General features: G+C 44.6%; 7 protein-coding genes across 9 annotated transcripts; 3 read left to right on the top strand and 4 right to left on the bottom strand.

The window, feature by feature from the left end:
* Positions 1–14,427: 14,427 nt before the first annotated feature.
* Positions 14,428–20,280, top strand: LOC120060017 (XK-related protein 6-like). Its single transcript, XM_039009087.1, has 5 exons — positions 14,428–14,630; positions 14,719–15,168; positions 18,943–19,148; positions 19,248–19,665; positions 19,788–20,280. Exons 1-5 carry the CDS (start codon positions 14,428–14,430, stop codon positions 20,278–20,280), a joined length of 1,770 nt encoding a protein of 589 aa, XP_038865015.1.
* An 11,857-nt stretch (positions 20,281–32,137) lies between these two features.
* On the bottom strand, positions 32,138–38,388 carry enpp4 (ectonucleotide pyrophosphatase/phosphodiesterase 4). The gene is made up of 8 exons (XM_039009638.1): positions 38,267–38,388; positions 36,944–37,202; positions 36,464–36,748; positions 36,083–36,202; positions 35,778–35,976; positions 35,398–35,574; positions 35,038–35,307; positions 32,138–34,717 (listed from the first exon to the last, which is right to left on the bottom strand). The coding sequence occupies exons 2-8, from the start codon at positions 37,199–37,201 to the stop codon at positions 34,617–34,619; spliced, it is 1,410 nt and encodes a 469-aa protein (XP_038865566.1). The 5' UTR covers position 37,202; positions 38,267–38,388; the 3' UTR covers positions 32,138–34,616.
* Positions 38,389–53,656: 15,268 nt separating this feature from the next.
* Positions 53,657–78,941, bottom strand: cdc5l (CDC5 cell division cycle 5-like (S. pombe)). The gene is made up of 19 exons (XM_039009637.1): positions 78,748–78,941; positions 73,210–73,313; positions 72,921–73,082; positions 72,707–72,834; positions 72,385–72,484; positions 72,041–72,167; positions 71,872–71,963; positions 71,030–71,174; positions 70,669–70,863; positions 67,497–67,645; positions 67,254–67,422; positions 67,011–67,175; positions 66,853–66,933; positions 66,607–66,741; positions 66,431–66,535; positions 54,738–54,935; positions 54,548–54,610; positions 54,270–54,419; positions 53,657–54,132 (listed from the first exon to the last, which is right to left on the bottom strand). The coding sequence occupies exons 1-19, from the start codon at positions 78,790–78,792 to the stop codon at positions 54,025–54,027; spliced, it is 2,421 nt and encodes an 806-aa protein (XP_038865565.1). The 5' UTR covers positions 78,793–78,941; the 3' UTR covers positions 53,657–54,024.
* A 3,039-nt stretch (positions 78,942–81,980) lies between these two features.
* LOC120060016 (tribbles homolog 2-like) lies at positions 81,981–90,247 on the bottom strand. Its single transcript, XM_039009086.1, has 4 exons — positions 90,011–90,247; positions 89,339–89,628; positions 88,221–88,542; positions 81,981–82,286 (listed from the first exon to the last, which is right to left on the bottom strand). Exons 1-4 carry the CDS (start codon positions 90,245–90,247, stop codon positions 81,981–81,983), a joined length of 1,155 nt encoding a protein of 384 aa, XP_038865014.1.
* Positions 90,248–91,780: 1,533 nt separating this feature from the next.
* Positions 91,781–97,065, bottom strand: napba (N-ethylmaleimide-sensitive factor attachment protein, beta a). Of its 3 annotated transcripts, XM_039008977.1 has the most exons (10): positions 96,968–97,065; positions 93,777–93,859; positions 93,577–93,693; positions 93,269–93,315; positions 92,911–92,988; positions 92,771–92,826; positions 92,470–92,554; positions 92,276–92,380; positions 92,055–92,123; positions 91,781–91,933 (listed from the first exon to the last, which is right to left on the bottom strand). In XM_039008977.1, exons 1-10 carry the CDS (start codon positions 97,063–97,065, stop codon positions 91,781–91,783), a joined length of 891 nt encoding a protein of 296 aa, XP_038864905.1. The 3 variants fall into 3 exon arrangements, with proteins under 3 accessions (XP_038864905.1, XP_038864906.1, XP_038864907.1); XM_039008978.1 differs by lacking the exon at positions 93,577–93,693; XM_039008979.1 differs by lacking the exons at positions 93,269–93,315; positions 93,777–93,859; positions 96,968–97,065 and having other exon boundaries at positions 93,577–93,684.
* A 380-nt stretch (positions 97,066–97,445) lies between these two features.
* Positions 97,446–104,318, top strand: mcm8 (minichromosome maintenance 8 homologous recombination repair factor). The gene is made up of 20 exons (XM_039009634.1): positions 97,446–97,680; positions 98,818–98,954; positions 99,152–99,232; positions 99,483–99,565; positions 99,689–99,838; positions 99,912–100,012; positions 100,086–100,284; positions 100,388–100,473; positions 100,635–100,783; positions 100,867–100,941; positions 101,043–101,178; positions 101,276–101,306; positions 101,413–101,553; positions 101,626–101,767; positions 101,857–102,052; positions 102,140–102,353; positions 102,427–102,636; positions 102,748–102,824; positions 103,725–103,914; positions 104,030–104,318. Exons 2-20 carry the CDS (start codon positions 98,825–98,827, stop codon positions 104,120–104,122), a joined length of 2,484 nt encoding a protein of 827 aa, XP_038865562.1. The 5' UTR covers positions 97,446–97,680; positions 98,818–98,824; the 3' UTR covers positions 104,123–104,318.
* Positions 104,319–105,181: 863 nt separating this feature from the next.
* On the top strand, positions 105,182–110,693 carry LOC120060365 (cardiolipin synthase (CMP-forming)-like). The gene is made up of 7 exons (XM_039009635.1): positions 105,182–106,519; positions 106,801–106,938; positions 108,110–108,239; positions 108,420–108,505; positions 108,711–108,779; positions 108,903–108,994; positions 109,101–110,693. The coding sequence occupies exons 1-7, from the start codon at positions 105,971–105,973 to the stop codon at positions 109,189–109,191; spliced, it is 1,155 nt and encodes a 384-aa protein (XP_038865563.1). The 5' UTR covers positions 105,182–105,970; the 3' UTR covers positions 109,192–110,693.
* The last annotated feature ends 16,024 nt before the right edge of the window (positions 110,694–126,717 follow it).

Here is a 126,717-nt window from a genome sequence, read left to right as displayed (position 1 = left end):
TGGGTTGTGGTAATTTTGGCCCATTCCTCCTGACAGAGCTGGTGTAACTGAGTCAGGTTTGTGGGCCTCCTTGCTCGCACACGCTTTTTCAGTTCTGGCCACAAATGTTCTATAGAATTGAGGTCAATCAGTCAATCAAATTTATTATAAAGCCCTTCTTACATCAGCTGATGTCACAAAGTGCTGTACAGAAACCCTGCCTAAAACCCCAAACAGCAAGCAATGCAGGTGTAGAGCATGGCGGTTAGGAAAAACTCCCATGAAAGGCCAGAACCTATGAAGAAACCTAGAGGAACCAGGCTATGAGGGGTGGCCAGTCCTCTTCTGGCTGTGCTGGGTGGAGATTATAACAGAACATGCCAAGATGTTCAAATGTTCATAGATGACCAGCAGGGTCAAATAATAAATAATCACAGTGGTTATCGAGGGTGCAACAGGTCAGCACCTCAGGAGTAAATGTCAGTTGGCTTTTCATAGCCGATCATTCAGAGTATCTCTACCGCTCCTGCTGTCTCTAGAGAGTTGAAGACAGCAGGTCTGGGACAGGTAGCACGTCTGGTGAACAGGTCAGGGTTCCATAGCCGCAGGCAGAACAGTTGAAACTGGGTAGCAGCATGGCCAGGTGGCCTGGGGACAGCAATGAGTAATCAGGCCAGGTAGTCCTGAGGCATGGTCCTAGGTCTCAGGTCCTCCGAGGAGAGAAAAGAAAGAAAAAAAAGAAAGAAAGAAGAAAGAAGAAAGAAAGAAGAAAGAAAGAAAGAAAGAAAAGAAAGAAAGAAAGAAGAAAAGAAAGATAAAAAGAGAGAGATAATTAGAGAGAGTATACTTAAATTCACACAGGACGCCGGATAAGACGGGAGAAATACTCCAGATATAACAGACTGACCCTAGCCCCCTGACACATAAACTACTGCAGCATAAATACTGGTGGCTGAGACAGGAGGGGTTGGGAGACAGTGTGGCCCAGTCCGATGATACCCCCAGACAGGACCAAACAGGCAGGCTATAACCCCACCCACTTTGCCAAAGCACAGCCCCCAGACCACTAGAGGGATATCTTCAACCACCAACTTACCATCCTGAGACAAGGGCGAGTATAGCCCAAATAGATCTCCCCCACGGCACAACCCAAAGGGGGGGCGTCAACTCAGACAGGAAGATCACTTTAGTGACTCAACCCACTCAAGTGACGCACCCCTCCTAGGGACAGCATGGAAAAGCACCAGTAAGCCAGTGACCCAGCCCCTGTAATAGGGTTAGAGGCAGAGAATCCCAGTGGAGAGAGCGGAACCGGCCAGGCAGAGACAGCAAGGGCAGTTCGTTGCTCCAGTGCCTTTCCGTTCACCTTCACACTCCTGGAACAGACTACACTCAATCATAGGACCTACTGAAGAGATGAGTCTTCAATAAAGACTTAAAGGTTGAGACCGAGTCTGCGTCTCTCACATGGATAGGCAGACCATTCCATAAAAATGGAGCTCTATAGGAGAAAGCCCTGCCTCCAGCTGTTTGCTTAGAAATTCTAGGGACATTCTAGGGACGGAAAGTTTCTGATTTTTGCAGTGTTACGTAGATGGTAAAAAGCTGTCCTTGAAACAGTCTAGATATGTTCGTCAAAAGAGAGATCAGGGTCCAGAGTAACGCTGAGGTCCCTCACAGTTTTATTTGAGACGACTGTACAACCATCAAGATACATTTTCAGATTCAACAGAAGATCTCTGTTTCTTGGGACCTAGAACAAGCATCTCTGTTTTGTCTGAGTTTAAAAGTAGAAAATTTGCCGCCATCCACTTCCTTATGTCTGAAACACAGGCTTCCAGCGAGGGCAATTTTGGGGCTTCACCGTGTTTCATCGAAATGTACAGCTGTGTGTCATCCGCATAGCAATGAAAGTTAACATTATGTTTCCGAATGACATCAATAAGAAGTAAAATATATAGTGAAAACAATAGTGGTCCTAAAACGGAGCCTTGAGGAACACCGAAATTAACAGTTGATTTGTCAGAAGATAAATCATTCACAGAGACAAACTGATATCTTTCCGACAGATAAGATCTAAACCAGGCCATAACTTGTCCGTGTAGACCAATTTGGGTTTCCAATCTCTCCAAAAGAACGTGGTGATCGATGGTATCAAAAGCAGCACTAAGGTCTAGGAACACGAGGACAGATGCAGAGCCTCGGTCTGACGCCATTAAAAGGTCATTTACCACCTTCACAAGTGCAGTCTCAGTGCTATGATGGGGTCTAAAACCAGACTGAAGCATTTCGTATACATTGTTTGTCTTCAGGAAGGCAGTGAGTTGCTGCAACAGCTTATTCAAAAACAATTGAGAGGAATGGAGATTCGATATAGGCCAATAGTTTTTTTATATTTTCTGGGTCAAGGTTTTGCTTTTTCAAGAGAGGCTTTATTACTGCCACTTTGAGTGACTTTGGTACACATCCGGTGGATAGAGAGCCGTTTATTATGTTCAACCTAGGAGGGCCAAGCACAGGAAGCAGCTCTTTCAGTAGTTTAGTTGGAATAGGGTCCAGTATGCAGCATGAAGGTTTAGAGGCCATGATTATTTTCATCAATGTGTCAAGAGATATAGTACTAAAAAACTTGAGTGTCTCCCTTGATCCTAGGTCCTGGCAGAGTTGTGCAGGAGGAATACACAGATTTAAAGAGGAGTCCGTAATTTGCTTTCTAATGATCATGATCTTTTTCTCAAAGAAGTTAATGAATTTATCACCGCTGAAGTGAAAGCCATCCTCTCTTGGGGAATGCTGCTTTTAAGTTAGCTTTGCGACAGCAATAAAAATACATTTTGGATTGTTTCCTCAATTAAGTTGGAAAAATAGGATGATCGAGCAGCAGTGAGGGCTCTTCAATACTGCATGGTGCTGTCTTTCCAAGCTAGTCGTAAGACTTCCAGTTTGGTGTAGCGCCATTTCCGTTCCAATTTTCTGGAAACTTGCTTCAGAGCTCTGGTATTTTCTGTATACCAGGGAGCTAGTTTCTTATGATAAATGTTTTTAGTTTTTAGGGGTGCAACTGCATCTAGGGTATTGCGCAAGGTTAAATTGAGTTCCTCAGTTAGGTGGTTAACTGATTTTTGTACTCTGATGCCATCTATTTTGTCAGAGTACAAGTCAGGGCTTTGTGATGGCCACTCCAATACCTTGACTTTGTTGTCCTTAAGCCATTTTGCCACAACCTTGGAAGTATGCTTGGGGTCATTGTCCATTTGGAAGACCCATTTGCGACCAAACTTTAACTTCCTGACTGATGTCTTGAGATGTTGCTTCAATATATCCACATAATTTCCTCCCTCATGATGCCATCTATTTTGTGAAGTGCACCAGTCCCTCCTGCAGCAAAGCACCCCACAACATGATGCTGCCACCCCCGTGCTTCACGGTTTGGATGGTGTTCTTCAGCTTGCAAGCCTCCCCCTTTTTCCTCCAAACATAACGATGGTCATTATAGCCAAACAGTTGTATTTTTGTTTCATCACACTAGAGAACATTTCTCCAAAAATAACGATCTTTGTCCCCATGTGCAGTTGCAAACCATAGTCTGGCTTTTTTATGATGGTTTTGGAGCAGTGGCTTCTTCCTTGCAGAGCAGCCTTTCAGGTTATGTCGATATAGGACTCGTTTTACTGTAGATATAGGTACTTTTGTACCTGTTTCCTCCAGCATCTTGTTCTGGGATTGATTTGCACTTTTCGCACCAAAGTACGTTCATCTCTAGGAGACAGAACGCGTCTCCTTCCTGAGCGGTATGACGGCTGCGTGGTCCCATGGTGTTTATACTTGCGTACTATTGTTTGTACAGATGAACGTGGTACCTTCAGGCGTTTGGAAATTGCTCCCAAGGATGAACCAGACTTGTGGAGGTCTACAATTTTGTTTCTGAGGTATTGGCTGATTTCTTTTGATTTTCCCATGATGTCAAGCAAAGAGGCACTGATTTTGAAGGTAGGCCTTGAAATACATCCACAGGTACACCTCCAATTGACTCAAATGATGTCAATTAGCCTATCAGAAGCTTCTAAAGCCATTACATAATTTTCTGGAATTTTCCAAGCTGTTTAAAAGCACAGTCAATTTAGTGTAACTTCTGACCCACTGGAATTGTGATACAGTGAAATAAGTGAAATAATCTGTCTGTAAACAATTGTTTGAAAAATTACTTGTGTCATGCACAAAGTAGATGTCCTAACCGACTTGCCAAAACTATAGGTTAACAAGAAATTTGTGGAGTGGCTGAAAAACGAGTTTTAATGACTCCAACCTAAGTGTATGTAAACTTCCGACTTCAACTGTAGATATTCCATAAAAAATCTGCCGTTTCCAGCAACAAAAGTAATTTACAACATTAACAATGTCTACACTGTATTTATGATCAATTTGATGTTATTTTAATGGTCAAAAATGTGCTTTTCTTTAAAAAAACAAGACATTTCTAAGTGACCCCAAACATTTGAACGGTAGTATACATATATATTTGTTTTTGATACTTCAAGGTGTCTTAAAACTTCTTCGGACTGCAATCCCGTTAACGGGATCGATATGACAACAGCCAGTGAAAGTGCAGGGCGCCAAATTCAAACAACAGAAATCTCATAATTAAAATTCCTCAAACATACAACTCTCTTATACCATTTTAAAGGTAATCTTGTTGTTAATCCCACCACAGTGTCCGATTTCAAAAAGGCTTTTGTAAGGCCTGGGTGTCGGAGTGTGGAGTCAAAGCACAGGAAACAGCAGGTGCCAATACAAAATGTTCTTTAATGAACCACGGACAAACTAGGCCACCCTACTAACACACTGGGTGTACTACTTAACCAACCCCAGACACGGGGGAAAGGAACACAGTCCAGAAAACACGTAGCACAAAACCAACACCACTACTTACAAACAAACAATCCCGAAACGTGCGGGCCGGCTGACTAATAAGCCCAACTAATTAACCCTAATACAAAACAGGTGAACCCAATAAACATATAGGGAGGGGGAGAAAAGGATCAGTGGCAGCTAATAGGCCGGTGACGACGACCGCCGAACGCCACCCGAACGGGAAGGAGAGCCTGCCTCGGTCGAAGTCGTGACAGTACCCCCCCTCTGACGCGCGGCTCCCGCAGCGCGCCGACACCGGCCTCGAGGTCGACCCGGAGGACGAGGTGCAGGGCGATCCGGATGGAGGCGATGGAAATCCCTCAGCATCAACGGATCCAAAATGTCCCCCACCGGTACCCAGCCAGGCTCAGTGACATATGTCTCCATAGCCACCGTCTCCTCTTGGGACAATCAGTACACGTGACTCTTGGGAAGCGCAGCGTCTACCTGGAGATCTATCGCACAATCCCTTCCCGGTTGATGAGGTGGTAATTTAGTCGCTTTCTTTTTACTGAAAGCGATTGCCAAATCGGCATACTCGGGGGGAATGCACACCGTGGAACCCTGGTCTGGACTTTCCACCGACGTGGCACCGATGGAAACTCCCAAACACCTTCCAGAACACTCCTTTGACCACCCCTGGAGAACCCCCTGTCTCCACGAAATTTTAGGATTGTGCCGGGCCAGCCAGGGAATCCCTAGCACCACTGGAAACGCAGGCGAATCAATAATATAAAAGCTGATACGCTCCTTATGATTCCCCTGCGTCACCATGTCCAGGGGGACCGTGGTCTCCCTGACCACCCCTGACCCTAATGGCCGGCTATCTAGGGAGTGCACGGGAAAGGGAGAATCTATCGGCACAAGCGGAACCCTTAACCTAAGAGCGAGTCCGCGATCCATAAAGTTCCCAGCTGCGCCTGAATCGACTAGCGCCCTATGCTGGGAAGAGGGGAAAAATTTCAGGAAAAAAATCAAGACAAACATGTGACTAACAGGGGGTTCTGGGTGAGTTTGGTGCTGACTCACCTGGGGTGATCGAGAAGCGTTCCGCCTGCCATCTCGACTCCCAGACGGACCCCCCCAGCACCGATCGGCCGTGTGTCCTCTCCGACCACAGCTGGTGCAGGGAGAGCCTCCTCCTCCGGTATCCCTCGGCCCAGCCCCTCCCAACTCCATCGGAATAGGAGCAGAGGGGCTGGGTGGTGGAACGTACAGGACCCTCTCAGAACGCCCGCGGGCAGCCAGCAGATTGTCCAGATGGATGGACATGTCAATCAGCTCATCCAGGGAAAGAGCGGTGTCCCGACATGCTAGCTCCCTGCGGACGTCCTCCCGGAGACTACACCGGTAGTGGTCAATAAGGGCCCTGTCGTTCCACCCAGATCCTGCAGCCAGGGTCCGGAACTCCAGCGCGTAATCCTGGGCGCTCCTCTTCTCCTGCCTAAGGTGGAACAGTCGTTCTCCCGCCGCTCGGCCCTCTGGAGGATGGTCAAATACGGCCCGAAAACGGCGGGTGAACTCTGGGTAATGCTCCTTCGCCGAGTCTGGGCCATTCCAGACTGCGTTGGCCCACTCCAGAGCACGACCCGTGAGGCAGGAGACGAGGACACTCACCCTCTCCGCTCCTGAGGGAGTGGGTCTTACGGCGGCAAGGTACAGTTCCAGTTGGAGTAGGAACCCCTGGCACCCCGCCGCCGATCCATCATAATCCCTCGGGAGTGTCAGACGGAGAGCGCTGGAGCCGAGGGATGGAGAGTCCTGGGCTGGAGGAGCCGAAGGTGGAGAGAGGAAACCACTCCTCTCCCATCGGTCCATTCGCTCCATCATCGAATCCATCGCTGATCCAATACGGTGGAGAACAGTGGTATGATGGAGCACCCGTTCCTCCATCGATGGGAGAGGGTTGGCCGCTGCTCCTGCTAACTCCATTCGGTTGCGGGATTCTGTAAGGCCTGGGTGTCGGAGTGTGGAGTCAAAGCGCAGGAAACAGCAGGTGCCAATACAACATGTTCTTTAATGAACCACGGACAAACTAGGCCACCCTACTAACACACTGGGTGTACTACTTAACCAACCCCAGACACGGGGGAAAGGAACACAGTCCAGAAAACACGTAGCACAAAACCAACACCACTACTTACAAACAAACAATCCCGAAACGTGCGGGCCGGCTGACTAATAAGCCCAACTAATTAACCCTAATACAAAACAGGTGAACCCAATAAACATATAGGGAGGGGGAGAAAAGGATCAGTGGCAGCTAATAGGCCGGTGACGACGACCGCCGAACGCCACCCGAACGGGAAGGAGAGCCTGCCTCGGTCGAAGTCGTGACAGTACCCCCCCTCTGACGCGCGGCTCCCGCAGCGCGCCGACACCGGCCTCGAGGTCGACCCGGAGGACGAGGTGCAGGGCGATCCGGATGGAGGCGATGGAAATCCCTCAGCATCAACGGATCCAAAATGTCCCCCACCGGTACCCAGCCAGGCTCAGTGACATATGTCTCCATAGCCACCGTCTCCTCTTGGGACAATCAGTACACGTGACTCTTGGGAAGCGCAGCGTCTACCTGGAGATCTATCGCACAATCCCTTCCCGGTTGATGAGGTGGTAATTTAGTCGCTTTCTTTTTACTGAAAGCGATTGCCAAATCGGCATACTCGGGGGGAATGCACACCGTGGAACCCTGGTCTGGACTTTCCACCGACGTGGCACCGATGGAAACTCCCAAACACCTTCCAGAACACTCCTTTGACCACCCCTGGAGAACCCCCTGTCTCCACGAAATTTTAGGATTGTGCCGGGCCAGCCAGGGAATCCCTAGCACCACTGGAAACGCAGGCGAATCAATAATATAAAAGCTGATACGCTCCTTATGATTCCCCTGCGTCACCATGTCCAGGGGGACCGTGGTCTCCCTGACCACCCCTGACCCTAATGGCCGGCTATCTAGGGAGTGCACGGGAAAGGGAGAATCTATCGGCACAAGCGGAACCCTTAACCTAAGAGCGAGTCCGCGATCCATAAAGTTCCCAGCTGCGCCTGAATCGACTAGCGCCCTATGCTGGGAAGAGGGGAAAAATTTCAGGAAAAAAATCAAGACAAACATGTGACTAACAGGGGGTTCTGGGTGAGTTTGGTGCTGACTCACCTGGGGTGATCGAGAAGCGTTCCGCCTGCCATCTCGACTCCCAGACGGACCCCCCCAGCACCGATCGGCCGTGTGTCCTCTCCGACCACAGCTGGTGCAGGGAGAGCCTCCTCCTCCGGTATCCCTCGGCCCAGCCCCTCCCAACTCCATCGGAATAGGAGCAGAGGGGCTGGGTGGTGGAACGTACAGGACCCTCTCAGAACGCCCGCGGGCAGCCAGCAGATTGTCCAGATGGATGGACATGTCAATCAGCTCATCCAGGGAAAGAGCGGTGTCCCGACATGCTAGCTCCCTGCGGACGTCCTCCCGGAGACTACACCGGTAGTGGTCAATAAGGGCCCTGTCGTTCCACCCAGATCCTGCAGCCAGGGTCCGGAACTCCAGCGCGTAATCCTGGGCGCTCCTCTTCTCCTGCCTAAGGTGGAACAGTCGTTCTCCCGCCGCTCGGCCCTCTGGAGGATGGTCAAATACGGCCCGAAAACGGCGGGTGAACTCTGGGTAATGCTCCTTCGCCGAGTCTGGGCCATTCCAGACTGCGTTGGCCCACTCCAGAGCACGACCCGTGAGGCAGGAGACGAGGACACTCACCCTCTCCGCTCCTGAGGGAGTGGGTCTTACGGCGGCAAGGTACAGTTCCAGTTGGAGTAGGAACCCCTGGCACCCCGCCGCCGATCCATCATAATCCCTCGGGAGTGTCAGACGGAGAGCGCTGGAGCCGAGGGATGGAGAGTCCTGGGCTGGAGGAGCCGAAGGTGGAGAGAGGAAACCACTCCTCTCCCATCGGTCCATTCGCTCCATCATCGAATCCATCGCTGATCCAATACGGTGGAGAACAGTGGTATGATGGAGCACCCGTTCCTCCATCGATGGGAGAGGGTTGGCCGCTGCTCCTGCTAACTCCATTCGGTTGCGGGATTCTGTAAGGCCTGGGTGTCGGAGTGTGGAGTCAAAGCGCAGGAAACAGCAGGTGCCAATACAACATGTTCTTTAATGAACCACGGACAAACTAGGCCACCCTACTAACACACTGGGTGTACTACTTAACCAACCCCAGACACGGGGGAAAGGAACACAGTCCAGAAAACACGTAGCACAAAACCAACACCACTACTTACAAACAAACAATCCCGAAACGTGCGGGCCGGCTGACTAATAAGCCCAACTAATTAACCCTAATACAAAACAGGTGAACCCAATAAACATATAGGGAGGGGGAGAAAAGGATCAGTGGCAGCTAATAGGCCGGTGACGACGACCGCCGAACGCCACCCGAACGGGAAGGAGAGCCTGCCTCGGTCGAAGTCGTGACAGTACCCCCCCTCTGACGCGCGGCTCCCGCAGCGCGCCGACACCGGCCTCGAGGTCGACCCGGAGGACGAGGTGCAGGGCGATCCGGATGGAGGCGATGGAAATCCCTCAGCATCAACGGATCCAAAATGTCCCCCACCGGTACCCAGCCAGGCTCAGTGACATATGTCTCCATAGCCACCGTCTCCTCTTGGGACAATCAGTACACGTGACTCTTGGGAAGCGCAGCGTCTACCTGGAGATCTATCGCACAATCCCTTCCCGGTTGATGAGGTGGTAATTTAGTCGCTTTCTTTTTACTGAAAGCGATTGCCAAATCGGCATACTCGGGGGGAATGCACACCGTGGAACCCTGGTCTGGACTTTCCACCGACGTGGCACCGATGGAAACTCCCAAACACCTTCCAGAACACTCCTTTGACCACCCCTGGAGAACCCCCTGTCTCCACGAAATTTTAGGATTGTGCCGGGCCAGCCAGGGAATCCCTAGCACCACTGGAAACGCAGGCGAATCAATAATATAAAAGCTGATACGCTCCTTATGATTCCCCTGCGTCACCATGTCCAGGGGGACCGTGGTCTCCCTGACCACCCCTGACCCTAATGGCCGGCTATCTAGGGAGTGCACGGGAAAGGGAGAATCTATCGGCACAAGCGGAACCCTTAACCTAAGAGCGAGTCCGCGATCCATAAAGTTCCCAGCTGCGCCTGAATCGACTAGCGCCCTATGCTGGGAAGAGGGGAAAAATTTCAGGAAAAAAATCAAGACAAACATGTGACTAACAGGGGGTTCTGGGTGAGTTTGGTGCTGACTCACCTGGGGTGATCGAGAAGCGTTCCGCCTGCCATCTCGACTCCCAGACGGACCCCCCCAGCACCGATCGGCCGTGTGTCCTCTCCGACCACAGCTGGTGCAGGGAGAGCCTCCTCCTCCGGTATCCCTCGGCCCAGCCCCTCCCAACTCCATCGGAATAGGAGCAGAGGGGCTGGGTGGTGGAACGTACAGGACCCTCTCAGAACGCCCGCGGGCAGCCAGCAGATTGTCCAGATGGATGGACATGTCAATCAGCTCATCCAGGGAAAGAGCGGTGTCCCGACATGCTAGCTCCCTGCGGACGTCCTCCCGGAGACTACACCGGTAGTGGTCAATAAGGGCCCTGTCGTTCCACCCAGATCCTGCAGCCAGGGTCCGGAACTCCAGCGCGTAATCCTGGGCGCTCCTCTTCTCCTGCCTAAGGTGGAACAGTCGTTCTCCCGCCGCTCGGCCCTCTGGAGGATGGTCAAATACGGCCCGAAAACGGCGGGTGAACTCTGGGTAATGCTCCTTCGCCGAGTCTGGGCCATTCCAGACTGCGTTGGCCCACTCCAGAGCACGACCCGTGAGGCAGGAGACGAGGACACTCACCCTCTCCGCTCCTGAGGGAGTGGGTCTTACGGCGGCAAGGTACAGTTCCAGTTGGAGTAGGAACCCCTGGCACCCCGCCGCCGATCCATCATAATCCCTCGGGAGTGTCAGACGGAGAGCGCTGGAGCCGAGGGATGGAGAGTCCTGGGCTGGAGGAGCCGAAGGTGGAGAGAGGAAACCACTCCTCTCCCATCGGTCCATTCGCTCCATCATCGAATCCATCGCTGATCCAATACGGTGGAGAACAGTGGTATGATGGAGCACCCGTTCCTCCATCGATGGGAGAGGGTTGGCCGCTGCTCCTGCTAACTCCATTCGGTTGCGGGATTCTGTAAGGCCTGGGTGTCGGAGTGTGGAGTCAAAGCGCAGGAAACAGCAGGTGCCAATACAACATGTTCTTTAATGAACCACGGACAAACTAGGCCACCCTACTAACACACTGGGTGTACTACTTAACCAACCCCAGACACGGGGGAAAGGAACACAGTCCAGAAAACACGTAGCACAAAACCAACACCACTACTTACAAACAAACAATCCCGCACAAAGAAACGTGCGGGCCGGCTGACTAATAAGCCCAACTAATTAACCCTAATACAAAACAGGTGAACCCAATAAACACATAGGGAGGGGGAGAAAAGGATCAGTGGCAGCTAATAGGCCGGTGACGACGACCGCCGAACGCCACCCGAACGGGAAGGAGAGCCTGCCTCGGTCGAAGTCGTGACAGCTTTACAGCGAAAGCGCCACAAACGATTATGTTAGGTCCCCGCCAAATCACAGAAAAACACTGCCATTTTTCCAGCCAAAGAGAGGAGTCACAAAAAGCAGAAATAGAGATAAAATGAATCACTAACCTTTGATGACCTTCATCAGATGACACTCATAGGACTTCATGTTACACAATACATGTATGTTTTGTTCGGTAAAGTTCATATTTATATAAAAAAATCTCAGTATACATTGGCGCGTTATGTTCAGTAGTTCCAAAAACATCCGGTGATTTTGCAGAGAGCAACATCAATTTCCAGAAATACTCATAATAAACATTGCTAAAAGATACAACTGTTATACATGGAATTTTAGATCCACTTCTCCTTAATGCAACCGCTGTGTCAGATTTCAAAAAAGCTTTACGGAAAAAGCAAAAACCATGCAATAATCTGAGGTCGGCGCTCAGAGCTCAATCAAGCCATACAGGTACCCGCCATATTGTGCAGTCAACAGAAGTCAGAAATAACATTATAAATATTCACTTACCTTTGATGATCTTCATCAGAATGCACTCCCAGGAATCCCAGTTCCACAATAAATGTTTGATTTGTTCAGTAATGTCCATCATTTATGTCCAAATAGCTACTTTTGTTAGCGCGTTTGGTAAACAAATCCAAAATCACGAAGCGCGTTCACTAAAAGCAGACGAAATGTCAAAAAGTTCCGTAACAGTCAGTAGAAACATGTCAAACGATGTATTGAATCAATCTTTAGGATGTTTTTAACATAAATCTTCAATAATGTTCCAACCGAAGAATTCCTTTGTCTTCAGAAATGCGATAGAACAGAGCTCGCTCTCACATGAACGCGCATGGTCAGCGCATGTTCAGCTCATGATAGACCTTACTCAATCCCCTCTCATTCACCCCCACTTCACAGTAGAAGCATCAGACAAGGTTCTAAAGACTGTTGACATCTAGTGGAAGCCGTAGGAAGTGCAAAATGACCCATTTCCCACTGTGTATTCGATAGGCGATGAGTTGAAAACCTACAAACCTCAGATTTCCCACTTCCTGGTTGGATTCTTTTCTCAGGTTTTTGCCTGCCATATGAGTTCTGTTATACTCACAGACATCATTCAAACAGTTTTAGAAACTTCAGAGTGTTTTCAATCCAAATAGACTAATAATATGCATATATTAGCAACTGGGACTGAGGAGCAGGCCGTTTACTCTGGGCACCTCTGGGCACCTTTTCATCCAAGCTACTCAATACTGCCCCTGCAGCCATAATAAGTTAAAATTCAATATCAAATAGCTAAATTATCCTTTGTATGACCTTAAAACAATTACATATAGCTTAGTAGATTGCCAAGCAACAGAAGAGGGAGGAGCTCTGGAGGCTTAGAGAGGAGGAGGGGCCACAGGGATCAGAGGTTAGACTGAACACACCCCAGGACCACAGACTGAACAGACAGGTACACACCATAAACACACATAGCAGAGCACCAATAGTCACATCAAATACAATCACACACAATCCCACTTTTAATGGCCAGTCATTATGTTAATCTCAAGTGAGTACATCTTCCTCTCTCCCTCAGTCCAATTTAATATAGCGTTTTGTTGGCATTATGAAATATACAAATATTGCATAAGAGTCCCTGTAGCCAATAGACTAGTATGGTTTGTATCTGATACACATTAGGAAAAACATGGAGAAATTGATTTTAGAATAAATTACAAACAATTACCTCTCCTACTCTCTCCATCTCTCTCTCTCCTTCACAGACACCAAATTACCACGCTCCTTCAGCCACACTGGGATGGTAGTCATGGCAACAGAGATGCTAATCTCCAGTGGACACGGAAAGAGAGAGGCAGAAAGTGAGGAGGCTGGTTTGTGCTTCATCCCTCCCTCATCCCTCTCTTTTTAAATCCTTATATTTGCTCCTCCTCTACCCCTTACTCTCTCTCCCAACTCCCACCCATATCTACCTCCTCTCTCTCCCTCATTCTCTCCATCTCTTTTCCCCTCCCCTTACTCTGGCAGAGCTCACACACACACATATGTTATGGGTGATTAGGCTGGCTGAGCTGTTGGCCAGAAGCCTTCTGAGGGAGAGGAGAGAGGGGGGTTGGAGAGAGTGTGTGTGTATAGATGTGTAGATGTTGTATCTAGACTTACCACTAGGAGGCAGAGTGTGTGTGAGTGTGTGTTGAGCTTAGCAGCGCAGAGGGCTCAAGCAGCGGGGAGGAGCGGACGGCTCATAGGCTGCTGTGGTGTGTGTGTGTGTGTGTGTGTGTGTGTGTGTGTGTGTGTGTGTGTGTGTGTGTGTGTGTGTGTGTGTGTGTGTGTGTGTGTGTGTGTGTGTGTGTGTGTGTGTGTGTGTGTGTGTGTGTGTTGATCAGTGGAATGAAGCGCACGGACAGACAGGCAGAGTGACAGGCGGGGGAAGGCTGAATTGTTACCACAGCTCCACATGGATGAGGATTAATTCATTGGATTTTCACACAATTACATCTCAACACACACACACACCCACACACACACACAGATCTGTTAGCTGGAAGATGCTGCATTAGTTCATAACAAGCCACTGTCTCCCTAGATGACCGTGGTGAGTCAGCCATGCAGGAGATGCAGAGGGCGAGAGAGAGAGGGGGATGAAGAGAGGCTAGAGGAGAAGAGGAACAGGAACAGATTCCACCGCTGCCGCTGGTCGCGAGGAGCACCTGGTATGAGAGGGGATAGAGTGTTTCCTAGAGAGGAGGAAGGGGAGGAGGGATGGAGAGGAGGCCGTCGTGTAGTGACAGGCTCTGATAGCTCCTCGCTCCCCGGGAGAGTCAGAGACAGAAACACAGCGGCTGAGGAGGGACAGGAGGTATTTGGAAAGTGACGTGGGATCAGAGGAGGAGGGTGTGTTTTGGTTCGGGACGAAAGGAACAGGAGTAACATGGCCGCTCAGTCTGATGGAGGGGGATGGGGAGGAACGGGGGAGGGTGTGGGGGAGGGGGTGTTTGATGGAGACACAGAGGGAGACTGTCAGCCTCTGGAATCTGCAGCCATTCACATCTGTCTCTGTTGCCACTCTGCTGTCTGCTATTGGGGCTGTCGCTCCAACTGCCTGGGAAACCTGCTGGGGGAGAACACTACTGGGTAAGTGTGTGTGTGTAGTATGATAATTTTCTCTGCAATTCTCATTTTTACCCTTTTACCATTATTATTATGATCATTCTTATTATAGAGGGATTGGAGGGACCGGAGTTGGCAGGGGTAGCGGTTTAAGGGAGACTCGCTGCCCGCCAGAGGAGGGCCTGTGGCTGGACTGTCTCTGGCTGATCCTGGCTCTCCTCGTCTTCTTTTGGGACGTGGGAACAGACCTACTTCTCGCTGCGGACTACTACACCAGACAGGACTATCTGTGGTTTAGTCTGACACTTTTTCTTGTGCTGGTGCCGTCGATTGTAGTTCAGATCCTGAGCTTCCGCTGGTTCACCCAGGACTACAGCGGAGAGTGTCTGACAACCTGGCTGGGGACAGTGGACTGCAGCAAGGGAGGAGAGAGAGAAAAGCTAACCAGGCGAGAGCCAGCCGACCAAAGATGGATTTATCCCGGGACAGACCGGGTAAGAGTGGCCTCAGTGTGGCTGTGGCAGATCACCATACACATTCTACAGCTGGGACAGGTCTGGAGGTAAGGACAGAGCATGTCACCCTGTTCTCTCCTCCTCTACTGTCCATTCAATAGACCACATGTTCCCCTCGCCTCACACACACTTTATGTGAGTTTGCCTGCATGCATCTGTGTTTGCAGTTTACCTCTCTTAGACAATATTTTGTATTTCACCTTTATTTAACCAGGTAAGCTAGTTGATAACAAGTTCTCATTTACAACTGCGACCTGGCCAAGATAAAGCAAATCAGTGCGACAGAAACAACAACACAGAGTTACACATGGAATAAACAAGCGTACAGTCAATAACACAATAGAAAAAAAGAACATCTATATACAGTCTGTGCAAATGGCATGAGGAGGTAAGGCAATAAATAGGCAGTAGTAGCAAAGTAATTACAATTTAGCAGATTAACACTGGAGTGATAGATGAGCAGATGATGATGAGCAGATGATGGTGTGTAAGTAGTGATACTGGTGTGCAAAAGAGCAGCAAAGTAAATAAAAACAATATGGGGATGAGGTAGGTAGATTGGGTGGGCTATTTACAGATGGACTATGTACAGCTGCAGCGATCGGTTAGCTGCTCAGATAGCTGATGTTTAACGTTAGTGAGGGAAATGTAAGTCTCCAGCTTCAGCGATTTTTGCAATTCGTTCAAGTCACTGGCAGCAGAGAACTGGAAGGAAAGGCGACCAAAGGAGGTGTTGACTTTAGGGATGACCAGTGAGCATGTGCTACGGGTGGGTGTTGTTATCGTGACCAGTGAGCTGAGATAAGGCAGAGCTTTACCTAGCATAGACTTATAGATGACCTGGAGCCAGTAGGTCTGGCGACGAATATGTAGCGAGGGCCAGCCGACTAGAGCATACAGGTCGCAGTGGTGGGTGGTATAAGGCGCTTTGGTAAAAAAACAGATGGCACTGTGATAGACTGCATCCAATTTGCTGAGTAGAGTATTGGAAGCTATTTTGTAGATGACATCGACGGAAGTCGAGGATCGGTAGGATAGTCAGTTTTACTAGGGTAAGTTTGGCGGCATGAGTGAAGGAGGCTTTGTTGTGAAATAGATAGCCGATTCTAGATTTGATTTTGGATTGGAGATGTTTGATATGAGTCTGGAAGGAGAGTTTACAGTCTAGCCAGACACCTACGTATTTGTAGTTGTCCACGTATTCTAGGTCAGAACCGTCCAGAGTAGTGATGCTAGTCGGGCGGGTGGGTGCGGGCAGCGAACGGTTGAAAAGCATGCATTTGGTTTTGCTAGCGTTTAAGAGCAGTTGGAGGCCACAGAAGGAGTGAAGTATGGCATTGAAGCACGTTTGGAGGTTAATTAACACAGAGTCCAAAGAAGGGCCAGATGTATACAGAATGGTGTCGTCTTCTTGACACTCTAGTTTGGGTCTAGAGTGTCACCCCCTTCGAAGAGGGTGATGACCGCGGCAGCTTTCCAATCTTTAGGGATCTCGGATGAAACGAAAGAGAGGTTGAACAGACTGGTAATAGGGGTTGCAACAATGGCGGCGGATAATTTTAGAAAGAGAGGGTCCAGATTATCTAGCCCAGCTGATTTGTACGGGTCCAGGTTTTGCAGCTCTTTCAGAACATCTGCGATCTGGATTTGGGTGAAGGAGAAGCTGGGGAGGCTCGGGCAAGTAGCTGCGAGGGGTGCGGAGTTGTTGGCCGGGGTTGGGGTAGCCAGGAGGAAAGCATGGCCAGCCGTAGAGAAATGCTTATTGAAATTTTACATTATCATGGATTTATCGGTGGTGACCGTGTCGCCTAGCCTCAGTGCAGTGGGCAGCTGGGAGGAGGTGCTCTTGTTCTCCATGGACTTTACAGTGTCCCAAAAATTTGGGGAGTTAGAGGTACAGGATGCAAATTTCTGTTTGAAAAAGCTAGCCTTTGCTTTCCTAACTGACTATGTGTATTGGTTCCTGACTTCCCTGAACAGTTGCATATCGCGGGGACTATTCGATGCTATTGCAGTCCGCCACAGGATGTTTTTGTGCTGGTCAAGGGCAGTCAGGTCTGGAGTGAACCAAGGGCTATATCTGTTCTTAGTTCTACATTTTTTGAAAGGGGCATGCTTACTTAAGATGGTGAGAAGTGAATAGCTTTGTTTTTGTGTGAGTGAAAGTCTAAGATTGAAATATGTTTGTCCTATTTCAGTACATGTACAAGTGGGTAACCTGTAAGTGTGAGGTATGAAATGGAAATTAGTTTTTGCATATCCCAAGTCCCCCTGAGACACCCTTGGAGAGTGGGGTCACGGCCAAGGATCAGCCATTATTGATAGCGACCTTGGAGCAATTGGGGTTAAGTGCTTTGCTCAAGGACACCGGCAGATTTTCACCTATTCGACTCGGGATTTGAACCAGCGACCTTTTTAGTAACTGACTCAACGCTCTTTACCGGTAGGCTACCTGCCACCCACCCTCGCATGGACGCACGCACGATACACACACACACACACACACACACACACACACACACACACACACACACACACACACACACACACACACACACACACACACACACACACACACACACACACACACACACACACACACACACACACACACACACACACACACACACAGAGCTCTAACAGGCAACACTGAATCTACAAAAAAACTACAGTCAGTAGCATTAACAAGGTTACTCGAACAATCCAAATGGCCATATTAGCGACAAAGGGCACATGTGCAGAACATAGGCAGAAGCTGCACTGACCTGAATAAAGCTTATTTCCCCACTGTTTGGTAAAACAGTTTTAAACTATTTGGGCTCAATCGATTTTCATATTCTCTTGCATTTGTGCTACGCCCTGACTGAACACCAATGGTCAAAGCCCCCCCAACCACACACACACACACAGACACTCTCTCTCTCCCGCTCTCTGTCAGATTAATCTTTAATGGCCTAGGTGCCTGAGGGAGATGTTGAGTGGGTTTAAGAGCGGGTGTGCGTGTGTGTGTGTGTGTGATGGGGGTTGGGAGGCAGCTCAGTGATTTGTAAATGAGAGTCGTCTGAGGAACGTTTGGACCGTCCATGTTTGTCTAGTAATGCACTGAGCATTCAAGTACATGGTGGGCTGGGGGCTCTGACTGACTGGATGACACCTGTATGACTGTGGTTTCTTGCATGTTTTTATAAAGGCTCACAGTGAAAATAACAACCCTGCCTCTCCCCAGTGGTGTGTGTCTGCATGTGTGCCCGTGTGTAACACTTCCCCTAATGGTGTGGCCTGTCCCAAAGAGTGGTGTATGTGTGTGGAATGGTTCAGTCTGATTGAGATAGATCACTGTGAGATGGAGCGATGGAGTAGAAGGGAGAAAAAAAGAGCTTGAACACACATAACAGTAGTGAAGGGGGGAGGGGACTGAGGGAGAGAGCGAGAGAGTGAAAGGATGGATAACAACATCAAAATTTTACGCAAATTAAACACATCAATAAGTTCTCTCTCTCTTTTTCCTCTGTTGTGATGTGGCATTTTTCAGGTTTCTCTGGTGAAATGTGTGTGTCTGCATGTGTGTGTTTCTAAGTGGCCAGTGAATTATTGATGTCATATGAAATTTGCTCATATGATGCAGCCCAGATGGTTGTATGAGCATGACTACGCACATGCATACACACAAACACACACACCCACAGCCACAGCCTGGGGCACTCCGTAATTGATCTTATTCATTCAAACAGGTTCTATCTCTCTCTCTCTCTCTGGGCCATGATGGTGGTATTACAGGGGCCATGATGATTGACGTCTCACCTCCAACTTCTGACCCCCAGGTATATCCGTACGTTGTACCTGGGTATCCAGTCCCACCGTATGAAGGAGCTTAAGGAGGCCCAGAGGAGGTTCTACTGGGCCATGATGTTTGAGTATGCAGACGTCAACATGCTGCGGCTACTGGAGACCTTCCTGGAGTCAGCTCCTCAACTAGTACTACAGCTATGTATTATGATACAGCAGAACCGTGCTGAAACTCTACAGTGTACGTATACACATACAGTTCACACACAGTACACATTACACACACACACTCACTCGTCAACTAGTTTACCAAGATGAGAATCAATCCCTCTCTCTCTAGGTATATCTAGTCTAGGCTCTCTTCTGTCTCTATCCTGGGTGTTGGCTTCGTACCACAAGCTCCTGCGTGACTCCAGGGACGACCAGCGCAGTCTGAGTTACCGCGGTGCCCTTCTCCACCTTCTCTGGCGCCTCTTCACCATCTCCTCCCGCGTTCTCTCTCTCGCCCTCTTCGCCTCCCTCTTCCACCTGTACTTTGGCATCTTTGTGGTGCTCCACTGGTGTGGCATGGCACTGTGGGTGGTGCATGGAGGAACAGACTTCTGTATGTCTCGCTGGGAGGAGGTGCTGTTTAACATGGTGGTGGGCATCGTCTACATCTTCTGTTGGTTCAACGTCAAGGAGGGACACACCAGGGGACGCATGGTTGCTTACTACTCTGTGGTACTGGCTGAGAATACACTTCTCACCGGACTGTGGTATGTAGACAGACAGACACACCTATGTGTTTCATCATCTAATAGGTGTATCTATCTTAATTAGTGCAGAGACAAATGTGTGTGCGTGCATATCATAAAAGGTGCATGTGTGTGTGTTACAGGTATGTGTATCGTGACCATGCAGAAACAGACATCTACGCGGTGCCAGCATTGTGTGGTGTCTACCTGTCCTTTGCGGGTGGAGTACTGGTGATGCTTCTATACTACGGCCTTCTCCACCCCTCACACACACACCCCACCCCGGCCTCAACCTGCTGTGACGAGCTGCTGTGGGGTAACCCCCTGCCCCCCTCCGCCCCGCCAACCCCAGCCCACCTGGCCAACTCTTCCCACAGTGATGACGTCATCACAGACAGCTGTCTGCCGGTGTTCCAGGTGCGATCAGAGCCCCCCACCTCACGCCATTTCGAGGGTCCTCTGATAAAGATTGACATGCCCAGGAAACGTTACCCGGCCTGGGACGCTCACTACGTGGACAGACGGCTGCGAAGAACCATCAACCTACTGCAGTACCTGACACCTGCAGCCGCAGGCATTCGATACAGGGACAGATCTCTGCTCTATGAACTGCTGCAGTACGAGTCTTCTCTCTGACACAAATATACATACACATACAGTTGAAGTCGGAAGTTTACATACACTTATTTTAGAGTCATTAAAACTCATTTTTCAACCACTCCACAAATTTCTTGTTAAACTATAGTTTTGGCAAGTCGGTTAGGACATCTACTTTGTGCATGACACAAGTAATTTTTCAAACAATTGTTTACAGACAGATTATTTCACTTATTTCACTGTATCACAATTCCAGTGGGTCAGAAGTTTACATACACAAAGTTGACTGTGCCTTTAAACACCTTGGAAAATTCCAGAAAATTATGTTATGGCTTCATAAGATTCTGATAAGAGGCTAATTGACATCATTTGAATCAATTGGAGGTGTACCTGTGGATGTATTTCAAGGCCTACCTTCAAAAATGCCTCTTTGCTTGACATCATGGGAAATCAAAAGAAATCAGCCAATACATCGTTTTCTGGTTCGTCCTTGGGAGCAATTTCCAAACGCCTGAAGGTACCACGTTCATCTGTACAAACAATAGTACGCAAGTATAAACACCATGGGACCACGCCGCCGTCATACCGCTCAGGAAGGAGACACGTTCTGTCTCCTAGAAATGAACGTACTTTGGTGCGAAAAGTGCAAATCAATCCCAGAACAACAGCAAAGGAACTTCTGAAGATTCTGGAGGAAACAGGTACAAAAGTATCTATATCCACAGTAAAACGAGTCCTATATCGACATAACCTGAAAGGCCACTCAGCAAGGAAGAAGCCACTGCTCTAAAACCGCCATAAAAAAGCCAGACTATGGTTTGCACATGGGGACAAATATCGTACTTTTTGGAGAAATTTCCTCTGGTCTGATGAAACAAAAATAAAACTGTTTGGCCATAATGACCATCGTTATGTTTGGAGGAAAAAGGGGGAGGCTTGCAAGCCGAAGAACACCATCCAAACCGTGAAGCACGGGGGTGGCAGCATCATGTTTGGGGGTGCTTTGATGCAGGAGGGACTGGTGTACTTCACAAAATAGATGGCATCATGAGGGAGGAAATTATGTGGATATATTGAAGCAACATCTCAAGACAACAGTCAGGAAGTTAAAGCTTGGTCGCAAATGGGTCTTCCAAATGGACAATGACCCCAAGCATACTTCCAAAGTTGTGGCAAAATGGCTTAAGGACAACAAAGTCAAGGTATTGGAGTGACTCAGTTACACCAGCTCTGTCAGGAGGAAGGTGCCAAAATTCACCCAACTTATGGTGGGAAGCTTGTGGAAGGCTACCCGAAACTTTTGACCCAAGTTAAACAATTTAAAGGCAATCCCACTGGGAATGTGATGAAAGAAATAAAAGCTGAAATAAATCATTCTCTCTACTATTATTCTGACATTTCACATTCTTAAAATAAAGTAGTGATCCTAACTGACCTAAAACAGGGAATTTTTACTAGAATTAAATGTTAGGAATTGTGAAAACTGAGTTTAAATGTATTTGGCTAAGGTGTATGTAAACTTCCGACTTCAACTGTATGTACAGTGGGGAGAACCAGTATTTGATACACTGACGATTTTGCAGGTTTTCCTACTTACAAAGCATTTAGAGGTCTGTAATCCAGAAAATCACATTGTATGATTTTTAAGTAATTAATTTGCATTTTATTGCATGACTGATACATCAGAAAAGCAGAACTTAATATTTGGTACAGAAACCTTTGTTTGCAATTACAGAGATCATACGTTTCCTGTAGTTCTTGACCAGGTTTGCACACACTGCAGCAGGGATTTTGGCCCACTCCTCCATACAGACCTTCTCCAGATCCTTCAGGTTTCGGGGCTGTCGCTGGGCAATACGGACTTTCAGCTCCCTCCAAAGATTTTCTATTGGGTTCAGGTCTGGAGACTGGCTAGGCCACTCCAGGACCTTGAGATGCTTCTTACGGAGCCACTCCTTAGTTGCCCTGGCTGTGTGTTTCGGGTCGTTGTCATGCTGGAAGACCCAGCCACGACCCATCTTCAATGCTCTTACTGAGGGAAGGAGGTTGTTGGCCAAGATCTCGCGATACATGGCCCCATCCATCCTCCCCTCAATACGGTGCAGTCGTCCTGTCCCCTTTGCAGAAAAGCATCCCCAAAGAATGATGTTTCCACCTCCATGCTTCACGGTTGGGATGGTGTTCTTGGGGTTGTACTCATCCTTCTTCTTCCTCCAAACACGGTGAGTGGAGTTTAGACCAAAAAGCTCTATTTTTGTCTCATCAGACCACATGACCTTCTCCCATTCCTCCTCTGGATCATCCAGATGGTCATTGGCAAACTTCAGATGGGCCTGGACATGCGCTGGCTTGAGCAGGGGGACCTTGCGTGCGCTGCAGGATTTTAATCCATGACGGCGTAGTGTGTTACTAATGGATTTCTTTGAGACTGTGGTCCCAGCTCTCTTCAGGTCATTGACCAGGTCCTGCCGTGTAGTTCTGGGCTGATCCCTCACCTTCCTCATGATCATTGATGCCCCACGAGGTGAGATCTTGCATGGAGCCCCAGACCGAGGGTGATTGACCGTCATCTTGAACTTCTTCCATTTTCTAATAATTGCGCCAACAGTTGTTGCCTTCTCACCAAGCTGCTTGCCTATTGTCCTGTAGCCCATCCCAGCCTTGTGCAGGTCTACAATTTTATCCCTGATGTCCTTACACAGCTCTCTGGTCTTGGCCATTGTGGAGAGGATGGAGTCTGTTTGATTGAGTGTGTGGATAGGTGTCTTTTATACAGGTAACAAGTTCAAACAGATGCAGTTAATGCAGGTAATGAGTGGAGAACAGGAGGGCTTCTTAAAGAAAAACTAACAGGTCTGTGAGAGCCGGAATTCTTACTGGTTGGTAGGTGATCAAATACTTATGTCATGCAATAAAATGGAAATTAATTACTTAAAAATCATACAATGTGATTTTCTCGATTTTTGTTTTAGATTCCGTCTCTCACAGTTGAAGTGTACCTATGATAAAAAGTACAGACCTCTAAATGCTTTGTAAGTAGGAAAACCTGCAAAATCGGCAGTGTATCAAATACTTGTTCTCCCCACTGTATATATATACTGTATATATATATATATATATATATATATATATATATATATATATATATATATGCAAAAAAATGGTCCATTAAAACACATGTAGCCGATTTGAAATGGCTAGCTAGTCAGTGGTGCGTACTTGTAGCGTTCGGTGACATCACCTGCTCTGAGACCTAAACTGAACAGAAATATAAACGCAACGTTACAGTACAGTACATATAAGGGAATCAGTCAACTGAAATAAATTAATTTAGGCCCTAATCTATAGATTTTACATGACTGGGACTAAAGATCTGCATCTGTTGTTCACAGATACCTTTTAAAAAAAGCTAGAGGCATGGATCAGAAAACCAGTCAGTATTTGGTGTGCCTACCATTTGCCTCACGCAGCGCGACACATCTCCTTCGCATAGAGTTAACCGGGCTGTTGATTGTGGCCTGTGGAATGTTGTCCCACTCCTCTTCAATGGCTGTGCGATGTTGCTGGATATTGGCGGGAAATGGAACACGCAGTCGTAGACGTCGATCCAGAGCATCCCAAACATGCTTAATGGGTGACATTTTCAGCTTCCAGGAATTGTGTACAGATCCTTGCGACATGGGGCTGTGCATTATCATCGTGAAATATGAGGTGATGGCGGCGGATTAATGGCACGACAATGGGCCTCAGGATTTCTTTACGATATCTCTGAGCATTCAAATTACCATCGATAAAATGCAATTGTGTTCGTTGTCCATAGCTTATGCCTGCCCATACCATAACCACACCACCACAATGGGGCACTCTGTTCATTGACGTCAGCAAACCACTCACCCTCATGGCGCCATACTGTCTGCCATCTGCCCGGTACAGTTGAAATCAGGATTCACGCGTGAAGAGCACACTTCTCCAGCATGCCAGTGGCCATCGAAGGTGAGCATTTGCCCACTGAAGACGGTTACGATGCCAAACTGCAGTCAGGTCAAGACCCTGGTGAGGACAACGAGCACGCAGATGAGTTTCCCTGAGACGGATTCTGACAGTCTGTGCAGAAATTCTTCGGTTGTGAAAACCCACAGTTTCATCAGCTGTCCGGGTGGCTGGTCTCAGACAATTCCGTAGGTGAAGAAGCCGGATGTGGAGGTCCTAGGCTGGCGTGGTTACACATGGTCTGTGTTGTGTGACAAAACTGCACATTTTAGAGTGGCCTTTTATTGTTCCCAGCACAAGGTACACCTGTGTAATGATCATGCTATTTAATCCGCTTCTTGATATGCCACACCTGCCAGGTGTGGATTATCTAATACAACGTGCCATTAGCTAACACAACGTGCCATTGGAACACAGGAGTGATGGTTGCTGATAATGGGCCTCTGTACGCCTATGTAGATATTCCATAAAAAAATCTGCCGTTTCCAGCAACAAAAGTAATTTACAACATTAACAATGTATTTCGGATCAATTTGATGTTATTTTAATGGACAAAAAATTGCTTCTCTTTCAAAAACAAGGACATTTCTAAGTGACCCCAAAATTTTGAACGGTAGTGAATATATAAACAGCTGCTTGAAAGCGGTCTGCTAGCTGTGAGTTTATATTCTCTTCAGTTTGGCTAACTGTTTGGCTAACACTGAGTGTACAAAACATTCCTAAAATTGAGTTGCCTCCCCTTTTGCCCTCAGAACAGCCTCAATTTGTCAGGACTTGGACTCTACAAGGTGTGGACAGTGTTCCACAGGGATGCAGGCCCATGTTGACTCCGATGCTTCCCACAGTTGGTGTCAAGTTGGCTGGATGTCCTTTGGGTGGTGGACCATCCTTGATACACACGGGAAACTGTTGGTTGTGAAAAACACAGCAGCGTTGCAGTTCTTGACACACTCAAACTGGTGCGCCTGGCACCTACTACCATACCCCGTTTAAAGGCACTTAAATATTTTGTCTTGCCCATTCACCCTCTGAATGGTACACATACACACTCCATGTCTCAATTGACTCAAGGTTTAAAAAGTCCTTCTTTAACCTGTCTCCTCCTCTTCATCTACACTGATTTAAGTGGATTTAACCAGTGACATCATTAAGGGATCATAGCTTTCACCTGGTCAGTATATGTCTTGGAAAGATGTTCTGTACTCAGTGTATATTTCAATGTACAGAGATTTGTGTGTACTATGTGTGTTGTGACTGAGCTGTGAGTCCAGTAGTCTGTTATGTTTGCTTGTTTGTCTGTTCAGAAGGGCACAACATTACAGAACTTTAAGATAGAAATGTATTGTGTAGAACAGATATGATTGTCTGTCATGTAGTTAAGGGATATGTCGTGCTCTTTCTGATAACCTCATCTCTGATGTTGTCATGGTAACAGAGACCTTTACCTAAATACACCTGACAATCCCTCCACCAATCAACACTAAGCCTTCCACTGATCAACTTCCTATGGTGCAAATACAGAATATACAGTATGTTAATATATATGTGAAATTCATTTGTTAACTTAATTTTGGTGCAAATGTATATGAATATGTATTAACTTATTTGTGGACAAATATATATGAATTTCATATGGTGCAAATATATATTAACTTAATTTATTAAAGCAATAATACACTTGAGGGTACGCGTTTTGAGTCACAAGTGGACTCAGCATTCTACATTTGACTTCTAACCTCTCTCTGTTTCTGTTCTGGGTCTAAGGTAACAGAAGGGTCTCATTTTGTGCCCAAAATCTGAGACGCAATTAGTTCAGAGATGAGGCTGTATTGATGCAGGTTCACATCAAAATCTACTTTATACAGTACCAGTCAAAACTTTGGACACACCTACTCATTCCGGGGTTTTTCTTTATTTGTACTATTTTCTACATTGTAGAGTAATAGTGAAGACATCAACATTAATAAATAATACATCTGGAATCATGTAGCAACCCAAAAAGGGTTTAACAAATAAAAATATATTTTATATTTGACATTCTTCAAAGTAGCCACCCTTTGGCTATCAGGAGGTGGGCAGGTTCCTGAGGTGTTACTGTCAGGATCGGCCGGGGGAGTGGGCGGATTTTCTACCTTGGGCGGAGTACGTGCAGAATTCCCTCCGCCACTCCTCTACTGACGTCACTCCTTTCCAATGGGTTTTGGGGTATCAGCCGGCCCTGGACCCTTGGCATCCGAGCCAGACCGAGTTCCCTGCGGTGGACAAGTGGTTTCGGCTCGCTGAGGAGATCTGGAACGCTGCGCACACTCGTCTCCAGTGCGCACTGCATCGGCACCAGGAGCAGGCCGACCGCCACCGCAGTGAGGCGCCTGTTTTCTCCCCAGGTGACCGGGTCTGGCTCTCCACCCGGAACCTGCCCCTCAGCCTGCCCTGCCCAAAGCTGAGCCCTCGGTTTGTGGGGCCGTGTAAAGTCATGAGGAGGGTTAATGAGGTAAGGTACCATTTACAACTCCCTGTTGATTACCGCATTAACCCAACCTTTCATATGTCTATCCTCAGGCCAGTGGTGCCTGGTACCCTCGCTGAGACTGGACCCAGTGACGCCCCGCCTTCGCCTCTGGACATTGAGGGAGGTCCAGCGTACTTGGTCCGTGAGGTCCTGGATTCGAGGCGTTGCCAGTACCTCATCGACTGGGAGGGGTATGGCCCAGAGGAGCGGTGCTGGGTTCCTGCAGTGGACATCCTGGATAATTCACTGACCAGGGATCGACCCGCACCGTGTCCCTGTGGTCGTCCTCGAGGCCGGTGTCGGGGGGGGGGGGGGGGGGGGGGGGGGTACTGTCACGGATCCCCCCGGCACTGCTGCTCATTCCGTTCACCTGTTCTCTCTTGAATGATCCTTTATACCAGCGTGACAGATAAGTTCATTAGAGTTACTAGCCTCAGAAATTGCAGACCAAATAAATGCTTCACAGAGTTCAAGTAACAGACACATCTCAACATCAAGTGTTCAGAGGAGACTGCGTGAATCAGGCCTTCATGGTCGAATTGCTGTGAAGAAACCACTACAAAAGGACACCAATAAGAAGAAAAGATTTGCTTGGGCCAAGTATCAAATCAAATCAAACACAAGCAATGGACATAAGACCGGTGGAAATCTGTCCTTTGGTCTGATGAGTCCAAATTTTAGATTTTTGGTTCCAACCGCTGTCTTTGTGAGACATAGAGTAGGTGGACGGATGATCTCCGCTTGTGTGGTTCCCACCGTGAAGCATGGAGGAGGAGGTCTGGGGGTGCTTTGCTAGTGACACTGTCTGTGATTTATTTAGAATTCAAGGCACACTTAACCAGCATGGCTACCACAGCATTCTGCAGCGATACGCCATCCCATCTGGTTTGCGCTTAGTGGGACTATCATTTGTTTTTCAACAGGACAATGACCCAAAACACACCTCCAGGATGTGTAAGGGCTATTTGACCAAGGAGAGTGATGGAGTGCAGCATCAGATGACCTGGCCTCCACAATCACCTCGTCAACAGCCAGTGAAACTGCAGGGCGCCAAATTCAAAACAACAGAAATCCCATAATTAAAATTCCTCAAACATACATGTATTTTACACCATTTTAAAGATACACTTGTTGTAAATCCAGCCACAGTGTCCGATTTCAAAAAGGCACTATGACGAAAGCAAACCAAACGATTATGTTAGGTCAGAACCAAGTCACAGAAAAACACTGCCATTTTTCCAGCCAAAGAGAGGAGTCACAAAAAGCAGAAATAGAGATAAAATGAATCACTAACCTTTGATGATCTTCATCAGATGACACTCATAGGACTTCATGTTACACAATACATGTATGTTTTGTTCGGTAAAGTTCATATTTATATCCAAAAATCTGAGTTTACATTGGCGCGTTATGTTCAGTAGTTCCAAAACATCTGGTGATTTTGCAGAGAGCCATCATTAATTTACAGAAATACTCATAATAAACATTGCTAAAAGATACAACTGTTATGCATGGAATTTTAGATGCACTTCTCCTTAATGCAACCGCTGTGTCAGATTTCAAAAAAACTTTACGGAAAAAGCAAACCAAGCAATAATCTGAGTACGGCGCTCAGACGACAAATCAACCCAAAGAGATATCTGCCATGTTGTGCAGTCAACAGAAGTCAGAAATAACATTATAAACATTCACTTACATTTGATGATCTTCATCAGAATGCACTCCCAGGAATCCCAGTTCCACAATAAATGTTTGTTTTGTTCAATAATGACAAAATTCCTCCTTGTTGTTCACGTGTTCAGTACACAATCTAAACTCACGACGCGCGTGCAAGTCCAGCGGAAAGTACGGACGAAAAGTCCAAAAAGTTCCGTTACAGTCCGTAGAAACATGTCAAACGATGTATAGAATCAATCTTTAGGATGTTTTTAACATAAATCTTCAATAATGTTCCAACCGGAGAATTCCTTTGTCTTCAGAAAAGCAAATGGAACAGAGCTCGCTCTCCCGTGAACGAGCATCACGAGCTCAAAGCATTCTGCCAGACCTCTGACTCATTCCCCTCTCATTCGGCCCCACTTCACAGTAGAAGCATCAAACACGGTTCTATAGACTGACTGCTAAATTAGTCACCACTGCCACGAGCTGACCATGCTTTGACCACGCGCGTTCATGTGATAGGCAGCTCCGTTCCATCGCTCAACTGAAGTCAATCTAATTCTCCGGTTGGAACGTTATTCAAGATGTATGTTAACAACATTCTAAAGATTGATTCAGTACATCGTTTGACATGTTTCTACTGACTGTTATGGAACTTTTGGACATTTCGTCACGCTAGAGTGGACGCGCTTTGTGACTTTGGAATTGTTTACCAAACGCGCTAACCAAAGTAGCTAATTGGACATAAATAACGGACATTATCGAACAAATCAAGCATTTATTGTGGACCTGGGATTCCTAGGACTGCATTCTGATGAAGTTCATCAAAGGTAAGGAAACATTTATCATGTATTTTCTGGTTTCTGTTGACTCCAACATGGCGGCTAATTTGGCTATTGTTCTGAGCGCCGTCTCAGATTGAGTTTCCCCTCAGTCCTGAGGTGCCACTCAGTCCGGAGCTGTCCTTCAGTCCGGAGCTGCCCCTCAGTCCGGAGCTGCCCCTCAGTCCGGAGCTACCCCTCAGTCCTGAGCTACCTCTCAGTCATGAGCTACCTCTCAGTCATGAGCTACCTCTCAGTCCTGAGCTACCTCTCAGTCCTGAGCTACCTCTCAGTCCTGAGCTACCCCTCAGTCCTGAGCTGCCCCTCAGTCCGGAGCTGCCCCTCAGTCCGGAGAAGTTTCTTCAGTCCAGAGGCGCTCCTCAGTCCAGTGGGGCCCTTTATTAGGGTTCCCAGGCCAAGATCGGCGGCGAGGGTCGCCGCTCAAAGGACGCTAAGAAAGCGGACAAAGACAATGGTGGAGTGGGGTCCACGTCCAGCGCCGCCACCGCGGACAGATGCCCACCCAGACCCTCCCCTATAGGTTCAGTTTTTGCGGCCGGAGTCCGCACCTTGGGGGGAGGAGGGGGGGGGTACTGTCACGTTCTGACCTTTATTTCCTTTGTTTTGTCTTTATTTAGTATGGTCAGGGCGTGAGTTGGGGTGGGCAGTCTATGTTTGTATTTCTATGTTTTGCTATTTCTGTGTTTGGCCTGATATGGTTCTCAATCAGAGGCAGCTGTCAATCGTTGTCCCTGATTGGGAACCATATTTAGGTAGCCTGTTTTGTGTTGGGTTTTGTGGGTGGTTGTTTTCAGTCTTTGTGTGTCTGCATCAGATAGAACTGTTTCGGTTGTCACTTTTGTTGTTTTGTATTTTGAGTGTTCACCTTTATTAAAGTAAGATGAACAATTACCACGCTGCGCATTGGTCCTCCGATCCTTCTAACTTATCCTCCTCAGACGAGGAAGACGACAGCCGTTACAGTTAGTGATTAATTTTATCTCTATTTCTGCTTTTTGTGACTGCTATATTTCGCTGGAAAAATGGCTGTGCTTATTGTGGTTTGGTGGTGACCTAACATAATCGTTTGTAGTGCTTTCGCTGAAAAGCATATTTGAAATCGGACACTTTGGTGGGATTAACAACAAGATTACCTTTAAAATGATATAAGACACATGTATGTTTGAGGAATTTTAATTATTAGATTTCTGTTCTGATTTCTGAATTTGGCGCCCTGCACTTTCACTGGCTGTTGTCATATCGATCCCGTTAGTGGGATGCAGCCATAAGAAGTTAACTTGTATTTTTTATTAGGTGCATGGGAACTATTTTTATGTGCTCTATGTCATCACGCATATCCTTTTATCAGCAATAAGTCCGTTTGATGAACACACATCTCTGGTGGGAAAATGTACATATTGTTTTATGCAGATTTTACAATATTTGCATGAAAATCTGTCACCAACCGGATGGAAACCTAGCTACAGACACACACCTGTCAATTATACATTCAAGTGTAATGATTAAGCATACAGTTGAAGTCGGAAGTTTACATACACCTTAGCCAAATACATTTAAACTCAGTTTTTCACAATTCCTGACATTTAATCCGAGTAAAAATTCCCTGTCTTAGGTCAGTTAGGATCACCACTTTATTTTAACAAATGTGAAATGTCAGAATAATAGTAGCGAGAATTATTTATTTCAGCTTTTATTTCTTTCATCACATTCCCAGTGGGTCAGAAGTTTACATACACTCAATTAGTATTTGGTAGCATTGCCTTTAAATTGTTTAACTTGGGTCATGATTTCCCTTCCTCCTGTTGCCATCTATTTTGTGAAGTGCACCAGTCCCTCCTGCAGCAAAGCACCCCCACAACATGATGCTGTCACCCCCGTGCTTCGTGGTTGGAATGGTGTTCTTTGGCTCGCAAGCACCCCCTTTTTCCTCCAAACATAACAATGGTCATTATGGCCAAACAGTTCTATTTTTGTTTCATCAGAATAGAGGACATTTCTCCAAAAAGTATAATCTTTGTCCCCATGTGCAGTTGCAAACCATAGTCTGGCTATTTTATGGCAGTTTTGGAGCAGTGGCTTCTTTCTTGCTGAGTGGCCTTTCAGGTTATGTTGATATAGGACTCGTTCTACTGTGGATATAGATACTTTTGTACCCATTTCCTCCAGCATCTTCACAAGGTCCTTCGCTGTTGTTCTGGGATTGAGTTGCACTTTTCGCACCAAAGTACGTTCATCTCTAGGAGACAGAACGCTTCTCCTTCCTAAGCGGTATGACGGCTGCGTGGTCCCATGGGGTTTATGCTTGCGTACTATTGTTGTACAGATGAACGTGGTACCTTAATGCGTTTGGAAATTGCGCCCAAGGATGAACCAGACATGTGGAGGTCTACAATTTTTTTCTGAGGTCATGGCTGATTTCTTTTGATTTTCCCATGATGTCAAGCAGAGGCACTGAGTTTGAAGGTAGGCCTTGAAATACATCCACAGGTACACCTCCAATTGACTCAAATGATGTCAATTAGCCTCTCAGAAGCTTCTAAAGCCATGACATCATTTTCTGGAATTTCCCAAGCTGTTTAAAGGCACAGTCAACTTAGTGTATGTAAACTTCTGACCCACTGGAATTATCATACAGTGAATTATAAGTGAAATAATCTGTCTGTTAACAATTGTTGGAAAAATTACTTGTGTCATGCACAAAGTAGATGGCAAGTCCTAACCGACTTGCCAAAACTATAGTTTGTTAACAAGAAATTTGTGGAGTGATTGAAAAATGTGTTTTAATGACTCCAACCTATGTGTATGTAAACTTCCGACTTCAGCTGTAGGTAGGGGGAAGCGATAGTGGGTGTGGAGTCTAAGCATTTTGAAAAATAATGATACAATGTGTACACTTTATACTTTTATTTGTCATTCAATGACAATATGAGCAGAAACAAACAGAGGACCAATTCAGTAGCCACCTGGAGGTGGGACATCAACTGGTTCGCATAGTAACAACACAGTAACCATAGTAACAGCACAGTAATCATAGTACTGCAAACATAGTAACTATGGTATAGTACCCACAGTAACAGCAGGTCTTCGACTCCTCTATACAACTACAATCATTTAATAATGGAAGATCTGAGCTATCTGGAAACAAACCACACAAAAGAAACATGTGCATAAAAAGATTTTAAAGAATAATAAAAAGACATTGGACACCCTTTCTCAGCCGACACACACATGCAAACACACTGTAGCTTGAAGAGAGAATCAAACTCAAAACAGTAAAGTTCTTCTTCAATTACTTATTTTTAGATAAAGGACCTGGGGCTTCATTTATAACCGCTGCGTAAATGTGAAACAAAATATCTGCGTGCGCTATTTCTGAAAACGAATACCTAAGTCTAAAAATATTGAGATTTATAAACTTGGCGCACACCATACATACACATATGTCCAGTTATAAATCCGAACCATCCTAAAACTGTGCGTGTGTGAACGAGCATTATAACGGCGCCAGTCACCATTTATGGTGACAATAACACCCTTTATTTGCTGTATAATTTGGAACTATTGGAATTAGGCCACGACAGTTAAAAAAAAAAAAAGGGTAATGGCTAATTTGATCACATTTCTGTAGAGGTGTGGGCAGAACGTTTTGATATTTTGCAGTGACTTTTTCAAAATAAACATGCTTGCTACCTAAAGGGAGTGCTATACACTGTCCTTGCATTCTGCAAGATTTAAATTGTTTAAAATATACAATCAAAGTAAATGCTACAGCAAAAGAAATTGTTCAATATTTAGTTTTTCAATAGATTGTGTATTTATCTCCTGCCTTGGTATAGGCTCTGAGATTAAATATGCTATGATACTGCACTCCGCGCTCCTATAGAACAGCAATACTGTAGCCTACTGTCAAAAATGTTACATAAGCTACCGGTCTATTTACAGTGTTGGCAGAATGTTTTAATAATTTGCAGTAAATTATGCTGTATTTGGCAAAGAACTGTGACAATGTATAAAAAAAAAGGCAAATTGTTGTGGACCTGTCAGCATAATGTTTGAATTCAACATGTTTTGCATCGACTTTTCCCTCAACCGAAATATGCTGGACTGCCCGCCAATTCTGAAACATTGTCTAGGCTCTAGGCTACAAAAAAATTATAATACTGTAATCTAGGCTACTGCAATCATTAATAAAATAAAAAGGAAATAGATTCCTAGGTCTAATTATTTTACATTCCAAAAATAAAACATAGATTTTGGCTTTTCTCACTGACAGCAAATGGCTCCTGGATGGGGGGATATTATTATGAATAGGTGTATTATCATATACCCCATCTGCACAAATTATGCCTACTTTCAGTACATGCCTGCTTGCAATAGAAAACTTTAACCACTAGATATTGACCATATGCATGGTCTAAAGTTTGCAGGGAGTTAAGCACATTCTCAAGTCAAGTTCAGTTTATATAAATGCCAACTTTTGCATGAAAACTGGAGCATGCAGGTTTTGGGGTATACTTTGTACTTACGCAACATTTATAAATGAGGCCCCTGAACATGAATCTAACAGCATAACAGGTCTCCTTAACACTACAGGAAACCATATAGTGCCAGTGCTATAGCTTAGCTCAGCAAACACACACTACTAAATAAAATCTAATTATGTGACTAACAGACACCATCAACAGAAACATAGCTTCAGTCCGGTTTTTGACTCCACTCCCTGGCTCAGTAGTATACAGAATTTCTAATAAAACCCTTAATAAAACCTATATAACAACTCTACAGCATGACTGCTGTTCAATATACTACTGCAATATAGCGGTACTCTTATGAAATATACTCTTCAATATTCAGATTTACTTCCCTTTACTAGAATCTCTCTTAACAAACATAATGATGTATACTTAATTTTATGATTGTCTTGCAAATCTTTACAAATGAACTGAGATTTTGTTTTACATATATAACATGTTATATCATTATAGGTGGCTTCTTTGTATATAGACATAATCAAGTAACCCCAGTTTGTTTCTACCAACTGATTGTTCTCTTTGGTGTCTTATTTCTTTATTTTTAACTATTTGTGGTTTAATATTTGTTTATTTATAGTTCATGCATTTATTTGAATATGCCATGAGTATGGTACCACAGAGAAAGAGGAGTGTGTAAATCTGAAATCTGACAACCGCTCTGTTTAGTCTCATAACAGAGTATGGCTGTGTCTGAAATGAAACTCTCTTCCCTATTTAGTGCAAAACGTTTGACCAGAGTACCGATTGGTTGTTAGGAGCGTGGTGGTGATGACCTCTGGTTGGATGTGATATGACGTTCTGATCTGTGATTGGTCAGTCTAGTCGAGCTGGGAGTTGTTTACTCTAGTCCAGCAGAGGGTCATCATCATCATCGTCCTGTATAGAGAGGCGTTGGAAGGGACGAGAGGATGACTGACGCCGTGGCCTCCACAACTTGAACAGTCCTGACAGCGAGAGAGAGATCAACACAAAGTTTATTGGTCACATTTAAGAGGATACAGAGGTGTAAACGGTATAGTGAAATGCTTACTTGCAAGCTCTCCTCAACAGTGCAGTACAAATATCAATAATAAAAAGTCAAATATTAAAGTCAATGACAAAATATAAAATATAAAAGTAGTATATAGAAAGAGAAGAGAGCGAGAAAGAGAGAGAAGGGTGCTCCTTTAAATTTCCTATCTCTTTCGACTATTACAAAAACGACATATTTCACTTAAAACATGATATTGTAACGTATATATTACAAGCAATACCGCAGACTAACCAGTGAGTGTGGTGAGAACCAGCAGTACCCCCACCACCAGTCCCACCACCAGGGGGATGTCGACACAGTCCTCCCCAGCCAGGAAGCAGCGTGCCTGGGACAGAGATCCGTTGTTTGGTGCTGGTGGAACCCCTAGCAGCTGACACATTATTGGGTAGACATCAACACTCTCTAACAGCGGGAGACGGTAACCAGGAAGGAAGCCTGGGCCCACTGCCACCAGGAAGGGGTGCATGCTGGGTAGAGTGTTGTCATAGCCGTGGTCTCCCACTAGAGTGTACACACAGAGACAGACGGTTAGTTTATATATATATATATATATATAAATATATGTGTGTGGGTCATGTGTAAAAGCCTTACGACGTGGTAGCCCTCCGCTCTGTACGATAGTCCATCCCTCGTCAGCGACTAATATGATTGGTTGAACCCTGTCATTGTTCCTGTAGTGCAGCCTATCAGGAAGGTCCTTCTTCAGGTAGGCAGTCATGTGGGTATGGCAACCACTCAGTAGGGAAAACACAGCCTTGGGGTCTGACACTGACACACACACACACACACACACACACCACACACACACACACACACACACACACACACACACACACACACACACACACACACACACACACACACACACACACACACACACACACACACACACACACATTAACCAACCTCTCCTTTAACCAGTCACAAACTTCTCACTCATAGCAAGTGTGTGTGTGTGTGTGTGTGTACACCTCTGTTTGGTATGATAGCAGCGATAGGGGTTAGGTCTACTACTGAGTAGTTGTCAGGGTGCAGACAGTCATCCAGCCTGATGATGCGATCAGTGGAACACTGAGCCATTCCATGGTCACTGGTGATGATGACATTGACATGCCCCCACAACCCTGCACGCTTCAGCTCTGACATCAGCAGACCCACATTGTCATCTACCTGTTAACACACATCACACACACACAAACCCATACAGTTCAAAATCAGCAGAACTGAGCACAATATAATGCAATGTAATATTGTGTTACACACACATGTACAGTACCTCTTTAAGAGCCTGTCCTATGTGGGTGGTGTTGTCTGGTCCATACATGTGACCTGTCCTGTCTGGCTCCTCCCAATACAGAGCTGCAAACGATACTGGCCCCTCCCCTTTACCCTGGCCCTGGAGAGAGAGGAATGGAGGATAAATGAAGATGTCTTACTCAGGCCGTTTACCATTGGGGGAAGAATGGTCACACCTCCGGTCTGCTTAAGGGGTTGCTCTCCCAAAGACACCAATGCAATAGCAGCTGGGACTAGTCTGCTTAGTTCATTGACTGTATATGAACCATAAAAGATTAGGGAGTGGGATGTCTCACTTCCTCTTCCATCTCTGAAAGCAGTACTCAGTGAAAACTGGGATTATGGGTCAGAAGTTACATACCCCAGTCAGCCAGTGAGTGACGTTGGCCAGGCGTTGACTAAAGGTCACGGAGGGGTTGTAGGGCATGAAGTGAGTCGCTGTTCTGTTCCTGATTGGCACGTCTGACCCCGGCCACATGGCCACGCCCGTCTTGTACCCACAATCCAGTGCAGTGACCCAGAGGGGTTCAGCTTCGTTCCACCAGAAAGGGTCGGTGTCGTTGAAGATAGTGAAGTGCTTCTGAGTCACGTGGTCATACATATTGCTAGCTATGACGCCATGAGACTCTGCATACAGACCTGTCACCTGGAGGGCATAGAGGTAAGAGGTTAGCATTTAGGGGTCATACAAACTGCTGGCTAGAACTCAGATGTTATCAAATTCCCATACTACTTATTTAGTAGGCTTTTTGGGTATTCAATTTCTGAAATGTTTGTAGTACACCATCCCCTTGATAACTCACAAGGGGTTATAGGTCAGGGGTGAAATGTTATATATTACCAGGCTGTAGTGGTTAGGGAAGGTCTTGGTAATGAAGACATTAGTAATTTGTTCCACCAGGACTCCCTGCGAATACAGCAGCATTAGGTTGGGTAGAGTGAACCGTTGAAGGTAGTCAGCTCTGAAACCATCAAACGACACCAGCAGCACCGGAATGGGGGCTGCAGCACCCGCGTCACATCTTTTTCCACTTCCTGTCTGTCCCACTGAAGCAGCCAATGAAGCGAAGGTAAAGAGGAAGTACAGCAGGACTAACATCCTGAGAGAGAAATAGACCAAATTAGTGTTGTGGAGTAGACACTTTAAAGCACAGGAGGTTGGTGGCACCTTATTGGGGAGAACAGGCTCGTGTTAATGACTGGAGCGGATTATGTGGAATGGTATCAAACACATGGTTTCCAGGTGTTTGATGCCATTCCATTTGCGCCGTTCCGCACGATTATTATGACCCTCCTGTGCTTTAAAGCCAATAATGCCTTTATATGTAAGTGTTCAAGGTGATGTACGAAAGAAGACTAAAGCAGACGGAGGCCGATGATTGCAGTAAGGGGAGGTGCTTCTGCTTCAACCAAAAGTCTACGCAAACTTACCAAAAAAACTAATTAGGTTTGTGGCGTAGACACCAATAAAACCTTGTTATACATGTTTTCTAAGCTTCAACTTTCTGTAAAAAGCTCCCTCTCTCCCTGAGGGAGACGCTTCCCATTCCAAATATAATTTTCTAGTTTGTGTTTCCATTAGATTAAGTTAACCATCTTTCTGAGGAGAACAGAGAGGGCTCTGATCTTTTACACTTCCGTGAAATTTGACTAATATACTGAATTAACACTGATGTGATCTGGCAAAGGCTCACAAGACACACACACACACACACACGGCTCACAAGACACACACCTGTGTTGATTGTCAAACAAGTCCCAGTGAACCTCACCACCTATATGCAAAGTGTGCAGACAAGTGTTTAACATGGACATCATATGACAACCATGGGACCAAGATAATGGACCTAGCTAGCTAGATAATCAGGAAGTCCTGTGCTGTCCCGGTATGACATGACACACTATAGTTTGCAAGCTAACTAGGTATTTTGACACCATCCCGTCCACATCACATATCCCTGACACACAGTTGATTAGCTCTCTAGCTGTGTAACGTTAGTTAGCTAAGAGTTGACGACTTGTACTCCAAGCTAAAAGTAAGCTAGCTAACTAGCTACCTCTGCCAGGTAGCCGACATTGAATATTTACTAACGCCGTTACCCAGCCGGCTCAACGATTGCGCAAGATCGTCATACGCACCGTGTTTGTCAACAATTCTACGTACCTGACAGCTTTCTCATTAGATTGTCGTTCTATGAAGGTGCTCAGTCTATGTTCCTCCAAAAGCAAAGATTTGGTTTTATATATATCCGCTTTCACTTCCTTAGCTAGCTGTTGTCATTTCAATTTCACAATGGGCGCATTCGATTATGCTGAGCCGCGGGGCAACGGTTGCCCGCCATGTCATTGGGCGAAAGCGGAGAGGGAGGCACGCCCTTCTCAAAATCGAACAGTGATCTGCGCCACTCGGTCATTTTGTTAACAAGGTAGCATGTTGCATCGTGCAGAAACATACATCTCTTTTACATAAAATAAATGTTTGAAATTTCTAACTACCTTTCATTGCGAAGGCAGATAAAGCGTTTTTATCAAAAGCAATACCTTTTGCATGGGAAAACACAGAAGCCTACTAATTACTACTACGTGCTTAATTACCTCACTTTCGTTTTGAGCCGACTTGTCCATGGGCTTTGAAGCGGGCACCTGGCTCACACCCGGGAGGCAGCCCAGTTCCAAATCGAATGCATCAACTTTCAGCCGATGCAAAACACGCCTACACGGGCGCCCGGGCGGGATTAATCATACCCCACAATGACAAGAATCGTAAAATGTACTCAAAATAGAGGCGTTCCGTTGACAAGCACCTCAGTCAACCAATCGTAATTTAGAAAACGTTGACAGCAGTTTCACACCCACAACAGATGCTTCCTGATTGGTCCAGTGGACAGAGGGCTGATCTACAAGTGTCTTCTCCTCTCTTCCTCTCCCCCGGAGAATCTCATCTGCATAATCCTAGCATTCTCTCTCCTCGCCTCCTTCTTTTGAGATGGAGGTAAAGAGAGAGGGCGCGAGGAGTATGCAATGAGGTTGCCCCACTGTCTCTCCTCTCACGTCTTCTCTCTTCTCCTCTCTTCCTTTCCTCCCCTTACAAAAATGTACCATGGTGATACTATGGTACTTTCATTCATACCATGCTGCTACTATGGTACTTTCACTTATACCATGGTATAGATCTGAATCATGGAAATGTACCATGGTTTTAGCTTTGATGTATGATGATACTGCCATGCACCTAAATAATACCATTGTATACATGTGGGTCATGGAAATACCATGATTTCAATGTGCATTATACATTACACCATAGTAACGCACAAGTATGATAAATGGTACCAGAAATTATCATCTTTATTAATTGTGCGTTACCATAGTATAATGGCAGTATAATGCAAGAAATAAATAACCCACCCCCAAGGTCAAAAGAGGTAGGTTGGTATAATATTGATTAATTTATATACCCGTATGGGCAAGTTTCGGATAAAGTCAGAGGCAGGCTACTATTGTTGGTCCTAGTTTGTTTGTAACATCAAAGAAAAAGGGAAATAGTTGCTGTGAAAAAGGGATAATACTTTCTGTATGAATAGTACCGTTTTTTGCTCATGTTTGGGTTCCCTGTGTTGACAACCTATGGGAGAATGTGAGATATATGCAGTGGTGATTTTAGCATGTAAATCTTGGTGGGGCAGACTCAACAACAAAAAATATGCATGTCAGCAAAGCCTCTACACAACACAATACTGAACGTCACTTTTGTTTTAAGCCGACTTCGCCATGGGCTTTGAACAGGGCACCTGGCACACAACTGGGAGGCAGCCCAGTTCCAAATCGAATGCGTCAACTTCCAGCCGATGCAAAACACGCCTACACCGGCGCCCGGGCGGGATGAATCATACCCCCACAATGACAGAGTCGTAAAATGTACTTAATGCACTATAACAGTGACAAACAGTGCCCACAAACTGTTAGGGTCTACATAAAGCTGTCCCAACAGCAGAGCTTTCTTTTCAGCACCATGGAGTGAATCCTTACCAGCGCTACACCTGGCTACAAGCGGAGCCTTGTCTGGCAGTGAAACAGTTTATTCAGCCTCATTTACTGCCTTTTAAAAAAACATAGCTGATATGGCTGAATTGCTTAAACAAATGTGCTTTCTACTGACAATTGAGATGCACAAACTATGGCATAAGGGAACGATGAGCGGATAAGAGGCAATCCGTAATGTAGATTCAGACATTAATGAGCGAGCTAAAACAGACCAAGTCAATTTAACTATTTGTTCAGCACCTTTGAAATGCACAGCGAAAGAATTCAGAACATGGGCCGTTCTTATAGATTTCTCTCTGTACACGAAGTCAGAACCGTAGTATAAACAAAGGGGCATATAAGCAGACAAAGAAAGCTCTTACAATATTCGATGATGACATTTCTCTGAAACATGCTATAGGCTATATGTGCATCACCAAGTCAGAACAGTAGGCTAAATTATGAAGGGGAAAGGGACCAAATTATTATGGTGAGCCACATGGGCTACTAACAGCTTACTACACAACATACAGGTAGTATTACTTTCTTAAGTACAGTATACATATCTCCCTGGCATATTACATCATGCAACAGCATACAATACATTTTTGGACTGTTGTGCTGTGCTCACTTGAACAGGAAGGTGGCACCGCAGTCCTTTTTGAGGGCAAATTTTGTCATCAAAATCTGGCATTCTCTAGATTTATGGTGCTTTCAAGACAACTGTGAACTATGAAAAAAAACAAGGTTGAATCATGACATCAGTGATCTTCAGGTCAGAGCTCTAGAAAGAGGCCCACGTTCCCGACTTGGAATTCCGAGTTGGATGACCGTTCAAAACGTATTTTCCCAGTCGGAGCTCGTTTTTTTTTAGTTCCCAGTTGTCTTGAACTCACTGAAGTCCGAGATATCCCGGTTCTGAGTTTCCAGTTGTTTTGAAGGCGGCAGAAGTCATGCTGGATTGACTGAGTATTGAACCTTTTCTGGCCTTTTTTAAAAAAGCTTAACAGGTGGGGCTCTGCCCTGAATGATTGGTCGCCACTGGAGATATGGTAGCCTAATCTTTTGCATTTTGTAATAATGTACAGTATTTATAGTCAAGGGGGTGTTGTGCTTGTTTCGACCCGCAGAGGAAGCCGCTCGCTCTAGTGGTTGCTTCACGCTCTATCAATTCCATTCCATTTTCAAAGGGTGTTATTGGCATAGGAAACATATGTTTACAATGCCAAAGCAAGTAAAATAGATAATAAACAAAAGTAAAATAAACAATAAAAAACTAACAGTATGGTATTATGGGGTAACTAGCCCCCCCCTTAGAACAATGTCTAATTAATGACACAAAAATCACATTTTCTTTTTTTAAAAATTAAAAAAGTGCTTTTATTGATAAATGTGATCTAGACTAGCAGAGGTAAATGGCAAATATTAAACATGTATGCTGTGTAACGATCGTCGTATAGAGGAGAAGACCAAGGTGCAGCGTGGTAAGTATTCATATTTCCTTTTAATGAATACGAATACTAGAACAAAACAACAAAAATGATAAACGAACAGTCCTGCAAGGTGACATACACTAAAGAAAACAACCACCCACCAACACAGGTGGGAACAGGCTACCTAAGTATGATTCTCAATCAGAGACAACGATAGACAGCTGCCTCTGATTGAGAACCATACCAGGCCAAACACACAGAAATACAAAACAAGGACAACATAGAACACCAGACATAGAATGCCCACCCAAACTCACGCCCTGACCAACCAAAAAATAGAGACATAAAAAGGATCTCTACGGTCAGGGCGTGACAGTACCCCCCCCCCCCCCCCCCCCCCCCCCCCCCCCCGAAGGTGCGGACTCCGGCCGCAAAACCTGAACCTATAGGGGAGGGTCTGGGTGGGCATTTCACCGCGGTGACGGCTCTGGTGCGGGAAGTGGACCCCGCTCCACCTTACCGCCGACCCCGAACCGGGGACCCTCGCAGCGGGTCCCGGACAGGAGGGAGACCCTGGCTGCTCCGGACAGGAAGGAGACCCTGGCTGCTCCGGACAGGAGGGAGACCCTGGCTACTCCGGACAGGAGGGAGACTGGCTGCTCCTGACTGAAACCCGTCCGAGGCTCCGGACTAGAGGGCGTCGCTGGAGGCTCCGGACTAGAGGGCGTCGCTGGAGGCTCCGGACTAGAGGGCGACGCTGGAGGTTCCGGACTAGAGGGCGTCGCTGGAGGCTCCGGACTAGAGGGCGTCGCTGGAGGCTCCGGACTAGAGGGCGTCGCTGGAGGCTCCGGACTAGAGGGTGTCGCTGGAGGCTCCTGGACTAGAGGGCGTCGCTGGAGGCTCCTGGACTAGAGGGCGTCGCTGGAGGCTCCGGACTAGAGGGCCACGCTGGAGGCTCCGGACTAGAGGGCGTCGCTGGAGGCTCCGGAGTAGAGGGCGTCGCTGGAGGCTCCGGACTAGAGGGCGTCACTGGAGGCTCCGGACTAGAGGGCGTCGCTGGAGGACTCGTGCCATAACTCCTCACTGGAGGCTTCGTGCCATGGATCTTCACTGGAGGCTTCGTGCCATGGATCATCACTGGCGGCTTCGTGCCATGGATCATCACTGGAGGCTTCTTACCATGGAGCATCACTGGAGGCTTCGTGCCATGGATCACCACTGGAGGCTTCGTGCCATGGATCACCACTGGAGGCTTCGTGCCATGGATCAACACTGGAGGCTTCGTGCCATGGATCACCACTGGAGGCTTCGTGCCATGGATCACCACTGGAGGCTTCGTGCCATGGATCACCACTGGAGGCTTCTTGCCATGGATCATCACTGGATGCTTCGTGCCATGGATCATCACTGGAGGCTTCGTGCCATGGATCATCACTGGAGGCTTCGTGCCATGGATCATCACTGGAGGCTTCGTGCCATGGATCATCACTGGAGGCTTCGTGCCATGGATCATCACAGGAGGCTTCGTGCCATGGATCATCACTGGAGGCTTCGTGCCATGGATCTTCACTGGAGGCTTCGTGCCATGGATCTTCACTGGAGGCTTCGTGCCATGGATCATCACTGGAGGCTTCGTGCCATGGATCATCACTGGGGGCTTCGTGCCATGGATCATCACTGGAGGCTTCGTGCCATGGATCATCACAGGAAGCTTCGTGCCATGGATCATGACTGGAGGCTTCGTGCCATGGATCATCACTGGAGACTTCTTGCCATGGATCATCACTGGAGGCTTCGTGCCATGGATTATCACTGGAGGCTTCGTGCCATGGATCATCACTGGAGGCTTCTTGCCATGGATTTTCACTGGAAGCTTCTTACCATGGATCATCACTGGAGGCTTCTGGCCATGGATCATCACTGGAGGCTTCGTGCCATGGATCCTCACTGGAGGCTTCGTGCCATGGATCATCACTGGAGGCTTCGTGCCATGGATCCTCACTGGAGGCTTCGTGCCATGGATCATCACTGGAATGGAGAGACACACAGGAGGCCTGGCTCTGGGAGAAGGCACAGGACTCACCAGGCTGGAGAGACATGCAGGAGGGTTAGAGCTTAGCAAAGGCACAGGACTCACCAGGCTGGGGAGACATGCAGGAGGCCTTGTCCTTGGCCGAGGCACCGGATACACTGGGCCATGGAGGCGCACTGGAGGTCTCGAGAAAAAAGCCTGCACAACCCGTCCTGGCTGTATGGTGACTTTGGCCCTGCACCTGCGGGGCGCAGGCACAGGACGCACTGGGCTGTGCAGACGCACTGGAGACACAGTGCGCAAAGCTGGCGAACGATAACCCGGGCCGAGGAGACGCACTGGAGACCAGATGCGCTGATCCGGCCTCATCCCTCCTGGCTCGATGCCCACTCTAGCCCGGCAGATGCGAGGAGCTGCGATGTAGCGCACCGGGCTATGAACACGTACTGGAGACACCGTGCGCTCCACTGCATAGCACGGTGCCTGACCAGTACGACGCTCGCCACGGTAAGCACGGGGAGTTAGCTCAGGTCTCCTACCTAACTCCGCCAATCTCCCCGTGTGCCCCCCCAAAAAAAACATTCTGGGGCTGCCTCTCGTGCACTTCTCCTTGAGCCAACTCCTCATAGCGTCGCCGCTCCGCTTTTGCTGCCTCCAGCTCCTTTTTCGGACGGCAATACTCTCCCGGCTGTGCCCATGGTCCTTTGCCGTCCAAAATGTCCTCCCATGTCCAGGAGTCCATTTTCTCACGCTGCTTGGTCCTTTGTTGATGGGTGATTCTGTAACGATCGTCGTATAGAGAAGAAGGAGAAGACCAAGGTGCAGCGTGGTAAGTATTCATAATTCCTTTTAATGAATACGAATACTAGAACAAAACAACAAAAACGATAAACGAACAGTTCTGCAAGGTGACATACACTAAAGAAAACAACCACCCACCAACACAGGTGGGAACAGGCTACCTAAGTATGATTCTCAATCAGAGACAACGATAGACAGCTGCCTCTGATTGAGAACCATACCAGGCCAAACACACAGAAATACAAAACAAGGACAACATAGAACACCAGACATAGAATGCCCACCCAAACTCACGCCCTGACCAACCAAAATAGAGACATAAAAAGGATCTCTACGGTCAGGGTGTGACATGCTGTCTATATTGCTTGTAATTGATATAAGTCAACATCTAAGCATTAAGTATTTTTACGTAAATTGTTATGGCTGTATTTTTTTTTTAAACCAATAATGTTGTGGGTCCATCAGACCCGCGAACATTGGGTAAATAACAAATCAGGTGAATGAGAGAGCCAAGCCAACTGAAAGCTAAAGCACCAGATAAACAAAATATTTTAAACGTTATCATCACGCTGAGCGAGTTATGAAGCACAGGATATAAAACACCAAGTTAAGCAGAGTGTAATTATATAATTGTTATTTTTTGATGATGTTTTGATAGTTAGATTATTTTATAAAAGTTAGTTAGCATAGAAGTTAACATTGGCTAAAGTTAGCTCCAGTCAATCTAGGCTGTCATCATGTTTATAGTACCAACAGAGGGTAAACAAAGGGAAACAATGTAACTTGCTGTTTTTAGGGATATGTTGAGAATGACATGATGAAAATGTATCTATGCGAAAAGATGATAATTAATACCTTTATACAAATTATTTGTTTAAGTATGTTGGCTATTGTATAAGAGTAGCCAAGTCAGTTGAGTGAGTGAGAGCCAACTAAAAACTGTATTGAAGAGAGAAGCACCAGATAAACAAACTATTTTAAATCTTCAAGGTTTCAGATTTCCTTCATTCTTTTCACCATACCCTATCCAGGTGCCAAGGTTTGAAACTTCTTTGGGATCGGTATTGTAGGCTAATGCGATTAGCATGAGGTTATAAGTAACAAGAACATTTCCCAGGACATAGACATATCTGATATTGGCAGAAAGCTTAACTTCTTGTTAATCTAACTGCACTGTCCAATTTACAGTAGCTATTACACTGAAATAATACCATGCTATTGTTTGAGGAGAGTGCACAATTCTGAACATGAAAAGTGATTAATAAACAAATTAGGCACATTTGGGCAGTCTTGATACAACATTTTGAACAGAAATACAATGGTTCATTGGATCAGTCTAAAACTTAGCACATACACTGCTGCCATCTAGTGGCCAAAATCTAAAATGCACCTGGCCTGGAATAATACAATATGGCCTTTCTCTTGCATTTCGAAGATGATGGTACAAAAGAACGGTTGGTTTTTTCTTTGTATTATCTTTTACCAGATCTATTGTAATATTCTCCTACATTCCTTTCACATTTCCACAAACTTCAAAGTATTTCCTTTAAAATGACACCAATAATATGCATATCCTTGATTCAGGGCCTGAGCTACAGGCAGTTAGATTTGGATATGTCATTATAGGCGAAAATTGAAAAAAAGGGGCGGATCCTTATGCGTTAAGAGTATACAGTCGTGGACAAAAGTTTTGAGAATGACACAAATATGAATTTCCACAAAGTTTGCTGCTTCGGTGTCTTTAGATATTTTTGTCAGATGTTACTATGTAATACTGAAGTATAATTACAAGCATTTCATAAGTGTCAAAGGCTTTTATTGACAATTACATGAAGTTGATGCAAAGAGTCAATATTTGCAGTGTTGACCCTTCTTTTTCAAGACCTCTGCAATCCACCCTGGCATGCTGTCAATTAACTTCTGGGCCACATCCTGACTAATGGCAGCCCATTCTTGCATAATCAATGCTTGGAGTTTGTCAGAATTTGTGGGGTTTTGTTTGTCCACCCGCCTCTTGAGGATTGACCACAAGTTCTCAATGGGATGAAGGTCTGGGGAGTTTCCTGGCCATGGACCCAAAATATCGATGTTTTGTTCCCCGAGCCACTTAGTTATCACTTTTGCCTTATGGCAAGGTGCTCCATCATGCTGGAAAAGGCATTGTTCGTCACCAAACTGTTCCTGGATGGTTGGGAGAAGTTGCTCTCGGAGGATGTGTTGGTACCATTCTTTATTCATGGCTGTATTCTTAGGCAAAATTGTGAGTGAGCCCACTCCCTTGGCTGAGAAGCAACCCCACACATGAATGGTCTCAGGATGCTTTACTGTTGTCATGACACCGGACTGATGGTAGCGCTCACCTTGTCTTCTCCGGACAAGCTTTTTTCCGGATGCCCCAAACAATCGGAAAGGGGATTCATCCGAGAAAATGACTTTACCCCAGTCCAATCCCTGTACCTTTTGCATAAAATCAGTCTGTCCCTGATTTTCTTGACACCAGGCCATCCTCCAAAAGTCTTCACCTCACTGTGCGTGCAGATGCTCTCACACCTGCCTGCTGCCATTCCTGAGCAAGCTCTGTACTGGTGGTGCTCCGATCCTGCAGCTGAAGCAACTTTAGGAGACGGTCCTGGCGCTTGCTGGACTTTCTTGGGCGCCCTGAAGCATTCTTCACAACAATTGAACCGTTCTCCTTGAAGTTCTTGATGATCCGATAAATGGTTGATTTAGGTGCAATCTTACTGGCAGCAATGTCCTTGCCTGTGAAGCCCTTTTTGTGCAAAGCAATGATGACGGCCTGTGTTTCCTTGCAGGTAACCATGGTTGACAGAGGAAGAACAATGATTCCAAGCACCACCCTCCCTTTTGAAGCTTCCAGTCTGTTATTCGAACTCAATCAGCATGACAGAGTGATCTCCAGCCTTGTCCTCGTCAACACTCACACCGGTGTTAACGAGAGAATCCCTGACATGTCAGCTGGTCATGTTGTGGCAGGGCTTGAAATGCAGTGGAAATGTTTTTGGGGGATTCAGTTCATTTGCATGGCAAAGAGGGACTTTGCAATTAATTGCAATTCATCTGATCACTCTTCATAACATTGTGGAGTATATGCAAATTGTCATCATACAAACTGAGGCAGCAGACTTTGTGAAAATTAATATTTGTGTCATTCTCAAAACTTTTAGCCACGACTGTACACTACACTACTATACTATGTGTGTTGTGGTTTTTCACTATGAGCTAAAGGGGTTTAAGAGAGTACTAGGCCTACGCTTTTCCATTGCAGAGCAAGTAGTCAATGTTGCATTATTTAAGTACCATGAATTACGTTTTTGGTCACTTTACCCAAAAAACAGTGGGACGCAGACCATCATAATACATTGTAAACAACTACCATGCTTTCATGTTTCACTACATGCTGCTAGTGTAACGGATGTGAAATGGCTAGCTAGTTAGCGGGTACGCGCTAGTAGCGTTTCAATCAGTTACGTCACTTGCTCTGAAACCTAGAAGTAGTGTTGCACCTTGCTCTGCAAGGGCCGCGGCTTTTGTGGAGCGATGGGTAACGACGCTTCGTGGGTGTCAGTTGTTGATGTGTGCAGAGGGTCCCTGGTTCGCGCCCGTGTCGGGGCGAGGGGACGTACTAAAGTTATACTGTTACACTAGTACAAAACCATTGTATTTTTTTCATTGTACTACCATGGTTAATTTTTGTAACATGTGAGCCAGTACAATGAAAAAAATATGTTTATACCATGGTATTTTCCTGCCATGGTAGTGACCAAAAAACCATGATAGTACCATTGTATTTTTTTCGTGGTACTACCATGGTAAAAAAAAATATAAGGGTCCTCTCTCCTCCACTCCTTAGGTGAACTCTTTCTCCTAGTTCAAAGTTCCCAGATAACCACAGCAATAACTGTTGTTGGGGACAGCTTTCATGTGCACACATTACAATCTCATCAACCTCCCTATCTCTTTTCCTCCCTCTCCAACCTCCCGTCCCTCTCTCCACCCTGTCAGAAGCATCTGTTGCATCGTGGTGAGAACATTAACATGGAGAAGCAGAGTAAGAACATGTATGAGATCCCCTAGACAGAGACTCAGATAGCCCAACGGAGGTTACCTACTAGAAGCAGAACCAGTAGTATGAGATGCCTAGTGAAGTGGTGAATGATTCTGTTTACTCAAACTTTACTGTGTCCCCAGGCACCCGGTAACGGAACCGGTCTAACGGTGAAGTACGAGAACACGGAGCCTGAGAAAGGCACCTATGGTTCCTCTGCCCCAACGGGAGAGCAAGAGCAGCTCCTCCAGCTCATCAGAAGATTAGGGAGAAAAGGAGGAAAAGGAAGAGAGGGAGGAGAGGCAGGAGAGAGAAGAAGAGGAGGAGGAAAAGAGGGAGGGGGAGAGGAGGCCGAGGTGAACACAGATGAAGCCTCTTCCCGGTGCTCCTCTTCATCATCATCATTTTCAGAGCAGCGGAAACCTCTTGAGGACACAATGCCAGTAGCAGATGGGGATGTGGTCTCACTCTATGTCAGGGTAAGACAACGTTAATATTACCTAAGGCTAAGATGTATTGTGAAAAGTGTGTTATGATGTCAGAGTAAGATGTACAGAGCTGTATAAGAGTTTAAAACACCATTGGTGTTTGTGTCTGTAACATCATGCTTTGTAGACTGATATCAGAGTGGAGGTTGCTCTCTCAGGGTCATGTCTGAGATAAAATGGGCTATAAAACATGTCTGGAATAAACATACAAACACATACACGGGACTGAGGCTGAGAGTATGGCTGAACGCCACTAGAGAGTGCCTTGCACCTCTCTGACAGGTTCAAAATTTAAAGTGAACCCACCCCACACTCTTAGAAAAAAAGGTGCTATATAGAACCTTTAAGGGTTCTTTGGCAGTCCCCATAGGAGAACCCTTTGAATAACCCTTTTTGGTTGCAAGTAGAACCCTTCTGGCTCCAGGTAGACACCTTTTGGGTTCCATGTAGAACTATTTCTACAGTGGGTTCTACATGGAACCCAAAATGGTTCTTCCTGGAACCAAAGACCAAAGATGGTTCTCCTATGAGGACATCTGAAGAACCCTTATGGAACCCTTTTTTCTAAGAGTGCAGTGACTCAACTGACGGTCATGGTAGCATGGTCGTGTTACTGCTTTGTGTCTATGGTATTTACTGTATGTGCGCATACTGTATGGGTGTATGTGTGTATTTACTGTATGGGTGCTTTGGGGGGGGGGGGGTATGACAGGTATGGTCCTCCTGGTTTCTCTCAATGTTTCTTCCTTTCAGAAAGTTTGATTGTGTAATTGATTGGGCAAGTGTGAGTGTATAGTTGAGGGCTTGATGAAGCGGAGTAGCAGATTATGTGTTTGATGTTTTATAATCCTCCTACGATCTGATGGAGCTCTAACGTCCACTTCACACTTATCTAGAGTGGACTTGACACAACACATCTCATTAAATAAAAACACGGTCACTGGTATAACACACACATGGTTCCCGACTCATCAAGGTGCATTTGAGTTTAAGAGTGAGTCCCAAATGACACCCTCTTCCCTGTGTAGGGCACCACTTTTGACCAGAGCCACATAGGGTTATACTCGGGGCAAAAGGCTCTGGCCAAAAGCAGTGCAATATAGGGATAGTGTCATTTCAGATCTAATTATGTTGATAAGGGAACATTATCCATCCTGTCCTCCTTTTCACTACACTACAATCCCAAAGCACCTCTCCTTTCCACCCTCTACCGCTTTCCTCCCTCTATCCCTCCCCACCTTCTTCCTGACACCTCAACCCCCGTCCCTATGGCTATTTTTGACTGACACACTCATTCTGACAGCAGAGCACACGCACACAGAGAGAGAGTCACAGTCAGGACAGAAGCTGACACACACGCACGCCCAGGAGTTGCTGGGTACAAGATATGTGACTGGGGACAGACCAAAGACTGAGAACACACACAAACTATTACACACATACACAGTTCTGTACAGGAGAACGTAACGTTATGACTATAACTACTGTTCCCTGAAGGAGGGAAACGAGGTACAACATACTATGGGGAGTCACACTCTCGCAAATTTGGTTAAATGATCTACAACCACGCATGACAAGGCCAATGAAATCCGCACCTCCCTGGAAGCCCCGCCTTCCACATGTGATAGGTGTGAGGCTCAGATTCATTCGTTCAATTTAATACCGCTCTCCACTGCCCAGGAACAGGCAGTGCGGGGCAAAACAGGTGTTTTCCCTCATTCAGTCAGTCAACTTCGGTACAACATGCTATGGGGAATGTGGTAGTTAACTGGTAGATGAGGTAGTTCTAGGGGCAGTTAGTTTAGTACAGTAGGGTAATTATATCGTAGTAGTTATATGGCAGTGTGTCCAGTGAGGTGTGTAATTAAATTGTTCTTTAGTATTCAAGGTGTGTAATGAAATTGTTCTATATTATTCAAGGTGTGTCTGGTGTCCTTACAAGATCCTCTTTCAGCTCCACAGATACACTAGCACACAGTCAAGAGTGGGAATAAGATTGTGTGTATGTTAACACTGGTGTCCCTCAGGTATCCTAAAATGCCAACTAAGAACCGGGAGACATCTTTGCCAAGTTCTCCGCCTACATCAAACAACGCAGGTACAGATACACACACCCTGCTGATCTAGGTGGGTTGCTTGGGTTTGTGTATTCACTGTGTGGCTCTCTAGGTCTGTCTACAGTAACTTTGATTGCGCTGTGGTACATGGCCACCTGGGGAGAACAGTAAAGTGTTTACCTACAGAGAAAAATATGTTAGACACACACAAACTAACCCGAGAGAGAGAGAGAGAGAGAGAGAGAGAGAGAGAGAGAGAGAGAGAGAGAGAGAGAGAGAGAGAGAGAGAGAGAGAGAGAGACATTGCATTACCAAAAGTATGGGGACTCCTGCTCGTAGAACATATCATTCCAAAATCATGGGCATTAATATGGAGTTGTTCCCCCCTTTGCTGCTATAACAGCCTCCACTCTTCTGGGAAGGATTTCCACTTGATGTTGGAGCATTGCTGCGGGGACTTGCTTCCATTCAGCAACAAGAGCATTAGTGAGGTCGGGCACTGATGTTGGCCGATTAGATCTGGCTCGCAGTCAGTGTTCCAATTCATCTCAAAGGTGTTCTATGGGGTTGAGGTCAGGGCTCTGTGCAGGCCAGTCAAGTTCTTCCACACCGATCTTGACAAACCATTTCTGTATGAACCTTGCTTTGTGCATGGGAGCATTGTCATGCTGAAACAGGAAAGGGCCTTCCCAAAAACTGTTACCATAAAGTTGGAAGCACAGAATCATTTAGAATGTCATTGTATGCTTTAGCGCTAAGATTTCTCTTCACTGGAACTAGGGGGCCTAGCCCGAATCATGAAAAACAGGCCAAGACCATTATTCCTCCTCCATCAAACTTTACAGTTGGCACTATGCATTGGGCCAAGTAGCGTTCTCCTGGCATCCGCCAAACCCAGATTCGTCCGTCGGACTGCCAGATGGTGAAGCGTGATTCATCACTCCAGAGAACGCATTTCCACTACTCCAGAGTCCAATGGTGGCGAGCTTTACACCACTCCAACTCGGTAGTGAGTGTTGCAACCGATGACAGATGATTTTTAGGCGCTTCAGCACTCCCATTCTGTGGGCTTGTGTGGCTTACCACTTCACAGCTGAGCCGTTTTTGCTCCTAGACGTTTCCACTTCACAATAACAGCACTTACAGTTGACCAAGGTTGCCCTAGCAGGGCAGAAATTTGACAACCTGACTTGTTGGAAAGGTGGCATTCTATGACGGTGCCAAGTTGAAAGTCACTGAGCTCTTCAGTAAGGCCATTCTACTGCCAATGTTTGTCTATGGAGATGGCTGTGTGCTCAATTTTATACACCGGTCAGCAACGGGTTTGGCTGAAATAGCCGAGTCCACTAATTTGAAGGGGTGTCCACATACTTTTGTATATATAGTATATGAGAGTCCCTCACTAAGTGATTGTACAACGTACACACATATATTATGATTTCAGTTTGTGTGTGATATGGGGGTGAGATAAAGGTTTTCTTTATAATGTTGAAATAAACATGTAACAATTCGCAACCTTGCCACATTGATCTGAGCCTTGCTGTTGGAAAACCACATTTTCGCCTACTTTAGCCATACCACTCAGTGCTGATTTTGGCAACATCATCTCACGGAATCTACCTTTAAATTATAGTCACTCTCCCGCCAGATTCAGAAGCTTCTGATTTAAAAAAAATAAACATTTAAATCAGGAAAAAAAAAGCTAGAAAATTCCATTAAATGCAGCAGTGGTTTGTAAAGAAAACCAACAACGAGGGACAAAGTCTATTAAATCGTTGAATCGTGGTAGGATTGCATTATTCTAACACCTTCGACTAGCCAACTTTACTCTTTGCCCCTCAATCTGACTGGGTTCTGGGAGAAAGTGGCAGACCTGTTGGCTAGTTAGAGAACAAGAGCAAAAATAATTAGAAAACTCTGATGGGTGTGTGCGCATGTTGTACATTCCCTCTCGCTGTCTTCAGCCACAAGATTGAATACTGGAACGACTGTCCCACAGGATTCACTCATGCAAACACTGAGGGGGTTTTCTGTATGTATCAAGAATGGTCCACCACCCAAAGGACATCCAGCCAGCTTGATAACAGTAGGAAGCACTGGAATGAACATTGGCCAGCATCCCTGTGGAATGCTTTCGACACCTTGTAGTCCATCCCCTGAAGAATTGAGGGCAAACGGGGGTGCAACTCAATATTAGAAGTGTTCCTAATGTTTTGTACACTCTGTATATATCATTATTCAGATATACATTTGTCTCTTTAATTAAGCTATTTGATTAGACTGACTCCTTAGTTATTTAACACTGTCAATATGGCACCTTCAACACTTCTGTGACTGTATCAAAATGGATTATCATCCAATAGCCCTTTGACAGAGGAATGCAGACTGCTAAGAACAAATGTCTCTAGGTATTTCATGGGTGCTGAAGTAAGTGCAACTGGGCACAAAGGTCACGAGACCTAGGGCCTAGTTTCTTTAGCACAGACAGGTACAATTACTGAGCTCTTTCAAAGCAGGAATGTAGTTATTGGAACAGTTCCTGGCGCATGTTTTCAACACACAGCTAACAGTCATGAATAAGAGTGAACACGGTCAGTCAGGAATTTTAAATTTAACATCAACCTGTCACCATGGGACAAACACCAAACGAGAAATCAGTTTTGTATTGATCTCTTTTATTCCAATGACAAGATTCCAATGTCCTCTGATCACTAGTCAGAGGACAGACTGACACTAGGTAACTACTTAGCATGCTCACAGCACTGGGCCATGACATCAAAACATAGAGGCGGAGTTAGAATAGGTCATTCACTTGCATGTCTTTTTAACTTTGGAAAATAAAAAGCAAATCAGCACAATATTTTTTTCTCACAGATTTGCTGAGGGAGACGAGGGTAGCTATGATCCTGTGCTTTAGCAGACACCTCCAGCAGCGTGTGTGCATTTACTCAATGTGTTTTATAGTATGTGTTGGTCTTATGTGTTTGGTGTGTCTAGTAAGCACGTATGGTGTATGTATGTGTTAGAATTTGGCAGACAGCAGAGCTTCCTTCTCCAGCAGCAGGTCTCCATATCTCTGTTGCAGCTCCTTCTCTCTCTCCTGCTGTCTCTCCACATCCTCCCTTAGAGCCTAGACAGAATGAGAAAATTAAGTCCATTAAACAACTTCACATGCCTCCAGTTTTTGTCAGCTGCTGTGTGTGTGTGTGTGTGTACGTAACCCGATGTTTGTGTGATATGGCCGGGTGTGTGCGTGAATATGTGTACCTCTTGTCTGCGGGGTATAGCTGTGTCTTCTTGTTTCTTCAGCTCAGTGAAGGTGTGGAGCTCTGTAGCTGCCTGCTCAACCTGCTCCCACAGTTCACCATGCTGCTTCAGTAGGCCTACAGCACGGGACTGGTACCCTCCTAGTAACACCTACACACACACACATCATATAACTGCTCCCACAGATCACCATTATGCTTCAGTAGGCCTAGAGCACACACATGGTGCTGTTTAGAAACACACAGAGTATAGGTGTATATATATATATATATATTCACCTTGAGACGGCGCTCCAGACGAGCAGCACGGCGGGCCTCACATGTCATATGGCCTCGGTTTATCTAGGAATATACAGATTCACACATCATAAACACACACATTCACTTTCAGACACTTCATAATATAAGCCACCTATGAATCAGCAGCTTCTAGTGTATAAAGAACATGATCGTGTGTGCATGGTCTAACCTCCAGTTTCTTCTCCAGGGAGTCTATTCTGTCCTTCTTGGAGGCCAGGTTGGCCCTGGTGTAGCGGCTCTGGGCGGAGAGGTACAGCACCTGGCCGTAACACTCCTCCCACACCTGGCTGTAGGCCTCCATGGACAGGTCCCCGTGACCCATACCTGCCCTCACCACCTCCATCTCCTGGCTCAGCAACTCACTGGCCTGGGGTGAGGGGAGAAGACACATTTGATCATTTATGCATTTCAAGCAAATTTTCACATTGCGTGGATAGGGCTGTGGTGGTCATGACATTTTGTCAACCGGTTATTGTCATGCAAATAGACAGTTTCACGGTAATTGTCCATTAAAATCAACAAACATGTTTAGCATCTCAAGGCCTCCACGCATACAAACCACCGATGCACGCCTTTGGAATATCTACATTTAAAAAAAGTTAATTTAATATACACCATCACAATAAATCCATTATTTATTAGGCATGTCTAAAGCAACATAAGAAAATGTATTTCAGAAGAACCGAATACGAGTTGGCCTACTGTTTGTTATCTGGTTATCCCATAGGCTGTAGGCTTGTTCATTTAGCAGGCAAGATATAAGTATAAGTCCCGTGCTATTAATTAATTTTAAAAATAATATAATTGAACTTTGAATTTTGTAAAATAGAAAGGATATTTTTTCCCATTCCGGAGTGAGTGCGCATATGCCTTGCCTCGGGCTTCACACCCTGTTCTCTCATCAAGTGATCACATTTTCACCCATCAGACTATTCTCTAACACTAAATGTCAAATTTGTTTCGATTTAGAAGGGCCCATTATCAAATGGGTAGGAACAAGGGCAGGGGGAAAAAATACATGTCATCTCTAGGCACTCGATTCCGGTTTTAGAACTGAAGAGCTGAGAAATTAATATACAGTGAGCTCCATAAGTATTGGGACAGTGACACATTTTTTGTTGTTTGGCTCTGTACACCAGCACTTTGGTTTTGAAATTATACAATGACTGAGGTTAACGTGCAAACTGTCAGCTTTAATTTGAGTGTATTTTCATCCATACCGGGTGAACCATTTAGAAATTACAGCATTTTTGTACGTAGTCCCTCCATTTTAGGGGACCAAAAGTATTGGGACAAATTAACGTCTATTAAAGCAAATAGTTATTATTTGGTCCCATATTCATAGCACGCAATGACTAGATCAAGCGTGTGACTCAACAAATTTGTTGAATGCATTTGCTGCTTGTTTTGGTTGTGTTTCAGATTATTTCGTGCCCAATAGAAATGGTAAATAATGTATTATGTAATTTGAGTCACTTTTATTGTAATTAAGAATAGAATGTTTCTAAACACTTCTACATTAATGTGGATGCTACCATGATGAGTGAGAAAGTTAGAGGCATAAATACCATACCGCCCAAAAAATGCTAACCTCCCCTGGTATTGTAAAGGAGAGAGTTTAGCATGTCTTGGGGGTACGATATTTGTGCATGTCTCACTCATTATTATTCACGATTCATTAAGGACTACCGGTACCCTTAATCATGGTAGCATCCACATTGTAGAAGTGTTTAGAAACATATTCTATTCTTATTTACAATAAAAGTGACTCCAAAATGGCAATACATTATTTATGATTAATTGCTACAAAATAAAATAATCTGAAACTAAAACAAACAGCAAATGCATCCTAAAAGTTTGTAGAGTCACAAGCTTGATGTAATCATTGCATGCTAGGAATACGGGACCAAATAATTAACTTTTGACCACTTTAATATACACAAGTGAATTTGTTTGAATACTTTTGGACTACGTACAAAAAGTGCTGTAATTTCTACACGTTTCACCCCATATGGACTGGAATACACTCAAATTAAAGCTGACAGTGAACTTCAATCTCAGTCATTGTATCATTTCAAATCCAAAGTGCTGGAGTACAGAGCCCAACCAAAAAATGTGTCACTGTCCCAATACTTTTGGAGCTCACTGTAGTAGCAGCTGGAACCCCCTCTTTCTACTGGCAATCATCAAAACTCTGCTTTCACACAGGATTGCAAGAACACTTATTTCACTTCACGCATCAACCACTGTTTGAGGAGCATGCAGCCTCTCGCTGCACGACAGGTGATATTCTGTCATGGGCTCTCCAACCATGTTCCTGCAACTACCCAGTGCGTAATTTGGGAAACCAAGTGAAATCTGTTCTGGAACATCGATAGCATTTTTTAAATTAACTAGGCAAGTCAGTTAAGAACAAATTCTTATTTAGAATGACGGCCTACCGGGGAACAGTGGGTTAACTGTCTAGTTCAGCAGCAGAACAGATTTTTACTTTGTCAGCTCAGGGATTCGATCCAGCAGCCTTTCGGTTACTGGCCCAACGCTCTAACCACTACGCTACCTGCTGCCTAGTAACACGTCTTCACTGACATCTCCGCGCACTCGAGAATTGACATCTCCGCGCACTCGAGAAAGGAATTAAGGAGCGAGAGGAGATGGAAATGCAGTGATGAGATATTCTTTAGCCAAAGTTAATGGGGTCAGCCTTTTAACTATGAAAATTATGAAAAGACTGGAAAACCTGGACCCATACAAATCAGCTGGGCTTGACAATCTGGACCCCCTATTTCTGAAACTGTCCGCCACTATTGTCGCACCCCCTATTACCAGCCTGTTCAACCTCTCCTTCGTATCATCTGAGATCCCCAAGGATTGGAAAGCTGCCGCAGTCATCCCCCTCTTCAAAGGGGGAGACACCCTGGACCCAAACTGTTACAGAACTATATCCATCCTGCCCTGCCTATCTAAGGTCTTCGAAAGCTAAGTCAACAAACAGATCACTGACCATCTCGAATCCCACCGTACCTTCTCCACTGTGCAATCCGGTTTCCGAGCCGGTCACGGGTGCACCTCAGCCACGCTCAAGGTACTAAACGATATCATAACCGACATCGATAAAAGACAGTACTGTGCAGCCGTCTTCATCGACCTGGCCAAGGCTTTCGACTCTGTCAATCACCATATTCTTAACGGCAGACTCAGTAGCCTCGGTTTTTCTAATGACTGCCTTGCCTGGTTCACCAACTACTTTGCAGACAGAGTTCAGTGTGTCAAATCGGAGGACATGTTGTCCGGTCCTCTGGCAGTCTCTGTGGGGGTACCACAGGGTTCTATTCTCGGGCCGACTCTTTTCTCTGTATATATCAATGATGTTGCTCTTGCTGCGGGCGATTCCCTGATCCACCTCTACGCAGACGACACCATTCTGTATACTTCTGGCCCTTCCTTGGACACTGTGTTAACTAACCTCCAGACGAGCTTCAATGCCATACTCCTTCCATGGCCTCCAACTGCTCTTAAACGCTAGTAAAACCAAATGCATGCTTTTCAACCGTTCACTGCCTGCACCCGCACGCCCGACTAGCATCACCACCCTGGACGGTTCCGACCTAGAATATGTGGACATCTATAAGTACCTAGGTGTCTGGCTAGACTGCAAACTCTCCTTCCAGACTCATATCAAACATCTCCAATCCAAAATCAAATCTAGAGTCGGCTTTCTATTTCGCAACAAAGCCTCCTTCACTCACGCCGCCAAACTTACCCTAGTAAAACTGACTATCCTACCGATCCTCGACTTCGGCGATGTCATCTACAAAATAGCTTCCAATACTCTACTCAGCAAACTGGATGCAGTTTATCACAGTGCCATCCGTTTTGTTACTAAAGCACCTTATACGACCCACCACCGCGACCTGTATGCCCTAGTCGGCTGGCCCTCGCTACATGTTCGTCGTCAGACCCACTGGCTCCAGGTCATCTACAAGGCTATGCTAGGTAAAGTGCCGCCTTATCTCAGTTCACTGGTCACGATGGCTACACCCACCCGTAGCACGCGCTCCAGCAGGTGTATCTCACTGATCATCCCTAAAGCCAAAACCTCATTTGGACACCTTTCCTTCCAGTTCTCTGCTGCCTGCGACTGGAACGAATTGCAAAAATCTCTGAAGTTGGAGACTTTTATCTCCCTCAACAACTTTAAACATCTGCTATCCGAGCAGCTAACCGATCGCTGCAGCTGTACATAGTCCATCGGTATATAGCCCACCCAATTTACCTACCTCACCCCCCATACTGCTTTTATTTATTTACTTTCCTGCTCTTTTGCACACCAGTATCTCTACTTGCACATGATCATCTGATGATTTATCACTCCAGTGTTAATCTGCTAAATTGTAATTATTCGATTTATTGCCTACCTCATGCCTTTTGCACACATTGTATATAGATTCTCTTTTTTTCTACCATGTTATTGACTTGTTTATTGTTTACTCCATGTGTAACTCTGTGTTGTTGTCTGTTCACACTGCTATGCTTTATCTTGGCCAGGTCGCAGTTGCAAATGAGAACTTGTTCTCAACTAGCCTACCTGGTTAAATAAAGGTTAAATAAAAAAATTAAAAAAAATCACTAATTGTAGGCCAACTCTGTAAGCCGCCCTGCACAATCAATAAACCAACAGCATTGCCTAGGCCTATACGTTCTCTCCCATACTCAAGGATAGAAAGTTTGGAGTGTAGCATAAAGTAACAGACGGTAGGCAATTATGGTCACAGCTATGGAAACTTAGGACACTAGAGAGGCCTTTCTACGGACTCTGAAAAACACAAAAAGAAAGATTCCCAGGTTCACACAGATGAGCAGGGACCGTGCCTTAGGCATGCTGCAAGGAGACATGAGGACTGCAGATGTGGCCAGGGCAATAAATTGCCATGTCCGTACTGTAAGACGCCTAAGACAGCGCTACAGGGAGACAGGACGGACAGCTGATCGTCCTCACAGTGGCAGACCACGTGTAACAAACACCTGCACAGGATCAGTACATCCAAACATCACACCTGCGGGACAGGTACAGGATAGCAACAACAACTACCCAAGTTAAACCAGGAACGCACAATCCCTCCATCAGTGCTCAGACTGTCCGCAATAGGCTGAGAGAGGCTGGACTGAGGGCTTGTAGGCCTGTTGTAAGGCAGGTCCTCACTAGACATCACCGGCAACAACGTCACATATGGGCACAAACCCACCGTCGCTGGACCATACAGGACTGGCAAAAAGTGCTCTTCACTGACGAGTCACGGTTGTCTCACCAGGGGTGGTCGGATTCGCGTTTATCGTCGCAGGCAATCTCAACACTGTGCGTTACAGGGAAGACATCCTCCTCCCTCATGTGGTACCCTTCCTGCAGGCTCATCCTGACATGACCCTCCAGCATGACAATGCCACCAGCCATAGTGCTCATTCTGTGCGTGATTTCCTGCAAGACAGGAATGTCCGTGTTCTGCCATGGCCAGCGAAGAGCCCGGATCTCAATCCAATTGAGCACATCTGGGACCTGTTGGATCGGAGGGTGAGGGCTAGGGACATTCCACCCAGAAATGTCCGGGAACTTGCAGGTGCCTTGGTGGAAGAGTGGGGTAACATCTTACAGCAAGAACTGGCAAATCTGGTACAGTCCATGAGGAAGAGATGCACTGCAGTACTTAATGCAGCTGGTGGCCACACCAAATACTGACTGTTACTTTTGATTTTGACCCCGCCCTTTGTTCAGGGACACATTATTGAATTTCTGTTAGTCACATGTCTGTGGAACTTGTTCAGTTTGTGTCTCATTTGTTGAATCTTATGTTCATTCAAATATTTACACGTTAATTTTGCTGAAAATAAATGCAGTTGACAGTGAGAGGACGTTTCTTTTTTTGCTGAGTTTATGTACCCCACACATACAGTTGAGAGAATGCCAAGAGTGTGCAAAGCTGTCAAGGCAAAGGGTGGCTACTTTGAAGGATCTGAAATATATTTTGATTTGTTCACTTTTTGGGTTACTATATGATTTCATGTGTGTTATTTCATAGTTTTGATGTCTCTACTATTATTTGCTACTGCTTGACAAAAAAAACTAATCGACCAGTCGACTAATTGGGGTGAACCCTACTACTAGTACACACATACATGTTGTGTTGTAGATATATGTTGTGATGTGAAATGTAATCTAATGTTTTTAATTGTATATAACTGCCTACATTTTTCTGGACCCCAGGAAGAGTCAGTGCTGACTTGGCAGCTGCTAATGGGGATCCATAATAAATACATATCTAATCAAGAGTCTTATTTTGAATGGTTTTTTTAAAACAACTTTAACTTTGTATTTTAATCCCACTTTGTAACAATATTCAGAAAAGTCAAGGTGTGAATATTTTCTGAAGGCACTGGATAGCGAAAAACTAATATGCATATGGGTGTTCTACTTTCAATTTCTTAAATGCTTTGAATTAATCATTACCTTAGAAAGCACTGTCCATTTTGTTGTTTGGCTTTGAAACAACATCCACACTTTTCTTCAAATTGATAATCTAAATTGGTTTAGATTTTTTTTTATCCTCCTATGTAGTAAAAATGTCTTTCTATTTTCATTGTTTATTTGGGGGGGGGGTTCCATGTGAAGCACATTGCATGTCTGAAATGTGATGCATAAATAATGCTTGATTTGATCACGGTGAGATAAAAAAAGTAGCCTAATGGTGAGTTTTAAAAGCATGATTCTCTTTTGATATGTGTTTGTGATTTTCAATTGCATTTGCATTGATGTCAGAGTGGTTAGAGGGACAATAGAGCCCTGAGTATGAGGCCATTAGAACCTGATGATCTTTAGCGAGTTGGGTACTACTAATGTCCGGAGTGCATAAGAAAAGATAACCGTGACTCAGCGGTCACTTGGAATTTGACTGTGGTCACCGCAATAGCCCGATGCGTGGACAATGAAGTTATTGTACTCTATCTAGACAGTGTCCACCTTTCCTATTCATTTTAGGATTGAGGCATACTAGAATAGATGAAAACACAGCTGATGGAGACTAGGGGTGTGGAAACATTGCCATACTCGTAATCGTATCCATAAATTGACAGTTAATAGTCGGATCGGATTTTGTACCCTAACCCACATCTGTGCTTCGACACAATCCTGTCTCTGAGCTCCAAGGACAATTCCTTCGACCTCATGGCTTGGTTTTAGCTCTGACATGCACTGTCAACTGTGGGACCTTTATATAGACAGGTGTGTGCCTTTTCCAAGTCATGTCCAAGCAATTGAATTTACCACAGGTGGACTCCAAGTTGTAGAAACATCAAGGATGATCAATGGAAACAGGATGCACCTGAGCTCAATTTCAAGTCTCATAGCAAAGGGTCTAAATACTTGTGTAAATAACGTATGTTTTTTTTGGTTTATAAATTTGCAAACATTTCTAAAAACCCGTTTTTGCTTTGTCATTATGGGGTATTGTGTGAGGGACCTTTTTTTATTTAATCAATTTTAGAAAAAAGGCTGTAATGAAGGGGAAGGAGTCTGAATACTTGCCGAATGCACTGTAGATGTTGGCAAAATATCTCACTGCACATTCTCACTGCAAAAAAGATGCATATTAGGAGAAGCACGTGGAGGGGTATGTGAACGACTTCCGGGTTGGAGCGAGTAGTCGCATTTCGCTTCGCTCCACAGGTAGTATTACATTTCATTTCATTACAGTACAACGGTTTGATTTGTTTGATCTTAGCACTTTTTTCTTAGCTAGCTACATAGCCGTCTTTGTATCAAAGATAATTGTGTAGTTTAGATTATTATCGAATCTTCTAACGTTGTCAACACTGCTAGCTAGCCAGCTAGCCAACTTCTACCGAAACATTACAACGGAACGATTTGATTAGTGTAGTGTTAGCTAGCTACATAGTTGTCTTTGCTGTCTTTGTATCTAAGATAATTGTGTAGTTTAGAGTAATTATCTAGCCAGTTATCGAGGTTACCTAGCCAGTTATCGAGGCTACCTAGCCAGCAACACTTTCAAACAAAGTCAACAACGCAGCCACTGCTAGCTAGCCTACTTCACCAGCCAGCAGCACTGTATCATTTTAGTCAATAAGATTTTTGCAACGTAAGCTTAACTTTCTGAACATTCGAGACGTGTAGTCCACTTGTCATTCCAATCTCCTTTGCATTAGCGTAGCCTCTTCTGTAGCCTGTCAACTATGTGTCTGTCTATCCCTGTTCTCTCCTCTCTGCACAGACCATACAAACACTTCACACCGCGTGGCCGCTGCCACTAACCTGGTGGTCCCAGCGCGCACAACCCACGTGGAGTTCCAGGTCTCCGGCAGCCTCTGGAACTGCCGATCTGCGGCCAACAAGGCAGAGTTCATCCCAGCCTATGCTTCCCTCCAGTCCCTCGACTTCTTGGCACTGACGGAAACATGGATTACCACAGATAACACTGCTACTCCTACTGCTCTCTCCTCGTCTGCCCACGTGTTCTCGCACACCCCGAGAGCTTCTGGTCAGCGGGGTGGTGGCACTGGGATCCTCATCTCTCCCAAGTGGACATTCTCTCTTTCTCCCCTGACCCATCTGTCTATCGCCTCCTTTGAATTCCATGCTGTCACAGTTACCAGCCCTTTCAAGCTTAACATCCTTATCATTTATCGCCCTCCAGGTTCCCTTGGAGAGTTCATCAATGAGCTTGACGCCTTGATAAGTTCCTTTCCTGAGGATGGCTCACCTCTCACAGTTCTGGGTGACTTTAACCTCCCCATGTCTACCTTTGACTCATTCCTCTCTGCCTCCTCCTTTCCACTCCTCTCCTCTTTTGACCTCACCCTCTCACCTTCCCCCCCTACTCACAAGGCAGGCAATACGCTTGACCTCATCTTTACTAGATGCTGTTCTTCCACTAATCTCATTGCAACTCCCCTCCAAGTCTCCGACCACTACCTTGTATCCTTTTCCCTCTCGCTCTCATCCAACACTTCCCACTCTGCCCCTACTCGGATGGTATCGCGCCGTCCCAACCTTCGCTCTCTCTCCCCCGCTACTCTCTCCTCTTCCATCCTATCATCTCTTCCCTCTGCTCAAACCTTCTCCAACCTATCTCCTGATTCTGCCTCCTCAACCCTCCTCTCCTCCCTTTCTGCATCCTTTGACTCTCTATGTCCCCTATCCTCCAGGCCGGCTCGGTCCTCCCCTCCTGCTCCGTGGCTCGACGACTCATTGCGAGCTCACAGAACAGGGCTCCGGGCAGCCGAGCGGAAATGGAGGAGAACTCGCCTCCCTGCGGACCTGGCATCCTTTCACTCCCTCCTCTCTACATTTTCCTCTTCTGTCTCTGCTGCTAAAGCCACTTTCTACCACTCTAAATTCCAAGCATCTGCCTCTAACCGTAGGAAGCTCTTTGCCACCTTCTCCTCCCTCCTGAATCCTCCTCCCCCTCCCTCTCTGCGGATGACTTCGTCAACCATTTTGAAAAGAAGGTCGACGACATCCGATCCTCGTTTGCTAAGTCAAACGACACCGCTGGTTCTGCTCACACTGCCCTACCCTGTGCTTTGACCTCTTTCTCCCCTCTCTCTCCAGATGAAATCTCGCGTCTTGTGACGGCCGGCCGCCCAACAACCTGCCCGCTTGACCCTATCCCCTCCTCTCTTCTCCAGACCATTTCCGGAGACCTTCTCCCTTACCTCACCTCGCTCATGAACTCATCCTTGACCGCTGGCTACGTCCCTTCCGTCTTCAAGAGAGCGAGAGTTGCACCCCTTCTGAAAAAACCTACACTCGATCCCTCCGATGTCAACAACTACAGACCAGTATCCCTTCTTTCTTTTCTCTCCAAAACTCTTGAACGTGCCGTCCTTGGCCAGCTCTCCTGCTATCTCTCTCAGAATGACCTTCTTGATCCAAATCAGTCAGGTTTCAAGACTAGTCATTCAACTGAGACTGCTCTTCTCTGTGTCACGGAGGCGCTCCGCACTGCTAAAGCTAACTCTCTCTCCTCTGCTCTCATCCTTCTAGACCTATCGGCTGCCTTTGATACTGTGAACCATCAGATCCTCCTCTCCACCCTCTCCGAGTTGGGCATCTCCGGCGCGGCCCACACTTGGATTGCGTCCTACCTGACAGGTCGCTCCTACCAGGTGGCGTGGCGAGAATCTGTCTCCGCACCACGTGCTCTCACCACTGGTGTCCCCCAGGGCTCTGTTCTAGGCCCTCTCCTATTCTCGCTATACACCAAGTCACCTGGCTCTGTCATATCCTCACATGGTCTCTCCTATCATTGCTATGCAGACGACACACAATTAATCTTCTCCTTTCCCCCTTCTGATAACCAGGTGGCGAATCGCATCTCTGCATGTCTGGCAGACATATCAGTGTGGATGACGGATCACCACCTCAAGCTGAACCTCGGCAAGACGGAGCTGCTCTTCCTCCCGGGGAAGGACTGCCCGTTCCATGATCTCGCCATCACGGTTGACAACTCCATTGTGTCCTCCTCCCAGAGTGCTAAGAACCTTGGCGTGATCCTGGACAACACCCTGTCGTTCTCAACTAACATCAAGGCGGTGACCCGTTCCTGTAGGTTCATGCTCTACAACATTCGCAGAGTACGACCCTGCCTCACACAGGAAGCGGCGCAGGTCCTAATCCAGGCACTTGTCATCTCCCGTCTGGATTACTGCAACTCGCTGTTGGCTGGGCTCCCTGCCTGTGCCATTAAACCCCTACAACTCATCCAGAACGCCGCAGCCCGTCTGGTGTTCAACCTTCCCAAGTTCTCTCACGTCACCCCGCTCCTCCGCTCTCTCCACTTGAAGCTCGCATCCGCTACAAGACCATGGTGCTTGCCTACGGAGCTGTGAGGGGAACGGCACCTCCGTACCTTCAGGCTCTGATCTGGCCCTACACCCAAACAAGGGCACTGCGTTCATCCACCTCTGGCCTGCTCGCCTCCCTACCTCTGAGGAAGTACAGTTCCCGCTCAGCCCAGTCAAAACTGTTCGCTGCTCTGGCACCCCAATGGTAGAACAAACTCCCTCACGACGCCAGGTCAGCGGAGTCAATCACCACCTTCCGGAGACACCTGAAACCCCACCTCTTTAAGGAATACCTAGGATAGGATAAAGTAATCCTTCTAACCCCCCCCCCCCCCCCCCTTAAAAGATTTAGATGCACTATTGTAAAGTGGTTGTTCCACTGGATATCATAAGGTGAATGCACCAATTTGTAAGTCGCTCTGGATAAGAGCGTCTGCTAAATGACTTAAATGTAATGTAATGTGTGTGTCCTAAACTGGCAGTGGGCAGCCAAGCGCGCACTGGTTTAATCTTTTTTCCCTACCCTTGCTCTGCATGTTAAATATTATGCACATTAATAGCAAACCTCCTCGCCATGTGATTTAGCAGGCATAAGCAATCTAAATGATCAGACCAAAAACATGCAAGGAAAACCGATCAGGTAAAATTATGAAGCAAGTGGACGTGAAATACAGCTTCACTCTATCCAAATCAGAGCAGCAGGATGAACTTACAGCCAACACTTCTCTTTACAGACAGCCAGTTGAGTTATTTAGACTACATAGAACCTCGCACATGACTGACTGACATGAGAAAGATGCGTGCTGGCACCCAAAAATTACTTCCCCCCCCAATAACAGATAATTACCAAAAATACTCTGATAATAGTTTTCAGAAAATTTCCCATATCCGTTACGATACTTGTTTTGCAAGACTACTCAACAAACCCCTAATGAAGACCATTGCGATGAAGTAAAAACCGGTTGGGCAACACTGGCTAATAGATGTGTGTGTGTGTCTTTGTTTTACCTGTGCCAGATCCTCATTGCTGATTGGCTGGTAGGGGTGTCTGTCCAGGTGGGCGATGTGTTCTGCGTTGTTGGAGGTGGAGGAAGGCCCTCGTTGTTTGCTGCGCTGTGGTTGGATAAACAAAGAATGTCACTTCTGCCCCAAATGCAGCCCTGTGTGTGTACGTATACACATACCTGTTGGTTGGCTGGTGGGTGGTGTAGACAGTCAAAGTGCAGCATGGTGATCATCTCCTTCTTGATCATCTCCTCAGCCTGCTGCAGCTCTGACAGAGGATCTGTTCCCATTGGACGTAGGATGGACTCATTCACCTACACAATTTTGCATTAGTATTGTCGCTAATGTCAGGGCCGGGAAGGGGAGAAGGTGATGCACTGGAACTCGGTGTGTGTAAGACAGTGTGTCACTGTGTGTGTGCATACCTCTGATGGTCTGGGTAAAGTCCTCTGTACAGCAGTGTGTCTCAGCTTCAGCTCTTTCTCCCTTTCTACATCCCGAGCAGCCTGCAACACACACACAGACATAGGTAGGATAGTCTACAGTAGGGCTTTATGAGATGTATGCATGCGTTACAGTATACCTGTTTGCGTAGCTCTATCTCCGAGGCATCCTCTATGTATCCGGTCTCTGTCTCCATTTCCTCCAGTTGAGTCTCTGCGTTTTCTGGTAGAACAATCTCAAAGTCATTCTTGGGGACTGGCAGCGACATCAGACCCAGCTTCAGCTGCTCCCTCGACTCTCGTTGCTACACACACACATAATAAACAGTTATACACACAAACACATACAAAACAGTAGCCAACTCAAAAATAGTTTTTGTTACCAGATGTTTAGCGTAGGCAGGGTCTGCTAGTTGTTCCTCAGTATTGATGTTGAGTTTGTCTCGTAGAGGGGTGCGTCCCGGGGTTACTCCAGGGGTAACAGTACCGGGTCCTTTAGGGGTTAAACCTCCCTGGGGGGTCATACTGCCCTCTGACCCCGGACCAGGGGTTCTACAACAACAACAGTGTGTCAATAGCCTGTCAGGGTGTGTGTGTGTGTGTGTGTGGATGGCTCACGTGTGTACCTGAAAGGTGTGGTCAGTACAGTATTAGGTGTCTGTACTGCCTGTCTTTGGGGTGTGACTCCTGAGAAGTCACTCTGGTGGAGAGGAGTGTTCAGACCTCCTTTCAGAGGAGTGTCTACGTTAGTTAGAGCCATCAGGTTCTGGGCCTCCTAGAGAGAGCGAGAGCAAGAGCGAGAGATACAGGTAACTGCCAAAATAAAGGAAACACTTGAATAAATGAGGGATACAAAGTATTGAAAGCAGGTCATGCCACACAATTGTGGTTCCTGAGTTAATTAAGAAATGAACATTCCCTCATGCTTAGAGACATGTATAAAAATGCCCAGCTGGCCATTATTTTGACTACCATGGCTAGAAGATATCTGAGTGATAGAGGGTCTCAAAGGAGCATAGGGGGTTTAAAGGGTGTGTGTCTCAGTCACCAGATCTCAACTCAATTGAACACTTATGGGAGATTCTGAAGTGGCGCCTGAGACAGCGTTTTCCACCACCATCAACAAAACACCAAATTAAGGAATTTCTCGTGGAAGAATGGTGTCGCATCCCTCCAATGCGACTATTCCCAAACTGGGGTACGCGTACCCCCAGGGGTGCGCGCAATGCCGTCGGGTGTACACCAAATATAAATGTGGTTCACATTTTCAAACAGTCCATTTAGATTTTCCAACGGGGCTATACATTTGGGTGATGATTTTTCGCCTGAGTAGCCTCGTTTCACTGGCAAAAATGTAATTAAACCATCTAGTGTTCAGCGAAATAACAACAAAGTCAAATACAGGTAGCCTAGTCAAATAATGAACATCCAATCACATTAACCGTTACTCTCTTGCGGGAATTCCACTAATGGTCGGTATGTAGCCAAACGTAGCTGCTGCTCCTTCCGTTTGCTCGAAAACGATGCCAATTTGAAAAATGAGCCACAGGAGTTTGAGCGAGAATTAAGACGACTTTCTAGTAGTAAGACATGTATAAAAGCAACAGATACCATTAATAAAAAGGGGCTAGAAGCGTCTTTTATGGTGAGCTACCAAGTGGCTAGGACAGGCAAGCCCCATACTATTGTGGAGGACTTAATTCTTCCTGCTGCCGCAGATATGGCTGAGACAATGCTGGGGGAAAAGGCAAAAATACAGACAATACCTTCATCAAACACTGTTTCACAACGCATCAGTGACATGGCAGGAGATGTTTTGAAACAATTACTGCTTCGCATACAAGCCAGTGAAATCTATGTGTTACAGCTGGATGAGTCAACAGACGTGGCGGGCCTGGCACAGCTCCTGGTATATGTCCGTTACGTTTATGGGGGGGTCAATTAAGTAAGACATACTCTTCCGCAAACCAGGACAACAGGAGAGGATTATTTAAGTACTGGACAGCTTTGTGACATCAAATGGACGTGGTATCTGTACTGATCGCGCATAAGCCACGACAGGGAGAGTGGTAAGCAATTGCCACTTGGGTACACTGCAGCATTCACGAGAGGCTCTTGCTGCCAAGGGAATGCCTGACAGCTTGAAAGACGTTTTGGACACTAACAAAGTGAACCATTTTCACTGTAAAGCAAGGCCCCTGAACTCTTGTGTATTTTCTGCATTATGCAATGATATGGGCAGCGACCATGTAACGCTTTTACAACATACAGAAGTGCGCTGGTTATCAAGGGGCAAAGTATTGCCACATTTTTTAAATTGAGAAACGAGCATAAAGTTTTCACTTGTCTGACTGCTTGCATGGTGACGAGTTTCTCACACGACTGGCCCATCTGGGTGATGTTTTTTTTTCTCACCTGAATTATCTGAATCTAGGATTACAGGGACTCTCCGCAACCATATTCAATGTGCGGGACAAAATTGAGGCTACGATTAAGAAGTTGGAGCTCTTCTCCGTCTGCATTAACAAGGACAACACACAGGTCTTTTCATCACGATATTATTTTTTGTGTGCAAACGAACAAGCTTACAGACAATGTCAAATGTGATATAGCAAAGCACCTGAGTCATCTGGGTACACAATTACGCAGGTGCTTTCCTGAAATGGACGACACAAACTGGATTCATTATCCCCTTCATGCCCTGCCTCCAGACCACTTACCGAGATCTGAACAAGAGAGCCTCATCAAAATTGCAACAAGCAGTTCTGTGAAAATGTAATTTAATCAGAAGCCACTGCCAGATTTCTGGATAGGGCTGCGCTCAGAGTATCCTGCCTTAGCAAATCGCGCTGTTAAGACACTGATGCCCTTTGCAACCACGTACCTATGAGTGGATTCTCAGCCCTCACTAGCATGAAAACTAAATAAAAGCACAGACTGTATGGAAAATGATTTAAGACAGACTCCAATACATCCAAACATTGCAGAGTTACGTGCATCCTTTCAAGCACACCCTTCTCATTAACCTGTGATGAGTTATTCACAATTTTCGCTGATCAAATGTATTTTTTTATTTAACAAGGCAAGTCAGTTAAGAACAAATTCTTATTTACAATGACAGCCTACCCCGGCCAAACCTGGACGAAGCTGGGCCAATTGTGCACCGCCCTATGGGACTCCCAATCACGGCCGGATGTGATTCAGCCTGGATTCGAACCAGGGACTGTAATGATGCCTCTTGCACTGAGATGCAGTACCTAAGACCGCTGCACCACTCGGGAGCCCACACAAATAAGGTTTTATATGTAAGATTGTTAAATAAAGAACAAAATTATTGCTTACTATTATTTGTGCCCTAGTCCTATAAGAGCTCGTTGTCACTTCCCACAAGCCGGGTTGTGACAAACTCACTCATGCTTATGTTTAATAAAATGTATCGTATAGTGCCTGTGGCAGGCTTAGAGTGCCCTGACCCTGGTGCTAGAGGGGGTACACAGTTGGAAGTTGAATGTTTGAAGGGGTACGGGACTATAAAAAGTTTGGGAACCACTGCTCAAATAGATTTCCAGACATTTGTAGAATCTATGCCTAGGCGCATTGAAGCTGTTCTGGCAGCTCGTGGTGGACAAACACCCGATTAAGACATGTTGGGTGTTTCCTTTATTTTAGCAGTTACCTGTATGATGTCAGAGGTATTGTGTTGGCATTCATTTGATGTCATGACTCACATTGTATGGTGAACAGCTTGCTTCATGTTATATCCCGAGAGACAGAAAAAGGGAGAGTGAATGTGTGTACCTGTAGTATCTTGTCCTGCGCAGCAGGGGTCTTGGGGGTGCGTAGCCCAGTTGCCATAGCACTGTTGGTGAGGCTGTATTCTGATAGGAGGGCTGAGGAGGCGGAGTTAGTGATCCCAGACTCCTCAGCGGTCTGACGAGCCACTTCACTGGCCTGACCCAGCTTCACCACCTCCTCCAGCTCCGCATCAGAGATCTACACACACACACAGTGTCAGAAAGACACAGCGTCAAGATACACACACACCAGACAGTGTCAGACACACACAACATCAGACACACAGTCAAACTTCACTGGCCTGACCTAACTCCACCACTTCCTCTAGCTATTCATCAGAGATGAACACACACAGCAGTGTTACCTGCGGTGCAGGCAGCACCAGTTTGCTGCGTTTCTTGGTGAACTCTGCTACTCCGCTGGTCTGCAGGATGGCTGATGGAAGATCACTCTCCTTCTTCTTCTTGATCTTCTGTCTATCCCTCTTCCTCTCCTTCTCTTCCTTTTCACTGAGGACACAAATAATGTCAGACACAGACAGGTCTCTCCTCTTCACATTCAAATGGAAAAAATATAAACTATGCACAGCCCAACCCACATCACACGTAGCGTGACATGCTGACTACACCGGGCACACAACTGCATGTGCGTATCGATTTTGTCTATCCACACCAGACGCAATGAGAACATTCAGGTTGAAATATCAAAATTAACTCTGAACCAACTATATTCATTTGGGGACAGGTGGAAACACATGAAACATTAATGGACATTTAGCTAGCTAGTTTGCTGTTGCTAGCTAATTTGTCCTGGGATATAAACATTGGGTTATTATTTCACCTGAAATGCACAAGATCCCCTTTTTCTTGGATCTTTGTAGAATTTTGACCCATATTTACTCCAACAATTAATCCACAGATAAAAGGATAAACCAGGTTAGTTTCTATTAATCTCTTCTCCTTCAGTCTTCTTCAGACTTTATATGGCGGTTGGCAACCAACTTTAAAGGTGCATTACCACCACCAACTGGACTGGAGTGTGGATATCACGTGCTCCTAAAAACCAATGAGATGAGAAAGGCAGGAATTGCAGCACGTGAAGCTTAAAAAGCCAGGCGCTATTTCATTAGGCTACGTAGACGCACCTAATGCGAGCGGTGTAGACAGCATGTTAGCACAGAAGAGTTAGTGTGTTTGTGTGACTGACTTGCGTAGCTCTCCGTCCAGGTGTTGTTGTCGCAGGCGTTTGAAGTTTGGTTCCAGACCTTCGTAGAGCTCCATGCTGGTGTCATAGAATCCCTGGAATCATACTGAGCATTTAGCACCCAATAATACATCAATGTGTGTGAGATGTCTGCGTCTGTGTGATGTGTTACCTGAGAAGGCTTCTTCTCAAAAGGGATCTCAGCATTGTAGTCCACTCCTCTCTTCTTCTTCCTCTTCTTCTGGGCATTGATGCCTGCTGCCCTCAACTCCCTGCGCTTCTGTAGAGCAGCCAGACGTCTGGGAGGGGGAAAGAGGGCGTGTGTGTTTGTCAGGGTTGTACATTTTCTTTATTTGGCGGTAGCACAGAGCAAATTATGAAATGTCTGTCTGAAGGTTATGCTGAACGTTATGCAGCAAATGCCACAGCATAACAGTTTGCAACAATCACAAATCCTGCATTTGTTGTATTCACGACACAGCTCGATTGAAACACAGACGTGTGCAAAAGGTGTACCTGGCCTCCTCCAGCTGTTTCTCTCTGGCTTTCCTCTTAGCTTTCTTCCCCTGAGTGTTGGCCAGACGAGCTCTGGCCTCAGAAAGCATCTCCAGCTCATCTATACACACACACACACACACACACACACACACACACACACACACACACACACACACACACACACACACACACACACACACACACACACACACACACACACACACACACACACACACACACACACACACACAGTCAGGTATGGCTGGTTGTCTCATTTATTTATTTTTACCATACAAAATGACAGCACAGCAATGACCCGAGGAAAAGTTGCACTGTGTACCTTCATCCATGTCCACAGGGTCAGGCCTAGCGGGCTTGGTTTCAGGGTTGGGGTCGATCTCACCAGGTTTCAGTTTCCTGGGATCGTCAGCTGTATCCTCCTCATTGTCCCTCTGAGCCGCTTTGTCGCTATACACACACACATCAAGAAAAAGTATAAGAGCACTTCAATAAGTCTTCTCTGAACACAAAGAGAAAGTGTGTGCGTGTCTTACAGCAGGAACTCGTAGTGCTCCAGACACTGGGCAGCGGTGCGTCCTATGATAGGAGCAATGGTCCTCCACTGGGTCGGCATCAGCTTGGCCAGATGTAGTAGTTTCTCCTCTTCCTCTCTGGACCACTCAGTTTTCTTAATGCTGGGATCCAACCACTCATACCTACACACAAACAACAGATTAGACACACACAGACCTCTTTAAAAAAACACACACACACAGAAACCACTCAGTCTTCTTTGATGTTGGGGCTCAGCTTCTAATGCCACACACACACAGACAGACTGACCAGCGGGCCTTGCACTGTTTGGCAGACTTGCGGTGCAGCAGGGAGGCAATACGAGACCACTGGTTCTTCCCATATTTCATCACCGCCGCCTTCAGGATCTCATCCTGGGAGAAAGAGGGGGAGGGGCATTGTTTTATTGATTAATTAATTGTTTAATGATCCCAGAGGGAAATTCACCTTCAACTGCAGACAAACCATTTTAAAAGACACAGCATAGACAGTGTTACAGGGATACTTTGGGATTTTGGCAATGAGACCCATTATCTACTTCCCCAGATTCAGATGAATTTGTGGATGCTAATGCTTTCGTGAGCCGATGCCTGGAAGACTATGGGTAGATATATTTCCAGTCATTGCACTAAAGCTCTTGCACGCAGGTACATAAAAATGGTATCCACAAGTTCATCTGACTCTGGGGAAGTAGAGAAAGGGCCTACTAGCCAGTGTCAACGAGCTAAATTGAAGTTCAGCTAGCAAGCTACTTTTAGCAACACTAGTATATTTACACACTAGCGTGGCTCGTTAATGGGTTGCAAAAAACTGAACGGTCCACGGGAAGCCAGAAGTTAAATGACATAGTCCTGTGTAAATGTGGGCTATTCTTTGCGTGCTGAAATCTGTAGATTTTGATAAAACTTAATTTTCTGTGAAGTCGGAACTCCAGTTCGTTCACACTAGTTGCCGCCCAAATCCATCGTAAATCGTTGAGTTTAGTCGTGTTGCTTACTCATTTGAAGTAGGCTATATTTGTCATTGCTAAAGCAACTTGTATTGTCCTAATGTTCCTCTCTTTGTAGCTATGTTTTTATTTTTACTGGTCAAGCAACAACTAAGCGAGCCAAATAAATCCTTTAGGTTGTACTTTATCTCTGACACTAGCACCGCTATTTCAGTCTCGGGAACAGTTATTTTTCATATCTTTTTTGGTTGCTCCCTTGTATTTCATGATGCGGCGTTGTATATTCTCCACAGGTTTTAAAGGTATGATTTTGAGCATATATGTTTAATCAGGGGCATTTGGAAATGCTAACAGACAAGGTCATGCACGAGCACAGCGAACAATTAGTATTTATCAATGGTTATTTATTTATTTTTTAACTATGCAAGCCAGTTAAGAGTAAATTCTTATTTACAATGACGGCCAACCCCTAACCTGTACGACGGTGGGCCAATTGTGCGCCGCCCTATTGGACTCCCAATCACGGCTGGATGTGATACAGCCTGGAATCGAACCAGGGTCTGTAGTGACGCCTCTAGCACTGAGACGCAGTGCCTTAGACCGCTGCGCCACCGGTAGGATTGTTTGATAAATTACACTTTTTCTATGCGTAGGACCATTCTAAATCCTGTTCGTAAGTAGCATTTTAGAATAGTTTATACACAATATTTATTTGACCTTTATTTAACTAGGCAAGTCAGTTAAGAACAAATTATTATTTATAATGACAGCCTACAACATATTAAATTAATGCATTAGTGTTTAAGCATTCAGAAAAAAGTAAGTGATTCTTGAAGCACCATCTTTGAAGCCATTAACACTTGTAGTCAATGCATTTACCAAGTGTGCCAAACTAAATGCACGTTCTCTGCTTTACACCCAGTTTGTAATTTTATAACACTTTTTGCAATACAATAAACACAACTCACTGCTTTACACTCAGTTTGCAATTTAATAACACTTCCAGCAAAACTGTAAACACTGGTCTATACATTGCTAAACTATTTCACCAATTGCCTTTCCACATTGACACATGTGAGATCACTTTTGGTTAATGAGTTGACTTACAAATCAGAGCATTATAAATAGGCCACAGGTAAACATTTGGTTTGGACAACAATGGAGGCCAATATTGGACAGAGAGTAAAAGGGGTGATAACTAGAGGAGGACGAGGAGGTGGTGAAGTATTACGTGGAAGGAGAGGACGAGGAGTCAGGAACACAATAACTGATGAAATCAGAGCGAGTGTGTTTGACAACGTTGTCAACCATGGGATGAGCACGAGGGAAGCTGGGCAAAGGGTTCAACCAAACCTGAGCCGCTACACTGTTGCAGGTATCATCCGGAAATTTTGAAATGAGAACCGGTAAGTAACTGCAAGTGCTGTCGTCTTACTGGTACAGTAATATGTAAGGTACTTTCATAATGAGAAGGATCTATCACTAAAACCATTCAAATGTTTTTACAGACCTGCAAGAAAACCAGTATCTGGTGGAAGAGGTCGACTTTTCACCTCAGAGCAAGAGACCCACATTGTAAATATGGTCATTCCAAATAACTGCATCAGACTCAGAGAACTGCAGGACCACATAATCGTAGATAATACCATATTCCAAAACGTCAACAGAGTGAGTCTCTCTGCACTGTCTCGTCTACTGAAACACAATAGAATTAGGATGAAGCAGCTGTACAGAGTCCCTTTCAAAAGAAACTCAGACCGTGTAAAACAGATATGAATATGTGCAGGTAAGCTATACTATCCTATCATTGGTACTGGATCTGGAAGTGTATGGTGCTACATCATATTGACTGATCCCTGTCTTTTCGTACTGTGCTACATTGTTTTGTCTCTTTCAGAGAGTCATGGAGCTAAAAGCAGATGCAGTGCATTATGAGCTAATATATGTGGACGAGGCAGGTTTCAACCTTGCAAAAACAAGGGGACGTGGCAGAAATATCATGGGACACCGTGCAACATCAACATCTCGGGACAACGTGGTGGCAACATAACATCATGCAATCCTAGGCTAATACAACACTGCACACATTATCACATTTCTGGATACCCTCCACAACAGACTAATCCCTAATCACCAGGGGCCAGAGCAGCCCAGGTACATTATCATCTGGGACAATGTTAGTTTCCAACGGGCTGCTGTGGTCCACAATTGGTTAACAGGTCACCCACTTTTCATCACACTCAATCTCCCCCCATACTCTCCGTCCTTGAATCCTATTGAAGAATTATTCTCTGCATGGCGTTGGAAGGTGTCTGATCGCCAGCTCCACCAACGCATACCCCTTCTACAGGCAATGGAGGAGGCTTGTGGAGACATTGATTAGGGGTCATGCCAGGCCTGGATACGGCACTCCAGGCGATACCTTCCACGCTGCCTAGCTCAAGACAACGTCGCATGTGATATGGATGAAGTCTTGTGGCCAGACCCACAAAGATGGTAGAGATGTAGCCAAAAACAATTCTGTTCATTTTTTCTAGCACAAATGTTTTTGCTTTCTTCTACTACGCTTGTTGTTGGTTGAGGAGTGTTGGAACATTGAGATTTATTTTAACTTTTTCCCCTTATACGTATTTGATAGTATGTTATGTTCGGAATACACATCCATACTTACACATTTGGATACCTGTGTGTATGTGTGTTTACTACATGCATGACAAAACTTTATTGCAAGCTGCTATGCCCTGTACACAGAAAAAGCAAAAGCCACAAGTGTTTTTCATTTATACTATCAGTGCATAGTTGGTGCTTTGTTTGCTTATTCAAATGATGATTTGTGTGTACTATATTGACGCAAAAATACAAATTTTAAAAAGAGTTTGAAGAGTTTTGCAAGAATTGTTTGCTTTTGCAAAAGATGTATAATGTTTGGTGTACGGTTAGTGTGTAGAGTTTGGAAAAATAGCCTATAGTTTCGAAGATAGTGCCCAAGCAATCAGAAAAAAATGTAATAAATGAGGCCCCTGGAATGGAGGTTTTTATTCTAGGCGTTCAGATATTTCAACGTCTACTCTATAGACGATAATAGGCTAAACAGATAACTCGTGCTTGGCTGCCAAATGTATAGGTGTCCCCATAATATTTAAATTGGGGAAGTGTGATAATAATCATTATTTTAGCACTCAATGGTAGAGATCATTACTGATCAAAATGCCCACCATCTGGCTAATTTGAGCTGCTGAACCATATTGGCAACACTTGGATGAGAAAGTGAATTATCCATTTCCAAAAAGTTTAACTCAGTGGAGAATTGGTGATCTATTGACTAGGACGGGGTTCCCCAACTGGTGCCCATGGGCGAATCTTTTTACTTGGCCCCCAAAGTTGTTGGACATAAAGACTAAAAACAGCAGCAAATCAGCTCCAAGTGATTTTCTCTAAGGAAATCAGTTCAAAAGTATTTCCACGCATAATAGAGATATGTGAGCGTATACACATGTATGCAAGGTTTGAAATTATTATGATTTAGTCAAATATTATGTTTGACCAGCCGCCCAAGAAAAAAAAAACATCCCGTGGCTTAATCTAGTTGATCTCTGGCCTAGAATAATAACAGACAGAGTTTCATTAAATAAGCTATAGGCACCATACTTTTTATTGCACATTTACTGCCTAATTAAACTGATGCATTTGGTGATGTTTAACATCAATAAATATTTTTATATTCGTTTTATTTAACTAGGCAAGTCAGCTAAAAACAAATTCTTATTTACAATGACAGACTACACCAGCCAAACCCGGACGACGCTGGGCCAATTGTGCACCGCCCTATGGGACGGTTGTGATACAGCCTGGAATCGAACCAGGGTGTCTGTAGTGACGCCTCAAGCACTGAGATGCAGTGCCTTAGACCGTTGCGCCAAATTAACTGGCACAATGTAGAATATGTTAACCATTCTCATTGATAGGCTAATCTATACTTTAATATACTTTTGGTAAATCAAGACATTGCGAGATACAGTTTACCGAGATATAGCTTATGCACACTGTTCCAACCATCTATCCCTAATTTCCCTCCCTCGTGGGCTCGCCTGTCTCTCTCTCTCTGCTAGGAAAGATGCTAGTGTGTGTTCAACTTTTGGTAAGTTGCGTGTAGAATAGCCTACTCATTTATATCCCCTACTTTAGTGACTTGCGAGAAATTGCAAGCCAAGCTATTGCGAAATACAGCTTTTGATGACCAATGCACGGTTCTGACCGTCTGGCTGGTGACCGACCTGCCTGCCTACCTATGCCTTACTGTGCCCCTCCCCTATCCAGCTCGCTCTTTCTTTGCTATGTAAAATGTAAGAGTTTGTTCTCGGAAGTAGATTGAGGCAAAATACTCCGTCTCCATTGTTGCAAAAATACTAAATCTTTGGAGTTGATTCCTAGCGGGACGGAAACTTCACACAAATAAATGGGAGTAGATTGGGAATCGATTATTTTGTTAAATCTTCATCAACCGTCCGGACCACCAGCAACATTTTATTTCACTTCTGGCACCGCGGACTCTTCAGTTTTTTCCCAACCATATTACGAGCAACGCTAGTGTGTAAATAACATTAAATACACCAGCTATAAACAGCTAACGTTACTAGCTAGCTACCTTAAACTAGCTAATGTTGTTAACTAGCTAGTTGACTAGCCAACTAACGTGATCCAGTGAATTACAGGATGTTAAGTAGCTAAATCAATACATTTACATCAATACATGGTAGCTAGTTAACCTGGCGTAAGAGTTGACTACCTATCTAAAAGTATTTGAATATTAGTTGGAAACTAGCTAGCAGCACACCGTAGCGTTATCCATGCCAACTTACCTCGGTGTTTCGCCATACACCCCCCTTGATCATGATACGCGGCATCTTGGCTGTTGTGTGTTGCTACCCTTCAGGTAGTAATTATAAAGAAACAACTACGATATCACAAAATAAAACAATACGAAGAGTTGGACAAAATGTTTAACTACGATATACGAACACGTTATGTTTTCAACATGGACAGAAATGCAATATGGCGGACACCGGAAGTGCGCAAAGTATTGTGGCTCCATAAAAATATAATAACTAGATTGTTCCTGCATAGAGTCACATATAATTTTTTATTTTATTCAGGACCTCTACTGCCTATTTTCGACGCTTACTCTAGTCACTAGTGTATACACCCTTATCAGACAGTACATTCCTTTCACTTATGTTAAACTAGGGCAACCTGTAATCAGCGATTGACATAACATAGTAAAGGTAAATCGGTGAACTCCATTGTGTGATACGTTACGTTTCGTATGATGTATTAATTTGTTTCTGTCCATCATCCATTTAGTATATTATGTTACGAATTACTATTTGTATGATGTTACAAATTACAATTTGTACAATTTATTACGAATTTGCAATGCTACGAATTCCAATTTGTTGTGGCTAACGTTAGCTAGGTGGCTAACGTTAGCTAGGTTCGGGGTTAAGGCTAGGGGGTTCTCAAATGTTTTTGGCCCGCAACCTCATTTTAATATAAAAAATTCTTCCCGACCTCACAATGTAAAAAAGTTATGTAATCAACGGCCAATGTTTACTTTTTTAATTTGGACTATGACAGTCTATTACAAATCAGTCTGACACAGTGGAGGTTCTGCAGAGGAGGAAGGAGAGAACCATCCTCCTCAATGAATTTCATTTAAAAAGAAAATTGAACATTAAAAAAGTGATTAGATAAAACTCTACTAAATATATTCACGTCCCCAAATAATTTATTATAACACAATGAAGGTCTACAGTAGCCTCAACAGCACTCTGTAGGGTAGCACCATGGTGTAGCTGGAAGAGAGCTAGTTTCCGTCCTCCACTTGGGTACATTTACTTCAATATAAAACCTAGGAGGCTCATAGTTCTCACCCCCTTCTATAGACTTACACAGTAATTATGACTAGCAGAGCTCTTGCAGGATGAACTGACATGTTGTCCACCTAATCAAAGGATCAGATAATTAATCAAGTACTGAAAGCATAAGCTACAGCTAGTTAGCACTGCAGGGCATACAATGTGGTGAGTAGTTCACTCAAAGAGAGAAAAATACAATAGTTGAACAGTTTTGAGCAAATTCATTTATTTAAAAATGATGGAGAGAGATCGAGCAAGCTATATTTTGTTGTATTTTTTCCCACTTTCACTTTCCCTTAGCTGGCGAATGCAGCTAGCTAGTTTAGCAAACTCAAACACCCGGGGATGCTATCTTAGCTAGCTGGCTATGGCTATCCAACAATGGAGCTCTTCCAAGTCAAGGTAAGCTTTTGGTTTTTATTAATTTATTGCAACTGGGCACCGGTGTAACCGCTAAACTGCTTGCTAACTGTACACTGTACAGCATGATTGTAGCAGGTTTACAAACACGTTAGTTCTAGAAGCTATGTTGACTATGACATTAGCTAATACAGTGACAGCAATGTAGGCTGTGTAGTGGTTAGCGGTTATGATATGAAGGTTTGGCTTGGAAAGTTTTTTTTTCCTGGTCACAGACAGCTGATCTGTTGTGCACTGAAGTCCGCAAGTGAAGAGAAAAGGTGAGAGGAGGAGAGCACGTAGATGCGAAAAGGAATTATACAAGCAAAATGATCATGCTGTTGGTATGTGGATGCTATGAAAGTGAACTGTGTTTGTAATCAGCGCTGTATTCATTCTGCCGATTCTGTTGAAAAACGTTTCTTAAAGGAAAGCAAACAGAACGAAACAGGGATAAACATACCTAAATTTGTCCAATAGAAACTGTTGGACTAATGATTTCACCCTTTTCATGTACTGAATAAAATCTAAAGTTCAATATGTTTCCATTGCATTTTCAACAGTGTTTTCACAAAAAAACTGTTGCGTTAAATAGCAAATGCGCCTACTCTGGTCTTGGCACGTGCGCTCTAGCCAACAGCTCGCAGATAGGGTAGGGTAGGCTTTGCGGGTAGGCTAGTCTATGATGAGATTATTATGGATAAGAGGAAGAATGAAAAATAAAAACAAAGGCAGTCAAGCATTGATCATCATGTCACCAAAATCAGACCCTCGATATTTATTGGAAAGGAGCATCAAGATCACTGTTTACTTTCACCATCCTGTGAAGTTCATCATAACTTATTTAATCTGTAGTCAAATAACCTGCATGTTTTCCAAGTTGTAGTGGAAGGACCCCACACCATATCATTACATGACTCCAAGTTTACTTTGATATTTTTATTTAACCTTTATTTAACCAGGTACGCCAGTTGAGAACATGTTCTCATTTACAACTGCGACCTGGCCAAGATAAAGCAAAGCAGTGCGACAAAAACACAGAGTTACACATGGGATAAACAAACATACAGTCAATAACACAATAGAAGAAAAAAAAGAAATATACTGTGTGTGCAAATGTAGTAAGATTAGGGACGTAAGAAAATAAATAGGCCATAGTGGCGAAATAATTACAATTTAGCATTAACACTGGAGTGATAGATGTGCAGATAATGATATGCAAGTAGAGATACTGGGGTACAAAAATAAATAACAATTTGGGGAATGAGGTAGTTGGGTGGGCTATTTACAGATGGGCAGTGTACAGGTGCAGTGATCAGTAAGCTGCTCTGACAGTTGATGCTTAAAGTTAGTGAGGGAGATATAAGTCTCCAGCTTCAGTGATTTTTGCAATTTGTTACAGTCATTGGCAGCAGAGAACTGGAAGGAAAGGCGGCCAAAGGAGGAGTTGGCTTTTGGGATGACCAGTGAAATATACCTGCTGGAGCGCGTGCTACGGGTGGTGTTGCTATGGTGACCAGTGAGCTGAGATAAGGCGGGGCTTTACCTAGCAAAGACTTATAGATGACCTGATATAATGGTTATTATATCAATATTTGTGCATAAAGGTGTTCCCACCTCCATTTCTCGCATAATACAGTTTACAGACACAAAAAGACACGCCCAGTCAGCAGCTGGGGACCACGTGAACGGAACCTTGGGTGAGGTGAGTGCAGAGTGGGGGGAAGCCAGGGTGATGTAGCCCCGGATGAAGCAGTGGTAGCAAATCCCGGGAAACATTACAGCTGCACTCTGGATGTGGGTTGGGGCCACTCCACCACCGCTCTCACCTTGTCCAGATCCATCTGAATGTTCCCGGCAGCGATTACGTATCCCAGAGAGGAGATAGTGGAGCCATGAAATTCACACTTCTCTGCCTTGACAAACAATTGGTTCTCCAGGAGGCGCTGGAGGACTTGTTGGACGTGGAGAACATGCTCCTGAGCCGAACGGGAAAAGACAAGGATGTCGTCAAGGTAGACAAACACGAACCGGTTCAACGTGTTACAGACCACATCATTGACCAGAGCCTGTGTAACGCTCGTCTTCAGGTGAAAGAGAGGAGGACCAAGGCGCAGCGTGGTGAATGTTCATGATGTTGAATTTTAATGATTTATCCAACTAAACAGAACACTGACAAAATACAAAATAACAAAACGACGTGAACAGACCTGAACTTGAGAACATAAAACATGAACGCACGAACAGGAACAAATGAACGAACGAAACAGTACCGTGTGGCGAACAAACACAGACACAGCAACAATCACCCACAAACAAACAGTGAGAACAGCCTACCTTAATATGGTTCTCAATCAGAGGAAACATAAAACACCTGCCCCTGATTGAGAACCATATCAGGCTAATACAATGAACCCAACATAGAAACACATAACATAGAATGCCCACCCAGCTCACGTCCTGACCAACTAAACAAGGCTAAACAAAGGAAATAAGGTCAGGAACGTGACAGCCTGGAACACTGCGGGAGCGTTAGTCAGTCCGAAAGGCATAACCAGATACTCGTAGTGCCCACTAGCTGTGTTAAAGGCTATCTTCCATTCGTCTCCTTCCCGTATCCGAACCAGATGGTAGGCGTTCCGAAGGTCCAACTTCGAGAATAGAGTCGCCCCCAGGAGAGGCTCGAAAGCCGAGGAGAGGAGTGGTAGCAGGTAACGGTTCTCTTCTGTGATGTCATTAAGGCCCCGGTAGTCGATACATGGGCGCAGGGTTTTGTCCTTCTTCTCCACCAGTGGTGTAAAGTACTTAAGTAAAAATACGTTAAAGTTCTACCTAAGTAGTTTTTTGGGGGTATCTGTACTTTACATTACTATTTATATTTTTGACAACTTTTACTCTTACTTCACTACATTCCTAAAGAACATATTGTACTTTTTACTGCATACATTTTCCCTGGCAACCCAAAGTACTCGTTACATTTTGAATACATAGGACATGGTAAATGGTGAAATTCACACACTTATCAAGAGAATACATAGTCATCCCTATTGCCTCTGGTCTAGCAGACTCACTAAACACAAATGCATCTTTTGTAAATAATGTCTGAGTGTTGGAGTATGCCCCTGGCTATCCATACATTTTAAAAACAAGAAAATGCTGCCGTCTGGTTTGCATAATTTGAAATTATTTATACTTTTACCTTTGATGCGTAAGTATATTTTAACAATTACATTTACTTTTGATATTTAAGTATATCTTCTTTTTTTTTACATTATAGATTTTCAGATGAGGACAGAAACAGTACAACCCCAACCCCTCATTTTCCCATCCATCCCTCCCATCCATTCCTCCCTATCATCCATCCATCTATCCATCCCTCCCTCTCTCCCTCCAATCCACCCACCCACCAAGGCATCATACTTGGATATGCTAGAAAAGTAAATTAAATGTGACAGAAATAAACAGTAATACAAACAAAAACAATGGAAAAAGTTATATCAAAAATTCTTATCAGAACAAATGGCCACTAGAACAGACATGACTGCTTACCAAAATATGCAAGTTACACTAAGGAAAAGACAGGCTCTCCATGTATTGTATTAATGGGGACCAGGTTAAGTCAAACTTTTGTCGGGACCCATACAGTTTACCTAACCTTCTCCAGAGGCAGAGATGACATCACCTCCTTAACACACTGCATAACTTCCAGTGAAAGACGACAAGGCGGCGAGCTAGCAGCGAGGCAAATTATATCACAGTTGCCTGATGCGTGGTAGCATTCTGGTCTAGGGGAAGTACCCCAAAAATGGCAGTGAACGTGTTGGGGCTAACAGTTGTATGACACATTATTTGAGAATGCCTCAAAAATGGGGTCCCAGAAGCCACTCAAAGATTGGCATGATCAAAATATGTGTCCCACAGTCGCTGGACTCTGGTGGCATCTCAAACACTTGGGGTCAACATTTGGATATATTTTTGACAATCTGTCATTTGAGTAATGGAGACGGTGCAAAACTTTAAACTGAATGAGCCCATGCCTTATGCAAAATGATGAGGTGTGGATAGGCTCAATACTTTGTTGCCATGTCATCAGGTAGCTCGCTACCAGTGTCTTGCTCCCATGCAGATTTTGTACTTGCCAAGGAAGGCGGATTAATGTTCTGTATTATGTCGTATAATCTGGGGATTGTGCCCTTCAGATACGGATTAAGATCTTAGCACCTCTCGACTGGACACTTAAAGGGCTCAAGTGGAAATAAGGGAATGTTTTTTGGCAAAACTGACAGTTTGCAGATATCTAAAAAAAAAAAAAAAAGTGGGTATTGGGAATATTATGGTCAACCTTCAGAGTATCGAATGAGATGAATGTGTTATCAACAAATATGTCACAAAAAAACACCAGACCATTCCTATACCAGAACTGGAATGCCGTGTCAATCTGTGACGCTGGGAAGAGATGATTAGATGTTAATGGAGAGAAGCAGCTTGCTTGTTTAAGGCTAAAGTGATTTTGGAATTGGGACCAGATTTTAAGGGAGTTCTTGACAATGGGATTCAAAACATGGGTACCAAGGTTCATGGGCAGTGGGGAGCACAGGAGTGAGCCAGGAGAAGTTGGCAGGCTTGACTGTAACTCCATGATGGCCCATCCTTATTTTCAAATGTAGAAACTCAATAAACACATTTAGATATATTTGCTAAACAGTAGTAGTGTAAAAAAATTGGCCTGCGGGCTTAGGTCTCTCTAAATATACCTTTCTCATTCGTGGATTTGACTTATTCCAAATGAAGTTGGAAATGTAGCTGTCCAGTTATTTGAACATCGACTTTGGCAGAAAAATGGGAATCATTTGGAATAAGTACAAAAACCTAGGTAGTACAGTCATCTTAACAGAATTAATGCAACCTGCTAATGAAATGGGAAGAGGCGACCGCCTTGTGAAATCCTGGTTAGTGCGCTCCAGGAGTGTTTTGAAGTTGTGTTTAAACAGATCCTTAAATGAGCATGTGACCTTTATCCCCAAATAAGTAAAAATCTGATACTCCACCTTAAATTGAGCATAATTTAAGGTGATTAATGGGGAGGAGCACAGTTTTTGTTAGGTTTAACTTATAAACAGAGAATGTCCCAAAACCTTGTAGTATGTCCAAGAGATAGGGTATAGACTCCACGGAGTTAGAAATGTATATAAGAAGATCGTCTGCATATAAGGACACCTTGTGAGTTGTCGCCCCTTAGTATTCCCTTAATCCTCTCCTCCGTGCGCAGGGCGATAGCAAGAGGCTCAATAGCTATATCAAATAGGAAAGGGGATAAACAGCAACCCTGCCTGGCCCCCCTGTGGAGAGGGAAGTAGCTGGAGGTAACATTGTTGGTGCAAACAGAAGCCACTGGGGACAAGTACAAAATCTTAATTCAGGAAAGGAATGACGGGCCAAACCCCAATCTCTAGTACTGTAAATTGATATTCCCACTCAAGCCGGTCGAAAGCCTTCTCAGCATCAAGAGAGATGACAATCTCTGGCTGTTGAGTTGAGTGGGCAGAATAAAGAACATTAAATAGCCAGCGCATATTATAGAAAGATTGCCTATCTGAGATAAATCCGGGTTGGTCAGAGTTAATTATATTAGGTATTACTGTCTCTAAATGGCGCGAGAGGACCTTAGTGAGAATTTTATAATTGCAGCACAAAAGACACAAAAGGCGGTATGTGTAACGTTCGTCGTATGGAGGAAGAGAGGAGGACCAAGGCGCAGCGTGAAAAGTATCCATTTTTAATAGAATACGTAACAAACAAACAAAATAACGATAAACGAGAAACACACGAAACGAAACAGCTCTGTCTGGTGCAGACACACAAAGACTGAAAATAACCACCCACAAACCCCAACAGAAAACAGGCTACCTAAATATGGTTCCCAATCAGAGACAATGACTAACACCTGCCTCTGATTGAGAAGCATACCAGGCCAAACACAGAAACGGGAAAACTAGACACACAACATAGAATGCCCACTCAGCTCACGTCCTGACCAACACTAAAACAAAGAAAACACAAAAGAACTATGGTCAGAACGTGACAGTATGAGTCACAGTCTAGGGGATTCTTGTCCTTTTTAAGCAAAACTGAAATAGTTGCCTGCGTAAGTGTCTGGGGCAGTTTCTGACTAGAAAGGATTTCATTGTACATTGAGCTGAGGATAGGGGATAGTTTAGAGGAGAATGCTTTATAAAATTCAATAGGGAAGCCATCAGGCCCAGGAGCTTTGCCGTTCTGCATGGAATGGATTGCCAGAGTAGCTTCGAACATCACTTATTGAGGCATCTATGCTGGTTTTATCATCTGAATTGAGACAGGGGTTGCCCAGATTGTCTAGAAATGCATGCTTACGAGATATCAGCAAGAGCCTCAGACGAGTAAAGAGCAGAGTAGAATTGCTTAAATTGATTGTTGATTTCTTTGGGATTGATAGAAGTGTCAAGCCCTGATCTGTTTCACCTGTCCTTGTGATAGTCTCCACTCCCTCCAGGTGTCACTTATTTTCCCTGGTGTATTTATCCCTGTGTTTCCTGTCTATGAGAGAGTCGAGGTCCAAGGGCAGCTCCCGGGCTGCGAGCTTGTCCTTAATTCCCTTTGAAAATCCATGAAGGAACGTGTAGAACAGGGATTCCGGGTTCCAGGCACTCTCGGCGTTAAAGTGCACTGCGTAGTCTGCCACACTACGGGAGTCTTGATGCAGTTGAAGTAGCTTCCGAGCCGCCTCTCTCTCAGACAATGGAGAATCTAACAACTCCCGCCACGAAATCCTCCAGACTACGGCAAACAGTGGATTTGTCACGTTCGTCATACGAATGAGACCAAGGTGCAGCGTGGTATGCATACATTCTAATTTATGAAGAATGAACACTGAACAAACTAACAAAACAACAAAAATGAACCGTGAAGCTAATATGAATAGTGCAGACAGGCAACTAAACATAGAACAAGAACCCACGAACACAAAAGGGAAAATGGCTACCTAAATATGATCCCCAATCAGAGACAACGATAAACAGCTGCCTCTGATTGGGAACCATATCAGGCCACCATAGACATACAAATTACCTAGACCTACAAAACCCTAGACATACAAAACCCCTAGACAATACAAAAACTAGCATACCCACCCTCGTCACACCCTGACCTAACCAAAATATAAAGAAAACAGAGATATCTAAGGTCAGAGCGTGACAGGATTGTTCCTCCCACACCGCCGTAGCCCAGGCGAGTGCCCTCCCGGACATCAGCGTTATAAGATATGCCATCTTTGAACGGTCCGACGGAAACGAAGAGGGCTGTAGCTAGAAAATGAGGGAGCACTGGGAGAGAAACGCCCGGTTCGTAATCCTGGTAAGTCGGTAGACGTAGACGGCAGGCAGGCTCAGGACAGGCAAAACAGGTTGTAACCGGGGAGACTGACAGTGAGAATAAAGTGAGACACGTGCCCAGTGAAACACAGGTGCTGTCCCGCGTAGATGGAAACAGAAAAGTCAGAGCCTCTTGCTTAAAACACCAGGGTAAATCCTCAGTGAAAATGCGCCATAAGTAGTGTAGTCAAACCTTAAGAAAAATATTCAGCTTTATATTGATATAATTCTCATGTGGCTCATGGAATAGAAGGCATTTTTATAATGTCAGTTAAGTTGATTGCAACTAATGGATAGGAAAGATTAAAATGGTAAAGCACGGAAATTCAAGAGCTGTAGGCTACTGTTGACGTTCATATCAAGAGCCACTGACTAAGTGCCTTTATCCAGTATATTCCAAACTCTTTGATTGAACTATAGGGTGAAATCTAATCTACAATATATCAAATTATAATAATAGTGTTATTAAAATTGCATAAAAGAAAATGAAGAACACAATTCTATACAAATGTCCTCCTTTATTGGTGTTGCTTTATATATTGTGTGTGTGTGTGTGTGTATGTGTCAGGTAGGTACAGTCTGATCTGGTGTATGTGCCTGTGTGTATGCCTGTGCATGTGTGGACAGCCAGGGGTGTGTGAGAAGCTCGGAGGCAGAGAGGCGGAGGTTGGGGTTAGAATGCAGGGCTGAGCGTATCAGACAGCGAGCCTGCGAGGTTAGTACGGCCCCCTCTTGGGTTAGTCCAGCCCCAACAGGGTAACAGCCCAATAGCAAGGCGTGGAGCATCACTCCCAGAGACCAGACATCTGTAGCCGGAGCACAGACCCACAAACTGCCAGAGACGTCCCCATGTCCTGGGCTGCAATAGGGGGAGGTGTTTCCTTCCTGCATTATGACTGCATCATCCAAGCTTTCCAGCATCAACAGGGTCCTGACACACACACATACACACACAAATGGGGCCCGACCAAAAATAATAAACTCAGTCGGGATCTCAACTAGAATACACAAGATGTAGAATACACAAGATGCAATTTCAAAATCGAGCAAAATTGGTTGCTCGATTTCAGTTTTTCTCGTGTTACAGTATGTCAGTCACTGACAGTAACTCAATTAGCCATGTCAGCTAACAATTTTTACATTGGTAAATTAGTCTAGCCAGCTATCTAAATGTGTATTAATCATGGCCGAATACAGGCACGCAGGGCATGTGCCGAGGGTCCCTGACCTCCAGGGGGACCCCATTGATTTAGTAAGTCACTCAGATATCAATAACATGGCATAAGTCATGGCAAAATGAGTAGAATTGCTGCCCCATGGCAAAATGTGTAGAATTGCAGGAAATTAACTTTAAAGGCCCAGTGCAGTCAAAAATGTGATTTCCCTGTATTTATATATATTTCCACACTATGAGGTTGGAATAATATTGTGAAAATTATGACAATGCCCTTTTAGCGCCTGAAATTTCAGCCTGTTTTGGTGGGATGGAGTTTTGGCCTGCCTGGTGAAATCAACAGGCGGTAAATTAGTTAATAGACCAATAAGAAAGAGAGTTCCAAACCTCTTTGCCAATAACAGCTAGTTTTCAGTTTTCCCCTCCTACTTAGACCACTCCCAAATAGTCCTAGCAAAATTATTGCTTGAGAAATTGTTCTTTGCTAAGAAGCTATTTGTCACGTATGCTCCCTCTCCGGCCTCTAGGTCATCAGGCTGCTCTGCACACACACCTCTCCTTGTTCTTGAAGACAAACTTGTTCAGCTTGAGGTCTCTGAGCACTAGTCCATTGTTATGGCAATGTGCCACAGCCGACACCAGCTGGCGGAACAGGTATCTGGCTGTGTCCTCTGGTAGCCGCCGGGCCTGGAGCATCACCCCTAGGTTCCCGTAGGAACGTGGGAAGAACAAGTAGGCATGGGCGTCCCCGACAACCACATCACGCATCTCAATTATGTTGGGGTGGGGGGGCAGGCAGTAGTACGAACACAGAACCTCCCGGTACCGAGAGACAGGAAGGACCTAGAACACAGGAAAACTGTTGAGAAGTCATAAAGATTCTACAATAGCCAATATTATAGGTGGAACAACTGGAATTCAGAAATACTTTTGAGGCCCTATGAAACCAATAAGACAACATCTGCATTGTGGTGTAACTGTGTTTGCACAGCCTACATACGAACACATGCCTACTGTACATGAGGGTCCTGTTTCTGTTGAGCATGTTGGCACTGCAGGAATAAAAGGAGATAATGTGGAAAGGCTGGAGTAAGGAGACAAAGAGAGAAGAGACTAGAAGATGGCGCCAACGATTGAAATGGAAAAGAGATAAGAGTAGGTGATTGAGCACCATCATGTTTTCATTTTTTTTTAAATATATATATATTTGTTTTAATCCACAGACCTTGCACACCAACTCCTCTCCGCTGTGAGCATTCGCAGCTCTGAGTACGTTTTCCTGCAGCGGATCATACAACAGGTAGTTCCCCACGTTGCGGGACGGGAGGGGAGGGCGGGACACACCTACGGGTTGGCTGCGTGATTCAAAAGGACCGCTCGAGAGACTGTCCGAAAGAGAGTTATAGCGATCTGGTGACTTACGGATGCTCTCAGGTGATCCGGACACTTCCTGAATGTCCATGTGATAAAATTATCTAAAAGTAACCTATATGAAATATATAAAGTTAAATATCTTCCGTGATTAATGGACAGGGTAGACAAAATAACAAACAACCAGAAACGAACTGCCAACAGAACGTTGCTGATAACAAATAACGCGTTTTTCTAAAAACAACATCGGAATGTCTGAAAAAATGACGAAGCTGCTGCTGTTTCATTGACAAGATGAGATGATACAGACTGAAGGAAATGTTTTGTTTGTAGTCCTACAGTCTGACAAACGTGCAAACAATTAGGAAAATCAGTGTTAGATATAATTGTTATTTAATTTCACGAAAATTCCCATCATTTTAAATGTATTACCTTTTTTTTTAACATTGATTTTGATTATAGAAAGATACAATATTCCCCCCTCTCGCTTTCTTTCACACAAGCACACACAGACACACCGCAGCAAATGCAAGTTTGTTGAAGTTTTATTTTTAGTAAATTTTTGCACAAACGTGTGGTAATTCATGAACATAGAGATATGTGTGATAACCTGTAGTTTGACTGCACACAACACTGAACACACACATCATTACCATGGCAACATGCTGAGAGGAATACACACACCACAGCAACACACACTACATTACAGACACTTCCCATAATCTCTGGCCTTAACCCTTAACCTTTGACCCTTAACACATGTGTAGATCTGAGAGGATTGGATATGTGTGTGCTTATACCTATCCAATCTTTTCAGATCATAAGTGTCTAGCGGGTTTGGGGAAGTGTCTAGGGGTGGAAAACATATCTAAGGGGACCATAGAAATAGAATGAATAGAACAGGATGTCCCTTTGGTTGTTTCTCTCACTCACTCACACACACACACACAAAACAAGAACAAAAACAACAAAACAACCACAACCAGCACTGTCACAGATATATTGGCTTCAATGTGATACATTGTGTGCGTGCCACACACACACACTCCACCTTTTCACACACTATCTGTACAGCCCTACACTTTAAAACATGAACGTACAGGGCCCAAACAAGGGAAGACATTCAGTGGAGAGGTTAGGAAGGTTAAGTGTGCCATGCACTGTAAAAGGCTTACTGTTTCAACTTAAAAACATGAGTGTAAGTGTACCCCACTGACCTAAAATATAAAGTTGTATGAACTTGTATACTATAATGTATCTAATCATTTGTTCCCTGGTTTTGTCAACTCAACTTGATAAGTTGACGTAACTTTACATCAGCTGGGTAACTCCTATTTTAAGTTGAAACAGCTAACGTTTTTGACAGGAGTTTGAGGAAAGGTATGGTAAGACACGATGGACTACAGGAGCCATGGACTTATTTACACTGAACACATCAAATGCATAGAGACCTGTCTCCATTCACACCACTGCCCTAACCCTATATCTCTCCCTCCCTCATCTCTCCTTCTGTCTCTGTCCATCCTCTCTCCCCTCCTCTCTCTCCATCATCTCTCTACCTAGCCATCTTTTTCTCTATCCCTCCCTCCTTGTATCCTCCCCCAACCCACCCCTCTATCTCTCTTTATTTGAGATCTCCAGCATCTCCCTGGATGGTCTTCTTGATACGGAGCAGCATGGTGGTGAGCCATTGGTCCAGACGAGAGATGGAGTCAAACTCTTTAACAGCTTCAGTAAACGCCTCACAGTTCTGCTCCTCATGGGCATCCAGCAACTTCTACAGAGAGACAGAGAGGGGGAGATGGGTGTGGGCTCGTGAAGAAGGAAGCTATGCTGTTAAATGAGCAGCGTGAAGTCTTTTACACACACGCACACACAAAGGCGCTCATTGTGTCTACCTTCAGCAGCTTGCACTCTCTGGAGTCTGCGAAAGCAGGAAACATCTCCTCATACTTCTCTATGGCCAGCTATAAAAAACACAAAACGCACACACAATCACTAATAATTGACAGGTACTCCCTCGGTTCAGTTGGAATAATATGAAGAATGTGTCTACTCCGTGTGTCTTGCTTCAAAACAAGAAAACAACTACCACTAATAATAATGATAATAATAATACCTTTGCATTGAGTTCATCCACTATGAAGTGACAGAGGGAGGCTTTAAAGAAGTACTCTTTGGCATTATACTTCAGCAGGGGGTTGTCCATGGTATTGGTGGCCACCTGACACACACACCATTACATCACTGTGACATCCCTCAGAGAGAACCGATCATCACATTTCAGGGTTATAAAATGCAGGCAAAACACACCTGCTCGTAGATCTCAATGGCTTTCGGATACTGCTCCAGCTGAGCACTGTAGTGGCCCACCTTCAGCAGACACTTGTTAGCAGAACTGAGAGAGAGGAGAGAGACAGCGAGAGAAGGAAGGAACAGTACAGGTCCCAGCATAGAGACCTGGGGAACCCCTCATGACAACTCCCCCTGAACCCTAATTTCTATGATAGAAAGTACTTGAGTAGTATAATACAATAGCATTTGAGTAATAGTAGAGGGTAGCATAACTGAATGGTATAGTATTAATTTATACTAAACATCACAGGAGACTCACCTGTTGGACTCCTCCCCTTTATAATAATCGGCTGCCTGCTCATAGTGGGCGATCGCCTGGGCAACGAGACACACACATCAAGTATTGTTCATATGGAGTTCTGTGTGTGTGTGTGCACGCGTTTTGTGTGTGTTCCGTACCTTCTCTATGTCCACCAGCTCAGACTCATACACCTCTGCGATGGTGATGTGATGTTTGGCTGCAATAGTAAACCTACCCTGTAATACACATGTGGATTATTAGGACAGAGATGGAGAATAACATGTCGATTGCAACAACGCTGATACAGAATCACTAGAATATACAGTACATACTGTATCAGCCTTCATATCGGGCGGTCTCAGCCGATGATGGCTAGAAAACATAGCCCCCTTCACACACAGTACATGCACAATTGCACATAGAAACGGGTGAAGCAGGTTCAAGATGAAAGTGGTATGGTTAGAGGTCACAGGTTAGGGATTAGAGGTCAGGGCTCAAGGGTTAGACTAGGCTTACCATGTCAGTGTAAATATCGATGGCTGCATTTAGACAGTTGATAGCCTCTACAAGGAAGAGGAGGAAAGGGAGGAGTGAAAGAGGGGAGAGAGAAAGAGAAAAGGGGGCAGGGAGATATATGAAGGGAGCAGAGAGTAAGAGAGGTTAGGTTTTCCCACCAGAGAGGGTCAGAGAGAGACCAAAGACAAAAGCATACTTTACCTACTATTAGGGACTAATATCAAAGGGGAGGGTCCCAGATGTCAGGGAGGCTTTGCCCTCTAGTCTAGTATGTTTTGGAGTGAGTAGGTGTGGGTACGTGTTCCTACCCTGAGGGTCAGCCTTCTTGTAAGCGTTCCCTGCGTCGACGAAGCTGGTGGCTGAGTCCAGTTTGTTCTGCAGCTGCATGTGGAGCCGGGCCCCCTGGCAGAACGCATTACCAGCAGCTACACACACACACACACAAACATAATTATCATGTCTATGGAACATCTATAGTATTTCAGCAGTGTGTGTGTGTGAGGCCCACCAGTCCAGTTCTTGGCCATCTTGAACATGTTGGCTGCTCTGGCGTACATCTCACATGCATCTTCTACTTTGTGGTGACTCCCCCTGAAATACACACACACACACACACACACACACACACACACACACACACACACACACACACACACACACACACACACACACACACACACACACACACACACACACACACACACACACACACACATGGTTAAAAACTGGCAGGTATATGAGCTATAGACCTGGACATCGTCAGACAATGTGTGTTTGTGTTTACTGGGTCTCATTCAGGAGGATACAAACTGAACGTTGTCTACTAAAGAAAATCTCATGAATAGAGCTGGCCTACTACATGTCAGAGAGCCATGTCTGTTCTACAGAATAGGCCAATATGGAAGTCCAGAGAGAACATACTGTATGAATAAAAACATTATTATCTTGTTATCTAAAGATCACAACTTATTTATCTCATGATTATTACAGTACATAACAAACAGTGTTTTGTCAAGATCACAAGATTATTTTCTTGTGATCATGACATAACAAAAGTTGTTTTGTTGAAATCACGAGATAATCAAAAGTACCATTGATCATCCATTAATTTGTTCAGATGCACGACAACAACCTCATCAATGTGGCTGCATTGATCGCAGTACTCTCGTGGGGCATTAAAGCCCTGAACGATGCCTGACAGGTAGTCTACCAGGCTGCATGCCGCACCCAAGACCACAGCCAATCGCATGCATTTGGCTAGTTTGTGAGCTAGCTAGCTAGATAACAAGCTAGCTTGCGATCTATGCTGTTTGTTAGCTTCCATAACTGTTATTTAATTATATGAGACACTTCATGTTTTGTGTGTAATATTTAAATTTACAGTGTGTAAGCTCCATTCCTGACAGGCTGATCAGATACAATTTCAGCCTCAGAGGATGTTGCCTTGTAGGCTGTTTCATAGGTAAGGCTCGTTTCATGCAGATTAGCTGTCAAAGTGCTTTATAGGCTGATGCATATCATCTAGAGTGGGTGTGCTCTATTACTGGCAGGCTGATTAGATTCAATAGCAGCTTCATATGTAAGGCTCATTTTATGAGCCTCTGAGGATCCTATTGAATCTGTTCAGCCTGCCAGGAATAGAGTGCAACCACTCTTGATCATTTACATAATGCACTGAATGCTGATCTGCTTGCAAGGAGCATTACCTAGGAAAGCCTACAAGGCAGAATCCTGACTTATCAGCCTCTGAAGCTGCTATTGAATCTGATCAAGCTCTGTAAATGTAAATATTATCCATAAAAACAAGTGTCCCTTACAATTATATGCATATCAGTTATGCAAGCTAACAACCTGCACAGATAACAAGCTAGCTAGCAAGCTAGGTAACAAGACTACCTAGCTAGCTAGCTCACTCACAAGACTAGCCAAGTTGGCTGCGTTATTTCTTGCATGCGATTGACTGTGGTCCTGGGGGTGGAACACACAGCCTTGGAGACAGTGCTGCCGTCAGACATCATTCAGGGCTTAAATGCCCCATGTGCTTTTAGCTCAAGGCAAGGAACATTTAGCTTGCTAACATTCTAACTTAGTGTAGCAATCAATAAAAAAGCGTATGCTCTGATCCACCACGGGCTCTTCCACCTCAGCCATACTGTCAATCCATCATCAATACGTTCACACTCCTATTTCTAGAGTGTATCTTGTGATCTCAACAAAACAACTTTTGTTATGTTGTGACCATGAGAAAATGATATCTTGATCTCGACAAAACAACTTTTGTTATGTCGTGATCATGAGATACACTACATGACCAGAAGTATGTGGACACCTGCTCGTCGAACATCTCATTACAAAATCATGGGCATTAATATGGAGTTGGTCCCACCTTAACTGCTATAATAGCCTCCGCTCCTCTGGGAAGGCTTTCCACCAAATGGTGGAACATTGCTGCAGGGACTTGATTCCATTAAGCCACAAGAGTATTAGTGAGGTCGGCACTGATGTTGGGCGATTAGGCCTGGCTCGCAGTTGGCGTTCCAATTCATCCCAAATGTGTTCAATAGGGTTGAGCTCAGGGCTCTGTGCAGACCAGTCAAGTTCTTCCACACCGATCTTGACAAACCATTTCTGTATGGTTTGTCAGACTGCCAGATGGTGAAGCGTGATTAATCAATCTAGAGAACGTGTTTCCACTGCTCCAAAGTCCAATGGCAGTGAGCTTTACACCACTCCAGCAGACTCTTGGCATTGTGCATGGTGATCTTAGGCTTGTTTGCGGCTGCTTGGCCATGGAAACCCATTTCATGAAGCTTCAGACTAACAGTTCTTGTGCTGACGTTGCTTCCAGAAGCTGGTTGGAACTCGGTAGTGAGTGTTGCAACCGAGAACGGACGATTTTTGCATGCTATGCGCTTCAGCACTTGGAGGTCCTGTTCTGTGAGCTTGTGTGGCCTACCACTTCGCGGCTGAGCTGTTGTTGCTCCTAGACGTTTCCACTTCACAATAACAGCACTTACAGTTGACCGGGGAAGCTCTACCAGGGAAGAAATTTGACAACTGTCTTGTTGGAAAGGTGGTATGCTATGACGGTGCCATGTTGAAAGTCACTGAGCCCTTCAGTACGGGCCATTCTACTGACAATGTTTGTCTATGGAGATTGCAGGGCTGCGTGCTCGATTTTATACACCTGTCAGAAACGGGTGTGGCTGAAATAGCCGAATCCACTAATTTGAAGGGGTGTTCACATACTTTTGGTGATGTAGTGTAAATAAGTTGTGATCTCGACATAATGAAGGAATTTATTTATTTATTCATACAATATGTCCTTTCTGGACTTCCGTACCTATATAATAGGCCATTACCCTTTCATATGTAATGAGCAACGATATCCTGGTGGTTAAACAGTAAATGTTGACAATTTGCAGTCAGATGACCGGAACACTGCAGATCTTCTACCCAAGGCAGAGGCCTGACTGACTGCGACAAACAGGCCCGACATTCTCCCCCTCACTACTGCATAATGATACTTTTAAAACATTTACATTATTGTAGGCCTAATCATCATACAGCTACATCACCAATACACTCGCGATTTCTTTGTCCAATGTCATGCAACGCATCGACCCTTCCCCCCTCCGTGATGAATTACTGAATCAGCGCTCGTGTACTGACTTGAACAAGGAAACCAGTGCATCTCACCCGAACATCCCCCCCAGGAATGAGCCGGAGGATTTGACCTTCTTGTCGGCTTCAGCCATCAGCTGCATCGCCTCCTTCTCTTTCCCGGAGGTATCCATCGCTGTTTGGGCTGTGTGTGTGTCGTCGACAAGGTAAAAACAAATATTCCGGAGAATCCGTTTAGCTGGGAATGGATGCTGAGAGGTGGTGCTGATGAGAGAGAATCTTCCTCGGTTGTGTGACTATTTATTCTGATTTCCTCAAAGTCTTGGTGCATCACCACCACCTAGCGAGCTGGAGAAAATTGAAAGTTTTAATCCAGTACGCTTTTTTTCGTACGAATCATACTGCATTTATATTTTCTGCTAGCTCATATAACAAGTATGTTATATAGCTATTCATACAAGACTTAAAACAAAACTATGATTAGTATTTGTTTATGCTGTTGGTATGGTCTTCCGCTGCAAAGAAGCGGAAGTTGCCTCGAAATTGCGCCAAAGCTAAAGAAGAAAAAAATAAACAGAACCATCATCAACTGAATAGAAGCTGTCGTTTTTTAACTAGCTAACTGTTAGCCAAATATATGGTTTATATTTATATATCTGCTATAACGTTAGCTAGTTAAGAATATAATTGCACATTTAGCTTATGAAAGAAGCGTAACCAAAGAGTATCTATTATCCTGTAAAGTTTGTCTTTAGAAGTGACGTTTGCATCCCAGCTAAGCAACTCGAGTGAGTAGAAACATTTGTCTCCACGATTGTAGCTAACTAATTTAGCTATTCTAGTAGCAGGTGAGGTAGCTGAAGATAGTTATGCTAGGTGGTAACTTTTCACCATACATTGTGAGTTAGCTAGCTCAGGTGACCTAAGTTAGCTGTCGTTCACACCCAACATAACAGCGAACGTTAGCTATTGAATTGACTGTTAATTGCGTCATATTCCTCTATTAAACGAGTTATGTTAGCGAGGTTAATCTTCTCTTCTCCTGAATTATGGCGGTCCGCGGAGCATCCATTGCCTTTTCTTCCTAATTTGAACTTTTTCCTTCGGCTATTTGCACTGCCTCTGCATAGGAGACCTGGTGGACAGCTCGGATTCTTGCTACTTCGACCTTCTTCACCCTTACAGTGAACTCAGGAACGTGATTCCACTGACTCTTCCACAACATACCGTATTTATTCCTTCTGCACACACTTGCCATTGGCCAAACATGACATTTTACATTATGACACTACAACGGTCTGTTCACATAAGCTCTCACTACTTATCTCATATACCCCAGCTTTACATGTCAGAAGAGATTCTTCATCAAATAACAATAGCACCGATAGGCTTTCCTCTGTCCTTCCATTCACCATACGGTTCATTCGACTTGCCCCCACTACTCCTGGTACCATTCTGCTTTTAGTTTTTCATCCTCAATTTCCACCGCAATGCCAGAGATGACACATTTTACCGGTGCCCAGATCAGAAAATTACAACTTTCTACTAAACACTCAGATAATTCCCCAAGACACAATGCACTTTCATTTTGTTCTTCTAACATGCAATAAATCAACACAATACCACTCCGGGTCACTTTCCCAGTGTGTCCTCCACCATCTCGTTGACGGCAGATGGATCTACCAAAAACACATCCTTCTCCATGAAACACTCCATCAAGGAACGAGGCATTATTAGAGCGAGGACTATCTTCATTAGCAACTTTAGCCTGTTTTGCTCCATTCTCCAATGTTAGTTTTTCACAAATGTTCAGGATGTTAGGATGCCTTTAGAATGAGCTATCCCTATTCATCCCCAAACGCCTGAACCTCTCTTTCTCTACAATCTCTCTATATTTCTCTATGTTATCCCTCTCGCATTTCTAGGTGTAAGATGAGTGGAGAGGGTTCTGCTCACAGCTCCTGCAGAGGACGGCAGAGGGGAGGGGGATGGAGGGGAGGAGGAGGGGGATGGAGGGGAAGACCATGGAGAGGAAACTCACGCCCCCCCAGTGCTCAAAGAGGTTTGGGTCAGACACACACACACACACCACACAGTTAGCCTGGTTAGAGGTAAGGGACAGTTAGAGGTAAGACTAGCCCCTTACTAGCCTCTAAATATTCCTTAACTTCTCAATGATTTCCAACCCCTTGGTTTTGGGACAACACTGACTCCATTGTGGAGGCTTCAGTATCTCTTTCTCTTGCTGTCTCTTTCTAGGCTCCTCTCAGTCCCGTGTGTCTCAGACCACTCTGGACAGACTCTCTCCCTATAAAGGCTGGGCCCTCTACTTCACTGAAGGTAGGTGTGTATCAGTGGAGGCTACTGAGGGGAGAACGGCTCATAATAATGGAGTAAATGGAATGGCATCAAACACATGGAAGTGATGTGTTTGATGTATTTGATACCGTTCCACCTATTCTGCCCCAGCCATTACCACGAGCCCGTCCTCCTCAATTAAGGTGCCGCAGACCTCCTGTTGTGTGTTTGTATTTTAATGTGTGTGTGTATTGTCTATATACCTATTTTTTTGTGTGTTTCCTGTATGAAGGTTTCATAGAGAGTTCTCCGTATGTGGAGAAGATCAAAGTGTTTGAACAGTACTTCACCTCACAGATACACCTCTATGACAAAGTAAGATGGGAAAAAAAAAGAGATTTCTGCACATTGTTTTAACCTCTAAAAATAGTAGCCTTTAGTGAGTGGGCAAGCTTCATTTGTGTGTGTGTGTGTGTGTGTGTGTGTGTGTGTGTCTAGGATGAGATTGAGCGTCAGGGCAGTGTGTTGGTGGACTATAAGGCTCTTGTTGAGGATAAGAAGGTGTGTATGGCTCTGCCGGACCTGTCCAATCAGCTGAGAGAACAACCAGAGACCACTCTCAACTGTCTGGGCCTCGCCATACACCAGGTACATATACACACACGCTTCACTGAAGGTAGTTGTGTCTATGTATTTTAATGTGTGTGTGTGTGTGTGTCAGGTTTTGACGATGGACTTGGAGAGACACGCTGCAGAGTTACAGGGGGAAGGGCTTCCTGGGGGAGCCACACCCATCATTAACATACCCCACATCAGCGCCAGGTAAAACACGCACACTCTCTCACGGTCTCTCTCTGACTCAGTTTCAGGTTGTATAACTGTGTGTTTGTTTCAGGTTGTATAACTATGAGCCATTGACAGCCCTGAGGACGCTGCGTGCGAGTGTGTTTGGTCGGTTGGTGTGTGTGAGGGGGACCGTGGTACGTGTCAGCAACATCAGACCACTCTGCACAAGCTTGGCTTTCACCTGCTCCGGCTGCTCACACACACACACACTCACCCTGCCACACGGCAAGTTCACCACGCCCACCAAGGTACAACACATACAGTCACCTTGCCACAGAGCACTTTCACTACAACCTACATTGGATTGAACCACAGGCTGTGTGTGTGCTGATTGTGCGTGTGTTTCTTCAGTGTGTGCAGCCACAGTGTCGCAGTCGTTCCTTCGTCCCCAACAGGAGCTCCCCTCTCACCCTCACTGTGGACTGGCAGAATATCAAGTAACTACACTATTATTTATAATGCTTATACATACCTATCCAATCTTCGTAGATCTCCATGCGTTTCTAGGGTGTATGGGCTAGGTAGGGGTCAGTGACTAGGGGGAAAGTGTTTAGGGGACTGAAGCTGTGTATGCAAACTATTTCCCATGGTGCCCCAGGGTCCAGGAGCTGATTGGAGGAGAGCAGAGGGAGGCAGGGCGGATCCCTCGGACGGTGGAATGTCACCTGACCTCTGACCTCTGTGACAGTGCGGTCCCTGGAGACACCGTTACTATTACTGGAACAGTCCGAGTCAGCCAAGACGACGGTATTCACTCACACACATACACAGTTGTTAACTTCACTGGCACTGTCTGAGTAATTGATGAGGTGTGTGTGTGGTGTGTGTAGGCGGCAGCAGGGGGAAGAAGGATAAGTGTATGTTCCTGCTCTACATTGAGGCCAACTCCGTCAGCAACTCTAAAGGTAGCTGTAGGTCTGTTATTGTGTAGTTGTCACACATGTTATTGGGAGGCCAAACAATGAAGTGTTTTCAAATTGTGTGGACAATCAAGTTTCTTCTTAAGGTCAGAAAGTGAAGGAGGCTGGAGGTCAGGGGTCATCTGGAGGTGAAAGGTCATCAGGGATAGAGTTCTCTTTGAAGGAGCTGTACGCCATCCAGGAAATACACAGCCAACCTGATCTACTGAAGCTCATCGTACAGTAAGACACGCACACATGGAATATTACTGTGACACTACTGTACTAATATAGTGCTTTTGTTATATATTGTGAGTGACTGATATGATTTGTATTCCAGCTCCTTGTGTCCAGCCATCTACGGCCACCTGGTGAGTAAGCCTAGTTTCCATTGGTCATGTTGTTTCAGGTAAGCTGTGGCCATGTTTCAAAGAAGGTGTTTGTTTAAAAAGAAATGTGTGTTTTGTTTGTGTGTAGCTAGTAAAAGCAGGCCTGTCCTTAGCGTTGTTTGGAGGCAGTCAGAAGCATGCTGATGATAAGAACAGGATCCCCATCAGAGGAGACCCTCATATACTGGTGGTGGGAGACCCTGGCCTGGGGAAGAGTCAGATGCTACAGGTAACATGCACACACACTTACGAACACGCCAACCTCAAACTCGCCGTTGTAACTGTGTGTGTGTGTGTGTAGGCGGTGTGTAATGTGGCTCCCAGGGGGATCTATGTGTGTGGTAACACTACCAGTACGTCAGGGCTGACCGTCACTCTGTCCAGAGACGCCGGCTCTGGAGACTACGCACTGGAGGCTGGAGCTCTGGTACTAGGAGACCAAGGTAGGGGTGTGTGTGCGCTTACATCCCAACTATCATCATCCCAACTGTCATCATCCAACCTATCTGTGCCATTTGTGTGTTTGTGTCAGGGCTGTGCTGTATAGATGAGTTTGATAAGCTGGGCCATCAGCAACAAGCGTTACTAGAGGCCATGGAGCAGCAGACCATCAGTCTGGCTAAGGCTGGTCTGGTGTGTTCCCTACCTGCTAGGACCTCTGTTATCGCTGCTGCTAACCCTGCTGGAGGACACTACAACAGGGCCAAGACGGTCTCCGAAAACCTCAAGTAGACTCACACACATTTTCACCTTTCATTTTTAGCTAATGCTAAACTGTAGGTACAAGTTGACTTATTTTGTGTATGTGTGTGTAGGATGGGCAGTGCCCTCCTGTCGAGATTTGACGTGGTCTTCCTCCTATTGGATGTTCCTGATGAGTCGCATGACCGCCGGCTGTCGGAACATGTCATGGCCGTCAGGTCAGGGAAGGGAGGGGCTTCAGGTGCCGTGGTTACACGAGGAGACGACCATCAATCACAGAGCTCGCTGCTGGAGCCCTCCGACACACCTCTTTCTGACCGGCTGCAGGTACCCACACACAAATACCAAAGTACAATACCAAAATATATGGAATTTCTGACATTGAGTCTGTCTCTGTTAGGTGTGTCCAGGGGAGTGTGTAGACCCCATCCCCCACTCCCTGCTGAGAAAATATGTTGGTTATGCCCGTCGCTACGTTCATCCCTCGCTCTCTACCGCCGCTGCCCAGACGCTCCAGGACTTCTACCTCTCCCTACGCTCACACACACACCCCGTCGACAGCACACCCATCACCACACGCCAGCTGGAGTCCCTCATCCGCCTCACAGAGGTAGTCAAACACACTCACTCAAATACACACATGGAATTTGATCATAACACATCCTAAAGTCTCTAACATGTCACACAGAGCTGAGCCTGTTCCCTGACTATGTGTGTGTAGGCACGGGCGAAGCTGGAGCTCAGAGAGACAGCCACCAAGAGTGACGCTGAAGACGTTGTGGAGATCATGAAACACAGGTAACACACTATCCCACATACATTCCCCTACGTATTTATTTGGACAGTGAAGCTAAAACATTTAATTTGCCTCTACTCAAGCAGTTTGGATTTGAAATCAAATGTTTTAGGTGGTGAGTACAGAATATATTTTTATTTGAGGGTATTTCCATACATATCTGTTTTACCGTTTAGAAATGAATGTACTATATGTATCTAGTCCATTTTGAAGGTGTCATATGTATTTGGACAAATTCACTTTTGGGGTACATAATGTACTGTCACTTACTTTAAATTAGAACAGAATGTTTCTAAACACTTCTACATGAATATGGATGCTACCATGTTCACAGATAGTATTGAAAGAATCATGAATAATGATGGGTGAGTTCGTTACAGATGCACAGAGATCATGCCCCCAAAACATGGAGGTTAGCATTTTTTGGGAGGTATGATATTTATACCTCGAAAGATTTCTCATTATTATTCATGATTCATTCATGATTATCCGTAATCCATGGTAGCATCCACATTTATGTAGAAGTGTTCAGAAACATATTCTTATTTACAATAAAAGTGACTCCAAAATGACACAATCCATTATTTACCATTAATTTATAATGGGCACAACATAATCTGAAATGCAAGCAAAACAAACTGCAAATGCATTCAACAAGTTTGTAGTCATTGCATGCTAGGAATATGGGACCAAATACAAAACGTTTGACTAAATTGACTACACTATAAGTGAATTTGTCCAAATACTTATGATACTTTCAAATGGGGGAGGACTAGATAAAGTGTTTTCATTTCTGAACGGTAAAACAGATTTATAAAAATACCCTAAAATAAAAGGGACAATTCTCTGGGGGACATTCTGGTGTGTGTGTGAATGTGTATATTGTCTGGTGTGTGTGTCAGTCTGGCAGATACCTTCTCTGATGGTAGTGGAGGTCTGGACTTTGAGCGGTCAGTACTGGGTGTTGGGATGAGTCAGCGTTCGGCTGCCAAGAGATTTATCACTGCGCTCAACACACACGCTCAGCGCACACACACCATGTTGTACGACCTCACACAGCTACGCAGCCTGGCCAAGGACCTCAACATACAGGTAACACCCACACACACCCGTTTGTTGCTTTCGATCTTACGGCTGCTGTTATGTTGCAGGTCGTGGAATTCAAAAGGTTGTGTGTGTGTGTGTGTGTGTGTGTGTGTTGATTCAGGTTGCAGACTTTGAAGGTTTCATCAGTTCTCTGAATGAACAGGGCTACCTGCTGAAGAAAGGACACAGACAGTACCAGCTACAGACTATATAACACACAAACATCATTTAAAGACCTGCTGTTACTTAACGCAATACACGTTTTGTAAAGAATTGGTTGTTTATCAGAGAATTCTTCCAATACTGAGATGTATATCTATACAGTACCAGTCAAAAGTTTGGACACCTACTCATTCCAGGGTCTTTATTTATTTTAACTATTTTCTACATTGTAGAATAATAGTGAAGATGACATCAAAACGATGAAATAACAAATATGGAAACCTGTAGTAACCAATAAAGTGTTAAATCAAAATATATTTAAGATTCTTCAGTAGCCACCCTTTGCCTTGCACACTTTTGGCATTCTCACCAGCTTCACCTGGAATACCTTTCCAACAGTCTTGAAGAAGTTTCCACATATGCTGAGCACTTGTTGGCTGCTTCTCCTTCACTCTGCTGTCCAACTCATCCCAAACCATCTCAATTGGGTTGAGGTCGGGTGATTGTGGAGGCCAGGTCATCTGATGCAGCACTCCATCACTCTCCTTGGTCAAATAGCCCTTACACAGCCTGGAAGTGTGTTGGGTCATTGTCCTGTTGAAAAACAAATGATAGTCCCACTAAGCGCAAACCAGATGGATTGGCGTATCAGTGCGCCTTGAATTCTAAATAACTCACAGTGTAACCAGCAAAGCACCCCCAGACCATCACACCTCCTTTTCCATGCTAAACGGTGGAAACCACACATGCAGAGATCATCCTTTCACCTACTCTGCGTCTCACAAAGACACGGCGGTTGGAACCAAAAATCTCCAATTTGGACTCCAGACCAAAGAACAGATTTACACTGGTTTAATGTCCATTGCTCGTGTTTCTTGGCCCAAGCAAGTTTCTTCTTATTGGTGTCCTTTAATAGTGGTTTCTTTGGAGCAATTCGACCATGAAGGTCTGATTCAGTCTCCTCTGAACTGTTGATGTGTCTGTTACTTGAACTCTGTGAAGCATTTATTTGGGCTGAAATTTCTGAGGCTGGTAACTCCAGTGAACGTCTCCCCTGCAGGTAACTCTGGGTCTTCCTTTCCTGTCTGTGGTGGTCCTCATGAGAGTTTTTGCGACTGCACTTGAAACTTTCAAAGTTCTTGAAATTCTCCAGATTGACTGACTCACCTTGAGTAGGTGTGTCAACTTTTGACTGGTACTGTATATTAATACATAACGGTTTAATACATTAATAATGAATCTGTTTGAATATGAATTCCTGACCAATGTTAATGTATTTTGCATATTTTGACTATATTTGTATTATGGAAATCTTATAATTTGACTGCATTGGGGACGAATGTGATCAAATAAATAAGCTAGAAATATTATGAACATTTTAATAAAGTAAATGTTGAAAATATTAGGAACAACAGGGTTTTGCAGACACCTTTACAGCTGCGTATAGAGTCCACTACTAGCCGCTGTTTGTTCAGCTGTGGCGCAAGTGACTGGTTCAAGGATTTATCTGAGTGCGCAGGCGTGAAATAAATAACCTTTACATTTTAGAGAAAATGAGGCAGGTAGTGGTAAGATTATGCACTCTGAACGCCCAAAATGGTGACACATCCTGCATTATCGGATTATAATTACCCAAATTATCAAAACTAGCTAACTTGTTAAATCAGGGTTTTGGGAAACTGTTAACTGGCATCAGAGATGCTTGTATCCATCTCTGGTGATATCCACCATTACCACGACGTCGTAAAACTCGCGGAATACGGCAGCAACATGGAACACGTTGGTTTGATCGGCTAGAGCTGCTGGTTGATACTAAGGAAACAGGACAAATATGAACCAGCGGGGAGGTGTTATAAAGAGTTGTAAATGAGGTTAGTTTGTAAGTCGCGTCTTGTTCGCGATGTTCTTGTCGGTTTCTAAAAATAACTTGGCGGTGTGTGCGAGAAGTGTGTGTTGGGCATTTCCTGCGTCATGGCGGCAGCAGACAGGTGTGTGTGTGAGGGTAGAACTGAAGTTGCTGCAGAGACTTAAAAACAGAGTCTCCTCTGTCGCCCAGTGGTCCAGCTACACACAATATCACACACACACCCCACAGGACACGCACATCCCCAGCCCAACGACCCCAGAGGTTAGCGGCCATGCGCTAAAGGGTTCCACCGAAATCGTTATCCGATTTTGTCGCCGCAGAGGTCACGAGAGGACGCAGGGTAACAACGACCGCTTTAGGTTTTACCCTACGGCTCACTCCTCGTCTAACTCTCATGTTCTCCTGGGGTTGAGGTTGTTCCCAGTGAGTTCTGGTGTGTTTCCAGGCTGGAGAGGTCTGTGTAGTGGAAAACCCCGTGAGACCCCAGCCGACTGCCCACCTGGAGTGGACCTGAGGGAAACCACCCAGCCAGCCGATAGACCATCTGATCTTGGTCAAGGACTGTTCAAGTTTAAAGAACTGGTAGGTCGGTGTGTGTTGTAAGACAAGTGGTAGTCTTGGCAGATTCATTGTTGTTGATGTCTGTGTGCAGGAAGTTGCCCTGCTGTAGGTTAAATTATGCCATATTGCTGAGTACTTTTAGGGCTGGTTTCCCTTGCTGTCACTTTTGTCCTGTCATGGCATGTTTTAAAGACAAAGAACCACACACTCTCTAGTCATGAACAATGCACAGTCCTGCACTAAATATTGCTCAACCAGTGTTTTAAAAAAAAAAAATTATAATAATTCTATGTGTGTTTCAGTATGAGAACCCGTGGACTATCCCCAACCTGCTGTGTGTGTGTCGCATCGCACTGGCTCCAGTCCTGGGAATCCTGATAACTGAGCAACATTTTCACCTCTCCCTTGGGCTGTTTGCTTTGGCTGGATTTACTGACGTGGTACAAACACCTGCCTACACACACAGCTTGAAATACACACATACATACAGCTTGAAATACACTCTATGACCAAAAATATGTGGACATTGCTCGTTGAACATCTAATTACAAAATCATGGGCATCAATATGGAGTTGGTCCCCCTTTGTTGCAATAAGGCATTTCACTAGATGTTGGAATATTGCTGCGGGGACTTGCTTCCATTCAGCCACAAGTGCATTAGTGAGGTCGGGCACTGATCTTGGGCGATTAGGCCTGGCTCGCAGTCAGCGTTCCAATTCATCCTGAAGGTGTTCAATGGGGTTGAGCTCAGGGCGCTTTGCAGGCCAGTCAAGTTCTTCCACACTGATCTCGACAAACCATTTCTGTATGGACCTCACTTTGTGCACGAGGGCATTGTCATGCTGAAACAGGAAAACTGTTGCCACAAAGTTGGAAGCACAGAATCGTCCAGAATGTCATTGTATGCTGTAGTGTTAAGATTTCCCTTCACTAGAACTAAAGGGCGTAGCACGAACCATGAAAAACAGACCCAGACCATTATTCCTCCTCCACCAAACTTTACAGTTGGCACTGCATTAAGGCGGGTAGCGTTTTCTTGGCATCCGCCGAACCCAGATTTGTCCGTCGGACTGCAAGATGATTCATCACTCCTGAGAACGCATTTCCACTGCTCCAGAGTCCAATGGCGGTGAGCTTTACACCACTCCAGCTGACGCTTGGCATTTCATGAAGCTCCCAAAGAACAGTTATTGTGCTGACATAGCTTGTGTGGCCTACCACTTTGTTGCTGAGCCGTTGTTGCTCCTAGACGTTTCCACTTCACAATAACAGAACTTACAGTTGACTGGGCAGCTCTAGCAGGGCAGAAATTTGACAAACTGATTTGTTGATAAGGTGGCATCCTATGACAGTGCCACGTTGAAAGTCACTGAGCTCTTCAGTAAGGCCATAATACTGCCAATGTTTGTCTATAGAGATTGCATGGTTGTGTTCTTGATTTTATACACCTGTCAGCAACGGGTGAGGCTGAAATGGCTGAATCCACTAATTTGAAGGGATGTCCACATACTTTTGTGTATATATAGTGTACTTTGATTAAAAATATATATATATGCCACCGTACACACATACATACTACACACTGTTAACCCTGTGTGTTGTCTTTGTAGCTGGATGGTTATATAGCCCGTAACTGGCCCAGTCAGAAGTCTGCGCTGGGCAGCGCGCTCGACCCATTGGCTGATAAAATCCTCATCAGCGTTCTCTACATCAGTCTCACCTATGCACAGCTCATCCCAGGTGTGTGTTGAAATGCAAGTCCTTCCTTGCTGCGAAATTAAATCTTTCTGTTTACAGTGCTAATAATCCCAAACAATGTCAACACAATCCTCATAGATGTAGAAGACACATTTGAAAGCAAAAAAGAATGTTGTTCAATTTGTGGTCTTCCAGCACCTCTGACCATGTGTCTTTTCTTAGCTCCCCTGACAGCGTTGGTGATAGCCAGAGACGTTGGTCTGATAGCAGCTGTTTTCTACGTCAGATACAAGACTGTCCCACCTCCTGTAAGTCTCTCACACACACACAGCGGGCTGGTTCAGGGCTGTCACGGACACTATTGTCCATCAGTAGGATACAGGAACGAGGAGATGAATGGCAGTGGATCCAGAACTTTGTTGCGTTTAGATCTTTGGCGTTGCTCTGTTTAGACTACATAATAATTATCTTCCGCTCCCTCCTCTCGCTCTGTTTCCTTCTCTCTCGTTCCAGGTGACTCTCAGTAAGTTTTTTAACCCCTGCTACACAACAGCGCAGCTCAAACCCACCACCCTCAGCAAGGTAAGTTTCTGTACCTTATATACACACAGGCATATATCTAAATACTCATGCACAAAACGTCATCCAACAGTCCTCAGTTTGTCTAGTTGGTTAATCATGTGTGTGTGGGTTGTGTGCGTGCAGGTGAACACAGCGATCCAGCTCTTTCTAGTAGCAGCATCGTTGGCCTCACCTGTCTTTCACTACACAGACAGTCCGCTCCTGCAAGCCCTATGGTAAGACACACACCACAGGCCGTCTGTTTTGGCACACTGCACTCAAACTCTAAATGGTTCATTATTTTTGTTTTGAATGTGTTGGTAATACTGTGTTTATGTGCAGGTATATCACAGCGGTAACGACGACTGTGTCAGGCTACAGCTACTATCACTATGGCATGAAGACTGTCGCTGTGCTCAACAGCACCAAGTAACCATGGCAACTCAGCAAGCACCAAGTAACGGTTGCAACTTAATACACTCCACAACCATTGTTGCGCCTGAGTACTCAAGTTGAACAGACACACGCACTTGTGTTTGGAAAGACTCCAAAATGAACTCTGAGTGTGTATTTTTAATCTCAGTATTGCCATGGGAACCGTTTTGTATCTGATGAATGTGATTAAACCATGACCCTGCTCTCCCGCTGTATGTATCAACTCCTTGTTTAGATTGCTAGTATGTTCTGTAAAGAAGATCAGGATTCTGCAAGAGTGTGTGTGTGGCGGGAATTTTAAACGTGTATGCGATGGGGACGTTTTCAACATTGCCACCAATTGTACCAAGAAGGTTTAGTGTGTCAAAGCTGTGTTAGTGGCAACTGCTGGTCTACTGAAGTCACCAGCTGTTGATTATGACTGACTATTGATATTTGTATTGCGATAATGTTTTACATTTTTTATTTAACTAGGCAAGTCAGGTATGAACACATTCTTATTTACAATGATGGCCTACCCCGGCCAAACCCTCCCCTAACCCGGCTGACGCTGGGCCAATTGTGCGCTGCCCTATGGGACTCCCGATCACGGCCAGTTGTGATACAGCCCGGAATCGAACCAGGGTCTGTAGTGACGCCTCTAGCACTGAGATGCTGCGCCACTCGGGAGTTCTGTCTCCTAGCTTAGTGATTTTTCCAATACAGCAGGTTTAGTCAAACCCTTGGAAGCCCAGGGTTCAGTGTGACAAGATTTGGAAGGATGGCTGTGCAAGGCTAGTCGAACTGCAACATCAGTAATATTGGAAAGAAACATGATTTAATGAGGCTTCAAATGATCAGTGGTGTAAAGTACTTAAGTAAAAATACCTCTAAAACTACTTTAGTACTTTCAAGTATATATACTTAACTATTTAAATTGGTCAACTTTTACTCCACTACATTCCTAAAGAAAATGTACTTTTTACTCTGTACATTTTCCCTGAAACCAAAGTACTGATTACAATTTGAATGCTTAGCAGGACTGGGAAAATGGTCTAATTCACGTACTTAAAGAGAGAATCCCTGGTCATCCCTACTGCATCTGATCTGGCAGACTCACTAAAGACACGCTTTGTTTGTAAATTTATGTCTGAGTGTTGGAATGTGCCCCTGGCTACCCGTAAATAAATTTTAAAAAACAAGAAAATCGTGCAGTCTGGTTTGATTATAAGGAATTTGAAATTATTTATACTTTTGATACTTATTTAAAGCCAAATACTTTGACTTTTACTCAATTAGGATTTTACTGGGTGACTTTGACTTGAGTCTTTTTCTATAAAATGTATATTTACTTTCACTCAAGTATGAAAATTGGGTACTTTTCCCGCCACTACAAATTATACTAGGTGATGAGGGTTATTTCATCAGTACATTACATCAGATTTGTAGTGTTTTGGAAACTTGAAAAGCAGTGAGGATCACTACAATTTACTAATTTATTAAATCATTAATTTATCCAGGTGTTACATGGCTGGTGCCTTGAAATCCAATTTGTGTGTGTGTGAGAGAATTCAGCGTCTTCACCTCCGGGATCTGAAGAGTGAATTCAGGTCTTCTGACAAGGGATCTTTTAACCTCCACCAGCGAACAACATCCTGCAGACAAAATCAGTTCAACCCTCACCTCTGAACTCAGGTCAGTGCAGATAAATGCAGTCATGGGTAACTGCATATGTGGAGTGTGTCTGAAAGTGGCCATGGCGAAAGAACAGGGTGGATGAACAGAAGTTGGTGTCTGGAAAGCGAATTAGTTAATTGGGCAGATTTGTTTCCACTCGACTGTTTCAGGTGGCTGCTATTTTAACATTAAGCTGACCCATGGCGCACCGGGCTATGGCCTGTCTAACCAATAACGGAGTGCTGATGTTACACACATCACTGTTGATCCACCCACTTTTGCAACACCCACTTTCAGACACTCCAAGTATGCAGTTACACATACTTGGATAAATTAAAGGATTGGAGGTGAGGGCTAGAATTAAGAGACAAGGAGGTAACGGCCAGAGTAGCTTAATTAGCTATGGATAGTGGTCACCATGGTTACCTGCCAGGGCCATCGCCAGGTGTAGCTCATCTCTCATGAGCTCCAGAACATAACTGACACCCTGCTCTCCCTACAAACACCCACACACATTTTACATTTCACTTATTTAGCAGACACTCAACTGAAGTAGGTAACACAACCACATATGATTATTGTAATTGGCATCATCTGCACACACACACAGTTGTACCTGGCAGGCGAGCCCCCAGAGTACAGGTCGTTCAAGGAAGACAGCGGTAGCCCACAGAGCTAAGGCCTTCAGGACGTCAGTCCCTCTCTGTCCACGTACACCTCACACCACCCTGCTACCAAATCAAATTGTATTGTTACCATGAAATCCTTACTTACAATCCCTTAAAATTAACCAACAATGCAGTTCAAGAAAGAGTTAAAATAATTCCTAAATAAACTAAAGTTTGAAAAAATCTAATCAATGAAAAAGTAACACAATAAATGTACATAACAATAATGAGGCTATATACAGGCGATACCGGTACCGAGTCAATGTGCGGGGTACAGGTTAGTCGAGGTAATTTGTAAAGTGACTATACATAGATAATAAACAGCGAGTAGCAGCAGTTTAAAAACCTATGGGGGACGGGGGTCAATGTAAAATAGTCTGGGTGGCCAATTGATTAGTTGTTCAGCAGTTTTATGGCTTGGGGGTAGAAGCTGTTAAGGAGCCTTTTGGTCCTAGACTTGGCGCTCCGGGACCGCTTGCCGTGCAGTAGCAGAGAGAACAGTCTATGACTTGGGTGACTGGAGCCTTTGACAATTTTTTGTGCTTCCTCTGACACCGTCTAGTGTATAGGTCATGGATGGTAGGAAGCTTGGCCCCAGTGATGTACTTGGCCGTACGCACTACCCTCTGTAGCACCTTACGGTCAGATGCCGAGCAGTTGGCATACCAGGCGGTGATGCAACCGGTCAGGATGCTCTCGATGGTGCAGCTGTAGACCTTTTTGAGGATCTGGGGACCTATGCCAAATCTTTTCAGTCTCCTGAGGGGGAAAAGGTGTTGTCGTGCCCTCTTCACGACTGTCTTGGTATGTTTGGACCATGATAGTTCGTTGGTGATGTGGAAACTCTCGACCCGCTCCACTACAGCCCTGTCGATGTTAATGGGGGCCTGTTCGGCCCGCCTTTCCCTGTAGTACACGATCAGCTCCTTTGTCTTGCTCACATTGAGGGAGAGGTTGTTGACCTGGCACCATACTGCCAGGTCTCTGACCTCCTCCTTTTAGGCTGTCTCATTGTTGTCGGTGATCAGGCCTACCACTGTTGTGTTGTCAGCAAACCTAATGATGGTGTTGGAGTCATGTTTGGCCATGCAGTCATGGGTGAACAGGGAGTACAGGAGGGGACTAAGCACGCACCCCTGAGGGGCCACAGTGTTGAGGATCAGCGTGGCAGATGTGTTGTTGCCTTCCCTTACCACCTGGGGGCGGCCATTCAGGAAGTCCAGGATCCAGTTGCAGGGGGAGGTGTTTAGCTTAGTGATGAGCTTTGTGGGCACTATGGTGCCCACCAACACCACCTCGGATACAACATCCAGCTACAGACAGACACATGTAACACATGTCACAGGCTATTAAATTAAACATTTTTGAAGAGTGTGTGTGTGTTGGGTTCCCTCACCTGACCTGGGACCCCGTCTAGCTGCCTATCTTTGCTTTAAATCAGTGTACACATGAGCATACTCTCGCAGCCTTTTTCTCTCTTCATCAACTCCATTCAAATTGCATCCAAAATAGATAAACGTGTTCTATATTGATATATAGCCCTATATATATATATATATACACAGTATATATAGATGTCCTAGCCTACCTTTCATGTAATAAATTCAATGCAGTATTAGCCTTATATTTAGCTAATTAATTATGTGTTATGCATAATAAGCTTCAGGCTTATAGCCTCTGTCTCTTGCGCAATACGTAAACAGCTGTGCTGCGCTGGCCTCCTTAAAAAAAACATCCCATGCAGGAAAAGCTAGTCTATGCGCGGTGGCGGTCTATAGCAGTTATTTATTCAGACCCATAACCATTCAATCTTTGTGAAGAGAAGTGAAAGCCTGCATCTAATTCTAGTCCAACACTACCGGTCAAAAGTTTTAGAACACCTACTAATTCAAGGTTTTTTCTTTATTTTTACTATTTTCTACATTGTAAAATAATAGTGAAGACATCAAAACTATGAAATAACACATAGAATCATGTAGTAACCAAAATAGTGTTAAACAAATCCAATTTGAGATGATTAAAATAGCCACCCTTTGCCTTCATGACAGTTTTGCACACTCTTGGCATTCTCTCAACCAGCTTCATGAGGAATGGTTTTCCAACAGTCTTGAAGGAGTTCCTACATATGCTGAGCACTTGTTGGCTGCTTTTCCTTCACTCTGCGGTCCGACTCATCCCAAACCATATCAATTTGGTTGAGGTCGGGGGATTGTGGAGGTCAGGTCATCTGATGCAGCACTCCATCACTCTCATTCTTGGTAAAATGGAGGCTTGGAGGTGTGTTGGGCCATTGTCCTGTTGAAAAACAAATGATAGTCCCACTAAGCTCCAACCAGATGGGATGGCGTATCACTGCAGAATGATGTGGTAGCCATGCTGGTTACGTGTTCCTTGAATTGTGCCTTGAATTCTAAATAAATCACAGACAGTGTCACCAGCAAAGCAGCCCCACACCATAACACCTCCTCCTCCATGCTTTACGGTGGGAAATACACATGCAGAGATAATCCGTTCACCCACACCGTGTCTCACAAAGACACAGTGGTTGGAACCAAAAATCTCCAATTTGGACTCCAGATCAAATCCAAATCAAATCAAATGTATTTATATAGCCCTTCTTACATCAGCTGATATCTCAAAGTGCTGTACAGAAACCCAGCCTAAAACCCCAAACAGCAAGCAATGCAGGTGTAGAAGCACGGTGGCTCGGAAAAACTCCCTAGAAAGGCCAAAACCTAGGAAGAAACCTAGAGAGGAACCAGGCTATGAGGGGTGGCCATGCCTCTTCTGGCTATGCCGGGTGAAGATTATAACAGAACATGGCCAAGATGTTCAAATGTTCAAAAATGACCAGCATGGTCAAATAATAATAATCACAGTAGTTGTCGAGGGTGCAACAAGTCAGCACCTCAGGAGTAAATGTCAGTTGGCTTTTCATAGCCGATCATTAAGAGTATCTCTACCGCTCCTGCTGTCTCTGGAGAGTTGAAAACAGCAGGTTTGGGACAGGTAGCACGTCCGGTGAACAGGTCAGGGTTCCATAGCCGCAGGCAGAACAATTGAAACTGGAGCAGCAGCATGGCCAGGTGGACTGGGGACAGCAAGGAGTCATCATGCCAGGTAGTCCTGAGGCATGGTCCTAAGGCTCAGGTCCTCCGAGAGAAAGAAAGAAAGAAAGAAAGAGAGAAAGAGAGAATTAGAGAGAGCATACTTAAATTCACACAGGACACCGGATAAGACAGGAGAAGTACTTCAGATATAACAGACTGACCCTAGCCCCCCGACACATAAACTACTGCAGCATAAATACTGGAGGCTGAGAAAGGAGGGGTCAGGAGACACTGTGGCCCCATCCGATGATACCCCCGGACAGGGCCAAAGGACAGATTTCCACCGGTCTAATGTCCATTGCTCGGATTTCTTGGCCCAAGCAAGTCTCTTCTTTTTAATGTCCTTAATGTCCTTTAGTTGTGGTTTCTTTGCAGCAATTTGACCACGAAGGCCTGATTCACACAGTCTCCTCTGAACAGTTGATGTTAAGATGTGTCTGTTAATTGAACTCTGTGAAGCATTTATTTGGGCTGCAATTCCAATTCTAATGGTAACTCTAATGAACTTATCCTCTGCAGCAGTCACAAGTTTGGACACCCCTACTCATTCCAGGGTTTTTCTTTATTTTTTGTATTTTCTAGATTGTAGAGTAATAGTGAAGACATTTTTTTTTTTTTTTTTTTTTCACCTTTATTTAACCAGGTAGGCAAGTTGAGAACAAGTTCTCATTTACAATTGCGACCTGGCCAAGATAAAGCAAAGCAGTTCGACACATACAACAACACAGAGTTACACATGGAGTAAAACAAACATACAGTCAATAATACAGTAGAAAAAATAAGTATATACAATGTGAGCAAATGAGGTGAGATAAGGGAGGTAAAGGCAAAAAAAGGCCATGGTGGCGAAGTAAATACAATATAGCAAGTAAAACACTGGAATGGTAGATTTGCAGGGGAAGAATGTGCAAAGTAAAGATAGAAATAATGGGGTGCAAAGGAGCAAAATAAATAAATAAATACAGTAGGGGGAGAGGTAGTTGTTTGGGCTAAATTATAGATGGGCTATGTACAGGTGCAGCAATCTGTGAGCTGCTCTGACAGCTGGTGCTTAAAGCTAGTGAGAGAGATAAGTGTTTCCAGTTTCAGAGATTTTTGTAGTTCATTCCAGTCATTGGCAGCAGAGAACTGGAAGGAGAGGCGGCCAAAGGAAGAATTGGTTTTGGGGGTGACCAGAGACATATACCTGCTGGAGCGCGTGCTACAGGTGGGTGCTGCTATGGTAACCAAAAAAGTGTTTAACAAATCAAGATATATTCTATATCTGAGATTCTTCAAAGTAATCACCCTTGTAGTCATCTTGGCATTCTCTCAACCAGCTTCATGAGGTAGTCTCCTGGAATGCATTTCAATTAACCGGTGAGCGTTGTTAAAAGTTAATTTGTGGAATTTCTTTCCTTCTTAATGCGTTTGAGCCAATCAGTTGTGTTGTGACAAGGTTGGGGTGGTATACAGAAGATAGCCCTATTTGGTAAAAGACCAAGTCCATATTATGGCAAGAACAGCTCAAATAAGTAAAGTAAAACAACAGTCCATCATTAATTTAAGACATGAAGGTCAGTCAATATGGAAAATTTCAAGAACTTTGAAAGTTTCTTCAAGTGCAGTTGCAAAAACCATCAAGCACTATGATGAAACTGGCTCTCATGAAGACCGCCACAGCAAAGGAAAGCCAGAGTTACCTCTGCTGCAGAGGATACATTCATTAGAGTTAACTGCACCTCAGATTGCAGCCCAAATAAATGCTTCACAGAGTTCAAGTAACAGACACATCTCAACATCAACTGTTCAGAGGAGACTGAGTGAATCAGGCCTTCATGGTCGAATTGCTGCAAAGAAACCACTACTAAAGGACACTAATAATAAGAAGAGACTTGCTTGGGCCAAGAAACCCGAGCAATGGACATTAGACCGGTGGAAATCTGTCCTTTGGTCTGTTGAGTCCAAATTTGATATTTTTGGTTCCAACCGCCGTGTTTTTGTGAGACACAGAGTAGGTGAACGGATGATCTCTGTATGTGTGGTTCCCACCGTGAAGCATGGAGGAGGAGGTGTGATGGTGTGGCGGTGCTTTGCTGGTGACACTGTCAGTGATTTATTTAGAATTCAAGGCACACTTAACCAGCATGGCTACCACAGCATTTTGCAGCGATATCCCATCCCACCTTGTTTGTGCTTAGTGGGACTATAATTTGTTTTTTAACAGGACAATGACCAAAAACACACCTCCAGGCTGTTTAAGGGCTATTTTACCAAGGAGAGTGATGGAGTGCAGCATCAGATGACCTGGCCTCCACAATCACCTGACCTCAACCCAATTGAGAGGGTTTGGGATGAGTTGGACCACTGAGTCAAGAAAAAGCAGCCAACAAGTGGTCAGCATATGTGGGAACTCCTACAAGACTGTTGGAAAGCATTCCTCATGAAGCTGGTTGAGAGAATGCCAAGAGTGTGCAAAGCTGTCATCAAGACAAAGGGTGGCTACTTTGAAGGATCTCAAATATAAAATATATTTTGATTTGTTTAACACTTTTTTTGGTAACTACAATAGTAAAACTAGTAAAAATAAAGAAAAACCCTGTAATGCGTAGGTGTGTCCAAACTTTTGACAGGTACTGTATGTCTCTGGGCTTAGCTATACCACAGCCTCTGCCATATAAGCAAACAGAGCATGGCTTTGTGTCCGTGGTTGCACCTTTGCAATGCAGAAAACCTCTCATCATTAGCTCAAATTGTTCAACACTAGAGACCTATTTTACCAGAGCTAAAAAAAAAAATATATATATACACAAATTAACCATCAAGATCAAGGAACTATCAAAACTATTTCAAATAAACCCTATTTAATCAAGTTTTTTTTTTACCGAAAAGTGCATTATGGATCAGATTCTGTGAATTTTATATCCTATCAAGGTGTGCCACGGTTCAAAAAAGGTTTCGTAACCACTGCTGTAGAGCATTAATAACACACTTTATGTGTGTGTGTTGTTGCGTTGTTCTGTGGAATCATCCTCTCACCTGCTCTCTCCTCTTTCTGCTTATGTCAGGTGGACAAAGGCAATCTGCAAGAAGGACCAGCACCTACACACACAAACACACAGAGAGAGAGAGACACAAGAGTTGAAAGAAACTATGTTGAACGGAGGGAAGAGTTGAGACAGGATCAGAGCAGTTAGAGACGGGGTTAACAAAAACAATCATAAAGTAAACTAAATGTAGTTGATAATTTAGTTTAGAATTAAGGTAGTTAAGAGGGCAAAGTTAATGTCAGTGTGGGCAGGAGTTGAGTTCCAAACTTTTAGGCGCTAGAAGACAGCTGGTTACACAAGAGAAGCTGAGTGCAGCCCACACACACACACACACACACACACACACACACACACACACACACACACACACACACACACACACACACACACACACACACACACACACACACACACACACACACACACACACACACACACACACACACACACACACATCTGTCCTCCTGATGCCTCTCCAGTCTCCTCTGCCCAGTCCCGAAATAGCAGCCATCCTCCTACTCCCACTCTTACATAAGATCACATTTCACTGCAGAGAAACTCATCGAAGTGTGTGTTTGTGTGTCTACATACTCTAGTAGGTTGTAAGAGAGAGGTGATTTGGCATCTTTCTCAGAATGATGACATTGTCAACATGTTCAGTACCCTTCAAAAGCACATTTTGTTACGTTACAGCCTTATTCTAAAATTGATTAAATTGTTTTGGGCTGTTGGGTGTTTAGTAATAGTAAAGTAGTAATACCATAACATAGTGAAAGTATTATTAGTGTGTAAATAACCAGTCCCATGAGCAGCACAGTGACAAGTGTTGCCAAGACAAAGGAGAGGTTGGAGCCCCACTACAGCACGCCCAAATCCCACCTTGGATACCCATGAGTCCGCTGCACACGCACACACGTATGATTCTGTGTGTGGATCCTTTACACCATTCTATGTGTGTGTGTGTGTGTGCATGTGTGTGAGAGATTGGGTCTCACCCTGATCCACAGAGAAAGCCTGAAAAGTCCGGCCATGCAGCTCATCCTGGAGGGAGGAGATCCACAAAGTCAATGGTAAAGTCAGATATTAGGTTACTGCCAGGTAAATGCCAAAATAATAGCACCTGCTTTCAATATACTTTGGCAGTTACCTGTGTGAAGAGAAGAGAAAATGAATATTTCCATGTTTATGTGTAATATACTGTATATGGTGTGTATATTTACAGAGGAGAAAGAAGGAGACTTTCACGAAGGCAGTGCTTCCACCTCCTCCCACCTAGTGTTAGAGACATACATACGCATGGAACTCCAACGCCTCACGGACAGACACGTACCTCCTCACGCTACCCTCCTTTACACTGTAAAATATACACACACACAGATAAATACTGTACACTTACATAGAAAGGTTAGAAGTTTACTCAGATACTAACTGGAAAATGGTTGGCTGTGTAGTAACCAAAAGAGAGAGAGAGAGAGAGAGAGAGAGAGAGAGAGAGAGAGAGAGAGAGAGAGAGAGAGAGAGAGAGAGAGAGAGAGAGAGAGAGAGAGAGAGAGAGAGAGAGAGAGAGAGAGAGAGAGAGAGAGAGAGAGAGAGAGAGAGAGAGAGAGAGAGAGAGAGAGAGAGAGAGAGAGAGAGAGAGAGAGAGAGAGAGAGAGAGAGAGGAAATGGGGGGTTAGAAAGAGACTCATAATCAACTTCATAATATTTCTATACCAGGCTGTTGTGTGACGTCCACCTCTCCTCCATAAACCGCCATGGCTGCTGCCAGGCTAGAGAATCTCTCCTTCAGCTGGGCACAGGCCGGGCACCAAGGGGCAACACTACACACACAGACACTAACATCTATCTATGGACATAATGGAGATTCTACGGACGGGTGGCGAGATTCTACAGAATGTTCAACATATTTTGAACATTCTATGTTGTAGCTAGAGATTTATATTAAATTATTTGAGGGAAAATGGCAGCCATATTGGTCAGGAAGAAATCCAAACCATTATAATTGGAATGAATGGCAGTAGAGGCATAATCTTGATTTTACTTATGGAGGAAAATAAAAGTGAGGCATGCGATGTATCAGAACATGTGTAATAGAATCATTGTCAACCTAAAAGATTGTTATATAATTATAAATACAGTTTATACGGTAAAAAGAAACAGCATCTAAAATATATTTAAACATACCATAAATGTCTAAATTTTGGTTTTCTTGGAAAGTTGTGAGTGCTATTATATCACAGGAGGTTGGTGGCACCTTAATTGAGGAGAACGGGCTCGTGGTAATGACTGGGGCAGAATCAGTGGAATGGTATCAAATACATCAAACAGATTGTTTCCAGTTGTTTGATGCCATTCCATTTGCTCCGTTCCGGCCATTATTATGAGCCGTTTTCCCCTCAGCAGCCTCCACTGTATTATATGATACAATATCAAGTACTTGTTGCCTTTACAACTTGTCTAAGTTCTATCATCAACAGATTTCAGCCAGTGTATGGTTGTGGATTGACTGCGTTGGTTGAATGGAATGTTGGCATATTGGCGGTTCATTTGAAAAATGTATGGAATCATTCCTCTAAAACTGTCTGGCTCGTTAGCTAACAAAGATACAGTGCAGATAAATTCTTCAAATTCATCATTTTATAATTACTATGAGACAACAGTTACACTGTCTGTCTGTGTGTCTGTCTGTCCCTATATGGAACATGTACAGTGCTTTCAGAAAGTATTCAGACCCCTTGACTTTTTCCACATTTTGTTGTGTTACAGCCTGAATTGAAAATTGATAAGTGTGTCACTGGCCTACAGACAATACACCATAATGTCAAAGTGGAATTATGTTTTTTTTTAAAATGTTGACTAATTAATGAAAAATGAAAAGCTGAAATGTCTTGAGTCAGTAAGTATTCAACCCCTTTGTTATGGCAAGTCTAAATAAGTTCAGGAGTAACAAGTCATGCATTACAAGTCACCTAATAATTTGCATGGACTCACTCGGTGTATAATAATAGTGTTTTATATGATTTTTTAATAACTACCTCATCTCTGTACCCCACACATACAATTATCTGCCTCGCAAAGTGCACATATTGGTAGATGGGTAAGAAAAAAGAAGACGTTGAATATACCTTTGAGCATGGTGAAGTTATTAATTACACTTTGGAAGGTGTAGCAATACACACAGTCACTACAAAGATACAGGCGTCCTTCCTAACTCATTTGTCGAAGAGGAAGAAAACCGCTCAGGGATTTCAACATGAGGCCAATGGTGACTTTAAAACAGTTACAGAGTTTAATGGCTGTGATAGGAGAAAACGATGGACATTGTAGTTACTCCACAATACTAACCTAATTGACAGAGTGAAAAAAAGAAAGCCTGAACAGAATAAAAATATTTCAAAGCCTGCATCCTGTTTGCAACAAGGCACTAAAGGAATACTTGTCCTGTATACAAAGCGTTGTGTTTGGGGCAAATCCAATACAACACATTACTGAGTACCACTCTCCATATTTTCAAGCATGCTGTTGGCTGCATCATGTTATGGGTATGCTTGTAATCATTAAGGACTGGGGAGTTTTTCAGTATAGAAAATAAATGGAATGGGCCTGCTTCAGTCTGCTTTCCAACAGACACTAAGAGATAAATCCACCTTTCAGCAGAACAATAACCTAAAACACAAGGTCAAATCCACACTGGAGTTCCTTACCAAGAAGACAGTGAATGTTCCTGAGTGGCCAAGTTACAGTTTTGACTTAAATCTACTTGAAAATCTATGGCAAGACCTGAAAATGGTTGTCTAACAATGATCAAGAACCAATTTGACAGAGCTTGAAGAATATTTATCATGGACAAATTATATAAATCCAGGTGTGGAAAGCTTACCCAGAAAGACTCACAGCTGTAATCACTGCCAAAGGTGCTTCTACAAAGTATTGATTTAGTGGTGTGAATACTTATGCAAATGAGATATATTTTCAATTAATTTGCAAACATTTCTAAAAACATGTTTTCACTTTGTCATTATGGGGTATTGTGTGTAGATGGGTGAGATTTTTTAAATATGTAATCCATTTTGAATTCAGACTGTAACTCAACAAAATGTGGAATAAGTCAAGGGGTGTGAATACATTCTGAAGGCACTCTCCATCCATAGTGACCGTCCAGTTAGTGTCAGTTATTGTCAGGACGCCTGTCTCTGTTTCTGCTACAGCAGAATCCCCAATGGAGCTGAGTAATATTATTAATAAGGACAGGAGTGGTTGGACAAGTTGACTACATGATCATTTACATGAAGGTGAATGAATAATACATGACAGTTTACAGGAACATTTTGGTTTCAACTGTGCCATGTTTCTGTTCCCGAAACTGCCTGAACTTTTATACACGGAGGTAACAAACAGTGATTATTTTAAGGTGGACCAGCTCATCTGGCGGCCAAGTGTTTGTTTCACGTGTGTGTGTGTGTGTGTGTGTGTGTGTGTGTGTGTGTGTGTGTGTGTGTGTGTGTGTGTGTGTGTGTGTGTGTGTGTGTGTGTGTGTGTGTGTGTTTGTAGTCTGATACATCAGAGCCAGATCTTAACATGTAAATATATTTTTGAAAGATATGTTTAACATACACACATCTGTGCAATATACAGTTGAAGTCGGAAGTTTACATACACCTTAGCCAAATACATTTAAACTCCGTTTTTCACAATTCTTGACATTTAATCCTAATAAACATTCCCTGTTTTAGGTCAGTTAGGATCACCACTTTCTTTTAAGAATGTGAATTGTCAGAATAATAGTAGAGAGAATGATTTATTTCAGCTTTTATTTCTTTCATCACATTCCCAGTGGGTCAGAAGTTTACATACACTCAATTAGTATTTGGTAGCATTGCCTTTAAATTGTTTAACTTGGGTCAAACGTTTCCGGTAGCCTTCCACAAGCTTCCCACAATAAGTTGGGTGAATTTTGGCCCATTCCTCCTGACATAGCTGGTGTAACTGAGTCAGGTTTGTAGGCCTCCTTGCTTGCACACACTTTTTCAATTCTGCCCACAAATTTTCTATAGGATTGAGGTCAGGGCTTTGTGATGGCCACTGTAATACCTTGACTTTGTTGTCCTTCAGCCATTTTGCCACAATTTTGGAAGTATGCTTGGGGTCATTATCCATTTGGAAGACCCATTTGCGACCAAGCTTTAAGACTGATGTCTTGAGATGTGGCTTCAATATATCCACATAATTTTCCTACCTCATGATGCCATCTATTTTGTGAAGTGCACCAGTCCCTCCTGCAGCAAAGCACCCCCACAACATGATGCTGCCACCCCCATGCTTCACGGTTGGGATGGTGTTCTTCGGCTTGCAAGCCTCCCCCTTTTTCCTCCAAACATAACGATGGTCATTATGACCAACAGTTCTATTTTTGTTTCATCAGACCAGAGGACATTTCTCCAAAAAGTACGATCTTTGTCCCCATGTGCAGTTGCAAACCGTAGTATGGCTTTTTTATGGCGGTTTTGGAGCAGTGGCTTCTTCCTTGCTGAGCGGCCTTTCAAGTTATGTTGATATAGGACTCGTTTTACTGTGGATATAGATACTTTGTACCGGTTTCTTCCAGCATCTTCCCAAGGTCCTTTGGTGTTGTTCTGGGATTGATTTGCACTTTTCGCACCAAAGTACGTTCATCTCTAGGAGACAGAACGCGTCTCCTTCCTGAGCGGTATGACGGCTGCATGGTCCCATGGTGTTAATACTTGCATACTATTATTTGAACAGATGAGCGTGGTACCTTCAGGCGTTTTGAAATTGCTCCCAAGGATGAACCAGACTTGTGGAGGTCTAAATATTATTTTTTTAGGTCTTGGCTGATTTCTTTTGATTTTCCCATCATGTCAAGCAAAGAGGCACTGAGTTTGAAGGTAAGCCTTAAAATACATCCACAGGTACACCTCCAATTGGCTCAAATGATGTCAATTAGCCTATCAGAAGCTTCTAAATCCATGACATCATTTTCTGGAATTTTCCAAGCTGTTTAAAGGCACAGTCAACATAGTGTATGTAAACTTCTGACCCACTGGAATTGTGATACAGTGAATTATAAGTGAAACAATCTGTCTGTAAACAATTGTTGGAAAAATGACTTGTGTCATGCACAAAGTAGATGTCCTAACCGACTTGCCAAAACTATAGTTTGTTAACAAGACATTTGTGGAGTGGTTGAAAAACGAGTTTTAATGACTCCAACCTAAGTGTATGTAAACTTCTGACCTCAACTGTTTAACATACGGCAGGTAGACTAGTGGTTAGAGCGTTGGACTAGAAAACGGAAGGTTGCAAGATTGAATCCCCGAGCTGACAAGGTAAAAATCTGTCGTTCTGCCTCTGAACAAGGCACAATTGTTCTTAGGCCGTCATTGAAAATAAGAATTTGTTCTTAACTGACTTGCCTAGTTAAATAAAGATAGAAAAAGAAAATAGCACAATAAATGGGCTTGTAAATTATGATAGAACACATATCTAAGCAATGTGAACATGACAGAGAGAGGGATATGCTTGAGTCTTTTATTCAGCTAGCTAAAAAATCCACTCTGGGCAAATGGCCTGTGGCACAAAAGGAAAAATATTTTACATCACTGCTACTTTAGCCATGTGTCATATTAAGTAAAAGCACAGCTAATGAAATGTACCATTAAGGTAAGACTTTACTTGACACCCAGCGTCATAACACGTTATGACACTGTCATAACCATGTCATAATATGTCATAACAGCTGATATAACTTGTCATAACCTGTTATAATATGGTCATAACACTGTCATGACACATATTTAGACCTGTTGTGACACATATTGCGTTATTTTATGGCTGGTTATGACACCTACTTAAAAGTGTCAAAACCCACAAAACATTCCATTACACCATAGCCTGCGTGTCAACAGTATGTTTATGTTGTAAATATATATATATATATATATATTAAAATGGATGTTACAATTATCATTGTAATTGCGTACACACTGATGTCAGACATGCACCTACCCAAAATGCTCTGTTGCTGATGACTGGGATGAATGAAGGAGCAGATTTCAGGAGCAGGACAAGACACCCTCTTTTGACTGATGACTGACATAAGGGCATGTACTGTACATGATAGACCTATCTGGCTGATATAATTATGATGGTCATAATGCTTCTTGACAGTGTCATAAAATGTTATTTAAAATATTATGAAAAAACATGACTGTAAAGAATTCATTACAACAACAACTAAGGATTTAAGAAATAAACTTTCAACAAAAGGAAACTTCTTGGCAGGGAAAAAACTAATTTGAATAAATGTGGGCACTTTTGACACTCTTATGCAGGTGTCATAACCAGCCATAAATATATGAAATATATGTCACAACAGTTGTAAATATATGGGTCATGACAGTGTTATAACCATATTATGACAGGTTATGACAAGTTACGTCAGCTTTTCTGACATATTATGACATGGTTATGACCATGTAAAGTGAAGTGTTACCGAAGTTAATATATTTTGGAAGGATTGTACAGAATCATACCTCAGCAGGGTAGAGTGCCAACACAATCAAATGGCATAGACATTAGCGCCATGGGGTTGGAGGTGTGCGCGAGGGAGCTGGCCAGGGAGTGGCCTCAGCATCTGGCTTGGAGCCTTTGTGGTGGTCGCATCAGTTGCATTGTAGAGTTTCCGCCCCATATACCTGCTGTTAGTTGGAAGAATTTTAGCAGGATGATTGGTGGGCAGTATTCTAAAGCATGGGGGGAGGTGGTGGTACGAGAGTGTTCTCCACATACCCAGGATACATCCCCAACAGGGAGGAGGTGGTACATGCTTCTTCTGTAAACACATTTCCAAAAATATTAGTAACATTCTCACAGTTAAAATACAACAGTCCACTACTTTAAATTGACATGAATTAAAGTGAATACCTCACCCTTAGTCTGAGCCAGCCGCCACTTTTTGGTGTCTAAATAATGGACAGCAGGGGTCTTAGGCTCAGCCACCGGCTGGCTGCCAGTTTGGCTCTGAGGGTTGCCCTTGGTGTGGTTCACCACTGATAAATGAATGGTTACATGAAACATCACAATTATCATTTGGTCACTCAATGCGTCACATGTTACAGTCACTTAACAGGGCCCATCACATAGAAATAGAATCCATGGATTCTATGGCCCATCACATAGAAATAGAATCCATGGATTATATGGCCCATCACATAGAAATAGAATCCATGGATTCTATGGCTCATCACATGTTTCCTATCTTTTCATATGATGTTTTTTGTGTACTGCACCACTGAAACTGGCTCTGAACTTGTTCTTAACTGACTTACCTAGTTAAATATAGGTTAAATAAATAAATATATAATACATTATGATGATTTGTCCAATGCCAGAATCATGGCACAGGGAAACAAAACACTGATTGTGTGTATATTGTACTGTAGAAATGTAAAGGGCACGCTGTCTGCCTGTTTGTATGTCCTCTCCTCTCTTCTCCAGTCATCATTGCATCCACATTGTAACAACACTATTCTTTATTTAGTACTGGATGAGAGTAGAGGGTACACATAAGCCTTTGGTTTATGTATGCATACATGCACGCACGCACACACACACACACACACACACACACACACACACACACACACACACACACACACACACACACACACACACACACACACACACACACACACACACACACACACACACACACACACACACACACACACACACACACTATATTAACCACACACACACACACCATATCAACTAAATAAATGCTGTAGCTCGCCCACACACTCAGGACTCTTCACCACTTGAGGATGGAGTGGGAGAGTAGGAGCTGAAATAGCTCCTGCAGTAGTCCTGTACAGACGCGCACGCGCACCGACCACAGGTCAAGCTTTTTAGGAGTCAAACCTTTGCAACCAACTATGATGGAAAACCTGTACAGGTATGTATGGTCCTATGGTATGGTGCTGCACGTGGGAGCCCATACCCTCTGTATTGTTTTTGATGATTATTTTATTTAAAAAATAGA

Source organism: Salvelinus namaycush, chromosome 15 (genome assembly GCF_016432855.1).
Source record: "Salvelinus namaycush isolate Seneca chromosome 15, SaNama_1.0, whole genome shotgun sequence".
NCBI lineage: Eukaryota > Metazoa > Chordata > Actinopteri > Salmoniformes > Salmonidae > Salvelinus > Salvelinus namaycush.
Note: the sequence above shows the minus strand (reverse complement) of the source record. Positions and strands in the feature narration are given on the sequence as shown.

Excerpts from the sequence above, each read along its gene's own strand:
- mcm8 (XM_039009634.1), top strand. The coding sequence starts at position 98,825 with ATGAGTGGAGAGGGTTCTGCTCACAGCTCCTGCAGAGGACGGCAGAGG. Across the intron at positions 101,179-101,275 it reads CTACTGAAGCTCATCGTACA|CTCCTTGTGTCCAGCCATCT; the intron begins GTAAGACACGCA and ends TTTGTATTCCAG. Across the intron at positions 101,307-101,412 it reads CAGCCATCTACGGCCACCTG|CTAGTAAAAGCAGGCCTGTC; the intron begins GTGAGTAAGCCT and ends GTTTGTGTGTAG.
- napba (XM_039008977.1), bottom strand. The coding sequence starts at position 97,065 with ATGGATACCTCCGGGAAAGAGAAGGAGGCGATGCAGCTGATGGCTGAA. Across the intron at positions 93,694-93,776 it reads GATGGCCAAGAACTGGACTG|CTGCTGGTAATGCGTTCTGC; the intron begins GTGGGCCTCACA and ends GTGTGTGTGTAG. Across the intron at positions 92,555-92,770 it reads AAAGGGGAGGAGTCCAACAG|TTCTGCTAACAAGTGTCTGC; the intron begins GTGAGTCTCCTG and ends CCTCTCTCTCAG.
- cdc5l (XM_039009637.1), bottom strand. The coding sequence starts at position 78,792 with ATGCCGCGTATCATGATCAAGGGGGGTGTATGGCGAAACACCGAG. Across the intron at positions 71,964-72,040 it reads TTGAGAAGAAGCCTTCTCAG|GGATTCTATGACACCAGCAT; the intron begins GTAACACATCAC and ends GTATGATTCCAG. Across the intron at positions 71,175-71,871 it reads CTGGACGGAGAGCTACGCAA|TGAAAAGGAAGAGAAGGAGA; the intron begins GTCAGTCACACA and ends TTGTGTCCTCAG.
- LOC120060365 (XM_039009635.1), top strand. The coding sequence starts at position 105,971 with ATGTTCTTGTCGGTTTCTAAAAATAACTTGGCGGTGTGTGCGAGAAGT. Across the intron at positions 108,240-108,419 it reads CTATGCACAGCTCATCCCAG|CTCCCCTGACAGCGTTGGTG; the intron begins GTGTGTGTTGAA and ends GTCTTTTCTTAG. Across the intron at positions 108,995-109,100 it reads CCGCTCCTGCAAGCCCTATG|GTATATCACAGCGGTAACGA; the intron begins GTAAGACACACA and ends GTTTATGTGCAG.
- LOC120060017 (XM_039009087.1), top strand. The coding sequence starts at position 14,428 with ATGGCCGCTCAGTCTGATGGAGGGGGATGGGGAGGAACGGGGGAGGGT. Across the intron at positions 14,631-14,718 it reads CTGGGGGAGAACACTACTGG|AGGGATTGGAGGGACCGGAG; the intron begins GTAAGTGTGTGT and ends TTCTTATTATAG. Across the intron at positions 19,666-19,787 it reads ACACTTCTCACCGGACTGTG|GTATGTGTATCGTGACCATG; the intron begins GTATGTAGACAG and ends TGTGTGTTACAG.
- enpp4 (XM_039009638.1), bottom strand. The coding sequence starts at position 37,201 with ATGTTAGTCCTGCTGTACTTCCTCTTTACCTTCGCTTCATTGGCTGCT. Across the intron at positions 36,203-36,463 it reads TCACTCACTGGCTGACTGGG|GGCCAGGGTAAAGGGGAGGG; the intron begins GTATGTAACTTC and ends CTCTCTCTCCAG. Across the intron at positions 35,977-36,082 it reads TAGGACAGGCTCTTAAAGAG|GTAGATGACAATGTGGGTCT; the intron begins GTACTGTACATG and ends GTGTGTTAACAG.
- LOC120060016 (XM_039009086.1), bottom strand. The coding sequence starts at position 90,247 with ATGGACATTCAGGAAGTGTCCGGATCACCTGAGAGCATCCGTAAGTCA. Across the intron at positions 88,543-89,338 it reads GTCTTCAAGAACAAGGAGAG|GACCCTGTTGATGCTGGAAA; the intron begins GTGTGTGTGCAG and ends TGTGTGTGTCAG. Across the intron at positions 82,287-88,220 it reads GGCTGTCCACACATGCACAG|ACGAGCGTTACACAGGCTCT; the intron begins GCATACACACAG and ends TTTCACCTGAAG.